Source organism: Schistosoma haematobium, chromosome 5 (assembly GCF_000699445.3).
Source record: "Schistosoma haematobium chromosome 5, whole genome shotgun sequence".
Lineage (NCBI taxonomy): Eukaryota > Metazoa > Platyhelminthes > Trematoda > Strigeidida > Schistosomatidae > Schistosoma > Schistosoma haematobium.
The window spans coordinates 17,875,706-18,019,884 of NC_067200.1; the positions used below are offsets into that span (position 1 = coordinate 17,875,706).

The 144,179-nt window shown below is 37.2% G+C and overlaps 5 protein-coding genes across 5 annotated transcripts; 3 read left to right on the top strand and 2 right to left on the bottom strand.

Moving 5' to 3' along the window:
* Window positions 1-5,793: 5,793 nt before the first annotated feature.
* Window positions 5,794-8,510, top strand: MS3_00009291 (uncharacterized protein). Its single transcript, XM_051217646.1, has 3 exons — window positions 5,794-6,035; window positions 6,070-6,171; window positions 6,209-8,510. The coding sequence occupies exons 1-3, from the start codon at window positions 5,961-5,963 to the stop codon at window positions 6,335-6,337; spliced, it is 306 nt and encodes a 101-aa protein (XP_051065064.1). The 5' UTR covers window positions 5,794-5,960; the 3' UTR covers window positions 6,338-8,510.
* Window positions 8,511-20,470: 11,960 nt separating this feature from the next.
* Window positions 20,471-64,490, bottom strand: TCF7 (T-cell specific, HMG-box). The gene is made up of 9 exons (XM_051217647.1): window positions 64,310-64,490; window positions 55,510-55,570; window positions 49,746-50,056; window positions 46,006-46,417; window positions 43,093-43,624; window positions 42,529-42,957; window positions 40,029-40,731; window positions 37,513-37,826; window positions 20,471-25,504 (listed from the first exon to the last, which is right to left on the bottom strand). The coding sequence occupies exons 4-9, from the start codon at window positions 46,373-46,375 to the stop codon at window positions 24,334-24,336; spliced, it is 3,519 nt and encodes a 1,172-aa protein (XP_051065065.1). The 5' UTR covers window positions 46,376-46,417; window positions 49,746-50,056; window positions 55,510-55,570; window positions 64,310-64,490; the 3' UTR covers window positions 20,471-24,333.
* Window positions 64,491-64,629: 139 nt separating this feature from the next.
* On the top strand, window positions 64,630-72,287 carry STX7_3 (Syntaxin-7). The gene is made up of 5 exons (XM_012941208.3): window positions 64,630-64,662; window positions 64,712-64,990; window positions 68,696-68,889; window positions 70,252-70,442; window positions 71,323-72,287. Exons 2-5 carry the CDS (start codon window positions 64,791-64,793, stop codon window positions 71,461-71,463), a joined length of 726 nt encoding a protein of 241 aa, XP_012796662.1. The 5' UTR covers window positions 64,630-64,662; window positions 64,712-64,790; the 3' UTR covers window positions 71,464-72,287.
* A 2,698-nt stretch (window positions 72,288-74,985) lies between these two features.
* On the bottom strand, window positions 74,986-89,956 carry MS3_00009294 (uncharacterized protein). The gene is made up of 6 exons (XM_012946443.3): window positions 89,786-89,956; window positions 87,205-87,424; window positions 84,018-84,197; window positions 81,656-81,828; window positions 78,681-78,765; window positions 74,986-75,991 (listed from the first exon to the last, which is right to left on the bottom strand). Exons 2-6 carry the CDS (start codon window positions 87,353-87,355, stop codon window positions 75,534-75,536), a joined length of 1,047 nt encoding a protein of 348 aa, XP_012801897.1. The 5' UTR covers window positions 87,356-87,424; window positions 89,786-89,956; the 3' UTR covers window positions 74,986-75,533.
* A 25,470-nt stretch (window positions 89,957-115,426) lies between these two features.
* On the top strand, window positions 115,427-133,185 carry MS3_00009295 (uncharacterized protein). Its single transcript, XM_012944894.3, has 4 exons — window positions 115,427-116,962; window positions 118,195-118,394; window positions 121,418-121,928; window positions 132,533-133,185. The coding sequence occupies exons 1-2, from the start codon at window positions 115,453-115,455 to the stop codon at window positions 118,356-118,358; spliced, it is 1,674 nt and encodes a 557-aa protein (XP_012800348.3). The 5' UTR covers window positions 115,427-115,452; the 3' UTR covers window positions 118,359-118,394; window positions 121,418-121,928; window positions 132,533-133,185.
* Window positions 133,186-144,179: the final 10,994 nt, after the last annotated feature.

Below are 144,179 nucleotides of genomic sequence, written 5' to 3' on the forward strand. Positions count from 1 at the left end.
GTTTGTATCCTGGCACGATCTCGGTATCCTTTCGATACCACGAGATCGCCAGCAAATATGTCTCGATTTGGTCCATTAACTGCCTTCTAATATTTGGTTTCTCGGGGATTTTATGGATTTATTTGGTTACGTTCAACCTACGCCTTCTAATCTACTTGGAACGTGTTTCTCTGTAGCGGTGTTCATAGTTAATCCCAACTCGACGCCACGCTACAATTGGTGACCCATATTTTGGAACACGCCTCAACCTTTGGTCAAATCTTTCAAAGAAGCCGATTCGGTGAGTCTATGATTTATCTATCCACGTCTGTCGTATATTTTCATATTTTTTAATATATGACATACTCGACATGACGGATAACGATAAGAATAGTATTAATATAATAGACTCACAGGTATGTGTACCGAATCCTTGTCACTTTATTCGCGTGACGATGAATTCCACACTTTATTCGAGAAATTTTCCCTATTAACTATTCTCCTCGCTGACCCGGCTGCTTGGTACGGAATGCATTCGCATACGTATTACCGTCTACCTCCCATCATCAAATGGTTAAGTTGAACGGTTTCATTGCCAACTTAAAAGTGCTCTACGAGCACACGAGAACGACAACTGGTACGAAACCTTATCGCTCGTCCTCTTAGGTATTCGAACGAGCTTGAAGGCAGATATACAATGTTCCGCCGCTAAACTGGTATACGGAACGACATTGCGTCTGTTCGGAGAATTCTTCACACCACGGAGCAGACCTGATTTCGGTAAATCAGACTACGTCCATCGACTGTCTGCATTTATGCGAACGCTGTCTCCGGTGTCAACTCGAATACAAAATCGACAGGTCGCTCTCCCTCGAGAGTTATCTACCTGTTCACATGTTTTCATACGAGTAGATTCGGTACGCAAACCTTTGCAACAACCATAAGAAAGGCCCTTTTCATCTGATCGCTCGTCACGAAAAGACCTTCAAGGTTGATCGACATGGCCACGTCGAGATCGTCAGCATTGATCGTCTCAAACCAGCACACGTCGATGACAGTGCCCTATCTGGTGACCTGAGATTCAATGCTAGACCTATCAAACCTAGCGGGATCCTTAAATCTTCTTCAGATCCCACGCTAGATACATCTGAGACCTGATTCTCATGGCCCGGTCAACAGCACGCGTCATCTGCACCGTCTACGGACGAGACGACAGTCTCACGTCCAGATCAGCAGACCACGCCGCCTCTGACCTCGGATGAAATTGCAGGCTCACGAGATACGAACGAGACTGTCGTCTCACGCTCCGGTCGCCGAGTAGGGTTGCCCGTACGCTTCCGCGACTAGCCGCACAGTTAACAAACGATATGGTGTAGGGTTATTCCTATGCTACATGCATGCTACACTCTTCTCTTTTCTGATTTTCTTTTTATTTCCTGAGCCCACGCCTTCGACCATCTCCGTTTGGTTCCGTCGACTTCAGCCAACTTTGGCGAAAGCTGGACTGGCCACCCATGCACTTGTCAACGCACTCAGTCGACATTTTGGTTTCGAATGCTTGGCATACTCTTGGTCTCGAACTTGGTCGTTACGGTCGCTTCTGGTCATTTGGCTCAACTGGGTTTCGTCCTACGTCTGCAGCGTTTCTGGTCCGCATTCCCTACGAACGCAATCTTCAGATTCTGGATACAAACCACTCTCGTGTAGCATGCCAACTCAAGCAACAAATACAGCACATCGCTCCTGGTACCGTTCTCCGAAAACGACCTTCGTTGGCAACTCGACGATCAACGATCGCTTTCCTGTTCGTCAATTCTTCCGTCCTACAATCGCTCGTCAGCCGATCAGTCCCACGATTTAAACCGCTATTTATCGAAAATGTATACCCTTTCTAGCGGGGGCTCCTGTAGTGACTCACATTTATCACGAGAACAAGACTGGTTTAATAAAAACAATTATTATTATGACCAACTGTACCAGTGTTTGTTTTAATGTGCTTTTGTTTGACTGTGCTAATGACAACTATATTGTGTTTCCATTGTGATTCTTACACTTTGATTGTGACTTCGCGCGAATTCGGTTACGTTCTGTAACCAAGTTTGTATCCTGGCACGATCTCGGTATCCTTTCGATACCACGAGATCGCCAGCAAATATGTCTCGATTTGGTCCATTAACTGCCTTCTAATATTTGGTTTCTCGGGGATTTTATGGATTTATTTGGTTACGTTCAACCTACGCCTTCTAATCTACTTGGAACGTGTTTCTCTGTAGCGGTGTTCATAGTTAATCCCAACTCGACGCCACGCTACAATTGGTGACCCATATTTTGGAACACGCCTCAACCTTTGGTCAAATCTTTCAAAGAAGCCGATTCGGTGAGTCTATGATTTATCTATCCACGTCTGTCGTATATTTTCATATTTTTTAATATATGACATACTCGACATGACGGATAACGATAAGAATAGTATTAATATAATAGACTCACAGGTATGTGTACCGAATCCTTGTCACTTTATTCGCGTGACGATGAATTCCACACTTTATTCGAGAAATTTTCCCTATTAACTATTCTCCTCGCTGACCCGGCTGCTTGGTACGGAATGCATTCGCATACGTATTACCGTCTACCTCCCATCATCAAATGGTTAAGTTGAACGGTTTCATTGCCAACTTAAAAGTGCTCTACGAGCACACGAGAACGACAACTGGTACGAAACCTTATCGCTCGTCCTCTTAGGTATTCGAACGAGCTTGAAGGCAGATATACAATGTTCCGCCGCTAAACTGGTATACGGAACGACATTGCGTCTGTTCGGAGAATTCTTCACACCACGGAGCAGACCTGATTTCGGTAAATCAGACTACGTCCATCGACTGTCTGCATTTATGCGAACGCTGTCTCCGGTGTCAACTCGAATACAAAATCGACAGGTCGCTCTCCCTCGAGAGTTATCTACCTGTTCACATGTTTTCATACGAGCAGATTCGGTACGCAAACCTTTGCAACAACCATAAGAAAGGCCCTTTTCATCTGATCGCTCGTCACGAAAAGACCTTCAAGGTTGATCGACATGGCCACGTCGAGATCGTCAGCATTGATCGTCTCAAACCAGCACACGTCGATGACAGTGCCCTATCTGGTGACCTGAGATTCAATGCTAGACCTATCAAACCTAGCGGGATCCTTAAATCTTCTTCAGATCCCACGCTAGATACATCTGAGACCTGATTCTCATGGCCCGGTCAACAGCACGCGTCATCTGCACCGTCTACGGACGAGACGACAGTCTCACGTCCAGATCAGCAGACCACGCCGCCTCTGACCTCGGATGAAATTGCAGGCTCACGAGATACGAACGAGACTGTCGTCTCACGCTCCGGTCGCCGAGTAGGGTTGCCCGTACGCTTCCGCGACTAGCCGCACAGTTAACAAACGATATGGTGTAGGGTTATTCCTATGCTACATGCATGCTACACTCTTCTCTTTTCTGATTTTCTTTTTATTTCCTGAGCCCACGCCTTCGACCATCTCCGTTTGGTTCCGTCGACTTCAGCCAACTTTGGCGAAAGCTGGACTGGCCACCCATGCACTTGTCAACGCACTCAGTCGACATTTTGGTTTCGAATGCTTGGCATACTCTTGGTCTCGAACTTGGTCGTTACGGTCGCTTCTGGTCATTTGGCTCAACTGGGTTTCGTCCTACGTCTGCAGCGTTTCTGGTCCGCATTCCCTACGAACGCAATCTTCAGATTCTGGATACAAACCACTCTCGTGTAGCATGCCAACTCAAGCAACAAATACAGCACATCGCTCCTGGTACCGTTCTCCGAAAACGACCTTCGTTGGCAACTCGACGATCAACGATCGCTTTCCTGTTCGTCAATTCTTCCGTCCTACAATCGCTCGTCAGCCGATCAGTCCCACGATTTAAACCGCTATTTATCGAAAATGTATACCCTTTCTAGCGGGGGGCTCCTGTAGTGACTCACATTTATCACGAGAACAAGACTGGTTTAATAAAAACAATTATTATTATGACCAACTGTACCAGTGTTTGTTTTAATGTGCTTTTGTTTGACTGTGCTAATGACAACTATATTGTGCTTCCATTGTGATTCTTACACTTTGATTGTGACTTCGCGCGAATTCGGTTACGTTCTGTAACCAAGTTTGTATCCTGGCACGATCTCGGTATCCTTTCGATACCACGAGATCGCCAGCAAATATGTCTCGATTTGGTCCATTAACTGCCTTCTAATATTTGGTTTCTCGGGGATTTTATGGATTTATTTGGTTACGTTCAACCTACGCCTTCTAATCTACTTGGAACGTGTTTCTCTGTAGCGGTGTTCATAGTTAATCTCGACTTGACGCCACGCTACACATGTGGTCGTTGATCCTGGGATGGAGCAATTGAGTTAGGCTCAGGCTAACTAGTTTAAGTCCTGATGTCTAGCTCAACAAATGGTTTGAAACTTTATGTGATTAAGCTCAAAATCTTCCTCAATGAAGGAAGTATATTCACACTTTCTTTCTTTAGATCTTAAGTTTTAAAATTACCTTATAAGTTCTTTTCATTTCACTTATTCGTATTTTCGCCCTAAATGATATCTTTTGTCTGATTAGTTACTAAACTTAATGTTCTCAAATTCGCCTCGCCAATCTTATCTCACTTTGCTATTGGTATCAGGGAATATTATAAACATGTGCCAGGTACCATATTGATTATTTAATACTTACCGCCTTAGGGTCTTGATTTTCCATTACCTCTAAACCATTATGATAAAAGGGTATACTCAGTGATATTTTTAATATTATCCTAATGACATCCGTGTTTATAACGAGTATGAAGAGAGAAGAGTTGACAAGCATTAACTTTAATTTAAACCAACATACAAGGATGCACAGACCAATTTGAAGTGCTCGTAAATTATTGTTTCATGCTGCTTCTCGACAAATTTCGTTATTCTCAGAGTAAAGGAGTACTGAGACGTAACTGTAGGGACAAGTTCATTATCGGACGGCGTGCTCAACAAAGAATCAATAATGAAATCCTTCTGTTTTCCACGAATTGCGGACAACGCTCGACTACACGGTTAGTTTGTTCATAGAAAAGCGAGTTTATCTAAAGAGTTACAAGAGATATTGGGCTTATAGAGATTATAAGAACTATGCCCAACTGAAATTGAATTGAAACGGAGGTTAATAGGTGCAACATAAGGGAAGTGCCAGTACCAGTGGTCCGGTCTCATAAGGATCTTAGCGTGACAGTGTGTCATGATATTAGGACGACAGCCCGTTGCCGGGATGTTGCAGCTAATGAGTTTAGAACCCTGTGAGCTTTGAAACGGACATTCAATAAGTTAGACACTACCATGTTCACTACAGTATACACAACCTTAGTGAGAACTAAGCTAGAGATTTGCGTTCAGGCTGCAATCCCCTGTTTAAAAAGTGGGTCGGATGTCCCGGAAAAGTATAGAGGGCAGTTATCTGTGCAATTCCAGAACTCCGGAGTTTATCATACAAAAAGCGGCCTGAAATGCTGGACCTCTTTACTCTGTCCTATCGCAGATTAAGAGGTGATCAGATTTTGTTGCATAGAATACAATGAAATGATTTTGAACCGAATATACCCTATACTTTTCTTTCCACTAGATCGAAACACCTCAGGGGACATAGCAGGCGAGTGGAAAAGCCGAGAACGAACAAGATACACATGGTATACCGATTTTCATACCAATACTTGGAATTTGTTACGCGAAGCAGTGATGTTCGCACCTTCAGTTGAGTCATTCAAGAGAAGACTGAACACTCACAGGAGCATACTAGAAAAGGGATAATATAAGCCGTAGGCCTTCAGTCTTATTAGGCAAATCTGAAATCTGGATAACAACTGGGTTCAAGGTCGTTGGCACCGAACGGCGGGTAACTTTGATTAGGTTTTACGCTTTTTTCGTGCACTTATCAGTAGAATGCCTTTATGCTGCGGTGGAATCGGAACACCTAGGGAGCCGTCTGCAGAGGAGAAAGAAAAACTTAAAACTCTGGTAAAGTTCTGTATATTCCGCTTAATATTCTCAGTTAGAAAGTAAGTTGGAGTCCCATATCGGACGAAAACCTCGTTCATTTGAAATCGTCCAGATCACTAGTCAGGTAGTCGCAGGAACAAATCACTTCGTCAAGGTAACGTTTAGGGTTTCCGTTTACCGAAGATTTTCAGGTGAAAATAGATGATGGCGACTATATTCACGCTCGAATTTTTGAACCACTACCCTGTCATGGCAAAGAACTTCAACTACACTCTGTCGTTAAAGATAAAAAGGAAAGTGATGCATTGGAATACTTCTGAAACTCGGTTCTCATACCCACCACTTGTTTGACTTGTGTTCTTGTTTTTTATAATCTCTTAATATACTTTTGATGCTCATATCTATTATTTATGATATGATATGTACGGTTCTCTGTACTAGCATCCTACTGTATGTATGCTGGGAATGTAAATGTGCAACTGTTGACCTGTAGTCATATGGTTGTAGATTGGTTAATAGCTCTCGCGTATCCTTGTCGCTTGAGGCAAAAGACTGATATATATTCCGTTCCTTCTTATAGAAGCACTACTTGCAGCAACTGCGGCTTCTTCATGGGATGCAAATCAAGTATTCCCGGGTGTTTCTAAGGTACTGATAATCTTAAGAATTATATCTTGATGAAATTAATCTCAATGGTTGTTTGAAGACCATTTTGTATTTCATACTCAACAGGTTTAGATGAAGTACATCCTCATAAAGAATGTTTTACCTGTATACTCTACCAAATTAAATGACATGTTATAAATAATACTAGCTAGTTTGTCTGTATAACTGTTGAAATAGTGGGAAGTATCCGTGCCGCAACCGTTGTGTCCCAGCTAAGATAGACCACTATTGCTTAAAAAGGTACTGTCTTGTTATGTAGTTGGAAGCAATTGCTGTAAAGCAACGTAACCATGTTCCGTGTTAGTAAGCACTCGTCAAGCCAGCGCTTCTGCAATCTTGATTGAATGATACTTCTTTCCAAACGATATCCGTATAAAGTGTGAGTTTCGATTATAGCTACACATTTGATTTATTTTTGAGCACTTGCTCTGTTTCGTATTCCAAATCGTCGTATCCCAAACGTTATGATAAGGGTGGGAATTATCCTAATAACTGTAGTATTTTTATATTGGAAATATAATTCCCTCTTTCATATGACTTGTCTGTAGAATGACTTAACGTGCGTGTGAATAGGTTGGATTAAGAGTGCACGTGATCTCTACCACAAACAATGTCAAATGATGCCGAAATGACTAGCCGAGTATATATATGACTAGCTACTACCGTACTAGTACTCTATAAATGAAATGAATATGAAATCGAATATACTCTACACCATTATTTGGCGTACAATTTCACGGATGATAGTTTAACCTTACTACTGTTGTTCATTCAATTTGACACAGAATTATCATGGAATCAACCTTTACCAGCGATTGAGATGGTCATTATAAAATATGATGTGTTTCTGAAACGAGAATGCATGAGGTTTATTATACTTTTGAAATGATTTTAGTGAAATCTTCCGTAAACTATTCCACATTATGGAAGTGTTGCGCGAATTTCTCCACATACTATATTTCTTTATTAAAACGACTAAAGATATATTGCCGAATACAGAACAAAGTTTACAGACCTGAAAATAGAAAGGTGTTTATTCAGTTATTATTCGTCCGAGATCACACCATTCATAAGATCAATCAGTGGTTAAAAGCAGCTCTAAAAGCTCATTCCTCGCTGCGAAATTGGCTACTCTTGATTGCTTCCAGGTCATTGAGCTTCATAATGCTTCACAAATTGTACAAAATTCAGGAAGAGCTGGCTCTTGAGAGGTAAACTGTCATTCGTCCAGGTCCTGCATGCATCGACTACAGCTTCATCGTCCGCTGAATCCTGGAACGCCACTACATTTGTCGCAGGCAAACAACCACTGTGATTTTTGAGTTCATAGCTGCCTCCAGTTGATTGGTTCTTTGCTATTTAATTGTCTTGAGGAATAATGTTTTCTTGAGAATTTTATCACCATTTTTGAGGTTGAGTGCACAAACTGATGCCATGACCAAGTGGTTGGAACCAAACTTTGTGATAAATTATTGTTGGGTTTGAGATAAGATATCAATGCTGATGGTGTTCTGATGGATGAGATTGACCTGCATATGATGATCTTTAGGACGTCTTGAGTCAACCTTTACTAAATTTAGTGCCGTTGTGATAAGTCTGATAGTAAAATATTTGGTCTAAAATGTGTCGTTGAGAGGAGTTCTACACTGTCCATGTGAAAACCTACTATCTGAGCTGAATTTATTTGACCCCTGTTTGTATCCAATCATCGCAGACATCCAGTTATAACACCATGTTGTTAACACGGGCTTTGCAGTGTATTTCCAGGTTTAGTAAAGATAACCCAATTAGTGTCACCATCTTGTAACACCGAGTTTGTTGGTTTGGACAGGTCTCACGATTGTCGTTTAAGGTAATTCAACAGCACACACTACTTACTGACGTTGAGAATGAATGTAAAAAGGAAGACTTGGTCTCATAATGGCAGTGTGCCGTGTTATTATTAATAGCTCCATAGGACTTGGACCTGTAGGGTCATCACAACTTACTAGTTGGTGTCTTAGAGATGGTGCAACTCAGTGACTTGAGCTCTTACCAGACGTAGTTCAGAACGGAAGCCAGTCGTGACCCTGCTGTGGCGCTATTTATGTTTTAGTTTTACAATCTTATTCTCCTTATAAGCATTTCATTCATGTGCGTATTCTTTGGGTGACCTATTGTATCGTGATTTGTGTCCTTTAAATAATTAAATAAGTATCTTTGACTTCTCGGATAAGCCATCTTCTTACAAATAAGTAATCATAAACATACTTGTGTACTTATAATACACGGGATAATGATGAACTGTCAAAATCGATTAAGTGGGGTTAGGATTTACAGACTATAAGCTGAAAACCAAGTTTTCTAATAATTTGCCAATAGTTATAAATGAAGTTCATTTATGTAATCAGATAACAGTATTCATTAAAATTTCTGAATAAATGATGTAGTTGAATGTGTACCACTTTTCTATCAGTTAACAAACCTAAAATATGCAAGACTGAGCGTCAAACTGTTTTGATAAGCGATAAAATGAAATATAACGAGGTATATAATCACAAGATCAAAAGGCAAACAAGTAGAAAGATGAGATTAAAGTAACAGAGGTGATTTAAAGAGTAAACATTTATTGGTGCCTTAAAGTGTATCTTAATTTAGGCTTCACATATCCAACAGAATAAAATACACTTAGAAAAAGTAAGATCAAAATCGGTCGGGGTTATGGACTTAAAACAAAGAAATATTTCATCTTCACTTGCCTTCATTTTACAAACAATATGATAATGCTAATTCAGAAACACATAGAAAAATGTGAAGTCATGAGTGTGCGGTGTAAGCTACTTATGTTGATAAACATAAGTAGTGCATAACACTAATCGTAAGTGGAAAACCTGACCGAAGAAGGCTAAGAAGATCGAGCTGAAAAGAACAGAAGAGAAACTAGAAAAGAATTGTGAACTGGAAGAATCATACAAAATGTGAAGAATAAATAATGGAAGATTTCCAAATGAAGTTTTCAGTTTATAATGGAGTTTTTTTCTCTGAGCTGCATGGTTTGGTCGTTCAGCTCTCATCATTCTTCTGAACAACATCATCAGCACAAACTTCAGGTAGAAGTCTGATGGTGTCGTTCAGAAGAACGACGAAAGCTCCATGACCAAATCATCCAAATGAGCTACAAATCTTCTCCACCATCACAAAGTATCCAGTGTATGATTCACCATGAACTTCTCTAATTTATTGTTCAAATATAAATAGTAATCTCCACTTGTGTTCCCGTTTACTACCATTACACCTAAATATTAGACAATAATTGTTTTGTCGCCCTCTGAACATAAGTTTCATCAATGGTGGTAATTATATGTATATATATCTCTCTCAAAAGAAAAAAACACTTTATCTAAATAACCGATGTCAATTAAACGACTAATGGTTGTCTAATATAAAAATTACTATCTATATTATAATTCAAATGAAGTCAATCAATTGATTCGGTAGTAGGAAAAGCATTTCCAGATGAAATATTTTAACTTTGATAGTAACAGCGGTATTTTTCTCCCCCCTCTCTCTCTCTCTCCGTGTGTGTGTGTGTATATAGACCAGAATTGTTACCGATGCAAAGACCGATGTTAGTTCATTGCGACAAATTTTTGACAAGTTTTATTCCCCAAATTTTCCGCTTATCAATTTTGAAAATAGAAAAAGAGAAAAAAAACGAGGTTGACTATTTGAAAACTTTCTCCCTCCTATTCCAAACAAACGATTGCAAGTTATGATTTAATCTTCCAGAACTATTCTCTTAGTGATAAAATTGTTGTCAAAATAATGTTGAATAGGTATTAGTAACTATGAAAATTGATAATTTTTTTTGTGTGTGGAAATTTCGATTAGTTTAAATAGCATTAGAATAATTAGATATAGAATAGGGAAATCATTTAAGACTTAAGGGATATTCTCTAATTAATTAGTTTATGCCCATTTGGTATTGTTTTACTTGTATCCTCTCATTGATGTTTTAGAACTGCAATTGATCAGTCTCTCTTATTGGCATATATGCATACTGTGTGGATTGTCTTAATTCATAAGTCCCCAAATAGGATCACACTGCTAACCACTATCTATCTTTGCTTAAAATGCTTGTGAATTAAGGCAATATCAAAGTAATCCATACAGTATGCACATATGCCAATAAGAGACTGATTAATTGCAATGCTAAACATCAATGGGAAGATTCAAGTAAAACAATACCAAGTGAATTTAAACTTCACCCCATTACACAAACAAGCGACTATCAGGACTCAGTAGTAGTTAAGTGGATAACGTGATAGCGTTTGAAGCGAACGGTAATGGGTCGGAGTTCCGGATTGAATATCAACTGTGAGATGCAGGTACATCTATCTGACGAGCCCCAAATAGGACTGTTAGCTACTATTCATCTTTGCTTATAAGATTAAACTATAGTTTAACAATTAAGATGAAGCCTGACTGTCAAACTATTATTATCCAAACATACTTAGCTTCCTCTGTTAAAGTCATAGTTTACTTCTTGTTTGAATGAGTTAACAGATTAAAGACGTAACCTTATTAACTCCAAAGTACTCTAAATAAAGTTATTAATATTTCAACGTAGAAGAATAATAGACAGTGAATTCAAATAGTTAAGTTTTCCTGACAAGACCTGAGGATAACGGATATATCTGTAAATGAACACGTTTAATGCTCTGTAAATAGCATCGATTCAATGTCGAATGCTTATATGTGCTTCAGACGAACTAATTACCTCATCAAAGAATAATGAGACATATTTGTGACTGAAGTGGATTGATATGAATGTCAATAAATGAATGAGCTGTCATTCACTAGTAACTTACTCGATTTAATTCAACTCGATTCAGATTACAATGAGAGGATTTGATAGAGCAGCTAATTTTGTGGGATTGGATCGGTTATGTTTCTATTCATTCATTTAATATTCCGTATAAATCACTTAATGATTGAATAATATTTGGGTATTAAGTTCTAGTTAATGTTTACCTGAAAGAAATGTTTGAACTACAGACTACTGTTAAGTGGAGAGATGTTGAGAATAAAGATTATTAGATAGTTATGTGCAGTGAATGAGTGGTCCCAAGATGGTATCAAATAGTTCCTGGGCTTCATTCGTAAACTTTTAGTCGACGTTTAGGGCACTACGTAGCTGATTTTGAAATATCAACTGTTTGGTGTTCATATTATGATAGGTTTAAAACTGAATCTACAGTATCTAGGGGTGGAGAGAACCAAAAAACAGGATTAATCTATGAAATTACTGACTGTTGGACTAAGCGCTGTTGGTAAGTGTACACTAAACTGATTGGGATCCGAAAGATAACCATAGTTCTAGATAGTGATAAATAATAGATGACATAATTCTCAGGATCTATCCCAGTAATACCGTTACATTCACTCTCTAACTTCCTCTAAGTCTTGAGCTCTGATAATATTTTGTGTTTCTTATTCTTAGAATTCATTCCTTCTTCTTTCTGAACTATATTCTTCGACCATTGTTTTTGCTTATTATCATTGATGTTACTATTATTTTTCATTGTTTGATATTCATCTTGCTGATTTCCTTTTAGTTTGTTGAAAGAGTATGATAAATCAAACTGACATACATGTTCTAGGCTCTTGGTTGATTATGACTAGCTGATATTTTCGCCTCTATGCAGTAAAATTCAAACGATTATTCACTGACATTAATATCCAACCAATGTAGTGTGATGATGACGAATATAACAAATGAAGGTTAAATTTAGACATTAGCGCCGTTGGATGTATACTTAATGGTCAAGAAGTTAAGCGTCCACACGCAAGAGCGGTAGATCCTGGGTTGTGGATGCACACTGCTGAGGAATCCCATACTAGGATGAATCGGCCGTCCAGTGTTTCCAGATTTTCCATGGTGGTCTAGCTTTAATTAACTCGTGAATTCAACTATTAAATGAAGGTTACTTAAATAACCAGTAGTTGTTCCCTACTATTCATTTTAATCTATATTTCACTGAATTCATCATATAAACGAAGTCTTATTCGTACATTTTTTTGCCACTAAGTCTTTGGTCTTCTTCAAAATTAAGTCCAGTTTGGATGATAAACATGAAATGTACCAAGAAAACATGTTGGTTGGTTTTGTAAAAGTGACAATTCATCAACATCATCAATCAATAACATCAATCGGTTCATGATCTCAATCAATAACTTAATAATCTCCACAATCCCATACTGATAATTACCACGTGCTCGCTAGTGACTAACTTCGTGAGGGAACTCTCGGAGTTCTACTGAGAAGCCGTGACCAGTAGAGCTATTCCGTGTCGAGTAGAGACAAGCATCTACCTCAGTATAATGAAAGATGATCACGCAATTCCATGGATTGGTTATCGTAAAGCACTAGAGCTTCTCGAGGATGCATTTGGTCAGGAGCACATAGTAGCCCATGCATTTATTGATAAGATGCTGAACATCCCTGCTATTAAGGGACTAATCCAGATAGTTTAAGAGGGCTGTCTCGTGAGATGCATATTTGTGAGCTAACACTCACTCAGATGAACTATGTATCCGATCTTCATTCTACAAAGACTATCGAATGCATGTTTTTAAAACTCCCACTACGCTTGCAAAGAGAATGGGTTAAAGTCGCATGTAGAATCCTTAAGACAAGTACAGAACCTTCATTCGAGGACCTCTGCGAATTTGTAAACGAACAGTCAGATGTAGCTAATACCAGATACGGCCTACTTATCACCCGCGGTAATAATGGTGGCAAAAGGGATGTTGGCATTTCGAAGGGGAGAATCAGTGCAAATTACAAGGCAGCAAGTATATCATATACGATTACTAGTGATGGCGGTGTCCCCTTAAGTAGTTCATCCCGTTTGGAGTGCTCAAGCAATCACTTTTTAGATCAATGTTAGAAGTTTAAAGACAAGAATGCTAGAGAAAGGGAAGAATCCATCTTTAGGCATAAGTTATGTAACGTTTGTCTGAAGGTAAATCATGTAGCAAAAAATTGTCGATTACCGAGGTCATGTGTTGTTGAAGGGTGTGGCTGGAGACACCATACCCTGTTACACGAGAAGCGGGAAGAGCAGAGAGATAGTAATATTAATGCCCACATTAATACGCAACGCTGCTCGGAGGAAAGTGTTAAGCGTGTACAGAAACAATTAGCACTTGCAATAGTGCCTGTATTGGTAAAAAAATGGAGAAGAAGCAGTACAGACTTGCGCTTTCCTAGATAGAGGCTCAGACGTTTCTCTTATTACAGAAGACCTGGCTAGAAGATTGGGTTTAGAAGGAGAGTCCAAGAGCACTTTATCGAAAACGTTGGATAACCAGTCCACATTTCATTGTAAAGAGGTCCAACTAGAAGTTTCCTCCTTAGATTCCTCTTCATCATTTAGAATCCCAAATGTATGGACGGTTAAGAGATTACCAATGTTGCGTAGGACGGTACCAACGACATCTCAGATGACATCATGGTCTCGTTTGCGCGGCGTGACCTTCCCAAGAGTTGGCAACGAAGATGTCAAAGTACTGAGAGGGTGCAATGCACCTTAGGCACATGAAATAAAAGAGAAAAGAGTGGGGAAGTCTAACAAACCTTACGCTATAAAAACTTCTTTAGGGTGGACGTTGTTTGGACCTTACAGTGAGATCACTAGAAATGTGAGTATTATAGGTTATCTATCGTCTAAAGATGAACTAGAAACTAGATTAGATCAATTATATAAGATGGACTTTGAAGAAGATCCGAATAACCGTGTGCCCATGTCGGTTTATGACCGTAAAACCTTTGATGCTATGTCCAAATCTATACAGTTAGTGAACGGGCATTACCAAATAGCTTTGCCCTGGCGCCACCGACAGAGCCTACCTAATAACAGAAAACTAGCGATGTGTAGATTAAATTCTTTGAGGAGCCGGCTCATCCATGACAAAAGGTTGCATAAGGAACATGTTAATGTGATGGAACAGTATATTGGACGCTGCTACGCCGAAAAGGCCACAGAGAACTCCACTAGGTTTCGGGTTGATATTTACCGCACCATCCTCTCTTCCTCCCGAAAAAACCTAATAAACTAAGAATCGTATTCCACTGTGCAACACAATACGCCGAGACCTCCCTGAATAAAAACCTATATTCTGGTCCAGATTTAGTTAACAATCTGGTAGATGTATTCACCAGATTTCGGCAAAACCGGCAGGCCACACGGCAGATATTGAAGCTATCTTTCATCAAGTTGTTGTCCCGCCACATGATCGCGACGCCCTTAGACTTTTATGGTGGCCGCAGGGTGACATAAGAAACAAACCAGAGACTTATAGGATGAAAGTACATTTGTTCGGTGTGACCTCCTCACCAAGTTGCGCAACGTTTGCTCTACAAAAAACTATCCTAGATAACGAGGCTAGGTTTCTCGAATGCATTATACAGACAGCGAAGGAACAGTTCTACGTTTACGATTTACTAACTAGTGTTGATACGTTAGAAGAGGCTAAATTGGTATATTCGCAGCTGAAGGAAATGTTACATTTAGGGGGTTTTAATCTGACCATGTGGGGCAGCAACAATGTTGAATTAATGAAGTTTATTTAAGAGGAAGATGCGTAGAAAGAAACATAGATATTCGTTTATCTATGGAAACAAATGAAAGGACTCTAGGAATAGAGTGGAATGTTCGACCGGATAAGAACTTCTTCAGGGTATGCGAATTCGATGCGACTCCCACAAGAAAAACCATTTTGTCGCTTCTATATTTGACCCCATCGGGTTTATAGCTCCAGTTGTTCCACCGGCTAAATTAATTTTGCAAGATGCTTGTCGGCGAAATCTGGCATGGGACTCAGAGCTTCCTACGGAGTGTTTTATGAGATGGGACTGTTGGCTCACAACTGTGAAGCGCCTAAGTGAACTGTTACTTCTCAGATGTCTCATACCAGAATCGTACAAACCAATGGCCACTCAAATTCATTGCTTTGCCGATGCCTCATAATTTGCATGCGTCACGTACGCTGTCACTAAATTTTAGGGCTAAGATAAAGGAAAGGTTACATGAGCCGGGATTCCTGTGGGAGGAAGAGGATAAATGGCCTAACTTACAAAAAATTGAGAACACTATAGCCCATATATTAACAAAAGATTCCAGACCCCCACTGGGTTCGAATCCATCGAGCAGGATCATGGATGCTCACTGCTGAGGAGTCCCATAATAGAACAAAAAGCCCATTGAATGGTTCCAGGTTTTCAATGGTGGTCTAACATCAACCGGTTCATGATCACAATCCAAATATTAATAATAAGTAGTATTATATCGTAACAATATTGATTTCATTTATTAGTTCATTACTGTATATTAATCAATAAAATTAGAATGGATTACAACCTTTGTTAATCTAAATAAAATGAATCTAAAAATCGATATGAGATTAATTTCATTGACACCATAGAGCAAAACAACAAATGGATTTTCGAATATCGATGAAATCAAAGTAAAAGAAACAAAAACAAATCACATGACTTGGCAACCAAACCAAGTTAGTTCAGTTGACACTTCTTAGTACATTTGAATAAGTTTTATAAATTGTACTGACCAAAAGTCAATGTTCTAGATATAAGATCTCTTGTTTTTTCTTTGTAAAACCATCTTATCAAACTTCATAAGGTATATATATTGATAGTAGAAAGTTGAGTAATAGAGTGTTTATAGTTCTAAAACGATGATCTGTATATTCGGTTGTACTGGGTTACTTACTTAGTTACTTACGCCTGTTACTCCTAATGGAGCATAGGCCGCCGACAAGCATTCTCCAACCCACTCACTCTGTCCTGGGCCTTCCTTTATAGTTCCATTCAATTCTTGTTCATTTTTCTCATGTCTATCTCCATTTTTCCGGCGTGATGAGTTCTTTGGTATTCCTCTTTTCCTCTGGCCTTGAGGATTCCATGTGAGCACTTGACCTGTGATGCAGTTGGGTGCTCTCCTCAATGTGTGTCCTATCCACTTACAGCACATCTTCCTCATTTCTTCCCCCACTTGAATCTGGTTTATTCTCTCCAACAATACGTTGTTGCTGATACCGTCTGGCCAACGGATCTGAAGTATTTCGCGTACACAGCTATTAATAAACACTAGTGTCCTCTGGATGATGACTTTTGTAGTTCTCTAGGTTTCCGCTCCATACAATAGAACTGTCCTGACATTTGTATTGAAAATTCTGACCTTGATGTTGGTTGATAATTGTTTTGAGTTCCAGATGTTCTTCAGTTGTAAATATGCTGATCTTGCTTTTCCGATCGGCGCCTTCACATCTGCATCAGATCCACCTTATTCATCAATGATGCCACCCAAATACGTAAAGGTTTTTACATATACATACATACCAGTACTTAAAACTTAGGTATTATTTCAAATAGTTACAGAGTCTGTATACAAAATTGCAAAATATTAATCATTTCATATGGTAACTAACATTTTAACTGATTATCATAAATCTATCACTTGAAATAACAACCCTGACTGGTTTTATTTATACAACTAACTTGGATAATGAATCTCTGTAATCGAGATATTGACCATATTTATAATCTATCTGTTAAACTATTCAGTGATTTATTGCTGATGTATCTTGGTAAATAATCGATAATCACATGAATAAACTAAATGATATAACCTAATTTTATTGATAGTATTGTGGTGTGTACTACTGATGTCAATAATTATAAGTAGTATGTATCATCATTATGCAGATCGAATTCTATCGACCAAGTTGCAATGTGGCCACTAATCTAGGTGACTTGACATTGCGTGTACTATGTTTAGATAAGATGGTGGTTGGAGGTAGGCCAGGATATCCCAGTGCTTCTGACTGTGAAACTGGGCTACACGGGATCGAATCCATCAGGGAGCACCAGTTCCTTTACGATTAAAGTTATACCTTGCTAATAAGTGCTAAATAGCACTAAACCCAAATCCAGGGTTTCCTGTTGATCATAGGTGTCTTCGAAACATTGCTCGTATATCTTGGGACCATCGAGTAAGTAATGCAGCTGTTAGGAAACGCGTACTGGGTAAGGATGGCAAATCGATTGATGAAGTAGTGAAACTTCATCAGTTGAGATGGCTGGGACACATGTCACGTATGTCCAACCACCGTCTGCCTCGACGTGCGATGTTTTATGGTGTAGGAGTAGGTTGGAAGAAAGCTAGGGGTGGCCAGACCAAAACATGGCACAAGTCCATGGAGTCACTGACAAGTGGACTGAGCCATGTTAGTAGGTGTAGACTATCTGGTTGGGGACCGCGAGATGATAGCAACCGATGGTTAGAGACGTTGAATGACATGGCTCAAAATCGTTTGCGATGGCGCAGGTGCATCCACTCTTTGTGTTCTCCCGAATTCTTCATGTCGCTTTCTTTTTTTTTCTCTTTCCAAATTTATTCCACTGAATTATACTCTTTGAATAACATCTTCAAACCCTAATTTTTCCGATTACTGCTTGTACTCTCACCGCCTCTACCACTATGGGGTTTGAATCGACAACTGCATCTCTGTGCTAATGCGGTATGGCAACTCGAACTGATGTACGTACCTACGGAGTTCTACGTTGTTACTGACTGACTGACTCCCGACCGCCATCTTATCTTAATCGTTGAGTCTATTGTATTAAGTGAATTTCTTAATAGGAAGTGCAATATTAAACTATAAAATCATGACTACAATTGTAGTACAATATTTGGTGCTTTTTACAATGTTCTTGTTTGGATTGATTTTGAATCGACATTAATTAACTATATCTGTTCTAAATATCAACGTATCCCTTCTCGAATCGAATGAGTTTGTTACTCCTAACGGAGCAAAGGCCGCCGACCAGTATAATTTTTTTCCGGTTAGCGTTTCTTTTTAGCGAGTTAATTTTCTACGGGATGTGTTCGTTAAACCTATGCCCAACCCTCTTCCTTTATCTGGGCTTGGGACCGGCATTAGCCCCCAGAAAGGCTCCAGGCGTAGTTCCAACTCATTGATATCCATTTTGTATTTTTAGGAAATTTATGAACACCATATATCATAAATGAAATAACATACAGTTGATTAGTTTGATAAGGTCAACCTATTCGTTATAGTTTACTGATTTCAAATGATTTGCCGGTTAAATTCTCAAGAATTTTTTTTATCATGAACTATCCTTATTCTAAATACTAAAAATGTAGTTCTTTCTTATTCTTAATGAAAATGTTTAACCTCTTAAAGGATAAACAATGAAATCAACCCATCACCTTCATGTAAATTGAATGAATGACTCTATATATGTCCATTGTCCTTAATCAATGAATTACACAATGTCAGTTGAACTACTGATTGTTTATACATTTTAATAATGTCAGCACAACTATTTGTAATGATGGTTAATAATGATTTAATGTTTAAACATGTAAATCATTGAAATGATGCATTTCAGGACAACGATAAATTAAACATTCTGAAAATTATGTAACTAAATTAAATTCTAGGAAAAAAAGATCAATGATGATATATTATTGTTGAAAGAAGTTTGCCTCCCAAATGGTCTGGTATGACCGAGGGTGGGAAGAGTTCGCTCTCCTTCTTGAAATACTCTCACATAGCCACATGTATACAACCACTATCAGGGAAGTCCTACTCACTGCCTTCTCGAAGCGAGGATGTTATTTACGAAGTTGAAAGGACGAAAAGTTAATGTCAGGCCCTTTAACTGGATTGGTGGACGAGGAGGAATCACCCATCTAGGGGAGTTGGAAAATCCTGATTCCAAACCAATGGTACACATGGGCTCCAGTATTCCGGAATAACAAATGGTATATGAGCCAATCGTTGGTTAGCGGCTATTATGGGACTGCATCTCCTTACGTTGTTCCACTGCCTTATGGATAAGACCTTTGGGTCGAAGGCTCTGGGTGCGGCCCCTTGAGAAAATCACCTGCTTCTGTCTGAACAGCCGTGTAGTATCATAGGTCACACACAAATCAAGCAGCTTGTGTGGTACATATATATTTGTTGCCCCTTTGTACCAATATTTATGTGTTCATATAAATAAATAGTGATATTTATATTCAATTAAGAATAATATCATCCATGGAATAGCATTGCTACCGACAATGAAATTGTAACAGGAATTGAGGGGATGTATGAATCATGGTTCGAACCAGTGAGGTTCTACAGCTGGAACCAAGTGACAAAACTGCTAAGAATGTTATAAACTCATTTTATTTAACGTTCTTACTTAACCGCTGTCAAATGAATGCATCTAGGTAAGTATATATTCAGGAATAATCGATTAAACTTAGTACTCCAACGGAAATATTGTACAAGCACAGTTCCAGGGTGAGTGATAATCAAATAGCATTTAATGATTCACATGAATACAGTACAGAAAGTATGCTTAAAACTAATAAATTGTAATGACCTGATTTGTTTCACTTGATTGTTTCTAAGTGAATCACTGATTAGTAGTGTTCACAATTTTGAATTAGTAGTAGATCAGTACAAATTCTAATTACGTAACATGAGTAGTTTGCAATCCGACTATCAATAACATCACTTTAACTTAACATAAGCTGGAAAAAAAGATGAATAGAGATTGACTTGATTCAGTCTATATCAGTCAATGATGAAACCAGACAATCGAGGATCAATATTACCTTCCAATTCACTAACTTAAGCATGTGAATGACGTATCCGGTAAATTCATAACTAAACAGAAAACAAATTCAAACATAGATAGGAAGCATAGACCACATACGCATGATTGTTCAACTAGGCAACTCATCAAGAATGTTAATAGCTTAATGCTAATAAAAACTTACGCCTCTTACCCCTCATCAAGGAGCATAGGCTAATCATCAATATTCTTCATCAACTTCTGTCCTAGACAATCATTTCCACTTGCTATTTATCATTTTCATGTTTGCTTCCAATTTCCGACGTAGTGTGTTCTTCAGCCTTCCTCTTCTCCGTTTCACTTCAGGATTCTAAGTAAGTGCTTGTCTCGTAATGCAGTTTGATGGTTTCCGTAATGTATGCCCTATAATTTTCCTCAGCTGGAAGCTCGTTTGTTCTCTTCCATAGTGCGCTATAGCTGATAGTATCCAACCAACGGACATTTAGTTTTCTGAGTAGGCAGTTGTTTATAAATAATAAGACCTTTTTGATGATAGTTGTAGTAGTTCTCCAAGTCTGAGCTCCCCATAATATAACTTACTGTCTTGACGTCCGTACTGAAGATTATGACTTTGTTGGCTGACAGTTGTTTTGAGTTATATATGCTCTTCAATTGTAGAAATGCAGCCCTTACTTTGCCAATCCTTACCTTCAAAGTTGCATCAGACCCTCCTTTTTCATCGATGATGCTGCCCAGGTATGTGGAACTTCCCACTTTTTGCAGTGCTTCTTTATCAAATGTGATTGGTTTGGTGTTTTGCGTTGTATTACAAGATCTTGCTTTTCCGATTGAGAATGTTAAGGCCCATTGGCTACCTTTACCTGCATTTGTTGGTATATGGGTTAGAAGGGCACAACTTTGCAGTGTATTCCGTCGTACGAATTCTAGATGCTGACAATTTTCTCAGGTACTCCATACTTTGAAGGTTCTCCTACCTACGTGGTCAAACACTTTCTCATAGTAAAACAAGTTGATGTATAGTGACGAGTTCCGTTCAATTTATTGTTCAACGATTGTCCAGCTTTGCGATTCGGTCTGTGCACGACCGATCCTCACGGAATCAGGTCTGTTGATCTCGGACTTGGGCGTTTGTTGATTATTTCATCCGGTTCAACAACACTCTATTTAAATATTTTCCTCGTACCGATGGTAGTATGATGCCCATGTAGTCCTCACAATTGTTCAGATCTTCTTTCTTTGGTAAACTGATGAGTTAAACCACTTTTCAGTGTGTTGGCATTTGTTCTTCCCCCCAAATCTTCCCTAATAGAATATGTTTGTATTTACTTCTAACTTCGATGCTTTAGCTGATATGTTGTCAGGTTGTGCTGCTTCCCCATTCCTAATTTGTCTGACGGACATCCTGATATCGTCGATCGTTGGTGGAGTGTCGTCTATAGGAACGTCTGTAGGTATTGCGTCAATGTTCAGTGGGTTGGTCTATTCAAGAATCATCCAAAGTGTTCTACCCACCTGTTCTTTAATCCCAGTGATTGGAAATCTGGGATCATTTGATTCCTCAGCAGTGTGCATCCACGGGGTCCAAACTCAGGACCATCGGTCTCGCGCGCGAACGCTTAACCTCTAGACCACTGAGCTAGCCAGCATCCAACAGTGTTAATCTCTAACCTCAATCACAGCTGAGGAGACCTACAATAAGACGAAACGGCCGTCCAGTGCTTCTAGGTTTTTGATGGTGGTCTAACAACAATGAATTCATGATCTCAATCAAAAACCTATTGATAATCTCCACAATCCCATACTGATAATTACCATGTTCTCACTAGTGACTAGCTTCGTGAGTCAACTCTCGAAGTTCTAGTGAGAAGCCGTGATCGGTGGAGTTAATCCATGTCAGGTAGAGACAGATATCTACCTCAGTACAATGGAAGATGATCGCATAATTTCATAGATTGGTTGAAGTTAGACATTAGCACCGATGGATGTCAGCTGGCTCAGTGATGGTCTAGAATTCAAGCGTTTGCACACGAGACCAAAAACCATGGGTTCGAATACCGAGAGCGGAATCATAGACGCATACTATTGAGGAGTCCCATAATAAGACGAAATAACTATCCAATACTTCCAGGTTTTCAAAGGTAATCTCTACAACTATATACTGACACAATCGCCACGTCATACATAAATATCTCTATGAATAAACCTGTGAGAAATGCTGAAGAGTCCTAACACTCGAATGAAACAACGATCCAGTACTTCCATGGTCATCTAGCTTGAATCAATTCATGAATTCAATTATTCAAATGATTATAAACTCATCATAAAACCGTCCTTTTGATAGAAATGATTAGTGTTAAATATATTTCATTATTATTCACAAACAAAATAACAATGAATTTCATGCATAATTAGGTTGTAATAAGAAGAACACAGAAAATAAGCGAAATAAAAAAGAAAGAGAGAGAGAGGGAGATTAATTAAGTAATACAATATAAATTGTACATACATAATTATGTGAAATAAACGCTGCTTAAATTTGATTACGATCATTATTATTATTATCATTAGTTATGTAATGAATAAGTGAAAATAATTAAACTTCTCTATTACAGTAACAATTGCATACAGAAAAACAAAAATAAAATAAATTACACATTAACGAGAAGTTATTTGATCATGTTTCTATGCAGGGAGATAAGGGGAAGAACGAGAGAGAGAGAGAGAGAGAGAGAGAGAGAGAGAGAGATATGGGTTGGAGGCGGAGGATAGAAGGTGGTATTATTAACTAAGAGAAAAACATTTAACTACTAATATTCTGACATGATTTAACACCAGGGATGTATACAATTGTTTAAATCATCATCATCATGATAAAACTGAAGGAGAGAATGTTTTAAAGCTCAAGTTGACAAAAAAAAATACTCATTAGTGTACTTGTTTATACATGAATTGCATGCAGAATACACAATAAAATTTAAAAAAAAAAGTTGTTAAGAGAAATGAATCAGGATGTCTACATACTAGAAATAGCAAGAGTGAAGGCGAACAACAACGACAACAACAATAACGACGATGACGATGACGACGGCGACAACACCAACAACAAGGAAGAGAATAGAGAATGTAAACTGATGGTCAATATTTACAAAAAAAATGGTTAAAATAAATAATTATAAAAACAAAATTACATAAACAAATAAATAAATAAATAATAATAAAATACCTATAAGATTAATAAACAGTAATTGCCGATCAAATGATATTGAATACTTGAACAGAAGTTTCATTTTGATGGATCAGCAACCACAACAACAAACAAGCAAACAAACGGTTACATAATGATGCAAAACAATGAAGAAGATTTTATAAATATACAACAGAATAAAAACAAGAGTTAATTTAAAGAGAAAAAAGAAGAAAACTGATGGTGATGATGATGATGATGATTAGGCGCTTTAGAAACAAAACAAAAAAAAAGTGATTATGTAATAGTAGAGAAATAAAAATAAATCAATAAATAATGTACCTAGAACATAATCACATCACAGGAGAATAAGACTAATATCATTCATTGTTGGAATATGTCGGCGCTGAACAACAAACAAACAAACAAACTGGTGGTGATGATCAGGATCTACACACACACACACACACACACACACACACACACACACACACACACACACGTGTAAATCTAGAAAATGTATTCATCAAGATATTGCTGTCAAGAATAGAGAAAAGTGAGGAGAAGAAGAAGGAGATAGCCTTACTCTTAATGATGACGTAATATGATTCTTTCAATAACAACGACAACAACAAAAAAGAAAGAAAGAAAGAAAGAAATGATATCTATAAAATAAAATAAAAATAGAATAAAAAACCTAGAAAAATGGATGAAAGAGAAATATATTCAATAAGAGATAAGTGAACATCCCTTATTGCATTTAAATAAATAAAAGTATTTTATGAATGTCACTGGGATTTATAAATATTAACATTATGACTACTACTACTACTACTCATTATTGGTATATTAGTAGTAGTAGTAGTAGTAGTATTAGTTGTACAACAAACTGATGTATTTATATGATGATTATAATGATGAATAGGCATAAATCGTTTAATATGATGATTATGATTTCTCCTAGTATTAGTAGTATTAGTATTATTATTGATTATCTTATCACAATTATTATGTGATAAATCTGATAATGATGATGATGATAATAATAATAACGGAGATGATATACAACAATTCATATTGAAATTCTCTTCTTGAGATGATGATAATGATGGTAATTGTGATATAAATTGTGTTGAATATAATGGAATAGGAGAAGAAGGACTAGAAGCTATTTTACTATCATTTAAATATAAATTAGATTTACCTGAAGAAATATTTTGTAATGTAGCAAGATTGAATAAATGTTTTTGAGACCATTTCGATAATGAAATCGACGAAGAAGAAGAAGATGATGGGGGTGGAGGTGGTGGTGGTGATATAGTTGTACAATGTGTTGAAATTAAAGAATTTGAAGATTTTTCAATTTGATTATTGGATAAAACATTTGAATGAATGATATCAGAGATAACCGTTGAAGTAAATGGTGATATTATTGAATTACTATGATCAGATAAATAATGTGAACCTCTTGACATATAGGTTAATAAAGATTCATCAATGAAATTTTGATCATTCATTTTAGGATGATTATTCTGTGATAATGAATGATCAACTGATCGTCGTTCACCAATAGATGATATAACACGATGAAAATTTGGTGTATAATTTGACCAGAGACTATTATTATTATTATTACTATTAGTAGTAGTAGTAGTAGTAGTAGTAGTAGTAGTAGTAGTAGTGTTACTAGGATACAATCCACTAATTAGATCAGTTGATGATGTATAAAAATGTTTTGATTTACAATAGTTAGGAAGATTTGATTGTTGAGATGATGCTATCGTTATTGATGATGATGATGATGATGGTGTGGTTGTGGTCGTTGTTGTTGTTGTTAATGATCTAGATGGTTTTTCTGAATTATTCAATGTTGTAGATGGTGATATAGAAGATACTGGAAAATTATTCTCATCTTCAAATTCAGTATCTGTCAAGAAACGAATACATTTTTTCTTTCGTCTAGAAAGTTTAAACACACACAAACATGAATATGTATCATTAATTTTATATAAAATAGGGGAAACATGTATCACAAACACAAGTCTATAACAACACAAGTAATGAATAACTTTTTAAAACAAACATCTAAATCATTCATTATACCACACACAATGTTAAACCTTAAATGAAATATAAGACTTAAACAGATTAAACCCTATGTACTGTTTATTTCCTCAGGAACTGGGGTGAAAACAAAAAGTTCAGAAGTTTATACAACTTAATACTTTAATTCTTTCTTACTTTTACTTACTTACGTCTGTTACTCCTAATGGAGCATAGGCTGACGACCAACAGTCTCTAACCCACTCACTCTGTCCTGGGCCTTCCTTTATAGTTCTTCTCATGTCTGTCTCCATTTCTCGGTGTAATGCGTTCTTTGCTCTTCCTGTTCTCCTTTGGCCTTGAGCATTCCAAGTGAGCACTTGACTTGTGATGCAGTTGGGTGCTCTCCTCAATGTGTGTCCTATCCACTTACAGCACATCTTCCTCATTTCTTCCTCCACTTGAATCTGGTTTATTCTCTCTCACAATAGGTTGTTGCTGATAGTGTCCAGCCAACGGATCCGAAGTATTTCGCGTAGACAACTGTTAATAAACACTTGTCTTCTAGATGATGGCTTTCGTAGTTCTCCAGGTTTCCGCTCCATACACTAGAACTGTCTCGACATTTGTATTGAAAATCCTGACCTTGGTGTTGGTTGACAATTGTTTTGAGTTCCAGATGTTCTTCAGTTGCAAATATACTGCTCTTGCTTTTCCGATCGGCGCCTTCACATCTGCATCAGATCCTCCTTGTTCATCAATGATGCCGCCCAGATATGTAAACGTTTTTATATCTACCAAATCTTACACTTAATTCTTTCTAGTGTAGTGTATAATTGACATTCATATTAACTTGACAGTATCCTTTTTATTTAATAGTTTGTTTTTTCACAGAAAAATAATCAATAAACTCAGTGGTAACTGAATATTATCATCATTAAATCAATTTGATCATACCATATATAGGCGAGAAAAAAATCGATGATGACAAACTACCGACTACAACAAATGAAAACCAGAGTTACTATTAAATACAATAACTCTCAACTACTACTAAGGGTATATAATTTATAAAATATTGATAAGACAATAACAGTGATGAGTGCGATACTATCAGTGTAGATTTATTGTTACATCTAGAGGTTATATTCTTAATATACAGCGTATAACTTGAGCACTCGGATGCTAGAACACTATAAAGTCGCAATGAATAGACAGAAGACAAGTGAAAGGAATGCTATTCCAAACCGTGTCAATTATGTTACAAAACTGTCATTCGTTCAATAGGTAAGCTACATATAGGGATTCTGGAATATCCTTCCAAAACATGATTGGATGGAATATCTTCAGCTCTTTCTGAGCTTCTTACAGCTTCCTCGAGTTCACTCGTGGACCGTCCTTACATTTATAATCTTTTCTCGTTCATAAGTCAAATATAATATGAAGTATGACATTATAAAATAGTCTTGAAAGGAGTACATATCACAACGACTGTTCACGTCGTTCATTTAAGTGATAAACATAGCTAAAAGCATAGAAAGATTCAAAGTTCTTACATATTTACAGGCAAATACTGTAAAATTATAAGAATCAATGAGATAATTTCGTATGTTGAGTAACCCTTGGTTGCATTTACAAATTTTCGAAGTCACCATCATCAGAAAGACACACGGAGAGAGAGAAAGAGAGCAACGGTGGTTCAAATATTACCAAACAATAAATAGGATAACATGTTCTACATTGAATACTTCATTCGCTTACTTAATCAAGTAAGAACTAAATTGCATTCAAAATGCCACTGTATTTCACCACTTGAAATGTATAGTTTTGACAAAAGCTCCAATAAATACCTTCGCAGACTACTTTATATGTTGTGAATTGTTTTAAAATTTACTGTAGAAAAGTATATAGGTAAATTCGGCGAGGTCGTGGATGCGTACTGCTGAGCAGTCCCACGATAGGACGAAACGGCCGTCCAGTGCTTCCAGGTTCTCCATGGTGGTCTAGCTTCAACTGACTCATGATCTTAACCATGGAAATTACTACAATCTCCACGAAAAACCCATCTGATGTTAAATTTGGTAAACCTTATGAATCGTAAATTTATGTCAGCTAGCCATACTACTTATAAATTTTTAAAGTAACAACAGAAGACGTTGATGGTCCAAAAAAGGTATTTGTAATATTACACAACCAAAAGACAGATAAAAATGATCAACCCAAGAACATTAATAATATGATCATTTTGAGGATGTGAGATTGTCAGGTGAGAATATGCTTTACTTGCTAGTGTATCATGGAGTTTGAAACCTTACATTCAAGCAAAACCTTGTGTTATTGTAGCGGGGACCGAAAAAAACACATTTATATTGGCGATGCAGTGAACGAGAACACAAATGAGGACGGTCGAATGTATTTCAATACTCAATTACAGAATATCTTAGCAAAATCTGAGAACCATAAAATAAATACTTAAATGTCAATCAATCGTCTCGGACTTCATTGTTCCGTCATTTCCACACCAATCATTATTTGTTCTCGTTCACATTCCTTCGATCTTCTTAACATTCTGTCGCTAGTCATTTCTCTTTTGATTGATGATACATACTACTTATATCTATCGACATCAGTAGCACACACCACAGTGATATCAACAAACATACAAATGGATGGATTCAACCCGATGACGATCGATTAACCGAAACAACAAGAAAGAGAAAAGTAATAAGTGGAAATATTTTAAATTAGTAGAGGGTGAGAAATCGGACGACAATACAGGCGGAGTGTCTCAAGTTCTGTAGATCTCAGTAAATCAAGTAGAGACTGTGATCGATATAAAGCACACGAGAGAGTAACTCAAGTTACTTAGTGGTATGAAATGTTAACTATGCAACTTATCTCACTGTATTTACAAATAGTAGTCTATTTAAAGGGTTATTTGGGAAAAGAACGAAATCTATAATCTAAATATGGACAAGGAAATTTAAGACAGTTTCGTTGAGTGTATAAGAAAGAATTAACCACCAGTTGAAATTTCTATACTTTATCATAGTTTAATGAAAAATCCATTGTCTGATAAGTTTTAACAGGTTAGATAGAAGAAACTCTTACAATAGATGATAGGATTGACTACATATGACTGAATTAGTCAGCAGATTGATACAATCACTTTGATCTAGCGATTTACAGTAGAAGAAGGTCAACTACTGTAATTTAACAGCCGAATTGAGTTCTCAACAATATACCATATGTTGGAGATTTGGATACTAATACTGTAGTTGGGACACTCGAATGCATTTGTCACGAAATTACAGGGTATCTCACTAAAATCTGAGAACCATAATTTGTAAAATATCAATCCATCGTCTCAACCTTAACTGTTCCTTTTGCAAAAATCAGTCTGTTGTCTCGTATTTCATTGTTCATGCATTTTCATACCGATTGCGCCCTGTTCCCGTTCTTTCCTTATCGATCTTCCGCTGAAATACATTCTATGCCTGACCACCGTTATATACTACTTATGTAGACATAAGTAACCCACACAACACTACTGTTTTAACTCAATGATTGATTATAGTAGTATCTTAGCTATCGCTATTTTGCTCCCTAACAGAAAAAATCACATTTGTCTACCTGGTATTGTTGTCAATAAAGAGTAAAGAATTTGAGTTACTTATTCAAGTTGTGAAAATCTATTGATTCAGCTATCTAACTGAAAGATAGATCGCCTTGAAATCAGTAGTATATAAACTACTCTGACTAATCATATTAGAGGAGATCAAAGATTATTGTCTTAAATTTGAACAAATGATCCTATAGAATATAAAATTTCGTATTACCAGACAAAAATCACTGAGTATTTCGTTAAACGGTATATTGTTTCACGTTACCTCACACAAACACATACTTCATAGGATAATAGCTGGAAGAGGATAATAGAGTCAAACAAAAATGTAGTGGAAATGACAATACTAGTTACCAAAATAAAAGATAAAAAAACTATTAGAAACGCGTCCAAGTGAAGTTTAGAACAAGCAGAGAATTTGCTAGGGTTGAAGCTATCACGAGTTTACTTAATCTGAGAACGAGAAACAACATTCGGTGACCAAACACCACTAAGCTAGCTATTTGACGAGTCCAAGCCCCGATAACTAGACGAAGAAGTTCAAGATTCGAATGGGGAAGTATAGTCTGCAAACATCCAGAAACCAGCGATAACAACAAATACAATTATATATATATATATATATATATATATATATATATATATATATATATATATATATATATATATATATATATATATATAGTACAAAACCGTCCTTGGGGAGAGTTACCAAATAGCATACTAAAAGATGCAACGGACCAATATCATTTAAGATAATTCCCAGTGTGAAATACGACATGAAGGTGACAAGAGAGCCTTTGGTACGAAAATAAAGAAATTCAAATTTTCTAGATAAAATTACAAAATTAGGTCCTTTCTCAAGTGAGTTCTGGGGCTCTAACGTCCCCGACAGAATTGAAAGAAATTCAACATTTGTAATGAAACAATGAATAATTTTGCATATGTATTATTCCAATTTTGATTTAGACAACTTAACCTCTACGAGCTATTCAAGCTACCTAACGAGATCCCTCAATCAGAATACTAGAGTTGGTTAAATGATGCATATCAAGTAAAGATTCTTAGGAAATGCATGGAGTATGAACCTATTGTTGATTACTGGCTATCATGGGACGGCACCTACTAAAGTTGCTCCACTTTTTTGTGGATTAGACCTTTACGTTAAAGTTTTGGAGAATGACTCCTTAAGAAAAGCACTTGCTTCGATTCAGGAGCTCTGACAGTATTCCAGCCCTCACACAAAATGAATGACGAAGTGTGACGCATATATATATATATATATATAGGGTTTCTCCTTGTACAAATATGCTTAAATAAATAAATCGACAATAAAATGATCTCAATTGTTTGTAATTCGACTCCGATGAAACTCCCTCCATTCTTATTACTAGCTAACTAAGTTGAAGTTTAGGAGGTAGTTCTGTTGGGATATTCAGGAAAATATCCCAAAAATTATTCTATTAAGTCTTGGACTTGGAGATGGTATTATTTTCTTATTGGTCAGTGCTTATTTCATGTGTCGTTTTCCTGTTGATCAATATTGTACAAATGTTGTTTTCTATTTTATGGTACGATATGGTCTGCTTGATTAGTATATAAACAGAGTGTGTTTGAAATATAATGATTCATATCTCAGAGGCTGAGACTTGTGTTCTGGACTCAACTGGCTGGGCTAGACAGGGAAGCGGGACCAATCAGAACCCTAAGCCGTTCTTACGTGTTTGCGAGTCTTTGGTCCGATTAATAATTCGCTGTCCTCTAATAAGCAGTATTTTCACAGTATAGGAAGTTCAAAGTTGGTTTTTTTTTTCCAGTTTGTACTGATTTATGACCTTATTATCAATTGATACAATTTAAAAACGTTTCCACATAGTAACAACAAAAAATAAGAGATACTACTATATATTACCATACACTACAATGTACTTTATTTAGATCTAGAATAAATGAGAACTATTTTCCATGAATCTACATTTCAATATTTTAAATTTTGCGCAAATTTTTTCTTTTCTTTTCTTTTTTTTTTAGGAAAAAAAAACTTTTTCGGGAAGAAGAAGCAGAAGAAAGAAAGAAAGAAATTTCAATGGATTATTAAAACACATTTGGATTTAATTAATTCTAATTCATCATTAGTTGTTTCATTATCAAAAAAAAGAACTTTAAGAATATCAATGTGTTGTCTGATTTATGATGAAAATGTGTACAGAAATACAAACTATAGGAAACTTTCAATAATATTTTATTTATTTATTTATTTATTTATTTGAACATATAAATATTGAGACAAAAAAAGGGGTACCGAATATATACGAGCTATACAAGTTACACGATTTGTGTGTAAGCTGTGATACTGCTGCCCGGTTTTACAGATCGAAACAGATGGTTTTTTTAAGGGACCATAACCGGAGCCTTCGACCTGAAGGTCTAATCCATTAGAGAAACGTTAAGAGATGCAATCATATAGTAGCCGATGATCAACGATTAGTTCATACTTCATTTGTTCCTTCAGAATCCTGTAGTCTATGTACACCACCATTGGTTTGGAATGAGAGTTTCCATCTCGCGTAGGTAGATCCTTCATATCCAACAACCCGGTTAAAGCGATGGACATACGTTTTTCTTCCTATTAATTTCTTAAACTATACTAATGCTGCGAGAAGGCAGTGAGTTGAACTTCCCTGTTAGTGGACGTAGACGCGTGAGCATATGAGAGCATTTCAGAAGGGAGAGTGAACTCTCTACACACTCGGTCGTATCATGGCATTTGTCGTACAAATATGTCAAGGAATATTAAGATGACTGATTACTGAAAATGATGAATGGCAGTAGCGATAAATAAACTTAGAAGTGTAATTCACTACATTAAAAGGTGTATATCCGTGTAATTCAGTCATAATAAGATAACAATAGGTCAGTTACATGTAGTAATAATAATAAAAATAATGTGTCGAAATATGATGTAATAGATTTTGGGACTGAAGAGATTAGATAGTGTACAGAATACTCTTATGTACAACACAAATACATAGAGGCATAACAATAGTTTGATCATTATAATTATCAACATCATTCATGTGTTTGTTTCCTGTGTACTAGTATTATCGATGCTCTGCTAGAATGAATGAAGTATTCTGTATAAGTATTAAATCACGGCAATAATACAAGGCATATAACAACAACAGTTTCCCCAATGCATGGTAGAGTTGAATATATTTTGTTAAAAAAACATATAACTGAAAATGATGGACATTGAGATTGTTCATATCTTGTATTACATCTGTTACGATCAATGAGTCGAAATGAGAAATGAGGCAAACAGGAAAAAGGGTACAACGAATAAGTAGAATAAGATTATCGAAAACATTTAGTTAGTCATCTACAATGTAGGAACACGCACATACAGGCATTGGTTCAAGTTGCCATACCTCATTTGCACAACAAGACGAACATCAAATTCATAGGAGCAGTTACTTCATTGGAAAGATTGCATTTAAGGATATGATAGAGGAAGAAAGAAAGGTAGGAAGTAATTTTATTCTCACAGTTTATCGGAAGACAAACAGTGTATACACCTACACCAATATGATCGATTCTCAGCCATATCACCTAGAGTTTCCAACCACTGGTCATGATAATCCTGTGGACCCTAAAGAAGTAGTATGTATTTACCAACATGGCTCAGACCAGAAGTTACAACGAAAGCTTGATAGTGCGCCAATAAAAAAATATTTACATCATCATTAAAATAATCCAACAAAATTGTTAAATAATTTGAAATGAATGAATATCCTCTCACATACATGGAAAAGTTCATTTGACTGGAAATTCATCACTGGGCAACAACAACAACGCGCAAGCAAACAGATAATAAAAACTGAGAACTGTATAAAAATTGTCAAAATATTCAATGTTTGATCAAGCCTTAACGACAGTTAAACAGAACACAATAAGACTATACACTACCATCTTAAGTTAATACAATTATTATTCACACCAGATTACGGTAACAATAACAATATCAATGTAATTTACTGGTTTACATTATTCGATTAAGACCTATTGCGTAACATCGTTAACATAGTCTTTTTTTTTTACTAAAAAAAGTGAATAATACAGTTATACCTTTTTACTTACAACATTAGTGAATCTTCATCGACTGAGATGGTTGAGACACGTATTACGTATGCCTGAACACCGATTACCACGACGTGCAATGCTAACTGGTGTTCGGGATGGTTCGAAGAAAGTTAGGGGAGGGCCAAACCTAAATGTGCATCAGTCATTGAAGTTAATAACTCCTAGTCTGAGCCGTGTTGGTAGATGCAGACTTTTTGGTTAGGGTCCACATGACTATCGTAACCAATGGTTGGAGGCTGTGGGTGACATGGCTCAGAATCGATCACAATGGCATCGGTGTATACACTCTATGTCTTCCCTTAAACTAAGAGATTAAAATCGCTTCATATCTTTCTTTCTACGAACTAATTCTTTCTTCCTGTACTATATCCTTATATTCAATCTTTCTTTTATATATTACCACCATTGACTTAACCACTCCTATGAATCCGGTGTTCATCTTGTTGTGCTAATGCGGTAATGGCAACTTGGACCGATGCATATATGTGCCTGATCCTACGTTGTAGCTGCCTGACTGACTGAAAACAGTTGAAAGAAGTCCTAAACCAAAACTAAATTAAGTTCAGTCTGAACTAAATTTCGAAAATAATGCCACACAACCATATTTTACAATAAATTCTAAGTATTGAATTCATTTATTATACTAACTGTTAGAGATCCAGAAAACTCCTCGAAAAAAGGCCAAGAAAGGCTTTGAAAACACTGAGACGCATCTTATCCAATCAGCGTTCACTAGACGTGTTGCCAGAAACAGCAAGAAATTGAAAAGTCACATGTCAATTTTCTAACTGGATGATTACTTATACCGCTACTATGCTTAATAGCATTTCCGAATTTTCCAGAAACCAAAGGATATCTAAAATACTATTTAAAAACCCTAGATTTTCTGTACATTAACGAACTATTGGAGTTTTCTTATGTATTTCGCGCCTTTTTTCTCGTGTTCATGCACTGTGTAGATTATTTATTTCAACACATAAATATTGGTACAAGAGGGCGCCAAATATATATGCGCTACACCATATTTGTGTGCGTGTTGGCTGCGATACTACCCGGGTGCCCAAACCGAAGCAGGTGGTTTTCTTAGGGGGCCACACCCCGAGCCTTTGACCTGAAAGTCTGATCCACAAGGCAGTGGAGCATCGTAAGGAGATGCAGTCCCATTGTGGCCGGTGACCAACGATTGGTTCACAAGTCATTTGTTCCCTAAGGATACTGGAGCCCATGTGCAACATTGGTTTGGAATCCGGTTAAAGCGCCGGACATTCGCTTTTCGTCCTCTCAGTTTCGTAAACAACACCCCCGCCACGAGAAGGCAATGAGTACGACTTCCCTGGCAGAGGCTATATACACGTGGCCGTGTGAGAGCACTTAGAGAGGGAGGGCGGGCCCACCGCACTCTCGGTCATACCAGGGCATTTGGGGGTTACTAGAAGAGCTTAGGAACCGAATATAGCGTTCTCTTAACAACACTTATCACCGAGAGAAAAAAGATCGGATCTAAAAAGTGATTTACAAAAGCTGAAATCAATTATTTCTGTAGACAACAAGAAAACTAGATAGAAAGAAATAAAGCAAACAACAACAACAACTTGTCACATTTTTCATTAGTACAATAAGAAGAAATCAACAATTATGCATAAACATCTGTTCATTATATATAATTTAGATGATACATATTCTATACTAGGACAGTTCAGCCTAGCAACTATATGAAAAATCACACGATTTACTTAATAATAAACTAAGTACTGCGACAAAAAAACAACACAAAAAATGGATTATTTTGAAATGTATCTCTTGTATTTCATAATATCTGATAAAAGGTAGTAAAATACTATTATGCTTTATAATAAGCGGTAGACATGGTTACCAATACAAAAAGAAAGAGATGAATCAATCACAAAATCAATAAGTGTTCCATTTCAATAGATTACTTAAAATGTTCAAATAGAAATTAAACTCTCTCTCTCTCTCTCTCTACTATTTATTCAATTGATGATAACTATATAATTTAAAACAATCTAACATGATATTATTGTGTGTATGCAACGGTTGAAGCTATCACGAGTTTACTTAATCTGAGAACAAGAAACAACATTCGGTGACCAAACACCACTAAGCTAGCTATTTGACGAGTCCAAGCCCCGATAACTAGACGAAGAAGTTCAAGATTCGAATGGGGAAGTATAGTCTGCAAACATCCAGAAACCAGCGATAACAACAAACACAATTCAAAACGTATATATATACAGTACAAAACCGTCCTTGGGGAGAGTTACCAAATAGCATACTAAAAGACGCAACGGACCAATAGGATTTAAGATAATTCCCAGTGTGAAATACGACATGAAGGTGTCAAGAGTGCTTTTGTCGCGAAAACGAAGAAATTCGAATTTTCTAGATAAAATTACAAAATTAGGTCCTTTCTCAATTGAGTTATGGGGATTTAACGTCCCCAATAGTGTAGGGTTGTATTTCTGTGTGAAACTTAAAGAGACGGAATTGCTTAAATCTGCTACGGCCGAGAGTACGAAGAAAGAGCTCTCCCTCTCCAAATGCTATTACATGGACACTGGTATACAGCCACTACCAGGGAAGTCCTATTCACTGCCTTCTCGCCGCATTACTATTGTTTACTAAATTGAGACGACGAAAAGTGAATGTCCATCCCTTTTACCGGGTTGGTGAATATGGAGGATCTACCAACGGGAGTTGGAAAACCCTCATTCAAAATCAATGGTGCACATGGGCTCCACGATCCTGAGCGAACAAACGGTGTGTGAACGGATTTTCGGTTACCGGCTCTCATGGGATTGCAACTCCTCACGTTGCTCCACTGCCATATGGATTAGACATCCAGGTGAAAGGCTCGAGGACTAGCTCTCAAAGAAAACTATCTCATTCGGTTTGGCCACCCGGGCAGCATTCCAGCCATCACACAAATCAAATGATGAATATAACACATGTAAATTTGCTGCCTCATTCTACCAATCTTCATATGCGAATTTCGCAAAGCCTTTTTACATTACACTACACTGATAGAAGTTTATTAATCAGATAAAATCTAAAAGATGACGAACAAAATTTAAGCGGTTAACACCAAAATCCATTTAACATTGCATTAATACACGATAAGTGGGTGAAAGACCGTGAACAGCAACATATTCACACAAATCACTTCTGAAGCATGAATCAAGTCAATCCTAACAGATCTAGTGTTCATAGGAATTTATTAGTAAAACTACCAAACAGTGATGCAATACTCTGTAGTCTACAGTATCTGAACAATTGGAAACAGTTACCAAAACATATTGAACTGATGTTTGTTCAGTTATTACTCATAAATAATAGTGTATATAAACAAATTAGAAAAAAACAATTTTATTTTCGCTCCTTCTCACGCTCCCCCCTTCTCCTATCAAAACATAAGGTTAAGTCATGTAGGCAGTGAGTAAATTACTTATGACTACAAATAAACCTGGTTGGCGAATTCTCACTAATTGTTATAAACCATCTTAGGATCGAATCTTAAGACACAAATATCTAGAGAACCAAATTGGTAAAGCGTTGATATAGTGGAAGAGAAATCCATGAAGCGCAATAAAACTAAAGTTTGGAGGGGAAAAATAATGAATAGTAGGTTAAAGATGCAACGAAACAGTGAAAGAAAACCAAGGGACCATTAAGAAAATGTTTGATAAGTAGTAGCGTTCATAAACGACCACATATTTTAGTCATATCAAACTATTTAATTAAATAGTCATTGACAAGTTAGTTCATATTGGTGGCGATCACATTTTTTTCTCTGAAATCTTTATGATACTCAAAGAAAATTAGTAGACAATAAATGACTGTTAGCGGGACATATGTTTCGTGCACGATTGCGTCGGTGCACGCTGATTGGCTAATTCTTATCCAATCAGCGCTATTCGATACTTGGAGAACACTCTAGAATCTTCTCATGTAAAAACTATTCCTGTTAAACCGTGTTCTGACTTGAGGACTTGTCGAGTGAATTGGTGTCTAAGACTAGCAAACAACAGGAATAGCTGAATCGTAATAAAAGAGAATTATAGTAATGACAATAAAATCTAAGTCAGTGAAATCAAGTATCTAACATTTAAAAAATAAAGCACAACTTGTATTCATGTCTTACCTGCATGGTTTACACCAACGATTTTGATGCTCTAAACCAAAACGTGCACGACATTTTTTAGCACTGCTTATATCCGTAGAGTTTGTATTACCTACTAATACAGATAGTCTATTAGTACGCTCTTCATTTGAATCGGAATTGCCAAAATCCCCACCGGATTCCGAAGATAAGTGAATACCAGTATTACCAAGAGTTTTACCACTGGTTGAATGAATTTTCGTTTGTGCAACAGCTGCTGCAGCTGCCAATTTTCGTTTCTTCTTACGTCTCGAATGTATAGCATAATTATCTCTTGCTGACCAGCCAGGAAACAGCTACAACACCAAAAAGAGATTTAGTAAAAACAAGTGTATTGTAATTCATAGAACACATAGAGCATAAGTTATGGCAACACTCTTTCGTACAGAAAAGCAGACGGAATATGACTTATATTAGTGGTGACGACCGTGAAACTTATTAAGCTAGTTTCCAAACACTTTAAGACAGAAATATTTCGTTCTGTAGTAATAAGATCAAGTAGCATTCTTCAGCGGATAAATCCTGATTGTATCTTAAAGTTTAAACAAAAAGGTACTGATAACAACAATTGTCACTAACTACTTAACACACAATGCTTTTTAGTTCAAGAAGTAGAATTTATTAGTGCTCGAAGACGCCTAAAAAACAGCTCAAGAATATTGCTATTAAAAACTTTATATATATATATATATATATATATATATATATATATATATATATATATATATATATATACTATCAGAATGGGTTTTGTGGAGATTTTTAGAAATTTCACTGGTTGAAATCATGAGTCAATTGAAGCTAGACAACCATGGAAAACCTGGACGCACTGGACGGCCGTTTCGTCCTGGTATGAGACACCTCAGCAACCAGGTCTGTTGTGAGATAGGAACTCACTGAAGACAATGGTGTGCAGTGGCGCAACTTCGTGGATTGGTTGAAGTTAGACATTAACACAGTTGGATGCCGGCTCAGTGGTCTTATGGTTAAGCGCTCGCGCGCGGGACAGACAGGTCCTGGGTTCGTATCTCGCAGGGTACGGGATAGTGGATGCGCACTGCTGAGGAGTCCCAAGCTAGGACGAAACGGCCGTCCAGTGCTTCCAGGTTTTCCATGGTGGTCTAGCTTCAATTCACTCATTATTTCAACCAGCGAAATATATATATATATTGTTTGTTTGGATCTTCCAACTGATATTTATGATTGCAACTGATCAATCTCTTTTGACATATGTATGTCCTGTGCGGAATGTCTCAACATTGCCACTGAGTCACAATTATTTTGAAAAGAGATGCATGAAGACTAGCAGAGGAATCTGAGCTGCGCATTACACCTTATTTGGGACATGTCAGCTGGATGTACTCAAATTCTAGTACCGTTCGCTTCAAGCATCATCACTTATCCACTTAGCACAATGTTGAAGCATTCCGCACAGGATGAAAATATGTTAAACGAGACTGATCAATGGCAGTTGTAAACATCAATTGGAAGATCCAAATAACCAATATGTATATTAATTTTAAAAAATTTAAGGAGTCTTATAAAAATTCTAAGCCATGTAATCGTACTTCATGGAAAAAAATAGCGATGGTCGATTTTCTTCAAATACACTTTTATTACTACTATTTGGACACAAATATTGGTACAAGGGGACACCAAATACATATGCACCACACAAATCTCATTTGATTTGTGTGAGGGTTGGGATACTGTCCGGGTGCCCAAAACGAAGTAGGTAGTTTTCTTAGGGGGCCATACCCGGAGCCTTCAACCTGAAGGTCTGATCCACAAGGCAGTGGAGCATCGTCAGGAGATGCCGTCCCGTTGTAGGCCGTGACCAATGGTTGGTTAATACTCCATTTGTCCCTTCAGGGTACTGGGGCCCATGTGCACCATTGGTTTGGAATCAGAGTTTTTCAACTCCCATATTTAAAGCGCCGGACATTCTCTTCTCGTTCTCTCAATTGCGTAAACAACACCCCCGCCTCAAGAAGGCTATATACTAGTGGTCATGTAAGAGCATTTCGAGAGGGAGAGCTGTTTCTCTCCACTCTCGACCGTACCAGGGCATTTGAGAGCAACGCCGTGGAGTCCATGGAAAAAAAAGTAGCCATGTTCAATTTTCTTGAAATACACTTAGACATTTTCTTAGCCATACACACATAAGATCATTTACTATACCAGCAACATATTACCCATTAACCATACATAGCTAATATACATATACATATATCATCTGCTAGAAATGATCTGTGCAATCCATCTATCGACCAATATATATAGTATAGAAAATTATTACAATAGAATTATAAGACTGTAATTTGTTCTATTACAATTACTATTAACAAACATTGTAATATATTGCCGATAGTAACAATGATAATTATAGGGTTTTGACGAAGAAGAACAAATCACTTAATCATAATAATAATGATATTTAGATACAGAAATATACATAGATACATAGATACATAGATACCATATTACTTATCATTTACCTGATGATGAAGTTCTTTTTCTTTTCTAGCTAATTCATAATATTTTGCTTGTTTTTCACGTGATAATTCATGCCATTTTTTGCCTAGAATTTGATTAATTGCAGCTGATTCTTTTAATGTACATTCTTCTTGTACTTTTGGTCGCATATCTTTCATAAATAACATGAATGCATTTAATGGTTTTTTAATATGAACACGTTTAGTTGAATTGGAATTCGATGTTGAATTGATTATTTGTTGTTGATGAGGTGGATTACAATGATCCTTATTATTATTGTCATTATTATTATTACTTCTATGATCAACAACAACATCATCATCATCATTATCATCGTCAAAACTACTTGTCTCATTATGAGTAGTAGTGATAGTAGTAGCATTTTTGCTTTTATTATTATTATTATTACTAGTAGTAGTAGTAATAGTAGTAGTAGTATTAGTAATAGTACATGTAGTACATGTCAACGTAGGCAATTTTAAAGGATTTACTCCAAGAGGACTAGAATACATTCGATTATTACACATTTGATAATGTGATCCTGATGTATTATCTATAGATAATTCAGGAGAATTCCTTTGAAAATTATAACAAAGTGATGGATTAACAAAACATGTAGATGGAAAAGAAATTGGCAATGAATTAGTCGATGTGATTATTTCTGAATGTTTCATAATTGAAGGATCATTAATTGATTTGTGAAATCTAGTGAACAATAAGCATTTTTTTTAAAAAAGAAAGAATAAAACGGTTATACAGGTAAACATTGTAAATCATCTGCCAATTACAGGTTAATGTAATTGGCATCGGGAAAATACCTTGTAAGACCTATTGACGACACCTAAATCATATTGTGGATTTTAACAACTAGCGTGGAAATTCTGATATACCCGCGCATATGAAACAGATTTTGGAAGAAAATTTCAATTCACCACTTATAAGTAACGAACAAAATTGAATAATAAACAACGTGTATTGTGGTGGGTAAACATAATCAGCAAGTAACAGTGTTCAACATCAAGAAATTACAAAAGCGAAATTTTAAACTCAAAGTTCTTATGATTTATCTCAAGAAGAAGATTTAATATATTTTTTTTATTAAATGAATTAATCGAATAAAACATCAACATCAGGAAACATAACTTCTTCCAAAGCGATTTAAGTTGGCGGATAAAGTAAGCGCCTTAACTTATAAACATAGAAATCAAACGTGAGCTCCCAAGCAGGACTGAACTTTATTTATTTATTTATTTAAACACATAAATGTTGGTACAAAAAGGCACCGAATATATTTAAGTCACAATTCGCCATTCGATTAGTGTGGGGGCTGGGATACTGCCCGAGTGCCCAGATCGGGGCAGGTAGATTTCTTAGGGGGCCACACCCAGAGCCTTCAACCTAAAGGTCTAATCCATAAGGCAGTGAAGCAACGTCAGGAGATGTAGTTCCATGGTTTCCAGTGACCAACGATTGGTTCATACACCATTTGTCCCTTTAAGATCCTGAAACCCATATCCACCATTGGTTTGGGACCAGGGGTTTCTTACTCCCGTAGGTGGGTCCTCTGTATCCACCAACCCGGTTAAAGTGACGGATATTCGCTTCTCGTCCTCTCGATTTCGGAAACAACAATGATGCCGCGAGAAGACAGTGAGTAGGACTTCCCTGGTAGTGGCTGTAGGCACGTGGCCATGTGACAGCATTTCGAGAGAGGACTCTCCCCATTCTCGGTTGTACGAGGGCATTTGGGGGCGATGGGACTGAACTGATTGATAAGATAAAAAAAGAGCTGGAAAAAATGAATTGTCAACAAATACGATTGCTCTCTCTCACTCTCTGTGTCAATAAAGTACTTCTTACTAATATGCAGAAATATTGCCCCCAAATGCCCTGGTATGGCCGAGAGCGGGGTAGGTTCGCCCTCCCTCTCGAAATACTCTCACACGGCCGCGCGTATACAGCCTCTGCCAGGAAGTCCTACTCACTGCCTTCTCGTGGCGGGGGTGTTGTTTACGAAAATGAGAGGACGAAAAGCGAATGTCCGGCGCTTTAACCGGATTCCAAATCTATGGTGCACATGGGCACCAGTATCCCAAGGGAACAAATGGCGTATGAACCAGTTTTCGGTCACCGGCTACCATGGGACTGCATCTCCTTACGATGCTCCACTGCCTTGTGGGTTAGACCTTTAGGTCAAAGGCTCGGGGTGTGGCCCCCTAAGATAACCACCTGCTTCGGTTTGGGCACCCGGGCAGTATCGCAGCCCACACGCAATTAATGAACTGAAATTGTGTGGCGCATATATATTTGGCGCACTCCTGTACCAATATATATGTGTTCAAATAAATAAATAATAATAAATAAATGCAGAAATATTGGATAATAACAACTGACAGATGACTTAGAAGGAATCACTATTTAACGAGAACAGAGCGTTAACATTAACTTTGAAACATACCTATAACTACCGTAGTAAAGTACGAAAATCTAAACTTCACTTACGTATTATGAGATGATGCGCATACATTATCAGTGATTGAACCAAAAGACTTAAATGGTTTTAAATGACCAGAAATTTGATGAGCAACATTATCTGTGGTATTTGTATGACGTAATTTAAGTTGGGAAGCAGTAAAAGAGAATAATGGCTCTTGTGAAGTCAATACTGAAGATGATTGTGTAATATCAAGATGTGATGAAATGGAATGTTGTAAATTTGAATCGACTGAATTATTACGGGATAGTATTGGTGATAAACTACTACTGTTATGTAATGAAGATAATTGAGGTGCAGGAGTCGGAGATGATGACGCTGATGAGTGAACTGCTGCAGCCACTGCTAAACTTGAAAGAAAATGGACATGAGCTGCTGCTGCAGCCGCCGCCGCGGCAGCCGCTGCCGTAGCACGTTGAGAACAATCAGTGAATAAACTAGTGTGAAAGGAAAGAAAAAATGTAAAATAACATAAACTTGAAGGAAACTATTCTTGAATTACTAACTGAATAACTTAAAACATAATTTTAAAGAAAAAATAACAAGTGATAATTCGACAGAATGGAACTAACCTACGGTTTAACTGATTTTCTTCTGAATCTGATTTTACCGATAAGTTAGTAGTCCATGTTGATGTAGACGATCCTAATCTTCTTTGAGAATCATATGAAAGATCTTGTTCACTAAAAGAATTTGATGGAATAACAAGTCGTTCATTATGAATTGATTTATTATTGCTATTATCTAAACTTGAAAATTCCGTCAAGTGTTTGTTTGTAAAATTATCATTTTCAGTTTTTATTTGAAGATTAATTGATGAATTGAACTGATCTAATTTGGAACCAGTCAATGTACATGAACGTGAAGGCAAATTTGTCGATATTGATTTATTGGAGGCACGTAAACTACTACCGATGATCACATTATCAGAAGCGGTATTATGGATATTAATTGAATTATCAATATTTAATGGTAGAGTATTGGATAATGACTGATTACTACTATTAGTGCATAGTGATAATAAACTATCATGAGTAAGGGAATGATGATATGGATTCTGATTTGACAAAAATCGTTGATTTGAATTATTAATTTTATATAAATCTGAAATTTAATTAAATCACATAGAAACAAAATTAGGTATATGTGTATAGAAAACAAAGAGAAATGAATAAGGTTGTGTACGAAAAAACACCGAATGGAACGATGTATATACTACTAACTCAAACAAAGAGGCATTAGGATTGTAAAAACTTTAAAATTTGTTATTTCTTATATACATCGTCCCCCAAATACCCTGGTACAACCGAGAGTGGGGAGAGTTAGCTCTCCCTCTCCAAATGCTCTCACATGGTCACATGAAAACAACCACTGCCACGGAAGTCCTACTCACTGCCTTCTCATGGTATTACTGTTCTTTACGAAATTGAGAGGACGAACAGAGAATGTCCGGTGCTTTAACCGAGTTGGTGGACATGGAGAGTCTACCAAGGGGAGTTGGAAAACCCCTGATCTCAAACCGATGGTGCACGTGAGCTCCATGATCCTGAAGGAACGGATGGCACATGAACCAATTGTTGGTCACCGGCTACCATGGGCCTGCATCACCTAACGTTGCTCCACTGCCTTATTGAACAGACCTTTAGGTTAAGGCTCCGAGTGTGGGTCCCTAAGAAAGCTATCTACTTCAATCTGGGCACCCGGGCAGTATCCCAGCTCCCACACTAATCAAATTATTTATGTGGCGCATATCTACTTGGTACCTTCTTGTACCAATGTTTATGTGTTTAAATAAATAAATAAGACAAATTTAACCGTTGACTCATTGTTTCAAATCTCAGTTCTACTCACTAAAACATTGATGTGATATAAATAATTTAACAATAGATGTAGAGGTCATAAGTGATGAATGAGCTCTGACGGAACTGTCGGTACTATAATCTTGACTACTATGATATTTTGAACTTTTAATTCAACTTGAAATGGCTTGAATCATTTCGCAGTTGATATTTTGATTGACATTTGATCAGCTTTGGTTGATATATGGGCATCCTATACGAACTGCCTCGATATAGCCATCATGACATAAGTTAATGTAGAATAGATGGAATGTGGCGAACAGTCTCAAATAAGTAGGAACTCGTGTCCTGAACGACACTGCTAGCCGCTTTCCATCTATTACTATATTATTTTAGATCTTTGTTTATTAATTAACTAAAGATTTGCATCGAGTTTCTAAATGAGACAGTCAATATAATTTTACCAGGAAGTTTATTTTGATTATGTTTAAACTATATACTTTGATCTACAACATCGCAATTCGATGTAGGCAATGACATAATATGCGCAGCATATGTCACAATCGTCATAGGTGGTACAGTTCCATAGAAATATAATTGCAACATTGTTTTTATTAATGCTACGACGAATTATAACAGTTAATATATGAAAAATGTATGACTTCCAAAAATTGTAGTGTCAGAACTAAATCGTTACATAAATTAGAAGATGGAAACAAAATATACTGGATCAAAATCTATTGATTACTAAGTAACAACCAACGTAATATGTCGGACGGATTCTATTAATCGAGGAGTTGTAACGGGACCACTAGTCTAAGTGACATGAATTGGTATCCATCAGTAAAGTGTACATATAATATTGAAAGAACTGATCCTTTTTCAGTCGTTCCTAACCGCAATGAAACCTAAGTCTACGATATCTTGACGACTACCCCCAATTATCTAACCTCAAAAATTGTGTGAAGTGACATCATATCAGAGAGGCTATCTATGAATTCAGTCAGTCAGTCAGTAACAACGTAGAACTTCGCACGCACGTACATCAGTTCGAGTTGCCACACCAAATTAGCACAGAGATGCCGTGGTCGATTCAAATCCCGTAGTGGTAGAGGTAATAAGAGTAAAAGCAGTAATCGGAGAGATTAGTGTTTGGAGATGTTACTTAAAGAGTATAATACAGTGAAATAAACTTGGGAAGAGAAAAAAGAGACAAGAGGGAATCAGGAAGTCAAAATTTGGGAGAACACAAAGAGTGGATGCACCTGCGCCATTGCAAACGATTTTGAGCCATGTCATTCAAGGTCTCTAACCATCGGTTGCTATCATCTCGCGGTCCCCAACCAGGTAGTCTACACCTACCGACATGACTCAGTCCACTTGTCAGTGACTTCATGGACTTGTGCCATGTTTTGGTCTGGCCGCCCCTAGCTTTCTTCCAACCTACTCCTATACCACTGAACATCGCACGTCGAGGCAGTCGGTCGTTGGGCATACGTAACACGTGTCCCAGCCATCTCAACTGATGAAGTTTCACTACGTCATCAATTGAATTCGAGAAAAAATGAAAAGGCAAAAGACTTTCAAAGATATCAGAAAGCAATTCAACACGAACAAATGACAGTAAACAGCTTAACTACAAACAAAAAACAGACAGTATAAGTAGGGAGGAGAACTAATACCCACTTGCTGCTTTTATTAACTCTGAATGAAATGCAGCTGCCGCTGTGGCGGATGTCGATGACGGTGATTGGCTGAGGGCAGCTGCTGCCGCTGCCGCTGCGGCTACAGCTATAACAGAAGACGGTGATTTATTTTGTGGAGATAAATTATCATAAACATTAAAATTGGATGACGAAGGATTAGGAGTTGGAATTCTAAAAGGCACAGGTGAATGAACACTTGGTTGTGGCCAAAATGTTGATTGCAATTTTGGACTAGATGAACCAGATGATACCGCTGCAGCCACTGCAGCTGCTTGTAAAGCGACACTGTAGAATGGTCCAGCCATGAAAGCACTTAACGATGGGGAGAGTCCACCAAAGGAAGGAAACATCGGAGAAACACAACTAGTTTGACAACCAGAAGCAGACTGAAACTATAAAAAGATAGAGAAAAACGTGGTCAAGAGAAACAATAGTTTCCGTGTTTGGTGAAAGACGTTATGTTTTAAAAAAAGAAAGCAAACAAGTTATTCTGTTCAAATACAAAAAAGAAACCTATTGTCTCATTAAAGAATCAATGTGCATCTATCAGTTTACTTGCTCACATGGAGTAAGTTGTATTGGCTGAACGAACCGAGCTCTTTTGAAGTGCATCTCCGAACACCACCCTGCCTAGCTACCTAAAGTATTACAAAAGTCTAATCTTGGAACATTTAGTTGATTCTCGTTACTCCGTTTCATTAAAATCCTCCTTAAAAATCATACACACAGTCAGTAGAATCAGGTGAAAAAGAATACAGATGAGAAACGTATGTACAGTAGAGGCCATAGCTATTCATCAATCGATGCTTAACCATTGCGTACAAAAACAGTATGTTCGATCCCTTATTCTTCTTAACCTTTCTTTATATTTTCCATGACCAATGTTTTTTTCTCTACGCCTTTACAATTGTTAATTAGATCGGTATCACAAATCTATGAATGAAAACCATGAAGCACTGGACGGCCGTTTCGTCCTAGCATGGGACTCCTCAGCAGTGAGCATCCACGATCCCGCTCCCCGCGAGATTCAAACACAGGACCTATCAGTCTCGCACACAAGCGCTTAACCATAAGACCACTGAGCCGGCATCCAACTGTGTTAATGTCTAACTTCAACCAATCCACGAAGTTGCGTCACCGTACACCATTGTCTTCAGTGAGTTGATATCTCACGACAGACCCAGTTGAGCGTCATTGGCAACGGCTTCTCACTAGAACTCCAGGAAATCCCTCTTGAAGTCAGTCACTAGTGAGCAGAAGATTATTATTAGAAGGGGTTTTGTGGAGATTTTTTCGAAATTTCAATAGTTGAAATCATGAGTCAATTGACGCTAGACCACCTTGGACAACCTGGGAGCACTGCACGACCGTTTCATCCTGGTGAGACTCTTCAGCAGTACACATCCACATGGATTGGTTGACGTTAGACATTAACACCATTGGATGCCCACTCAGTGGTTCAGGGGTTAAGCGTTCGAGTGCGAGACTGAAGGCCTTAGGTTAGAACCCCGCGGGGCCGGATCTTGGATGCGCCCTGTCGAGGAGTCCCACAATCGAACGAAATGGCCGTCCAGTGCTTCCAAATTTTCAATGATGGTCTAACAGCAATCAGTTGATAATCTCAATCAAAAACTTAGTAATCTCCACAATCCTATACTGATAATTATCTTCATCTTATCACTTTTCACTAGTCAATTATTACATAACGTTCATTCAATATCTGATTATTTATTATTCAATATTATTCTATATTTAACAATAGACTACTATTTTCAATAAAGATAATAATTGTAAATACGATTATACAAATGAATCAAATGAAATTGTCGAGTTAATAATGTATGTAGAGAATGATTTCAAAATAACCTTTGTACACTTAACATTCAATTATTTTTTGATGAATAATTCATTGTCAAAAAAGTAGATACATAAAACAGACAATAAATTTTGAAGATGTAGAAAGAAAAAAAGAAAGAAAAGAGAAAAACGAATGAATAGTTGACATAACAATTAAAAATGAATAATTTAGAATAAACAACTATATATTTAGAGTAGTATTATAATAGGCGGTATCTAAAATCTGATACTGAAACATGGTAGTATACTACGCGCCAACCCCTCCCCCCCCCGCCTTCAAATAACTACTTGAATGTATATAATTGAGCTATCGAGTAAAATGCACAAATACTCATATATATATCATTATAATCCTTAAGAAATGAATCCATTTCTTAGCTAATGAAATGCACTTACCTTTTAGATCAATTCTGATGGTTATTAGTTAACATTCTCACGAGACTACACCTTCTGATTGTCTTATCATTATCAAAACTGATAATGTAATGATAAATATAATAAATTGTATTACGTACTATATATCTAAAATCTTTAAACATGACTAATTGATTAGAGAAACACTTATATATCTTATCAGAATGGGTTTTGTGGAGATTTTTAGAAATTTCACTGGTTGAAATCATGAGTCAATTGAAGCTAAACCACCATGCAAAACATAGAAGCACTGGATGGTCCAGTTGGTTAAGCGCCTGGCGCGAGACTGATAGGTCCTGGCTTCGAATCTCGCGAGGTGAAGGGATCGTGGATGAGCACAGCTAAGGAGTCCCATACTAGGACGAAACCGCCGTCCAGTGCTTCCAGGTTTTCCATAGTGGTCTAGCTTCAATTGACTCATGATTTCAACCAGTGGAACTTATATATCTGATTGTAATAACTAAATACAAGATTCCATCATCAACAGCCTTCTCTAGGAGAGAACAAACCAGCTTCCAGCTGAAGAAAAAATTAGGAAAATACGATGGAAATGGATAGAACATACATTACGCAAATAATCAAACTACACCATGAGACAAGCCCTAGCTTGGAATCCTGAAGGGAAGTGGAAAACAGGAAGGCCAAAGTACACATTACGTCGGAAAATAGAAGCAAACATGAAAAGGATGAATAACAATTGGAAAGAGCTGGAAAGAATTGCCCAGGACAGAGTTGGATGGAGAATGCTGGTGAGCGGCCTATGTTCCTTCACGAGGAGTAACAGACGTAAGTAAAGTAAGTAGTAAAGCAAGATCGTGAATGCACACTATTGATTGGAATACAAATAAACAACTTAACCCAAATAGCTTTGCGTTGATACTTTTAATATCAGCTAACCTTAAATGCTGTAACCAATCTATCATTTCAAGAATTTGAATATATATATATATATATATATATATACTATTATTGAGAAGTCTGTTAGTAAGTCCATTGAGTCAAGATTATTCCAGACTGACAATTTACAACTAATGAATATTATTATTATTATAAAGACAACTTAAGATGGTATCATTTTATCAATAAACAGAGTATATACTATAGTTTTTATAATTTTGCAACATTGATGATAGACAGAAGAATGGTGTGTTCACTATTGTTTTCTTTTTCATTCTTGTATTAAAATAAGCAATCACATGCTACACTTGAATAGGCAGTAGTAGTCATAGTAGTAATAGTAGTAGTAATACGAACACGAATACACTAATTAAGTTATTTTCTTTATTGAATTCATTCATCATTTAGTTCATCAGAGAAATGATTATGTAATTGTAAACATAGACTTTTCAACAAACAATGATTTTTGAAACCAGAAGAATGGCTTAATTATAATGTAATTGAAACAGAAAAAAAACAACGGTAAGATGACATGAATATATGAAATCTTACCCGATTTGTCAAGGGATTAGCACATCGTAATACAGGATCATCTGTATTTAAACCAGTTAATGTTTCATTTAGTTGTGATTTCCTTCCTTCATTAGTTATATGAGCTGGCCTTCCAAATGTATCAGATCCACAAGAATGTGGCGATGACAATGATGAAGTAGGATAGGAGAATTGATTTTGTACATCTTGACCCTGTTGATGAGCGGCCGCTGCAGCAGCTGCTGCGGCCGCCACAGCCGCAGCGGCTGCAGCATATGAAGAAGCATTGACAGGAAATGATGGAGAACCGGTAACAAATGGCAGTGGAAAGACTAAAAAGGGAAATGAATGGACATAATTTCGAGTTATATAAACGAACAAAGTCAAAATTAAACTTCGATAAGAAGTACATAAACTTCATAAGATCAAAGAAATATTAATTATAAATTGTTGCAAATAGCCAGAGAGTTTTAATTATCCTGGATATGAAAAAAAAGCATAAAGATATGATGTAAGGTTTCTGGGTTTTTTTAACAGAAAATAATAAACGTAAATATTAGTTAATCCATCTAGATCAAAGTGCCAAGTTATATATTTTATGATTACGCAATTTGAACCATAGCTTCAAGAAGTTCCAGTTGCACGAAAACAAATAGGAGTGATGTGTTACCTTATTACATTGAAGTAAAACTTCTACTGTCAAATTGAAACAAACACAGATACATAAACGAATACGGAAATTGAAGATAAAGACAAACTGAAATATGAAGTAACATACACAGCAGAATGTTATAAATGAAATATCACCATCCTATGAAAAGAGACTATATTCAATGTAGTCAATGAAGAAAACTCAACTTAAGATTATTTTTTTCATACAAACTATGAGTATACAATGACAAGGTAATAAATCGATGACAGAGAGAGAGAGAGTGAGTGAGTGAGTGAGTGAGTGAGTGAGTGAGTGAGTGAGTGAGTGAGTGAGTGAGTGAGTGAGTGAGTGAGTGAGTGAAAAAGAAAACATTAACACTTGATAGATCAAGTGAAAATCAAAGAAAATATGAGAATAAAAAATCACTGAAATAATAAATGGATTAGAAACAAGACGGAACGAAAACATCGTAGAAACAGAAGCATATATGCATAAAGAGAGAGATGAAAGATAGTTGAAGAATATACATAGAATAGAATAGAATAGGAGACAGAGATAGAAAAAAAAAATACCACGTGCTAAAAAGAAAGAAAACATTCATAGAAGTGAATAAGTACGATATAATTTATCATAAAAATTTGATATTAATGATGACAACTGGAAAAAAAAAGAGGAAAGAGTAAAGATATTTTTTTCATGGAAAGACAAAGTTGATAATCATTATGAAAGAAGGAATATTTGGATCGGTTTGAAATCAATAACATTCCTTCTCTAATTTTCTTTCTATTGGAAAAGAGATTATTATAAGCAAATAAATCTTGAATAAAATACTTCAATTGACTAGATATACAAAAATAGGAAATAGATTTATGTAGATTATACATACATTTATGAATGAATTAAGGTAACACAGAATTTATAAATTAGAATTTGATATTAATCAACCTCTGACATTGATGCAAATGAAATTCAATAGATAAAGTGAATAAATAGACATAACTGTTTTAAACGTTTTATACTAAGTTGATTAGTATCGGAGACGGTTGAAAGAAAGTTAGAGGGGCCAGCAAACCAAAATATGGTATCAGTCCTTGAAATCACTAACTTCTAGTCTGAACCATGTTGGTAGATACAGACTAGTTGGTTAGGGTCTGCGTGACTATCATAACTAGTGATTGGAGACTCTAAGTGACATGGCTCATAATCGGTCAAATTGGTATAAGTGTATACACAGTTTGTCTCCCCTTAAACCGTGAGATTAAAATTACTTCATACCTTTCTTTCTATGAACTAATTCTTCCTCTCTCTCTCTCTCTCTCTCTCTCTCTCTCTCTCTCTCTCATATCCTTATATGCAAGCTCTCCAATGAAGTAACTGCTTCTATGAATTTGATCTTCGTTTTGTTGTGCTAATGAGGTGTGGCAACTTAGATCGATGCATATATATGCGTGATCCTACGCTGTAGCTGACTGATTAAGCACAATAGGCAGTTTTATTTCACTGAAGCAATTTCAGCGCATGGTGCAAAGCACAGATCATGACAATCCACCTATTGCATTTACTCCTTGTCACAGACTTCAGATAAATTATCATTATGGAATATTGAACATGTGAACATTAAAGACGTCTTCATGGCCACTCGTACTTCTGAAGGGCTAGTGAGAGTTTGTATATGTACCATTCATTATTGTTGGAAAATATTTAAATAAATTGCAAGTTTATGTTAACGAGTGGGTTTTGGAGTTCTAGTAAACAAGCGACTGGCAAGAAATATCTTTGCATATAAGCAGGAGTTTCATATTTCCTTGATAGTCTTTGAACGAACTACCCTAACTCAAGCTCTCATGCTTGCGTTGCATATTCACGGAACCACTATTTGTTAAGCCTTAATCTTACCTAGGGCAAACCAAGTAGTTTCCTTAAGTGACTATCGGTTTTTTGATCTTTATAAAGTGAAATTTCCCATTGAGATATTTATTAAAAAGATGTGTAGGGTGAGAAATTATTTAACGCTAATTGAAAAGAAATGCTTTTTTTTATTCGCACTTGATTTTACTGTAATGTACAGGTCAAATTATATCAAATATTTTTATCATTCCTACAATGGTAGTGGCGGCCGAATGAAAACATGACGTCAGTCTATCTAAGCATCCTTGTCTGTTGGTCTAAGTAATGCTGGTAAGTCCAGACTATGTGGTATGGGTCTGACGGTAATTATTACTGAAACATAAAATCTAAATCGGTATAAAACATTATAATCTTAATTTGAATAAAGCGACCAAGATGTACAATGAATCATTTCTATACTTGATAAAGTGGTCAAATCAAGTTAAATGGATATATGAACATAGAAATACAACATTTTTTAGGAATCAGATATATCCAGTTGATAGCTATTTGAGATAGAATAAAATAAATTCATATTCTGAACAATTTTATCCAAAACAATTTACAACTGATGGGATACAATACAAATATCCAGACAGTTCTACTGTATGGGGCGGAAACTTGGAGAACTATGAAAGCCATTATCCAGAAGACTCGACCGTTGTTGCTACCTTGACGTGGTGGTCGTGCTTGCCTATCGTGATGATCCAACCGAGCTATATTGGCTGGAACAACTGTTCCTCAAGGTCCTACCAGGTCAGACAGGTCGGTTGAAGAGCGATAAGACTAAAAGCAACAAACCCAAGGTCCGAAGGCGAAGTCATACTGCTGACTGTACAGAGGTGTGACACCAGTAAGGTGTTTCCTTCAGACAACCAGCATGACAGTGATGCTGTCTTCCCACAAGGAGGGGTGGGGTTAGAAAAGGTCGACTCTAAAAATGCAAACCTCGCCTTATCCCACGGATATCCGTCTCCGGCGGTAAGGTCTCAACAAGTACGGAGCTAACACAAAATTACCCATAAAAAGGTCGTGTGTGACCGACCTCAAGCAGTTGTCTCTTGGGCACTGCGGTCACGCCCCCAGGTCACTAAGACCACCTCTAATCCAATTTCCTTTTCAGGAACCTCCAGAAGAACCCTTCCACGGTGTGGGCGACCGGGAAGTGATAACCGCCCTCATACCTCTAACAGCACTCAAGACCACTGTATTCATTATCCAGAAGATACAGGTGTTTATTAATAGTCAATGCAAATCCATTGGCCAGACACTATCAGCAACAGCCTACTGAGGGAGAGAACAAACCAGATCCAGCGGAGGAAGAAATCAGGAAAAAGCGCTGGAAGTGGATAGGATACACATTAAGGAAAGCACCCAATTGCGTCACAAGACAAACCCTAACTTTGAATCCTCAAGGCCAAAAGAGAAAAGGAAGACCAAAGAACACATTACTCCGAGAAATGGGGACAGACATGAGAAGAATGAACAACAATTGAATAGAACTAGAAAGGAAGACCCAGAACAGAGTGAGTTGGAGAATGTTATTCGGCGGTCTATGCTTCATTAGGGGTAACAGGTGTAAGTAAGTAAGGGATAATAGCAACTAATCAATTAAGGGATTCCAGGTATATACATACATATCACAGACAGAAAACCTAATAAATGTAGAATGTAAAATTAATGAATTTATACTCTTAAAATTACTAATAAAAATTAAAAACTCAGTCAGTCAGTCAGTAACAACGTAGAACTTCGTACGTACGTACATCAGTTCGAGTTGCCATACCATATTAGCACAGAAATGCAGTTGTCGATTCAAATCCCGTAGTAGTAGAGGCGGTAAGAGTATAAGCAGTAATCGGAAACATTAGGGTTTGTCACGATAGGCAAGCTCGACCACTGCGTCAAGGTAGCAGCTATGGTCGGAGAATTAAAAAACTATGTACAAATTAGTCCATTTAACTTAGAATCATATCCTAATCGAAAGATTTATCGATAGTATCAAATGATTGGAAATTAAGACATTGAATAACTGAATAATAATTTCATTGAAGAAATTAAAACAATCAAAAGGCGAACTAATGAATAAATAGAATGATTGAAGAAAAGAAAACTTACATGAATGGTAATAATCATCTAGAGATAAGAATCCAAAATTGAATGATCCTTTCTGTGTACACTTTATTTTGACATGGTGATGTCAAATGAATGACGCTACTCGGATCCTGTATACGCGTTTTAGAGAAGCAGCACACATCGATGGCGCGAAATTCTAAAGTCCTAGCTAAGGAAGCCTGCTGTCCTATTTGGCACAGTGTTCGGACGTTATAAGCTCCAATATGAAGTTTAGAGCGTGGTTTCAGGAGACCAGGAATAACGTTCCGCGTACTTGAATCGTTTGCCCTAGCGGTGCGAGGTGATAAACGGACGTGAGAAGGGTTAGTCGGGGAGATAAGAGTGGTATTAGGAGGTGTAGGAAGGATTTGAATGTGACCAACTTGGTCTTGTGTGCTGTTACGAGTATGAGGGCTGATGTCACTTCCCGGCTGCCCACACCGTGGAAGGGTATTTCTCGAGGAACCTGAAAAGGAAGTTGGATTAATGTTGACCTTAACGACCTGGGAGCGTGACCGCAGAACCCAAGGGACAACTGCTTGAGGCCGGTCGTGAATGGCCTTTTTGTGGGACGTTTTGAATGTGTTAGCTCCGTCCTTCAAAGGGCCTCATCGCGGAGACGGAAATCCGTGAGGTAAGGTGAGGTGTCACATTTTTAGGGTCGACCTTTTCTAACCCCTTCCTTCCTTGTGAGAAGACAGCATCTCTGCAGATGCTGGTTGTCCGAGAGAAACACCTTACGGCTGTCACACCCCTCTACAGTCAGCAGTACGACTTCGCCCTCAGACCTTGAGTTGCTGCTTTTAGTCTTACCGTTCTCCAATCGACCTGCCTGGCATGGTAGAACCTACAGGAACATATGTTCCAGCCAGTATAGCTCGGTTGGATCATCACGATAGGCAAGCTCGACCACTGCGTCAAGGTAGCAGCTATGGTCGGAGAATTAAAAAACTATGTACAAATTAATCCATTTAACTTAGAATCATATCCTAATCGAAAGATTTATCGATAGTATCAAATGATTGGAAATTAAGACATTGAATAACTGAATAATAATTTCATTGAAGAAATTAAAACAATTAAAAGGCGAACTTATGAATGAATAGAATGTTTGAAGAAAAGAAAACTTACATGAATGGTAATAATCATCTAGAGATAAGAATCCAAAATTGAATGATCCTTTCTGTGTACACTATAATTTAAACAACAAAAAGATGGAAGATAAAATTCTATGATGACTTGATGTTAAACTGGTAACGAAAATTTTATAAATATCATCATATCAATAATGTTAAATAGAAGGACATATGACAGAAATGAAGTACTATTTTTTCTTATTTATTTCTTGATTACGATCATCATAGTACTCCTGAAACCTTTCTTCTTCTTCTAAAGGTCTAATAAATCCTAATTTATATTGATAATTTACTGAATAGAAAAGAAAAGAGACAGAGAAAGAATGGTGTCAATGCCAAAAGATGACTGGAATAATCATATGATTGTATATTGATACTATTTTTAATGAATAAAGACCTGGGGCAGGGTAAACCAATTGATTATATTATGTAAAATCATACTACATTTATAAAATATAAAAACAATACATTGAATATAATGATTTGCAAATTTTCTTTAAATTGTCCCTTACAAACTCCATTGTCCTTTCATTCTTGTTGCTACTTGAACTGCTTCCGTTTTTTTTTCTCTTTCACTTCTCTCTATGTTTCTCCTATGTCAGTAAGAATCGTATTTCCAATTCCCGATATATATATATATATATATATATATATATATATATATTATTATTATTATTATTATTATTATTATTATTGTTAGCTTTATTCAATATTATATTTTTGGTACAATATAGAATTCTCAGCGCAAAGTATTTCAACAAGTTTCCGTTTCTTTCTTCTTGGTCGGTCCTGGCGATAAATATTGAGTGATCGCCAGCTAGTTGTTAGTAGTCCAGTAAATGAACATCTGAATGATGTACATTCTTTTCGTTTTATATTGCCAGCAACCGCATTGTCTCTTATTGAGTTTTTTGTAACTTTGACAACGAAAGGTTGTACATTTTTCAGAAATGAACCAGGATAGCTTATGCGATTAATAGACATAATGATATATTAAAACAAACAAAAATAGATAACTTGATGAAATGTCTAGATGGCAGGAACAGGTAGCCCAGATGCTCAAGCAGGCCGCCACTTATATCTGTCCGTATAAGTAGCACACACTATACTATATTATAAAAACCGAATATTAACACTCTTACGAATGTTATCACACTGAATGTTGAGGAGATCTAGAAAACTCCTCGAAAGAAAAGCCAAGAAAGGCTCTGAAAACACTGAGAAGCATCTTATCCAATCAGCGTTCAGTAGAAGTTTTGCCAGAAACACCAAAAAAGTGAATGTAGAATTATTGATTGGATGATTACTTATACTGCTACTCTGTTTGGTAGCATTCCAGAATCTTCGGGAAACCCAAGAACTTTTAAAATACTATAAAAAACCTATATTTTCTGTACTAAAACGAACCTTTGAAGTGAAGTGTTTCTTATGTATTTTGGGCCTTTTCTCTCGTGTTCAAGTCGCTATGTAGATTTAGCCTGGAAGTTACTAGAAGAGCTTAGCATTCAATTAGCAAGATTTATCACTGAATAGTAGAAAAAATGAACCAAGCTATTGTATCCATACAGGATTATTACTAAGTAATCACAATATACATTTTATGTTTATCACGAATAGTTTTTTAAGTTGACCTAGACTAATTTAAGGAAGATACGGTAGCAGTTCACCTAGTTATGTATTTTTGAGAACAAACATTTTTTTAAAAATAATAAAACAAGAAGAAACATATGCCAATTTTTTTAATAGTTCAAGGCATTACACATCAAATACCCGATGATCATCTACATTTGAAGTTACAATGAAATATAATTCTTAGAATATAAATGAACTAAAATAATGAATTACTGTGTGAATAGGATAAAACCTTGAAAAAGTATTCAATTCCGAGGTATTACATTCTCGAATAGTGTAGAAGAAGATATTCAACATAATAAGATATTTATACATAATATGAACGATGGGAACAAATGATATAGACCAAGTGAAAAACATAAAACAAAGTGAAACAATCTACACGTGATTGCCCCCAAATGCCCTGGTACAACCGAAAGTGGGGACAAACAGCTCTCGCTCTCCAAATGCTCTCATATTGGCTACGCGCATACATCCACTAACAGAGAAGTCCTACTCACAACCTTCTCGTGACATTACTGTTCTTAACGAAATTGTAAAGACGAAAAGTGAATGTCCATCTCTTTCACTGGGTTGGTGGACACGGACGTTGCTCTACTGCCTTGTTGATCAAACCTTTAGGTCAAAGGATCCGGGGTATGGCCCACTAAGAAAACCACCTGCTTCGATCTGGGCACCCGGGTAGTATCACAGCCCTTGCACAAATCAAATGAGTTATGTGGCGCATATGTATTTGGTGCCCCTTTGTACCAATATTTATGTGTTTAAATAAATCAATAACATAACATCACGGTGATTAACTATTAATTTTAAAGAAACCTTTTAGATTATACTATGGAAAATGATTTGATAACTGAACGAAATTTGTAAATGTTAAAATGAATGAACAAAATCCTAAATGATACATAAAATGTAACGATATAGTATAGCCGATCATAAGACTGGATTATTATCCTTCAAGCTTTAGAAATTAATTCTTGTCTACCAAATTAGATTGTTTCTTTTCGTCCATAATTAGTATGATCAACTGTAATGAGTAAATCAACTAAATCTAATCCCGACATAATCAATAATACTTATCATCGATATTATACAAGCTTTATTTAATGCCCAATTAGATGAAGAACATAAACAAAAAGAAAATATATTAAATCGGATAATAAACAGACGATCACTTGCTGAGATTCATATGGACAGAGTGACTACAACTGTGATCAAGCTAAAAGGTATACATATATATAACGCATACATGCCCTGGTAGAGAAGTTAGTAATTTGCATTTATTTTTGACAATCATATCTATTTCTAATAACATGAAACGGTAATAAAAAAATTAAGCGATGGAATAGAAAGTTAGAATGCATTTCGGACAGTAATGATAAAGATTAGACATTTGTACGTATTTATCAAGATATAGAATACTTCAGTTAATTATTAACAAGATATCATATTGGAATGTACCGGAACATCTCTTCTTCTAAACAAATTCTTAAATAGAATGCAGTCAAAGAAAAACGAACTCGCTATAGCTACACATATAACTAAGAATTAAACTTCAAGAGTGTGTTGTTCTTGCAGAAGCAATTAGAATAGTTTTTATATATGAACAAACCAACTCCCAGCTGAAGAGGAAATTAGGAAAACACGATGGAAATGGATAGCACATACATTACGCAAATCATCAAACTACACCATGAGGCAAGCGCTAACCTGGAATCCTGAAGGGAAGTGGAAAACAGGAAGGCCAAAGAACACATTACGTCAGAAAATAGAAGCAAATATGAAAAGGATGAATAACAACTGGAAAGAGGTGGAAAGGATTCCCCAGGACAGAGTTGGATGGAGAATACCGGTGAGCGACCTATGTTCCTTCACGAGGAGTAACAGACATAAATAAGTAATATGTATTGTATGCTGATAGCTCTACTTAAAGTATCAAACTGTAAAAGAGAATAATCTAAAATTTTAGCTCCCTGTTTAAATAATTTACATTATTATTGTTTTTTCCCTTTAAAACTAAGTTGTATCATTAACGGTTTCACGGTCGATTAGTTAAAAATTTGTATATATGACTATTACTTATTATATTTGACGTTTTATTAATTCGTAAATATGAAAGTGAGTATATTGCACTAATTTTTCATAGGGTATAAACGTTTTAAATGAATGACTGTGTCATTTTCATTCGGTAATCAATTCCCTTTTATTATTTACAAGTTGATGCTTTAAAAAATGTACAGAATTATAACTGATACTTTTCTGAAATGGGATAATTGAAATTATCTTTACTTCTTAGTGTTCGCTTCCTAGAGATGTACGTTTTTTAAATAGTTACTGTACTAAGCATTTATTAAGTCATTCAGCTGTACGCAAAGTAGAACCTAGCATATATGTGCATCCCTCTTACTTGTTATACGAGATGACGTTATCAAGGTGAATACCTGAGTAGTATAAGTAACAGTAGTGGTAGTATCTGTGGTAGTAAAAAAAATGATCAGGCACAGAGAATATATGAGAAGTAAAAATTTAAAAAAAAATAATTTTAGAACTCAGATTTTAAAGGAAAACATGGACTGAATGCATCTGCCAATTAGTGATTAATTCAAAACCTTGTCATTCAACGTCTACAGCCATTTGTCACAGCAAACATTCAAACCTCTACCAAGTAGTTTAGACCAAACGCTAACTCATTGGGGCTGTAAACACGTTCAACTACTTCACTCCCTATCCTTAGTTCAGGTGTTGACACACGCCAGTCTTGAAGCAACAATTTGCATTTAGAAGGAGAAAAACGCATTCTGAACATCCTAGCAATTGCACTAAGCTTCGACGATGACATTTTATGGACATTCAAGACGTTTGTGTATCCGAGTAACTGTGTAAATTCCGATGGTGTGATAGACGAGATGAATTCATTTATAGTGAAAACCAAAATACCATAATTCTATGTGAAAAAATAGTCACGTTAGTCACTATAAACGATTGTATATACTACGTGGCAAAGAGAGGTGTGTTTAATGAATGCTTGGATTACATTTCACAATTATCACAGTGAGAGATAGAAAACAAATGTAAACAAAAAAGTTGAAGTATTAGTGTCAATGACAATAGAAATTGAACAAGAAATATAGTTCAGTAAACCACATGAAATCATAGAACGAAATGTAGAAAGCAACAGCCAAATGAAAGAGTTAGAGGAACATATCATTTGAAGTCACAATTTTATCTTATAAGACTGAAAATATTAGGACCTAGTGAAATGTACCGAAAAATTACCTTATATAATCAATGAATATATATATATATACATAATAAACAAAATCATTAATCTATCAGACTATACAAAAAGCCATTTCTCCTCCCCTTTCCTCTACCTTATTAACTTTACTCTTAATAGATAATTTACAGCATACTGGGTCAGGAAGAAAGAATAATTGCCTAATTGGTTACTATAGGGATTAGCAAAAGAAATAGAAGCCCGCATACCCATGAATGAGATGGTGTACAAATACCTATATGGAATTTGTCGATAAAACAAATCGAGATTGCTATATATATATAACACCGAAATTCGACCACTAGAATTACTCACAACAATCACTTAACTTATTCCCAACCACCAGAAAATCATGGTTTAAACGAAAACCAATACTACTAAAACTACTACTAATAGCAATAATAATAATAATAATAATAACAATAATAATAATAATATGAGAAAAAGTTTCATTGTCAAGAAATAGTTTCGATGTAATTTTGTAAAAAATACATTGAACTTTTTGAACAAGTTTCACATATGTTTGCATAAAAGTAGACTAAAATTTCCACAGCGCTCATCTCTGCATAAAATGAGTAACAGGATTGTTACCTGTAAACATTTTGATGAAACTGATCACTTCATCATCATTTCTCTTGTAATAAGCAAATCACAATCTCTTTATCTTGAATGCATCGGTTAGTGTGCTTAGTTTTTATTAAGATTAGATTTACAAGCTGGTTTTGTGAAAAACTCCATATTTGCTAGGTTTCTGCTAGTATACATAGTTTAGCATACAAAATTGCCTTCATAACACAAAATACAGCTACAGTTGAATACTAGTGAGTATGTGTAAGACAACGTTATCTGAATACACTAAGTCGAGAAGCTTCTCAATATAACAGATTAATACTACTACGAACATGCGCTTTTTTACGAGCTATTTCCAGTATCATCGATGACAAAATTGAGGAATTATATTTAACTTTGTTAATAGTTCCAAACAATGAAGAAATAGTTACATCTTTTCTCTATAGTCGTAGTATTTTGGTACAGAGCAGTCACGACCAATGAGCCAAAAGAAGCTCTGGTACAAACAAGCATAATGAATTATTATTTACAGTGAGTGATGCTGTCTAACCTTTAGGCGGGGGATAAAGATCTGGCCGATACATTCACGGCCTGAAAGAAAACTGATACACTAAACAGTCCTTCAAGAATTCTTAAGACCAAATTATTATTAATTTATTTGAAAACATAAATATTAGTACAAAGGGGCACCAACTACATATTCGCCATACAAGTCACTTGATTCGAGTGTGTGGGCAGTGGTACTGCTAGGGTGCCCAAACCGAAGTAGGTGGTTTTCTTAGAGGGCCATACCCCGGATCCTTTGACCTAAAGGTTTGATCCACAAGGCAGTGGAGCAACGTTAAAAGATGCAGTCCCATGATAGCCGGTGACCAACAGTCGGTTCATACACCATTTTTTCACTCAGGATACTGGAACCCATGTGCACCATTGGTTTGGAATGAGGGTTTTCCAACTCCCGTAGGTAGATCCTCCATATCCACTAACCCAGTGAAAGAGATGGACATTCACTTTTCGTCTTTACAATTTCGTTAAGAACAGTAATGCCACGAGAAGGCTGTTAGTAGAACTACCCTGTTAGTGGATGTATGCGCGTGGCCATGTGAGAGCATTTCGAGAGGGAGAGTAGACTCCTCTCTCCCCGCTGTATCAGGGCATTTGGGGTGCCTTAAGACCAAATAGTTTGAATGAGATTAGGAAAGTATATACTCTGATAATTATTACACGCTTTACATAAGCCATATTTAAAGAAATATAAGACAATTATTTCATTACAAAAGGATTGAAAACTCAAATTCCCAAGTTTTTTCGGGTGTACGTTTCCCTTACCTAGTGACTTATGAACCCTCAGAAGTTGGGAATCTATTCTAAACTGTGCTTCGTTGACTGGATTAGTAGTCAGAGATAAAGAAAAACAGGAAAGTGAAGAACATTGCAGAAGTAGTTGAACTGTCTATTGAAGTGCTCCTCCTAGCGTTTAAAACGCCTCTAAATATTACCTATTGGGGTACTATCATCCTACAGATTTTCTAAATACCACGTCATACTCCGATAGTGGCTCGGATGGGTCGGAAAAATTGAGAATTTAGATTAAGCTGCTAAAGCCAGCGTACTAGGGTGTGGCCCCCTAGGAAAAGCACCTGCTTCGGTTTGAGCACCCGGGCAGTATCACAGCCCTCACACATATCTAATGAGATTTGTGTGGCGCATATGTATTTGGTGCCTCTTTGTACCAATAACTATGTGTTGAAATAAATAAATAAACTAACCAACCATGAGCATTGGATCTCGATGTTCTTACGCAAGCTCCATCAAACAAGTGTTTACCAGAATAAATAAGAGGGCATCGGAAGGTTGGATGGAGACTGTAAAAACATGGTATTTACATGCCAGTCGTACAGAGCGCCATAAAGTATCCAGGTAAAAGTACACGGAGAAGCCTCGTTGAGTAGACAAATGTAGTACGTTATTAGAATATAAGATGCAATGTCTAAGATTAAGATAACATATGTTGCGAAACTTTCAAGAGTCGCATCCAAACCTATCTATCGTTTAATGTGCATGATGTTGTGAACGCTAACAGTGCCAAGATTAGATTAAACATGGTGACCCAGAATAGCCGCATTAGGTATCGCATTCGTGAAAAGACTCAGATACCAACAAATCAGTGACTTGAGATCCCTTAGAGAAAACGAAAATTCAACAAGGATAAGTAGAAATAACACAACATCCTACATGTTAACATTGGTAGCATAAAATGACTAAGTAGCTATATGGGTTATTTGGTGAAATACATACCCCTGATAAACGAGTCGATGACATGAAAGTTGGAGACCCGAATGCAACGAGAAAACTTAGGTAAATAGCTAATTTAGAACTATTTTATTTACAACAAAGAAAAAATACCTTCCAGCAAAAAATAATAATAATAAGGAATCTACATTAGGTCCAAATAAAGGAATCTTCCAAGGCAATAAACATCATTTAGATCACTGAACGAACTGATACGACCGAGTGGGGGGTCTGCTCTCCCTCTCAAAATGCTCTCACATGGCCACGCGCATACATCCACTAACAGGGTAGTTCTACTAACAGCCTTCTCGTGGCATTACTGTTCTTAACGAAATTGTAAAGACGAAAAGTAAATGTCCATCTCTCACTGGGTTAGTGGATATGGAGGATCTACCTACGGGAGTTGGAAAACCCTCATTCCAAACCAATGGTGCACATGGGTTCCAGTATCCTGAGTGAAAAAATGGTGTATGAACCGACTGTTGGTCACCGGCTATCATGGGACTGCATCTTTTAACGTTGCTCCACTTCCTTGTGGATTAGAGCCCCCTGGCCTCAACATTCATGTGGTCAAGTAAATCAAATGAATCTGCATAGATTATAACTCATCAAAAAAACTACGATGAATGTTTCGCGATTTTATGCCAGCGATTCTAATGAGAATTTAATTAGTTATTGATAATATTCTTAGAAAGTTTGGGGACGGGATATTTTAGAAAGGATCCATAAAACATTTGAGTTTTAAAGTAAAGCCAACAAAGCTACACTATAAAGTACGAACTATTCAGCAATATATAACTGAGAGCTCTATGTTAATTACACATTTTTAGGTTGGCATGTTTTACTAGAAGACAGAAATATATGCCAATATTAGGCAAATAGAAACGCATTTTGCTGATAAAAACTCCCTTAGACAGACATGACTAGTGAAGTACAACACAATAATTAGGTTTATTAATGCTAATTTTACTTCAGTTATAGTTTAAAAGAGGTAGAAATATATCAAGGCGTAATAAGTACATACCTGACCTTCACCCTCAATCACCAGACCCACTTTATCTTCAGTTAAGTTTTCCGACGACTTTTTCTGCTCATCTTCTTCACCTTCGTCTTTATAAACCTTAACCTCATCGGTACATGCAACTTCCATAAGTACCGAATACACAGAAAGCGACCTTAGCCTCCTCCACTGTACCGCACACCTTGAGAACAAGATGAAAAAAACCTACATGCGTTTCATTGAAAAAAGCCTGATAACATTATCCAACTGACAATACTGATATAAAACATTTATCATAAAGTAAAATACGATTTCTGTGTTTTGTGCTATTGCTTTAAGCGGTAGATTCAAGTCTAGTTGACCTATATAAATCCAACGTAAGCTGATTTGTTTATATTATGTAGCCTTTAAACTACTTCTTTTTAGTTCAGATTGGGTTCCATTGTTAAGTAAACCGCCCTAATAATTACTAATTATATACCTAGACGTAAAGTGTTGCCTCAAAATGGATGCAACCAAAGCTATTACGGAATTAACTGCCACTGAACAGAGGATTATCAAAATTAAATCAGATATAGATCAATTCGATGAACTTCTAAAAAGTGTGGCCAGTGGATATGGTGACAAAGACAGTCTTAATGAAAAATATCATAACTTAATACTCTCTACTAAGGATTTGTCGTCTCACCTGGCAGTTATTCAAAAGTAATTCAATTTTTATCATACTATATTTGACTGTTTTTAATTTATTACATTAACCAAAACCTTAATAAAATTTATTGGTGGATTGTTGTCAATCTCATCTACACAGAAAAATTCGTTTAGTCTGTAGTTACTGACATTTCTCGAAGTCAGCGTTTGACTATATATATGCGACCGTGTCTAACATTAAAAGATGAAGAGAAGTATATTAGTCTTGTACATACTACTCGAACGCTACTGGTAAACTGTCACCGGAATTAATGGCTTCGAATGGTGTTCGTCTAGGTTGTCTGGCTTTCCAATTTCTATTTACCTTTATCATATGCACCTTCAAAGATGATACTCTCATCACCAGATTTGTCAAGAATCGACCTCCTACCAAGAGATTCTTTTTTTATTTAGAATACATAGATGATGCGGCCGTCTTTTTAAGGGACTGGTGAAGTACAGTTTTCTGACCGCCTTCAGCAACGAAACCAGCATGCTTGAGATACGATTCTCTCCTTAATACAAACTGTTTATTCAAGGTTGGTTCACATCAACGCCTAAAGTAATGAAAAAGAGTGAAGTAGTTATGTGTATTAACCACTTCATTTATCTCAAAAGTCCCATCAATCCTAGTGTGTTGATGAAATTTCCGGGTGAATTCGGAAATGCTGGTTAGTTTTCGTCAATATCTGCTAATTGTAGAGTATTTTACTGTTCAGCCGTTCACTCCTTTCTAGTTTTCAGTTACAATCACTGATTGTACGAATATATAAGAAAGCGTCGAAATCATCCTGTGGCAACCATAGAGGGATTAGTTTGACTAACATAGCATCTAAAATACTAGCCTCAATAATTATCGGACGTCTAACTAAGACTCGTGAACTGCAAACACGACAAAATCAGACTGGCTTCAGACCTGGTCGTGGCTGCATCGACCACATATTCACCATTCGTCAGGTTCTAGAACACAGGCATACTTATCGACATCCGACAATGGTGATCTCTCTTGACTTAAAAGCAGCATTTGACTCTGTAGACCGCGAGATTCTGTGGCAATGTCTGTCACTGAAAGGCGTACCTCAGAAGTATATAAATCTTGTGAAGGCTCTTTACTCGAACACTACTAGTCGAGTCAGAGCTTATGGTGAACTGTCATCTACTTTTGCAACCTCAAATGGTGTCCGTCAAGGTTGTTCACTTTCTCTATTTTTGTTTAACTTCATCATAGACCTATTGATGGAAATAACATTCTCGTCTACTGAATTCTCGGGTATTGATCTCCTTCCAGGAGGTCCACTTATCGACTTAGAATACACAGATGATATAGTCCTGTTTAGTGAAGACGCTGATAAAATGCAGTCTTTTGATAGCACTGAACAACATTGCTAGGATTTTTGGAATGCGTTTCTCCCCCTCTAAATACAAGTTGTTGCTTCAGGACTGGCCTGCGTCAACACCTGCCCGAGCTTCAAATTTTGGGGAAACTCCCGAAGTTAAATGACTTTCACCAATGTTTGGGGAAATCCCCAAAATCAAATGACCTTGATCAAGGTTAAAGGGGAATTTTGGAGATTTCCACAGGTCTGAGGAAATTTCGGTGTTTTTGTGCCATTTCCCCAAAATTTGGAGCTCGGGTGGACTAAGGATAGGGAGTGAAGTAGTAGAAGGCATTGATAACTTCACTTATCTTGAAAGTCTGACCAGTCCTCATGGGTTGGTGTCTGAGGAAATCTCAGCACAGATGTGAAAAGCTTGTTTTACTTTTGCCAACTTACGTCACCTATGGCAAAGGCGAGATATCCGTCTATCGATTAAGGCGCAAGTATACAGTGCGGTAGTTCGTCCCGTTCTAATTTAAGGCTGCGAAACATGACCATTAAGAGTAGAAGATACTCATAAGTTACTAGTATTTGACCACAGATGTCTTAGAACTATTTCTCACATCTACTGGAATCACCGATTAAGTAATAGTGAGGTTAGACGTAGGGTATTAGGGAATGATGGTAAATCAGTTTATGAGGTTGTGAATCTTCATCGACTGAGATCGTTGGGCCTCGTTTTGCGTATGTCTGAACACCAATTACCACGACGCGCATTGCTGACTAGTGTTGGGGATGGTTGGAAGAAAGTCAGGGGCGGCCAAACTAAAATGTGGCATCAGTGCTTGAGGTCACTAACTAGTCTGAGCCATGTTGGTAGATGCAGATTACTTGGTTAGGGTCCTCGTGACTATCATAACTAGTGATCGGAGACTCTAGATAACACGGCTCAAAATCGATCATATTGGCGTAGGTGTATACACTGTTTCTCTTACCTTAAACCGTGAAATTAAAATTACTTTGTACCTTGCTTTCTATGACCTAATTCTTTCTTCCTGTACTGTATCCTTATATGCAATCCTTCTTTTACATATTACTACTATTGCAGTAATCACTTCTATGAATTTGGTGTTCGTCTTGTTGTGCTAATTAGGTGTGGCAACTTGGACATATGTGCCTGGTCCTACATTGTAGCTGACTGACTTTTGGCTGTGAAGCGTTTAACATAGGGTATATTCGTAATTAACCAGTATTCGATCATGTCTTCAATTTATTATTTATTTATTTAAACACATAAACATTGGTACAAGAGGGCACCAAATAAATATGCATCACATATTTCATTCGATCGATGTGAGGGCTGGGATGCTACCAGGACGCCCAAACCTAATCAGGTGGTTTTCCTAAGGAGGCCACACCCCGTGCCTCTGACCTAGTTGTCTAATCCACAAGGCAGTGGAACACTGTTAGGAAATGCAGTCCTATGGTAACCGTTGACTAACAATGGGTTCATACTTCGTTCGTTCCCTCAAGATCCTGGAACCCGTGTGACCATTGGTTTGGAATGAGTGTTTTCCAACTCCTCTAGGTGGACCATCCCTATCCACCATGCTGGTTGAAGCGACAGACATTCACTTTTCGTCCTCTCAATTTCGCAAACAATAGTATTGCAATGAGATGGCAGTAAGTAGGACTTCCCTGACACTGTCTTCAAACTATTACTCGTATATTTTGAGATCACTGGGTTAGGGATTTTAAGATTAGACATGTAGTTGTTGATAAGTATGGCAATCCATTGACGAAGTAGTGAATCTTTATCAACTGAGATGGTTAAAAAATATATTTCATGTACCCACCCACCAACTACCTCAATGTGCAAGTACATTATCAGAAAGATAGGGGTGAATAAACAAAGACGTGATCAGTCCGTGAACATACCGACTATTGAACTGAGCCACGTAAGTAGATTTAGGCTACTTGTTCGCCCTTCCCTTAGGCTATAGGTTTCCAAATTTCTCTTGAGTAAATTAATATTACTGTTGGAAGATTTTTATATTTTATATTTTCTCGAATCGCATCTTGGATGCCCAATCTTTTCTATTAACGCTAATGCTGTTACAACCTCTGCTACTGTAGGATTCATCTTGACAGTGTCGAAATAATAGTAATTAAGTCATTCTCAACAAATCGAAATTTCTCCCCACATTTCAACCTACTAGCTGCTTTATTCGTCCTCATTTTAATTAGGTAGTTAGTTGTAAGCCGGTATTATTGATGACAGAGCTTCCAGTAATATAATCTTTCCGTTTCCTTAACTAAAAATATACCAACCTTTTTATTTTAGCCTAGTTTAAAGTAGTAATTTCAACAGTTCATTTCATTTCATTTGATCTGTTTATAGAGTGATTGAAGTTGGATCACATATTCCTGACCTACGTGCACGAGCTCGTACTCTTAACACTCAAGCCATAAACCAATTAGGGCGTTTGCGAAAACTAGGCGGCATTGTTCAACAGCATGTTCGTAATGAAAAAAATGTGTTCTCAGTCAATTATCAAGGACAGTACCCGTCACTTGGTATCTTCTCAATTGATCGTAAGTTGTCTCGAATATACTTTTCTTTAATGCATATGTATCTTACTGATTAATTCCTTTATATGTAACAAATAAGTTGTCGATTTAGTGACCTCATGATTCGAATCAATTTGTAGTATCCATTGTTATTTTGTATGTTGTGTCTCTTATTCTTCACTGTGTATTATTCCATTCCTTTAAACCATTTTTCTGGTAACTTTCTTATTACTCTTAAAATGGTTCCATTACTTTCCGTAGGTTTCCTCCCATCACTTGAAGCATGCCTAAGAAGCTCGTATCAATGGAAACCATTTAATGTTTTAGTCAATGGTTATATGATTTTGTATTAGATTGTAGTTCTTGTCATTCTAATTCTACCCTTAATTTACTCTATTTACCATAGGACATAAAATTAAGGAAATGACACATTGTTGGGATATTCAGAAAAATATCCCAATAATTATCATGTTAAGTCTAATAGTGTCCTTGGACTTTAAATGGACATTCCCTATTGGTCAATATTTATTTCACTTGTCAAATCTTGTACAAATGTTGTTTTCTATTTTATGGTACGATGTGGTCTGTTTGATTGGTATATAAACAGAGTATGTCTGAAATATAATGATTCATATCTCAGAGGCTGAGACTTGCGTTCTGGACTCAACTGGCTGGGCTAGACAGGGAAGCAGGGCCAATCGGGACTCTAGGCCGTTCTTAAGTGTTTTACGCGTCTTTGGTCCGATCGATAATACGCTACCCTCTAATCTGCACTTACGTTATAACACACATTCTTATGAAAATTATTGCGTGGTACATATATAACACCATGCTCTCTCGGAGACAATCCTTTCGGGAAACTGTCTAGATTATTTCAGAAGGAATGGGAGTCTGTGAGTGTGTTTGTACCCGTCCCTACTGACTAGAGTTCAAATGAGGCATGGGTTTTCTGGTCTTCAAAGATCTAAACGCCCAGGCATTGAAAACAGATGATAATTCTTGAGCAAAGATGGAAGAACACAAAAAGTTGTTTCAGAATTGGTTCTCACCAGCTACCTGTTTGACCATAGGTGGCAGTGTAAATGAATGTTTAATTTACTTCTCTTATTTCGAAGATCTCATCAGTCCTGGTTGGTTTTTGTCTGATAAAATCTCTGGACGGATCCAAAACTTTATCTCGGTACATGGCAACATCTGGTGTAGGTGAGATGTCCGTCTCTCAGCTGGTTAGAGGATATAATTAGCATCAATCCTCTTTGCATTTATTGTATAGACGGGAAGCGCGCTAGGAATTCCGATGACTTGTATAAGCTCCAAGTGTCCGATCATAGCTTCTAAATCCAGATTGAAAAATCTTATTAATTATCTATTTTTCCTATTTTTTAGAAGAACCTTTAGAGCAGAAACATATTTCTTTAGAATCAAAGGCAGATATCCAAAGAGCGCATGAAATGGAACAGTTAGAATCTGATATAGTTCAAGTAAACGAACTTTTCACAACACTTGCTACATATATTCACGATCAAGGAACATTAGTTGATTCTATTGGAGATAATATAGAAGTAGCTTATGAACAGGTAGGTTTTTTGCAGTTTATGTTCATAAAGTCGTTACTTTTACGTGATCCCTGGTGAAAATAAGTACATACACTGTCTAAAATTCATTTTGAATGTTATAGTGTTAATTTGGTCACTAAGTCATGAAGTGACCCACTATCATCTTCAGTTTCCCAGGTGATTGTGATATTCCCACTTGATGTTTAATAAACGACTACAGTCAGTAGTTGAAAAAATAATATGGTATGGTTCGAAATCGGTCTCCAACCTATAATCGCCTATAGTCTGAGGACTCTTAGTAATTCTTCTGCCTAACATAAGCGGTATTAGGATATGTTTTTGCCGGGAACATTTTGAAAAATGACAAGGTTTTACATAGTTCGTCATCTTAGAGCCGTCATTCACTAGGCATACTACAAACTGGTTAGAAGTTTCGAAAATTGATAAGTCCTGCAAATTGAACGTTAGATATTGGTTTCCTAAGCTATTCTGTAACCCCCAAGCTAAAACTATACAGAGCGACCTGAACAACGAGAGAGAAGACGCAAAGTATGCGAGAAGTACTTTACTCCAAGGCTCATTTCAATACAGAAAATATAGGGTTTTTATAATATTTTAAATGTCCTTGAGTTGTTCGAAGATTGTGGAATGCTACTAAACATAGTAGCAGTATAGCAATCAGTCAATCAGAACCTCTACATTTGACGTTTCACTTCCTTGATATTTTTGGCTAAAACTTCAAGTGAACGCTGATTGGAAGAAACGCTTCTTAGTGTTTTTCTAATGCTTGCTTGTCTTCTGCAGTAACTATACCTCTAAGGTTCTTTATCATCCAGATTTACCATTTTTCATATGATGTGCATTTATTCGACTTTGTTAACAGTTTACATTTATTTTCTAGGTTCAAAGTGGCACAGAACAATTAAGCACTGCTACAAAACATCGAAAATCAGCACGACGAAAAAAGTGCATATGTCTTGGTCTTATATTATTGATTTTATTTATTTTAGCTTTAGCAATAGGACTATCTTTAAGACAATAAATAATTCTCAAATTGTTGTCATTTGGTTTTCGTGTTTATTCTCATAAACTATTTCATTCTATCACCAAGTTGATTCTTTTTTTGAAACATATTTTTAACTTTTACAGAAATCAATCGCTTAATGTCTTTCATAATTCATCTTTATTGAACTATAATCTTTCTTTATTATCCTTCATCATTTGGTGATGATCTGATATTCATATGTGAATTTGATTGTATAGTCACAAAGTTATACTAACCAGTGATTGTTTGCTTCTGTGATTTGTATCATGATAGGATAGTAGGAAGATTTTATTTCTTCGCAGAGAATGGTAATGTTTAGTGATAGTCAAACCTTCAAAGTATCGTATTTTGTTATCTAGTAAATGTAAATTGTCTTTGTCGACGTTTCAAAAGTTGGAAAGTAAAGCTGATGTTGAAACTTGTATTTACAAAACGCTGCTTTCTCCCTAGTCATTGTGGATTGAAAATATGCCAGGGGTTTTGTTACGTGAGAGAGTCTTCAAAGTTTGAAATTAAACATGAAGACTTGGGGACTGTCACAGTGCTTGGATATACAATGAAAGACGACGACACGATGTGACAACTGCCCTCAACTGAACTGATACCGAATGACAGCTAGTAGGGATAATCCTAAAAAAGCGGGGTTATATATAAAAAGTGCTAGAAGTCATCTGACGAATAAGTAATTGCAACATTCAAGTTTCTTATCTCACTCGGTCTCCTAGATAATTAGGACCTGATTGTTAGACTTAATTTTTGCCGAAATATCTACTTGAAGTGGTCAAGTTGCAATTAAAGGAAACAAATATGACCTCTGATCTTGCTGCCTCGTTCGATTGTCCTGGGTAAGCATTCTTGTTTTTCATACACAGATGGTCTGAAAAGTTGACTGATCTTACAAATGACATCAACCTAAAGTAGTTCACTAATCTCAACTTTTGAACCGTGGTGGGTCAGTAACTTCCCATATATGTATCTCAGTGATACAATTAAGCTTTTATTCACCGACATTCCGGTTTCTTTAGCCTTGGTCTTGCTTAATACAAACGAAAACGTTCTCTAGTGAGTCCGCCTATATTAATCCAGATGTAAATGCTTTCACTGAGAGTGCGAGCAGCCTCGCTCATCTTTTTATTAGTAATGACACGGAAGTTATTGTATTGAATGTGATTTGGTAACTGATGTGACCGCTCCCCAACAAAATCCAGTTACATTCTGTTCATAGTCCTCCCGATTATTGTAGCCCTTTACAACATCTTGTTAAGCATTACAATCATTAGGACAATATACGTACAAACAAACATATAATTCAATAATGAGTTACTTGAACTGGTTTATCGATTTTGCAAATTCTATACGAACATTAAATTACTGATCAATCACTGGTTCATTTCGTTCAAGTTTATTGATTGATTAAGTACTCAAAAGGACATGTGATCTACTGCTGTTGTTATTATTATGGATGCCGTTCACTTAGTGGTTGGTGTATCAACAATTTCTCGCCCACAGTATTGATTTCTTTGTGTCGTCAATATAAGAGTGCTGTTCCGTTGTCATGAGTAATAAACACTTATTACGCAGTCAGTTGTACTAATAGCAATAAACTGTGCTGGCGGTGTGCTTGAATATCTGGACTACTTGTCCCTGTTCTCTAGATGTTTCAAAAAGTTATGTCTCCACTTGTTTTAGCACTATGTCGACTAATCACACAGGCTATTTAGATGAGTTTATGGAAATTTTACGGCCTTTCGTTACAAAAAAAGTACAATCAGAGACATCATGGTAGTTGGCAATATCCACTGAAATGAATGAACATTATTCAGATGTCGATTCCTGAACTGCTTACATCTAACTGGTGATCACTAATTGACAATTCCTACTAAGTGTCAACATGTATCATTCTTGTGATACAATCACAATTCAAGAATTCTAATTGAATTATTTGCAAGACATTTGTTCAGTAACACTACAAAATCTTAATATTTATCGTCATGAATGATCAAGCAATAACATAAGGAAACCTCATACACATAGTTCCCTTTTATTATCCTAAAGAGAGCAAGATTTATTTATTTTAACACATAGATATTGGTTCAATGAGGCACCAAATACATAAGCACCACACAGATCTCATTTGATTTGTGTGGGGGCTGTGATACTACCCGGGTGCCCAAACCGAAGCAGGTGGTTTTCTTAGTGGGCCACACCCGGAGCCTTCGACCAAAAGGTCCGATCCACAAGGCAGTGGAGCAACGTAAGGAGATGCAGTCCCATGATAGCCGGTGACCAACGATAGATTCATACTTCGTTCGTTCCCTCAAGATCCTGGAACCCATGTGACCATTGGTTTGGAATGAGGGTTTTCCAACTCCCCTAGGTGGACTCTCCATGTCCACTAACCCGGTGGAAGCGCCAGATACTCGGTTTCCGTCCTCTCGATTCCGTAAACAACAGCAACGACACGAGAAAGCAGTGAGTAGGACTTCCCTGTCAGAGGCTATAAACACGTGACCATGTGAGAACATTTGGAGAGGGAGAGTGGACTCTCGGCCGTACCAGGGCATTTGGGGGCAAGAACGTAAATTAGTGAAGAATAATAAATGGGTTCATTTTGTTTCGTTACTTTCTCATCAGCTGTTTACAAACTGTAAGATTTGAAAATCAACGTTATTACATATATCGACACACTTAGACGTAAAATGGCGATCAAAGATGAATATGTGTATCATGATGTAACGAAGGTGTCAATCGAGTTAATAAGATGATGAAAAACCTTTTGTTTCGGAGAAATAAAGTTTGAAAGGGAAAGTTCCAGAACATTGAATTAATGATTAGAACTCATGGAGTTAACAAACATTAGATGATTGTGTAATGAACTAACTGAAATAGTAATAAAGAAAGGTATGAATTGAAGAAAAATGGAGTTGGATTGTTTGTGAATCACGTTGAAGGACTTCAGTGTATCGACTTCATGTCCTGTCTCCTAGAACTTTCCCTCCCAAACTTTATTTATTAACTGTATTCAAATCTTCGTTACATTATGACATATATTCATCTTTAATCACCCCCTTATGTATAAGTATGTCGATATCTGTAATAATGTTGATTTTCAAATATTACACGTTGTAAGCAGCTGATGAAAACCTGACAAAATAAAATGAATCCATTTATTATTCTATACCAATTATTCATTCTTGGTCTCTTTAAAGAGGACACCTGTTGAATAACTTTATACTGACAATTCTAAATTGATATCAGAAGGCGTTTTGTGGATATTGTAGTAATTTCAATGGTTGAGATCATGAGTCAATTGAAGTTAGACCACTGTGGAAAACTTAGAAGCACTGGAAGGCCATTTCGTCCTATTATAGGACTCCTTAACAATGCACATACACGATACCGCCTCGCCAGATTCGAATACAGGACCTAACAATCTCTCATGCAAACGCTTAACCTGTAGACCGGCATTCAAACGGTGTTATTGTACCAAAAATAGAATATAATGAATAAAGCCATTAATAATAATAATAATAACTATATCAAATCCAAGTCACATTAATAACATACAACGTGGATAGTACAGTGAGAGAACATATACATATGTATATATCAAATTTTGTTCCCCCTATCAACAAAATAAACAATAATCTTTATTTCTAACAGAAAATTGTAACAAAATAAGATTAGCAATTAAAATATACCTTGAGATGGATAATACTCATTCTATTAATATGGTAATAATAACTGAATAATACAAAAGATCATACAAACCATATAAAATAAACAAATATGATTTGGATTCCAGAAGAATTTGTTCATATATAAATAGAAAAAAAAGGGGGGAACAAACCCACTTAGTGACAATAATAAATTTCAATGAAAGACTAACATTTTTGGCAGTTTTAGAAAAAAAGTGGGCGGGGGTGGGTAGGGGAAAGTGAGCAGCCAGAAGATTTCGGTCAAATTGTACATAGAAAAACTGTGAACACTGTACATCTTTTGTTTTATTACGGATACTACTCATTGGCGAATGTTGTTAATTCATTGATATATATATATATGGTACTTTAAGTCAATGGTGATGAATCCAATGATGCACGTTGAAATAATTCAATTAAATAATTTAAACCATATAGAAAATTTTCATCTTTTATTTGACTACAATCTGTTACTAATTCCCAACGTGTAAAATCAATTAAATATACTAAAACATATTCATCTGCTTCATTATTATCTATATTGGATATAATTGATTCTTTATTGTTGTCTTGACAACTATGATGATGATCATGATCGTGATGATAATATGAATATGGTAACTGGGTGGTGGCGGTGGTTGTATTCGGAGATGACATGATCTCATCATTGACATCAACACTATCATAAGCTAATAATAAAGAACTTGCATAGAAATGATAACAATTTTGATTTTCAAACCATTTAGCTAATTGTGTTAATTTTTTAACAAATTGATTAGCTAATCTTTTTGCACGATTTACATCTGGACCAAGAAATAGACGAATACCTTAATAAAAAAATAATAAATATAACAAAAATCGATAAATAGAATTACATATTTCAATGATGAATCGATCTATGTTAGACCATCATTCAAAATGTGGAAGTAATAGACGGTTGTTTCGTCTTAATATGAGACTCGTCAGTTGTATGCGCCCATATCGCCGCACGTGGTTTCGTACACGAACGCTCCACCCTTAAACAACTGGGTTGGTATCCAACAGTATTAATCAATATACGATACTCCGAGAACGATTTCCATTGTCTACGCAAGATACTCAACATCCATTGGCCGGATACCATCAGCAACAGACTTCTCTAGGAGAGAACAAACCAGCTGAAGAAGAAATTAGTCAAAGACGATGGAAATGGACAGGACATACATTACGCAAATCATCAAGCTACATCACGAGGCAAGCCTCAACTTGGAATCCTGAAGGGAAGTGGAAAACAGGAAGGCCAAAGTACACATTACGTCGGGAAATAGAAGCAGATATGAAAAGGATGAATAACAACTGGAAAGGATTGCCTAGGACAGGGTTGGATGGAGAATGCTAGTGAGCGGCCTATGCTCCTTCACGAGGAGTAACAGGCGTAAGTAAGTAAGTCAATGGGAAAACTACCCCAAATTCCGACACGGTATAACATACTTCAAATTATACATACAGTTGATATACTTTATGCCTTAACTAGATTGTGTTCAATCAACCAACTTATCTGTAGACAATGAACACATTTGTTTTTATTAAGAAATATACTTGATTGTATGATAGTTTCTATTAGTATAATTAATCACTGATATTCTTCATCATTCAATAGCAAACTATAGTTCCTAACTTGATGAAAATGATTATAATTGCTGCCAATTAATGAATATTCTAGAAATTAAATTGTCTGATAAAGCATTCTGATAATAAGAATATTAGAATTTAGTCACTAGAAATGAATGATATCTGTTCCATTAAATGATGTTTAGATATAGAAGGTTTTTAATTTGAATAATTGGACCGGTTAAATACTTGTACTAGTAAACAATAAAATCAAGAATACATTTTCAGTTACAAAAATGAATTGTGTTCATTCGTTGACAAGTTGATTGTTCTGCATAAACTGATCAATGGTAAACGAACCATTATTGTTCAACATTCACATGTTAATTGAAATAGGATGATTAAATTGCGTTATTGCATAGTGATTAGTGTTGAGAAGATAGGATACTGGATTTTTATATATTGATTTGAACATATAAACATTGGTACAAAGGGACACCAAATACATATGGACCACACAAATCAAGTGATTTGTGTGTGGGCTGTGATACTAAACGGGTTCCCAAAACGAAGCAGGTGGTTTTCTTAAGTGGCCACACCCCGAACCTTCGACCTAAAGGTCTGATCCACAAGGCAATGGAGCAGTGTTAGGGGATGCAGTTCCATGGAAGTCGGTGACCAATAATTGGTTCATACACCATTTGTTCGCTCAGGATCGTGGAGTCCATGTGCACCATTGATTTGGAATGAGGGTTTTCCAACTCCCGTAGGTAGATCCTCCATATCCACCAACCCGGTTAAAGCGCCGGACATTCGCTTTTCGTCCTCTCAATTTCGTAAACAATAGTAATGCGGTAAGATGGCAGAGAGTAGGACTTCCCTGGTAGTGGTAATATGAGCGCGGCCGTATGAGAGCATTTCAAGAGGGAGAGCAGACTCCCTACTCTCGGCCGTACCAGAACATTTTACTCAATGATACACTCATCAAACTGAATAAACTAATGAAAATAATGAGAACGTTGTCAAAATATGACATAAGCAGCTTTACAAAACCTTCAAGTGTTGACGTTCGCTAAATACACATGTTTGTATACATATTTCATTGTGACTTTGTTGGTTGCCGCTTTCTAACTATTTGATAACAATCCTGTTATGTAAACATTTCAATTTATATCATAAAACATATTCCCTGTCAATTAAAACAAGAACACTGGATCTATATCTGAAATTCCTTGGAATTATAAATAGATTATGTTATATGCCGATGAGAATAATGAATGATAACTGTTGGAATCTATTTCTGGACTAATACTATACATATTTCCTAATTGTGTAATTGTTATGTAACTAAACTATGCATATTCGTGTTCCTCTTATTATAGGCTTTATTTTGACCCATAAACTGTTATCATATGATTTACCATTCTAGAGTTATGCCCTGTCTATCAATTACTATCTCCCACATTCACAGCCACATTTAGCTATGGTACAATGTGGTTTGTTCGCTTGGTATATAAACTCAGTATGATTGAAATATAATGATTCATATCACAGAGGCTGAGATTGGTGTTTTGGACTCAACAGACTAGGCTAATCAGGAATAAGAACTGATAAATACTCTAGACTGTTCGTATGGGTTTTATGCATCATTGGTTCGGTCGATAAATTACCATTCTCTAACTGGCAATATCACATTACGTTATACATTGATAGGAGTACAAACCGACAAGTTGTTATAACCTGTGAACATGCAACATTCTCTTTAAACAACCTTTTTTCTCGACGAATTGATTGAATTGGTTCATTATAAATTCAATATTAAGAATTAGTTAATAATAAATAAACATGATCCAAATAGTAAATACATCCATATACATAGATTGAATTCTATTGTTATTATATAAACAAAATAAACAATCTAATTACCATTATCATATATTGTAGATGGATTTAATGATCTTCCAAAGAAAATATCAAATGTAGTATATTCATTAATATCTGGATAGAATACCTAAAATTGAATAGATCAAGTAACTGATTATAAATAATATTGCGGCGGGGGGGGAATTAGCATGAATTGAAATATAATATAGTTTACTGATATAAATTGTATAGCCCTGAAATTCCCTGATACAGCCGAGAGTGTGGAGAGTCAGCTCTCCCTCTTCAAATGCTCTCACATAACCACGCGATTATAACCTCTGACAGGGAAGTTCTACTCACTGCCTTCTCGTGGCGTTGCTGTTGTTTACGGAATCGAGAGGACGAAAAACGAATGTCTGACGCTTTAACCGGGTTCACCTAGGGCAGTTGGAAAACTCTGATTACAAACCAATGGTGCACATGGGCTCCAGTATCCTGAAGGAACAAATGACGTATGAACCAATCGTTGGTCACCGGTTTCAATGGGACAGCATCCCCTAACGTTGCTCCACTGCTTTGTGGATCAGACCTTTAGGTCGAAGGCCCCGGGTATGGCCCCCTATGAAAACCACCCGTCTCGTTTTGGGCACCCGGTCAGTATCACAGCTCTCACACATATCAAATGAAATTTGTGTGGCGCATAAGTATTTGGTGCCTCATTGTACCAATATCTATGTGTTAAAATAAATAATAAGATGATTATCAGTTTAGTCTTAGTTTTTGTTTCCTTATATAATAGGGAATTGTTGTATTTTGATTAATCAACAAATATGTCCTTCAATTGAAATGAAAATATGTTAATTAAATAATATTAAAATACATTTTATTTAATTTCAAGATAAATTGGTTGGTAAAAATCACTTATCTTGAAAGTCTGATCAGACCTAGTGGATTGGGGCCTGATGAAATCTCTGCACCGATTCGAAAATCTAGTTTGGTTCCCGAGAACTTACGTCACCTATGGCGAAGGCGAGATATCTGTCAAGTATACTGTGCGGCAGTTCGTTCTGTCCTGTTTTACGGCTGCAAAACGTGGCCATTAAAAGTAAAAGATACTCATAAGCTACTAGTATTTGATCACAGATGTCTTAGAACTATTTCTCACATCTACTGGGATCACCGAGTAAATGAGTTACTATCGACGAATCTAGGCGGATAACCGTTTTTGATGAGAGTTTGTCGAAGTTGAATTACTTCTTCATCTATTGTGTCAGTGGAACATATTCGCTTGATTCTAGAGGATAAAGAGTGAATTGCGTTCCTCTCTACTCAACTTAACACCTAGAATTCATCATGAGTAAGTATCGACAGTACAAAAAAAAACCCTGTTCATGAATATGGGATTTAAAGGAGACACGGTTGCTGAAATCTTAAATAAACGGATTTCAAAATCATTCAATAAAACTTTGTACACAGCCAAGCTCCGAATTGTTTTCTCAAGTCGGCCTACCATTCCTGGATGTGTTAAAGATAAACCTTCGCTTTGGGCCACATCAATGTGTATTTATAAATTTACGTGCTCATGTGGGGCTCGTTATATAGGCCGAACAAAGCGATCACTTTCCAAACGCATCTCAGGACACTATCCGGCTTGGCTTGTAAAAGAAGAATGTAAGACAATCACTACTTCTATACAGGAGCATTGAATAAATTCTGGACACACCGCTCCCAAGTATTCTTTTAAAGTGACCTACAGAGTCAAAGGAATTGGATCGAAGAGGTGTCGAATCAATATTTTATGCACTGCTGAGGCATTGGCAATCCATAAACTTAAGCCTGAACTTTGCGTGCAGAAACGATTTGTCCAACTACTCATCCTTCCTTGGCTCTAATTCATTTGATGGGTATGTTTCTGGGTTTCTTTTTCTGCATTTTTATTTGATTATTATAGAATTTTTAAAATTACTATTTTGCACTTTAATCAGTTAGTATTATTACTACCTTATACAAGTTTCTTGATTATTATTCAGTCTATTATATTATGACCATTGTGTTTGTCGCTTTTCTTTATATCGGTCAATTGGATTATTATCTAACACCTTGATTAGTACACGTAACCTCATTTGTTATTTAGTCTCGGATTCATTTTGGTGATGCAATTTTCTTTATCCTCCCATAGACATATACTTTCCATATATAACTATATATACGAATGTACAGCTTAAATAAATGATTTCGTTGAAAAGAAAATTTTCTTTGCTGAATTGTCTTTTTCTTATTCAATGACACTATGGGTTATTTTAATTATTTCAATAGCATACAATTTTCGTAATAAATACGAAGAATAGTAACAACTGTTATTTATTTATTTGAACATATAAATACTGGTACAAGGGGGCACCAGATACATATGGACCACATAAATCTCATTTGATTTGTGTGGGGGCTGTGATACTACCCGGGTGCCCAAACCGAAGCAGGTGGTTTTCTTAGTGGGCCACACCCGGAGCCTTCGACCAAAAGGTCCGATCCACAAGGCAGTGGAGCAACGTAAGGAGATGCAGTCCCATGATAGCCGGTGACCAACGATAGATTCATACTTCGTTCGTTCCCTCAAGATCCTGGAACCCATGTGACCATTGGTTTGGAATGAGGGTTTTCCAACTCCCCTAGGTGGACTCTCCATGTCCACTAACCCGGTGGAAGCGCCAGATACTCGGTTTCCGTCCTCTCGATTCCGTAAACAACAGCAACGACACGAGAAAGCAGTGAGTAGGACTTCCCTGTCAGAGGCTATAATCGCGTGGTTATGTGAGAGCATTTGGAGAGGGAGAGTGGACTCTCGGCCGTACCAGGGCATTTGGGGGCAAGAACGTAAATTAGTGAAGAATAATAAATGGATTCATTTTATTTCGTCACGCTGACTCTCCTCACTCTCAGCTGTACCAGGGCATTTGGAGGCAGTAACAAATGTACTTTTGTATTGAACACAATTCAATTAGATTAGAATAGAAATAAAATAAATTAACTAATCTTACTTTTAATCCAGTTACTAGAAATCCAATTTCTTCACGCCATTTATATTTTGCACATTCAATCATTATTTTTGATGGTGAAGAATCAGGAGCATATGTACGACGACCCATTTTTAAATCGCACAATGATGGATGTTTAAAATTAGCCAATAAATCTTTTAAACCCAAGTACAAATCTATCTTGAGTAGAATTTTTTTTAAATAAGAAGCGAGTGAAAGAAAAAGAAAAGAGAAAAACATTGAAAATATTTAACAGGTATGAATTTAGGGTAACAGTTAAATCTTCAGAAAATGGAACCACATAATAAATATTCAGGAATTGATAAAAATCTAATAATGTTAAACATCGGATTATACCTGACGACCTTCAAGTTGTGTTCGTTTTTAAATGACGTCTAACTCTGACTATTTTTTAACATTTTAAATGTATAGAATCCCCACTAACGATCAAATTCATGACTCACAACACCAGAGACAGCCAGGCATATGCTTCCAAGTGTGTAGCTACTTGTTGGAACTTTCTTAGGAACATGATTCTCCTAAGAATAAAGATGCTTGATTTGTATCAGACGACATAGATTCCTTATATTTTAAGTTATGAACAAGAGGTTCTCTATTACTGTTAGAATCATGAGAGGTTGTCACTTCCCGGTCATTTATACCATGGAAAGATACACTTTCTTAAAGAACTTGTGAAGGAAACTGGATTAGTAGTAGCTTTAGCAACCTGAGAGCTTGACAGCAGATACCAAGGGATAACTACTTGAGGCCAGTCATACTTGGCCATATTACGAGGTTTTGATGTGTCAGCTACGTACTTCAAAGGCCCTACCGCCGAATACGGAAATTTCCAAGGTCAACCTGTTCTAACTCCTCTCCTTTGTTGGGTAAAGGTAGTATTGCTGTAGATACTGATTATCTAAAAGAAACACCTCACTGTCGTCACACTCCAGTACAGTCGTCAATACCAATTCGCCCTCAAGTCCAATGGTTGATAACTGGTTGATAAGACTTAATAACAAAGTACTCTTTGCTTAAAGGTAAGTTATACTAGTAGGCTGTCAAAACTGAAGCAGGTAGAGTGAAGTTTGAACTTGCAATCCTATAATTGAGTGTCGAGTGATTTAACCCTTATGTTACTTCTTTATTGAGAGACTATACGGGAAAGACAGACAATATAGCAACAATACAAGACGCGAGAGATACAACAGATAAGACCAGAGGAAAATTTCATGTTTCGCAAACAAAGCTATAGTTGATGGTTTAGCCATTTGACCTGTGAGTTTAAATGTTCTAACATTTACTAAGGTGTGAAATGTACCTCAAATAAACAAAGAAACTCATATTCTTACGCATACGCCTACGTATGGTCCCTGATCACTCATTTTTAGATCCCTTAACTTGACAGTTTTACTCGAGAATTTACAAGTCCTATAAGAATGGAAACATAAACTTCCCTACTGAGATTTTCAGGACAATAATAATTGTCAGGAAGATTTGAAATCTGTACAAGTGAATAGCAAGTATTACTGATCAAACTGCCACTATATTTCTGAGTTTTGCTTTTTTTCTATGTCTCTCCTCTTTCAATCGTTTGTTAAAGTCTTGTGCTTTTCCAGTCTTCATTTCTCTGATGCCTAAGGTTAAGACAATATGCAGAACTCTAATATTAGTTGCTACCCTATAAATGGTGTAAAACTCTTACTAAGTTTGTTTATCAGTTATTAATAAATAACAATTCCTCACCAGTTTACTTTTCTTAATATTCATCAATAGTATATCATTTAAATAGTATATAAATTTAACAGCCCCCAAATGCCCTGGTACAGCCGAGAGTGGGGAGAGTCAGCTCTCCCTCTCCAAATGCTCTCACATAACCACGCGATTATAACCTCTGACAGGGAAGTCCTATTCACTGCTTTCTCGTGGCGTTGCTGTTGTTTACGGAATCGAGAGGACGAAAAACGAGTATCTGGCGCTTTGACCGGGTTGGTGGACACGGAGAATCCACCTAGGGGAGTTGGAAAACCCTGATTACAAACCAATGGTCACATGGGTCCCAGGATCCTGAGGGAATGAATGGAGTATGAACCTATTGTTGGTCAACGGCTTCCATGGGACTGCATCTCCTAACATTGCTCCACTACCTTGTGGATTGGACAATTAGGTCGAAGGCTCCGGGTGTGGCCCCTCAATAAAACAACCTACCTCGTTTTGGGCACCTGGACAGTATCACAGCCCCCACACAAATCAAATGAGATTTATGTGGTCCATATGTATCTGGTGCCCCCTTGTACCAGTATTTATATGTTCAAATAAATAAATAAAATTTAATACATTAACAAATCTATGTATATTAACTCACGTTTTTGTTCAGAATCTCGATAGAGGCCATAAAAATCAGGCACAAATTTTCGTAACTCAACTAAAACGGAATCATTACAATTTGGATCGAATAAACGTTGATAAAATTCTAATTCATGTGGACCTTTAGGATAATGTTGTATTGGTTTATAAATAGTTGACTGAACATGTGAATATAATACTAGGATATTTGAGAAAAGATGAAGAGAATAGAACACAGAATAGCATATTAGTAAATTGAATTAGTAACAATTATAAAAGATAGAAAGTTTTAATTATGTAGCTAGTCCATACTCCATTAACTATGATATAAAATGAAGATTTTCAATGGGTGATAATTTACGTACCGGTAGAAAATATTAAGATATAACTTGATATAGAATAAAATAAATGATATTAGGTCATTCAACTGAACGACGGAGTGGTGCTTCCAAAACTGTACAGAAATCGAGACTAAACATTAGAAGATGCTGTTGGTTGTGTTGTCTAACAAACAGTAAGCGATAGTTCAATATTATGTGAAATTTAATATTTTTATGGTTAAGTGAGTTGGAAATCTTCTAAGCATTTTAGTAAACATAATTTTAAATCATCTCCTCGTTGACTCTATGCAGAATCTGCCAGCATGATAATGACAAAACAGTTTACTCATATCTCGTTTACTTGATAATTAGTGTTAGCGTACTTTGTATTATCATCGAATTCAAAATACGTTTATAAGTCTGAAAGAAGACTGTTACTGCGCTAACTTTTACTGATGAACAGATAAAAGTTGAGAAATTAGTGTGTTTGACAAAATGGTAGCGGTGTCATATCGAATGAGGATCATTTATGCATAGCGAAAGTTGAGGCGAGATAGGCACGGTTGGGGTAGGCTAGGATCCGTCAGTTTATTAAATCTTTTTGTTTAAAGCCCTGAATGTGGTAAACCCCAATATTTCGGTAAGCTACTATAAATACCTTAGAATATAAGCTATTCATGATACTAATGTTTGTATTGTTTTTCATAAATAGTACATTTCATGTACTTTATTTCAACTGTCTCCATTAATACGTTGTATTTCTGATTTAAATATATGACATATTAGCATATACCTCTTTAAAATATTGAATTGTCTTTGTCATATTGTGCTATTATACATTTCGCTTTGGTATAAGCGAGGTAGAATATTAGAATGATAAGCACAGAAAAATAAATCTGCAACTACCTAGTAAGTAACTGCAGAACTAAATTGTCAAACACAACTTCATCTATTTATTGATATTTGCTGTATATTATTTTTTTAAAGCCAAACGGCAAGACCATAATTTATAGACCAGCACAATCAGATTTAAGATAGTAGATCTTGGATTTTGAAGCGAAATTCATTCATTCGGCTGAATACTATTTTGGCATTACAGCTGGTATCGGTTCGTGATGAAAACAATAAACCCAATTCTTAACCCTAATGTTCAACTGTTAATCCTAATCCTAGTACCTCACACTAATATATAATCCAAGGTCATTTTAGCGTTGCTCAAAGGTCGTCCAGAAACTGTCGTTCCACCAGCCAAATGATTTCAACTTGGACCATCTTATTAACTCATCTTAATTTTGTTAGTCGAAAATTCTGTATACAAGGATAATACCTGGTCGGTATAGACAGTTTATATGTGAATAATCAGGTACAATAAGTGAAAAATAAATGGTCATGCGAACCCACTTACTATAATTAAGTCTGTTATTACATCTAATTAGTTGGTGGATAAGTATACACAAGAATAAAAAAGCACATCCAATGCTAAATGCACAAGAACGCACAAATATCACATGAAGGTTCATCGGTTCAGTATGTTACGCTTTGAGATAACAAAGACATGAGTTTTATCTACCCTGAAATATTAATCCTAAAATACTAACTTTACGACAGTTTCGGTGGTAAAAAATGGAAAAATTGAGGGTCCTAAATTTATCTCACGACCACATATAGCCAAATTTCGATGAGTATTTATGTTCACATACAAACCCAAACTCAGAACATATTGTTTTAAATCAGTTTGTTATTCTATAATCTACTGATGTTAAAGTTATTATAAAACAACGTTATAAACTCAATTCAGTTTTACGAGAATCCAGTTTGTAAGTAAACTGTGGCTGGTTTATGTCTACGAGCAAGTTGTATGAACAGCGCAATAGGTAGTACGTTACTTCAAAACCCAACCCACTCCAAATTTGGTTTACCTAACGCGTAGTGTATTGATAATCATATCAGATATGACCAAGTCTAGTACAAGAAACCTCTATTTGGTGACTCATCCACGTAATAAGGAGCATGATAAATAAAATCACTCAGTGTATGCCAGTACCAAAATCTGTTAAATTTTCCCTTCTGTAGTTAGTTTTGAGAGCATTTGAAACCAAAATAAGAATTCCGACTGTTGATTAGATGCCACGGATATCTATAAGAAACAATGTTACATAAACTTGCCTAAAGACAAGCCTAGAACCAATCACTTTAAATGTATGAATGAATCTCCATTTTACACAAATTCGGATTAATAACGAAGTAAACATTTCTGACAGGAAAAATGGTAAATGAATAAACGCGTTTAAAAAACATAGGAAGCAAAAATTCGATCAAGTAATCAGAAAGTCACATTTGTTGGCACTTTTCTCATCGGTTATATCATTCTAGACATATATATTGCATAAATGCTAATAATACTATTAAAACGTCCAAACTATCGTGGATAGGATGACTTTTAGGACAAATATGAAATACTTGAGTGCCAATAGCTTAAGCTATCTTAACCAGTGTCTAGAGAGCAATATAATACCAGTGAACATGATTCAAAGTAACTAATAAAACGAATTGTACAACCAATGTTACAATTTATACTAGATGAAAAAATCCACTTCACTAACAGCTTAATATGTAATAACAGACCATGTCTCAGTGTTTTGTGTGCACTTACAAATATACTTTGGTGTGCACACAGCAAACTTTTTTGACACAACTTGGTTAGCACATAGGACTAGGCAGTATGAAATTGGTTAATATCTAATGACAGGCTGGTGTAACAATTTGGAACTGGAACCAACTCACGACATTTTAACGAAATCTATCGACTAAAATCACAATTAGAACAATTCAAAACATACGTTAAAAATAACAGAACCATTCAGATATTAATTTGAAACTACTTACTTTTACATTTATTTCCAAATAGAAGCCCATGACCACCAATTTGGTTAGGATAATTGATCAGATCTGACGGCAACAAAGAACTACTTTCAAACAGATAATTCAACTTGTTAGTTTCATCATTCGTGGAATCCCATTTCTGGTTGACAATCATTTAACTTTGTAGCATTACTAGCAACAAATATTAGTTATTAAGTGGGTACTCTCGGCAAGAAATTACCACCTATTTAAAAAAGTCACTGGCTAAAGACTTCATTGATATTATAAGAGCTAATCGAGACAGTTACGGACAAAATAACAGCCAAAATATGTAGACGACAGATTATGGTCTGACCTGTGTACAGAAGTACCTATTATTTAGTCTGCGTTATAGGTATCAAAAACCAGTAGTTGGAAGCTCTAGTTAAGTTGGTTGAATAGTTGGACACCATTTTAGTCATTTAATACTTACACCCTATTAGCTTGCATACCTTCTGTTCATCCTAACTTACTTCTTTGGTAATTTTTTTCTCTGTAGTGTTATTAAGCTTTACAACCTAAACCTAAGCACGTTTGTGAGAGGTTGAATGTTGGAAGCTAAATGCAACAGGATTGTGATGCAAATAAATAACTTCTACGATCCATATCATTACACAATATTTGGAGTTGTGCTGCGTAAATTAATGGACTATAAAGATCTAGGAGTGGCGAGACTATAATTTATTAGAGTCATAACAAGCAACAACCTCAAAACTACGAGTAACTGCAAGGCCGCTCCTACCAAAGGCTCCAGGGTCATAAAGGCTATTTTTAAGTCATTGCATTACTTGGACGGAAAAAGGTTTAGGGTATTACAATTGACGGCGAGACTCTAATTTAGCGACGACCTTTGAACGAATCTTAAATGACCTTGACAATTATTAGCCAATCAGAAGACAGTTAGTATAAAGTGAGAATATATTGTAAGTAATGAATTACAGTGGATATTCTTCTTTTACATGATTTAAAAACTTGTTAAGGTTTGATGAAGGTTCAGAGGCTCTCAATTCATAATGCATATTGTATAGAAACTCGTCCATAGGGTTAGTGGTTAGGGTTGTAGCCTGTCAATAGACATCTCTTCTCTAAAATCCGATGTAAACCGATCGCATGTTAGCACCCTAACCCTAACCTAACCCTAACCCAAACCTTAACCTAACCCTAATCTAACCCTAACCCTAAACCCTAATCTAACCCTAACCTTAGCCCTAAACCCTAATCTAACCCTAACCTGACCCTAACCATAAACCTAAACCCTAACCTTAACCTGACCCTAATCTTAACCTAACCCTAAACCCTAATCTAACCCTAAACCCTAACCTTAGCCCTAAACCCTAATCTAACCCTAACCCTTAACCCTAACCTTAACCCCAAACCCTAACCCTATGGACGAGTTTCTATACAATATGCATTATGAATTCAGAACTTCTGAGCCTTTATCAAACCTCAACAAGTTTTTAACTCATGTAAAAGAAGAATATCCACTATAATTCATTACTTTCTTGTAATATATTTTTACTTTATACTGTCTTCTGATTGGCTAATAATTGAAATTGCTCAAACGCTTCTCACTGGCTCGTCCCTATATTAGAGTTTCGCCGTCCCATCTGTTTTAACCTCTCATTAATCACCTCCTCTCTAAAATCCGCTGTGAACCGACCGTATGTTAGCATCGCGTGTTGAACTTGGCTCCGTGACCTTGAAATTGCTCAAACGCTTCTGATTGGCTCGTCGCTAAATTAGAGTCTCGCTTAATTGACTTTTGTGAGACCACATTCGGAATATGGAATTCAAGCAGCGAGTACTTTTCCAATTATGAGGCGGATATGCTGGAACGAGTTTAGCGGCGAGGTATCAAGACGGCAGGTCTCTCTGGCCCGTCTTAGGAAGACAGACCGAGACGCCTCAACTTATTTCCATTATCTTATACAGGTCATTTGTGACCTAATACTACCTCAGTGTAAACACAATGATGACTTTGGTATTGATGTCGTATCTTTTTCTTTCATCTGGGATTGATCATCTGAGAGGACATTCTAAGAAGGCTAAAAACCTAGATCGAATCGCATACGTCTGGAGTTCCGTTTCTAAGACCGAGTAGTGAATTCTCTAAAATGACGTGCAATATCATCACCTTCTATAAACACATTCAAAGCGAGATTGGATCTCCGCAATACTACAAATTCCAGTGATTAATATAGGTCGATTGACTTCCTATCCTTCCTATTGAAGACTGAGAAATTGATACGAGCCTGAACTAAAGACAATTTGACAGCCGTAACTAGAAGTTGGTAGCATCAGATTTTGTTTTCATCAAAAGTTCAAAAGTTCGCGTTTAGCCCAAATGTACTTTTTTGATGGGAATGGGCGTATGGAGCATCGTGTGTGAAGCTGGAAATTTCCAAGAGAAAAATAAAAGACGTCCGTGAGCCGACGTGTCAGTGTGGGCATGGGATGTACTTATATCTATTAGCAAAGAAAGTCGATAATAATTGCCAATATCGCAGGAGTCAAGCTAAAAGAATTCGATAACCAAGAATACAAGCGCTAACATGGGGACTCCTACCCAAAACAGGAGATCTCAAAACTTGCGCAGTATCTTTGTTTAGTGTTCCAAGGCAGTCAGCAGGTTCAAACAAAAATGAGTCTTAGTATCAAGATTAAGTGTGTCGACCCTTGAAATGCTGTCTCTATAAGACCCACTTTTCCCCAAAAAGCTAGAAATGTGATAAAACCCGAGACTAAACTAGAAGCACACCACTTTCGACTTTTCATCAAAATAGCGTTTCATCACCCAATCGAATGTTGTATTGCATCTACTTTTCTATGATTTCTATACCAAACATGTCAAATTCTCCGTCAAAATACATTAATTTGACAGGAGAATCACTATGTTCATATGTATTCTTAACCAACTTGTTAAAAACGCCTGGAAACCAATTGCATTCTCCTCAAAAAGACTCACTCCAGCAAAAACAAAATATTTTACTTTCGGGAGAGAACTTCTTGCAATCTACTTGACCATTTAGCACTACCGACACTTGTCAGAAGGCAGGGAATTCATAGTTGTTACGGGTAACAAACCACTGACCAATGCACTAAGAGCTAGAGTCGATAAATACTCACCTTGAGAAGTCCAACACCTCGACTATATATCACAGTTCACAAGTGGTAATCTTCTTGTCAAATGTCAGGAAGACCAGGCGGCAGATGCATTATCTTGACTAGAAATGACTGTGATACAACAGTCTGCAGTAAATTCCGAGACGTTGAAGGAAAGACAAGAATAGGATCAAGAATTACGAAACCTGCTTACAACAAACAAGTCTAGCCTCAAACTAAAGCAGTTACCATCGCCTATTGACGGTATTCTAAATAAAGACCTATTCACTGCTAGTCTGGTTTCTTCTATCAATAGCACGAGGGTTACCTACAGGCACGAAAGATTAATTTAGACTTAATCAACGTGCAAATTTTATCATTTATGTCTTCACCAAATTAATTCCATTTGTGGAATTCGTTTTATTTATCGTATAAAGTTTGTATAAGTTATTTTATCCATTTATGTGGATGTGTTTGTCATACCAAATGTAGTTTAACATATTACGCTCACTTCTCTACTAAAATCTTGTTCTCGCCATAGTTGCCGTTATTCCACTAGATTTCTGGAACTCCTGTCGATGTTTTAGACATCGTTCTGTTCGACCCTGTCACTGCATTCATAGGTATCTTTTGTGGATCACCAACGTAAATAACCTTGGTAAATGATTGGGGGCCAATTCAAGCTGTTCAAGAACCCTGTGGCCTTCTAACTCATGCCATAGTCGGACGCTTGTCATACGCAGATAAAACTTTGTGCAACTTTTTCATTCATGATTTTCTTATCATTGGCTAGTTATTTAGTACGTTCATCTACATTAGTATGATTTTTATTGGGATAACTGCACTTTTGGTTCAACAATAATTTGACTTAGGCAACCATCTTAGCATGAAATATGTTTTTACAAGCGTTTTCCAGTTATATCAACAGCTTATCCTTTACGAATTATGTGTATGACCTTCCTTTGAATATCGCTCATTCATCTTCTCAAAAATGAATACCACAGATGAGATTAGAGTTTAAGATGTCCTAAGACACTTCACAAGCCAACTGCTAGGATCTGACTTCACAGATAGATGTAGGTACCTTGTTAAGTTTGCTACTTGATTAACGTCTTATACGGTATACAACTACGAGAATCAAACGTATAGAACCTCACAGTCGCAAATCAGAAGGCAGACGAAGACTGGAGAAGCGCTAATCGTGTTAGAATAAAAAATTACAGAAAGTCATAGGTATTTATAAACGTTAGCTTTTGTTATACCAACATTATAATTCCGCCAATCCGCAAGGAGGCATGTTATGCAAATCTTATGAGTGCCTGAACAGGTCACATACATATGTGCAGATGGCTTCTACACACCGTTTCAGGATTATAGGTCAGTTGATGTAACATCCTGGCAATTTTCCTGGGCTCAAGGATTATGGTCGCCGTAATACCAGTGTAGGGGTTAGTTAGAAATTTCCCAGATCAACAACTAACAACAGGGTTGAGAGGTGTTCCGAACTGACAGGGCTGTTGTTTAGTCGGTCTGCGAATTTTACGTTTAAGATATCTGCCAACTCTAATTTAGTGAGATCTTTGCCATTTGGCCCTTTAAGAGTTCAGATTCCCTGGTTTCTAGGCTTTCTCCTAGCCATGAATCTGTGGAGATATCTGTAAACTGCTTGCATCCCTGACGTTTAATTGAGTTCACCCTTGAACACCGATCGCTCGTCGCAATGCAACCTCCACAAAGCATACAAACACTCATATTGGAAATCAGTCTTACAAACATAAATGTGAAAATGCATCCACTGTTTCTATATCAAGTGTGTCTCATAGCATAACAAGCTAGTTGAGTAACATTGGAATAAAGCTTGGCGCGTTTGTAAGAGTTTGATCTTTCGTGTAAACTGCCATGCCTCATGTAACATTGTTATTTGAGAATGCATTATTATTACGTCTAGCACTTCGGAAAAACTCGTTTAGGCCGAGAAAAAATGACACCCAAACTATAATGATTGGGTTATATACATTTTTAAAGTGTCGTAAAGAAGACACAGTATTCAAGAGCATATATAGTTTTTTTGTGGAAGTTATTATAACCTGTTTTGATTATTGGAACTTATATATTCATGAGTGTAATCCTATTTAACGTAATTTTCTAGTCTTCCTTGTGGTAGGATTTCTCAGTAAGAAGTGAGATAAATTTACTCAAGTAGTCTCTGGTTGAATAAAGTATTATTGGGTCATGGTCAGAGGAAGTTCTGAGAACTAATGTGTGCAACACTATCAATAACTGTGGATATCAAAGGGAAACTCGGGAAAAATGGCTATTTAGTTGCTATTAAACAGAAATACGAAGCATACAACAAGTGAAAACGAATAAAGCACGGTGTTGGAACTGCGACATGTAAAGTGAGAAATTGCAGAGGCTATTTTGGGGTCGAAATGTGCGGCTTGTGACATGTTCACTAGGTGACAACCGGCTATTTACTCACAAATGTAGATGTCTGATGGTCCATGGTGAACCTATTGATTATCTGGAGCAGATAGATCCTCTCATGAAACGTAATCGTACGGTACATAGGACTTCTAGATTTCTCGAGGATATCTTTTATGCTTGGTGGTCAAATTCTGTGCCTAAAGCTGTAATTAACGTTCAGGAGCATTGTGAGATTAATTGGCACTTAGATTACTCAGGAAGAGGCTACAATGCGCCAGAGTTCGCACCATTTTGTCTAAAGAATTTCCAATAGCAACTGAAGTACCACAGTGCTCAACCCGTGAATCATGGTCCTACTTATTGCTCATTAATAACCTACACAGTACTCTTAGTTCTTCTTGATGAAGATCCACCAACTCCTAAGTAAACGTTTAGGTGGTTGAAGTTGTTTTTTTCTGGTTAGCGTTTGGTCGTCAATTTTGTTTTTACGAGATTGGGTTGGCCAACTTCCCTCCTTTATCCGGGCTTCGGACCTGTAAGAACCCTTGAAAGGGTACAATCGCAACTCACAACATACGTACCCTTCTAGAATTAATGTGACCGTAGAAACAAAGCTGGTGAACGGGAAAGCTTAATAAAGAAAACGTTAATGGAAAGTAGCATGGTTCGGTATTTGAGATATTTTCGTGTCTCTAGGCAACCCTCGTGCTATTGATAGAAGAAACCAGACAAGTAGTGAATAGGTCTTTATTTCGATCTTAGCGCAGTCACAGTGGAGCGTGGGATTATCTGTTCAGGCAAACAAAGGCTCTCAACATTCAATATAAGATAATAGGGAATATAACGCTTATACAAAACAAGGAAGTGAATGAATACTTGAACAATACTGTTTTGGCATATACTTGGTTGTTTGGGGTCAACTCTTAACCAACCAACCTAAGCTGTTACATTAGCTTCCCCCTAGAATCGACTTCCGTAGGAACGTCGGTTCGATTAACCTAACTATCGAAAACACCTTAGTTCTATTTCTCGTCCCAAGGGAAAATTATCAACTCGCTCACTGTTTGACTTACAATCAGTGACGACTGACGCTGTCAACGATAGACCATGGATGTCATCTTATTTTGTATGCATGTGATTTCTTCTACAACTATCGCCGACGGTTTGCTGTGTGCTTTCAAGAGAAAGTGTGAGAATGTGGAATAAGAATATCTGAGGAAGTGCCGCGAGCGGGCTACCCAACACCATGTTGGTGAGGTACGATTTTTCCGTGCTCAGACCGGCTATCAGGTGTTTACTCACCTGCCTCTTGAGTCGCCCTCAAGTAAAAAGTAAAGAAGAATCTACTTCAAAGATAATGGTGAAAATCAAGCAAACCTGAAGAACTGCTCCACTGCCTGCATAAAATAATAAGATACAAAATGGAAATACATAAATGTAATTGATAATTGTTCGGTTCCATGTAAGTGCTTGGTCTCCAGAACGGATTGGTATTCTGGAAGAGAATAGACATAGTGTAGATATCTTGTGCACGAAAAACCATGAAAACAAAAAAAATACTCTTTTGTAATGCATATATGTAAAAGGGTGAACTTGCTAGAAGTTGGACTCTTTAACAAAATCGATCAAACGCGTGACCCTGAGCCTGTGATGACCGCGTTTTACAACTAGGTGCGCTGTAACGGGATTAAAATCATCATGTATGATGTTGTTAATAGATTTTGTTTCCCTTCTATTGCAGGGCAAGCAAGAATAAACGCTTTAGAAGAAGAAGAGCAAGCCCTACACGCACTGAACTTACAGGATGACTCATAAGACCGTTTTGTAAACTAGCTCTCTTTCTGTACAGAACCCGCGGATTTTGATTTTTAAAATAAACGTCTATTGGCCTCCATTCCTCGTTCTCTCTGTGGTGTAGAGTGTTCAGTTAACATTGTGTGTGTTGTGGCTTTAGGTCTTCCCGTCTTCCAGTGACTGCTGATTACACGTGTTACAACTGGTGTCGGAGGTGAGATGGAAAAACGCGATGAGAACCTAGACGAACCCCCTCTGATCCCAATCAGGGCTACTCCCAGTTCAACCCCACACCAGCCACCACTGCTCGAAACATCATCAGATTACTCCGTTTGGAAATTTAAAGTCACAGCGTACCTTCAGAGAGTTCCATTGACCGAGCATTTCAACTACCTTGTTTCCTATCTGAGCGATGAAGCAGTACGCAGGGTTATAGCGAACGGTTTTGCGGCCAGTAACACGCTCTCACAAAACTGGAGAATTCTAGACGACTGTTTTTCCCTGCCCGTAGACACCCAGCAGATGACAATTCAGTTTTTGTCTCGCCACCAGAAACCTCAGGAAAGCCCCATCGACTATCTTCACTCATTACAGCAGCTAGCAACCCAGGCATTCCCTAGCCTGGACATCTTGGGGCGAGAAGAAATTACACGCTCCCGTTTTATTGAAGGACTGCTGCCAGGTGCACTGCGAGAACATCTACTTCGAGTACCACCGGCTGACACAGCCGACTTGAAACGAACGGCACTTCGGTTGTTGACCGCTGAAAGACTGTCAGTTCCATTGGCGACCTATCGACCAACCGTGATGACTATCGATGAAGCCACCGAACCTAATCTACAAGACAGCTTTCAAAGCGCCGCGGCTATTAGAGAGTTCCCTGACCGGAATAGTAGACGAGGGCGGCCGACTTCCACATGGAACGGACGGTCGTCAAGGGACAACTATCGAGGCCAGCAAACAGAATGCTTCTATTGCAGACGTTTCGGCAAAAATGCCAAGAAATGCGGGCATAACCGCGTGAAAAACAGAGGTAAGCAGTGTCGTTTGCATATATCGTCTTGCTATGTTAAACATTTGTGCCCTGTTACTATTAAGGGTAGATTGCAAAGTACTGAGATTAATATACTATTAGATACAGGAGCTTCAGTATCCTTGATCAAGGAAGACCTCTTGCAGAAACTTAACCCCAGCACTCAGCGTAAACAATGCTCTTCTACCTTAATTACCGCGAGCGGAGAACCCTTGAAAGCGTGTTCTAAGATAGGGTTAGAGCTGACGATTGACAAGAAGCCTTTTCAACATGAATTCTGGGTTTGCCCCACACTGACTTGGGACATGATTCTCGGGGTCGACTTCATGTTAAAATACCAGGTCTCTATACACATGAATAAGTCAGAAGTGAATATTGGTGGAGGTGTCGTGCAAATACAACACCATGAAATACCAACTAAGTCCGTAGCCCAGGTGGGAACTGCAGAGATTGTACGTCAGGTACAAGATAACCAGTTAATAAGTGAAAAGGACCGTCGAGCTACCATTGACGTACTCCAACGATTTAGCACTGTTTTCTCGGAGAATATCTCTGGAAATCGGACAACCATTGTGCAACATTCCATTGTCACGGGTGACCACATGCCATTACGCCAACCACCTCGCAGAGTCCCGGTGCATTATCAGCCTCATTTAGAATCAATGATAAAAGATATGTTAGAAAAAAAAATTATTGTACCATCTTCGTCACCCTGGGCATCGCCAATTGTCTTAGTAAAAAAGAAGGATTCCTCCTTACGACTGTGTAGATTACCGACGCCTTAATGCTATAACTAAGCGTGATTCCTTTCCACTTCCACGGATAGACGCTACCTTAGGTGCCATGAAAGGTGCTCGCTGGTTCTCAACGCTAGACTTAGCATCAGGGTATTGGCAAGTGGAAGTCCGACCCCAAGATAGAAAGAAAACTGCATTTGTAGTGCCTAATGGCTTATATGAATTTCAAGTAATGCCTTTCGGGCTAACTAATGCCCCAGCTACCTTCCAACGATTGATGCAGACAGTTCTGCAAGGTCTCGTACCGCACCAGTGCTTAATCTACCTTGACGATATTATTGTATATGGCAGCACGCCAGAACAACATAATGCCAATTTGAAGGCAGTCCTACAACGTATTAGGCAGCATAACCTAAAAGTGAAACCATCTAAATGTCGACTATTGCAAAAGGAAGTGCTTTTCTTAGGGCACCGCATTACAGAAGATGGAGTGGCAACAGATAAAGAAAAGACACGTGTGATTGTTAATTGGCCGCAACCAAAATCACCTGAAGACGTTCGTAGCTTCCTTGGACTAGCTTCTTACTATAGACGCTTCGTACGTGATTTCGCATCATTAGCAGCACCTTTACACCGATTAACCCACAAAGGACGAAAATTTTTATGGACCAGCGAGTGTCAACAGGCGTTCGATGCTTTGAAGGCTCGGTTAACTTCTCCACCTATATTAGCCTTCCCAGATACTTCAGCAGACGGAGGCGAATTTATACTTGATACGGATGCTAGTTCCTCGGCTATTGGAGCAGTTTTATCACAAGTAGCTCGAGATGGACACGAAAGGGTTATTGCGTATGCTAGTCGACGACTAGATAAGAGTGAAGCACGATATTCTACAACACGTCGGGAGATGTTAGCACTAGTAAAATTCTTACAACATTTTCGCCATTATCTGCTGGGCAAATCCTTTCGTGTGCGCACGGATCACCGTGCACTGCAGTGGCTCCGCCCTTTCCGCGAACCAGAAGGGCAAGTGGCACGCTGGCAGGAGAGACTACAAGAGTTCGATTTCACATGCGAGTATCGACCGGGAAATCGACATGCAAACGCGGATGCCCTCTCCCGAATACCCCAGACCACAGATATTATTAACGCAATTCTTAGTACAGCTCCAGAGACAGACTGGCCCTCCCTACAAGCAGCAGATCCAGACTTACAGATTGTTTATCAAAGACAGCTACATGGAAATAGTAAGCCATCCATGAGGGAGCTTAAAGATCAATCCGCAACAACTCGTCGTATCTGCACCAAATGGGGTAACTTCAAGCTATATGGTGACACATTATTCCTAATGAATGAATCAAAACAACCCCTACTGATAGTACCGCGAGTGAAAGTTGAGAGTATTGTGGAACAGGTACACCGCGAACTTGGTCATGCGGAAGAACGGAGAACTGAACACGCTGTCCGTCAACGCTTTTGGTGGCCTTCCATACACGAAGATGTAGCTCAGTTTTGCAAGAATTGTAACACGTGCTGCCGTTTTAAATCGCCTCAGCAGACACCCCGTGCACCAATGACGCCGATGGTGACGACAGGACCACACCAGCGAGTTGGTATAGACATCATGGGACGACTAACTACGACAAAAAACGGGAACCGCTACATACTGGTTATGGTGGATTATTTCACTAAATGGTGCGAAGCTGTACCCCTTCCACAGCAAGACGCCCTTACTGTTGCCCGAGCTTTCATCGATCACTGGGTCTCCCGTTATGGTGCCCCTGTCTCACTCCACTCCGACCAAGGTCCATCCTTTGAAAGCCACCTCATTACTGAGATATGCCGGCTATTAGGAATCAAGAAAACACACACCACTGCCTATCACCCAGAAGGTAACGGCCTCGTAGAAAGAACAAACAGAACTATTAAAGCCATCTTGCAGTCGTTTGTCAGCAGATCGTCACCTGAGTTATGGGATGAGGTGCTCCCCCAATGCCTTTTAGCATATCGTACGTCGGTACATGGGTCCACGGGATTCTCGCCTGCTATTTTGCTGTTCGGGCACGAACTACGCCTACCAGTAGAGATACAGTCACCCCTGCTGCCCTACGAAGAACAAGAGCATGTTCCGTACATACGTACTCTTCGCAACCGACTAGCTGATGCCTACCGTCTGGTCAACATTAACTTAGGCAAGGCTAGTGGACACCAAAAAGATATATATGATCGTCAAGCACAAGGACCTAGGTATACGGTTGGAGATCGCGTCTGGTTACGCCGCCCAATGACGTCGCTAGGGGTTGCAGTAAATTCCATCAACCCTGGCAAGGCCCCTTTGAAATTGTCCTCATCCGATCGCCCACCACGTTTGTATTGCGTAACATACAACGACCTAAGGACGATGTGATAGCGGTGCACTACAACCAGATAAAACCCGATCGGACGACATTTCCCTTCGATGCTCAACTCGCTGATCCACCGCCGGCCACTAGATTTTACGAGGTACCATCTGAAGGAGGGACAGCATACCCATACCCAAGATCAGGCACTGAGGACAGTGCCTCATTAGGAGAGAGGGCGATGTAACGGGATTAAAATCATCATGTATGATGTTGTTAATATATTTTGTTTCCCTTCTATTGCAGGGCAAGCAAGAATAAACGCTTTAGAAGAAGAAGAGCAAGCCCTACACGCACTGAACTTACAGGATGACTCATAAGACCGTTTTGTAAACTAGCTCTCTTTCTGTACAGAACCCGCGGATTTTGATTTTTAAAATAAACGTCTATTGGCCTCCATTCCTCGTTCTCTCTGTGGTGTAGAGTGTTCAGTTAACATTGTGTGTGTTGTGGCTTTAGGTCTTCCCGTCTTCCAGTGACTGCTGATTACACGTGTTACAGCGTAACCAAGGGTGCACCAGAATACTCCACGAAACGGAAAAGAATATACGGTTAAGAAGCAAAAAAAATTGTGTAGAGTATGCGGATCAAGTACAGTTGTGTCAAATACCCTTTTCTTGTTTGATTTAGGTATGCATGATATATTGAAGCAATATATCGTCAATTCATCCAAGTAACGAATTGGTTTGCACCTCAGAAGTGTGTAAGTCCTATTGCTCATTAGTATTATGAGTGATTAATTGGTGCAATGAAATATTGAAGTCACTTCCTCCGTGGTCTGATGTGGCTTAACGGCTAAGCACGCGGTCTGGCATTCAGGAGGGCAGAGGTTCGAGTGCGTGTGGGGCCTGCGTTTTTGTTCACCAGACCCACCTTCAATACGATGTTTGTTGCCCGTAAGTCGCGCACATATGAGAGAAAAAATGACAAGAGGACAGATTGATTTATCAAAGTGCCATATTGGAAAAGTATAAGTTCTTTGTTTACATGAATATTATCACTATAGAAAAAAAAACTACAAGTTTAGTAAATTTCCATTTTACGTTATATTTAAACTAACGAATATATATATATCAGTTATTGACATAAAATGTCTTTTTTATAACGCTAATGTTAAGTTCCAGGACTTTGTATGGGCCACTAATAATTGGTTTAACGTTAGCATAGTCGTGATATTCATATTGTCAGTTCAATGTTATGATTACTAAACAGTTCCCTTATAAGTTGTTTAAAATTAGGTATGTGGAATCAATGCGGCTGACATAGTAACCTTACAGTAACGCACTGTACTATATCTTCACGGTTATTGATTCTTAAATGTCAGAAATTAAAAAAATCTGAATATTGCCAATAAAGATGGGTTATATGATCACACTAAAAAGCATGCTGCAGGGAAACTGGTTAGGTCATTACGTAAGTTTCCTAAACATGAAAAAAAAATGAGAACTTTAATAAGTACTTGACCATGGTTTAATCCAAAATGTTTTGTCTAGAAAACTACTTATTAATGGTAGTATTAATCGTATCAAGCTACTAAACATATCCTCAACCGAAAAATTTTAGAAGTAGTTCATATGGTATATATGTATAACCAGTCTACGTGAAAAATGTATATAAATATATAAGAAGTACAGCCAACATGGTTAATTAACCAGAAAAAGGAATTATAAAACTCGCCTGGGTTGCTTTTTGAATTCGTTGTATTTGCCAGTGTTAGTTGTATGAGTTTGATTAAAATTCTCAGCCATCGTTTCGGAATACCTAGCTTATGTGTCCAGTATTTTAAAAAAAATATTTAACATAACACGTATATATCAAAGGTAAAAGGTCTGGGGAGTTGTCGGTGAGGAGGAATGAGGAAAAAAATTATTTTTAAGTAGATGCAGGGTGTGATTAGCTGCGTGGTTAGATTTTATCCTGCAGCCGAAACTGTCAACATCCTTGACTGACTAATTGGATGTGCCCAGCGAACCGTTTTAGTCATTTGTAAAGATTTATCATCTTTACATTTCGATTCCGTAATGGATTTGTCAGTTAAACGATCTAACAACACGTATGGTGGTTCATGATCTAGATAAGCCGGCTTTAGCCTATCAATACTTACTGTGTCGATGTTTCCATGTTTTTCTATCACGAAATATTCAGATTTTCTTGAGACGACTTTGAAAGGACCTTCAAATGGAGGACAGTGGTGCTTTTATTTTGTCACATCTTATCCAGACGTGCGTGCAATTGCTAAGGTCTCTAGGTATATATACGGCGCGCGATTGTTCACGAGTATTAATCGGCTTAATTTTAGACATGTGGTCCCGTAGTTGATCTACATAATTTTCTAAATTAAGTTTTTGACTGTTAGTATTAGGGCTAATAAATTCACCTGGTAGTCTCAGAGTTGTTCCGAAAACCAGTTCCGCAGCTGAACACTGTGCGTCAGTTTTGACAGATGTTCGTATTCCCAACATAACTAACGGTAGGAATTCTGTCCACTGATTGGGGTTTGAGTGAGATATAAGGGCGGTTTTTAGCTGACGGTGAAAACGTTCTACCATCCCATTAGCCTGAGGATGATATGCAGTGCAGCGTATCCTATTGGAGCCTAGAAGTTTAGCCAAGTTATTAAATAGTTCGGATTCGAATTGCGCTCCTCTATCAGTCGTTATTGTTATGGGTGTACCAAAAATGGTTACCCAGTTCTGCATGAAAATTTTGGCTACTGTTTCCGCTGTGATGTCCGCTATCGGGATGGCTATAGGGAATCTGGTAAATCGATCTATGCATGTAAAAAGATAATTGAAACCGTTTGAACGTGGTAAAGGACCTACCAAGTCGATATGCACATGGGCAAAACGTGCATCTGGTTGCGAGAAAACACCTATGGGTGAATTTGTGTGACGATTAATCTTTGATTGTTGACATGCTGAACACTCTCTAACCCATTTGTGTACATCCTTCTGTAAATTCGGCCATATATATCTGGCATTGATTAGTTTTGTTGAAGCTTTCGCGCCAGGATGAGACAAAGAATGAAAGTTATTATATATCAACTTTCGCATATTTTTGGGAACGAAAGGTCGCGGCATTGCCTTGGTCGTGTCACAATAAATTAGAATACCATCGATAGGTGATGGGAATTGTTTTAAATTAAGACTTGAATTGTTTGTTTTAAGTAGGTTTTGTAATTCTAGGTCCTGCTCTTGTTCGTGTCTTAACGTCTCGAAGTTTACTGTAGACTGCTGTAGCACGTTCACTTCTAGCCTAGATAAAGCATCTGCCGCCTGATTGTTCTGACCTTTGACATGTCGGATATCGCTTGTGAACTGTGATATATAGTCAAGGTGTCGGACTTCTCGAGGTGAATATTTATCGGCTCTCGCTTTTAATGCATTCGTCAGAGGTTTGTGATCCGTAAAGACTATAAATTCCCTACCTTCTAACATGTGTCGGAAGTGTTTAATGGTCAGGTAGATTGCAAGAAGTTCTCGCCCGAAGGTAGAATACCTTGTTTCGGCTGGAGCGGGTCTTTTCGAGAAGAAAGCAATTGGTTTCCAGGCGTTTTTAACCAGTTGGTTAAGGGTACCGCCTACTGCTTTATCTGAAGCATCCACCATCAAAGCAAGTGGGGAAAGAGAATTCGGATATATCAACGTAGTTGCTTGAGCCAGTTTATCTTTAAGCTGTTTAATAGCTTCGATGGCGTCAGAAGACAGTTTGAATTCTTTTGGTTTTCCTTTAAGTGAATCTGTCAAAGGTTGCATTAATTGTGCACAACCTGGTATGAATCTGCGATAACAGTTAATTAGGCCTAGAAAACTTCTCAGTTGTGTTAGAGAACTAGGTACGGGGTATTGTTTGATGGTATCCACTTCTTTTTGATAGGTTTAATCCCTTCTGGGCTTATTGTGTGACCGAGAAATTCTAAAGTTTGAACACCGAAAACACACTTACTTTGATGTATGTTTATTCCATGTTCATCCAGTCTTTTCAACACTGCTTGTACATGCTGTTCGTGTGATTGCAAATCGGGGCTGGCAATTAACAAGTCGTCTACATACCCCTGCGCAAATGGCATATCTCGAAGTAGGTTATCTATGAATCTTTGAAATGTCTGTGCCGCATTTCTCAGGCCGAATGGCATGCGTACAAACTCGAATAAGCCAAAGGGTGTAGTAATAGCTGTCTTGGGAATATCTTCATCAGCCACCGGGATATTGTGATATGCCCTGACTAAGTCAATTTTAGTGAATATGTTCATACCCTGTAAACCGTTAGTGAAATCTTGGATATGAGGTATTGGGTACCTATCTGGTACGGTTTGACGGTTTAGGGCTCTGTAATCCCCGCACGGTCGCCAGTCACCTTCATTCTTCTTTGGGACCATATGCAAAGGGGATGCCCATTGACTATCAGAGGGACGGATAATACCCAATTGTAGCATATAATCAAACTCGGCCCTAGCGATTTTGAGCTTATCTGGTGCTAGTCTCCTGGGTTTTGCAAAAACCGGTGCACCTTCGGTTTTGATAGTGTGACTTACTTTTAGTTTGTCTTTAGAAGGCTGTGGGTTTGGTTTAGTTAAGTTTGGAAATTCCGCGAGTATATCTTGGAATTTCGCTGTTGTTACTGGGGGAGTTTGAATCAAGTTAAGAGAGCTGATGTGACTTTCTTTGCCTTTTGTGTAATACGAAGTTTCTTTTGGTGTTAATCGCCGTTTCTTGGTGTCAACTAGAAATTCGTATCTCTCTAGAAAGTCCATCCCCAGTATTGCCAGATCTAAGTCGGCTACCGTGAAAACCCAAGGGAATTGCCTCCTGAACCCCAAATCTAGGGTTAAAGTTTTCTGCCCAAATGTCGCGATTTTAGTTTTATTTGCAGCTTGAAGTGTAATTGGTGATGTTTCTCGACTAATCTCAGTTTTATTTTGAGGGATGATGCTAAGAGCAGCGCCAGTATCCACCAAGAAATTCAAGCCAGAGTTTCTGTCTCTAACATAAAACAAGCGACTGTTTAGGCGCCCCTCCTCAGTCGTCGCGACCTGGGGAGGGGTTACTCGTTTCCCGCTGCCTTAGGATTATGCTTAGGCCAGGCGCATGGTTGCATGCACTTGGTTGAGTTGACACCAAACTTCCAGTGGTACCAACAAAACTGCCCAGATTGTCTGGACATTTGTGACCTGTTTTGTGACTTGGCTCGTGGTCGTTGTGGTGACCTGCTCCTGTTTCTATGACCCATTTGCATTCTGGTGACAGCCTCAGTGAGACTCTTAACACTCTCAATGAGTCCTTCTATTACGGGGTCTTTTGCTGATTCTAATTTTTGTGTGTGATTTATTGTGCCTGATCCAGTTGGAGGACCTCTTTCGATTATTCTGTCGGCCATACGCGCTAAATGAGATAATGAGGTTTCAGGATCTTGTGCATCCAAACAGTGTTGGACGTAGCATGGGAGAGCTTGTATCCATCCTTGTTTTAGGACTGCTTCACCCACTGTGTTATCACCCACTAAGACTTGGAGGTGACGTAAAAACTGTGACGGCGACCGATCACCTGGTGTTTCACCTTGAAAAAGTCTTTGAATTCTTTGACTATCTGATAATGATAAACGGTTCATTATCTCTCGTCTTAAGATGGTGTATGGTTCTGGTGATGGTGGATCTAAAATCAAGTCACGGACTTCTTTGGCGACTGAAGGAGGAAGGATAGAACACAAATCTCTATAGCGAATCCCTTCAGATTTGATATTGTGTCTCGTGAAATAATGCTCTAGTTGAGCAAACCACAACTCAGGATCACTACGATCAAATTCTGGAAGTCGGGATTTCGTAGTCATAACAGTGTCTATCTCCACTGGTGACAAATCATCCCGATTATGGGTTTCTATTGAGTCTGACATGAGGTATGTGACAAATATAGCAATAAATTTAGCACGAAAAAATTGTTTCTATAACACGAATAACTTAAGGTAATTAAAAAAAAGAAAAAAACTATTTATATATCCAACTTAGTTTACGGATAATCAGGTCTACTTTTACGATTGAGTACAAAAAATATAATATTAATAACAAAAATGAGGTTAAATTTGTGTTCAGAAGGGCTCACCAATTTCGTGTCTATAGGTAACCCTCGTGCTATTGATAGAAGAAACCAGACAAGTAGTGAATAGGTCTTTATTTCGATCTTAGCGCAGTCACAGTGGAGCGTGGGATTATCTGTTCAGGCAAACAAAGGCTCTCAACATTCAATATAAGATAATAGGGAATATAACGCTTATACAAAACAAGAAGGTGAATGAATACTTGAACAATACTGTTTTGGCATATACTTGGTTGTTTGGGGTCAACTCTTAACCAACCAACCTAAGCTGTTACAATATCTCTAAAAATGGCAGCGACGTAGTAACTAGCAATATAGTATTAGTATGTAACCTATAAAAAACGAATTAATCGTTTAAAATGACGAGAACTCAAAAATATTCAGCACAATCACACACCACCATTCTACCATGGAAGAAAGAGAAGTTAACTAGTCGCACATAATATAACATAACCAATATAAACAACATAAAAATCGTATTTTCGTCGAGTGTAACACTGACAACCACAGTCAAACTGTTGTAATGGTTGGACAACACTGGTTCTTAACCGCACGTATCATGAAGTTGAACACATAAAGTTAGATGTACACTGAACGTTTAGCATTCGACAAAAAGTTTTGTACGTGTAAAGTAGTAAGCAGTGTAACACAGTCCAAGCTTCATGACACAATCGCTTAAAGATTAACAATTTCTGTACTCTGAAACTCTGAATTTAGTAAGAAAATCCTTATTGCTGACTTTCTAGGACCATGCAGCAACCAATTGGAATATTCCGAACGTCTTAACCAAAGTCAGATAGTAAAAGTTCAGTCAAAAAATTGAGAGTGATTTGGTCCATGTCGAGTCGGTTGGGAGTCACATAAACTTATCAGGAAAAAATGGCTTGAATAAAAATTTTCGAGACCATTTTATATGGGTAGGCAAAGTGCAACACACTTAAAACGATCAACTTTCATTAGCACAATATGCACTTAGTAAACTAGAGTTGAAAGACTTTGTGGTTTCTCCAAACAAGTCTGACGAACTACCACAGTCAGATCTGAAATCGTCTGTGTCTGTTTACAACACTCAAAAAAGATATAAATCAGGAGACTAACGTGATCGGTCTTCATTCCATATGTTCTGCGACCCGTAAAGTTATCAAAGCACTTAACGAACACCTCGGTGAGCAAATGAATACCCATTAGAACGGAACAACACATTTCACAGCTCTAGTTTTGACTATGGTCAGGAGCAATGTTCAGACAGTATCCGAATTAATGTCGAATGTGTTATCAACTATCCTAAAGTGGATCATTGGTATCATACACCGACCAGTGGATGAACATACAATCGGTTCTCATAATCTCTCACAAAAGTGAAAAAGATAGTTCTCTTACTAGTTTTAAACCAATTAGACAGAAAGGATTAAAGCTATTACAAACGCGCAACGTCTTCCATATTTTATTATACATACTGGGAAGTTTAGTAGACGGTAAAATGAGGGAATTTATTGATAAGCCAGGTCTTGTGAGATAAACATTTTGTTGTTGTGGGACAGTCGAAAAGACCGCTAGAGGTGGGAAGTGCTTATGTATGCACTATTTCATTATCGTGTCAAAGCATTCCACACCGCGTCTCACACATTCCCTCTGGCAAAAATATTGGGAATGTGACTTACCTTGTTCCTCAAATTACCTTCGGAAATATTCAGGATATAGATCTGGCCACACCTAGGAGTCAATCACATTAGATTGAATATGTTGGAGCAGGTGCAGAGAAGTGGAATCGAGTTAGTGGTCTAGGAAATAAACTAAATTATCACTGGGATCATCAGCTACAACTCCTCTCGCTGGACTATAGATGAACAAAGAGCCCCTCATGCAGTACATGTCAAATCGAGTAATTTTGGGCACCCGACAGAATATTTCTAGCTATGTATGACAGCACTGACCCTCGTGGTAACTCTCAAGTAACCAATCGTCACATTACTAGTCTGTTTTTTCTGATACTCCGTTAATACTGCGGCAATCGTACTCTCTTCAGCAGATTATTTCAAGTATAGAATTACGGATCATCTACTTTCTCCTGGTGTAGTGAGTGAGTATATACATACATAAAACAAGAAGTGTTTATGCTCATCAGCCCTACCTTCATGTTTCTAAATATGTCGGAATTTCGTATCACCGATATATCTTATCTCATCCCACGCTATTGAATTGTTCATTGTTTCGACGTCTTGCACGTTTTTTGAGCTCTTTACCTCGAGTTTAACAATCTTGAGGAATCTATATGATGCTCCGTAAGATTGTCCAGTACTTCGAGGTGTCTAGTAGGAGTCATTTACAGGAAGCCAACTGCCGACATCGAGTACGATAGTCGTATGCTGGAAGGACTGTCCCGCTCTACTCGTCTCGGTTTCACACACATCCTGATTCTAGGGGACTTTAATCTCCCTAGAGTCAACTTCGCGGAACACACGTATACTGGAGGCGACAACTCAATTGAAGCTCGGTTCTTCAACCTTATCGATGACTTGGCATTGTACGAAAATGTGAGGTCGGCAACTCGTTGAAGAACGTCAGACACCATCGCGCTTAGACTGTGTATTCACAAACGAAGAATTTCTAGTTGACAACCTCTCAATCCTGACTCCCCTGGGGAACAACGATCATGCCGTCATAGCCTTCAGTTTCGCCAGCAAAACTAAGCCAAGATACCCCACCAATAACTTGTGTTGGAATTTTAAACGGTTGAATGTGCCATCTCTACACGACTACCTACAACAGGTGGTTTGGGATGTTCGCCCCCAACTCGATGTGGACGGTCATTGGGACTTCTTACTGCACACGCTCTTACGTGCTACAAACCATTCAGTTCTTCAAACGGTTCCCAAAAGCTGCAAGCCACCTACAATAATCAAGAACCGTACCCTTCGCCTGCTAAGCCGCAAAAGGCACTGTTGGGCGGAATACAAACGAACTGACAACGACGGAGTGTACAGGCAATATAAACATATCACGAACATATGCACGAAGGCTATAAGAGAAGACAGGCTTCAGTACCAGACAAAGCTTATGAATAAATTTGCCTCTAATCCTAAAAGCCTATTCCGTTATGCAGCCTCTCTTCGTCAAGCCAAAACTGGTGTTTCCCAACTGGTAGGTCTTAACGGCCCGAACCAACAACGATGGCGACGCTGCTAACCTTCTGGCTAAACATTACTCCCAGACATTTCAACCGACCGACATTAAGTTTACTGATGACAGTTTCGTTTGCAATTCCACAGGACTTTCCGAAGTGAACCTAAGCGCAGGCTCGGTGTTCCGGAAACTGCAGCACTTAAGATTAGACACTTCGCCTGGCCCGGATATGGTCCATTCTGCCATACTGAGGGAAGCAGCCTCAATCCTGTCAACGCCGCTTAGCGTGATGTTCTCACACTCACTAAGCCGAGGAAAACTACCGGAAAATTGGAGGCTGGCTCACATCACACCAATTTTCAAAGGAGGTTGACGCAATGAACCTTCAAGTTACCGTCCGGTGGCTCTTCTGTCATTACCTTCAAAACTCATGGAGTCCCTGATATGCGACGGTTTAAATGACTATCTACTGTCCTTACACTTCTTATCACCCTAACAGCATGGTTTCAGGAAGGGTTACTCTTGTATTACCAACCTGCTGACTGCGGTGGACAGATGGACAAGCATCCTTGATCACAAGGGGAAGGTTGATATCATCTACCTAGATCTCTCAAAAGCTTTTGATAAGGTTAACCATACATGTCTTATCAATAAGCTCAAACGATTGGGTATCAGACCACCTCTAATCGATTGGCCCACTTCATACCTGAAAAATCGACATTTTAAGGTCAGAGTTAATTTCACTTTATCTCAGGCTATGGAATGTCCCAGTGGGGTCCCCCAGGGCTCAGTACTAGGACCTCTTCTCTTCTTGATCTACATAAACGATCTTCCTCAGCAGGTAACGTCAGGCTTATTACTTTTTGCCGACGACGTGAAACGTTGGAGAGAGATACGCAACCAAGACGATAAACAGGCACTTTGGGAGGATCTGACTCGACTTCAAAGTTGGGCAGACGATAACGGACTTACCTTTAACACTTCAAAGCGTAAAGTAGTCCATCTGCGACGTGTCGCAGACTACAGTTATAACTTAGGTGCCTCCTCTCTAGTTGTATCCCAAGTCGAAAAAGATTTAGGAGTCCTGGTGCCCTACGATTTAAAGTCTTACGCTAACTGTGACAAAAATGCCTTCCGAGCAAACCTTGCACTGGTAACACTGAAGTGCATTTTTGGCCAGTTTGACGGAAGAACTTTCCATATAATCTTCAATAGTTTTATCCGTCCCCATTTAGAGTATGGAAACGTAGTATTTCCCCTCTCATCTCAAAAGGATAAGAACACCCTGGAGCGTATCCAACGGCGAGCCACGAAATCAATTTGAAGACTCAAATTTAAACCTTACGAAGAGCGCCTCCACTCACTTAACCTTTACTCATTGGAGTATAGACGTCTTAGAGGTGACCTTCTGATGGCTTATAGTATCCTTAACACTTCTGGACATCCTCTCAAACACCTACTTAAGCTTAGTTCCAACACTAACCTAAGAGGTAACACCCAAAAACTGGAGACACAACATAGCAGAAAGGACTGTAGACATAACTTATACTCCTTAACAGTTGTCAAATGCTGGAATTCGCCGCCGAGCGAGCTAGTCCAAGCAACTTCCCAGGAGTCCTTTAAGAGGCAACCTGATCTATTCCTAAGGACTAAGGATAGTATCACACTATGATTTACTAATTTCTTTCCCTCTTTTGCTGTCAACATGCCTAGGTTCTTGCCTGGAGGATTTGGTGATCCCCTGCTACTTGACACGGAAGCCTGTAAAGCGAAAGCTTCTATTCCGTCCACAACCATTTGAACCATTTGAACCATTTGATGTTATTGGGTTTTTCTTAGCCCATTATAAACAGGACAGATACATTGGTTAAAATGATTTATCATTGACTTCTCTAGTTTGAACGTTACTTCTCTGAGAGGACTATGGGACAAAACAGAAATAAGAGATGCTCGGTTTTAAGACCGACTGCGTATGACAGAACATTCTGACTAGGTACTTCACCAAATCTTTGAGCCTTAAAACCCACCGATATTTCGGAACGATATTGGTCTTTAAAGTAGTTGCGTTGGAGATATTGGAGAAACGAACTCTGACATGAAATTTCTAGTGAGATCAGGAATAGCGCTCAGTATCCCTCCACGGAAGAAAACGTGCCTGAAGTTGCAAATTTACCTTGCCACTCTTAAAACCACCAGAAAGTAAAAGTTGCGAAGTCAGGTGACGAGACTTGATCTTGGATTTGGAAAACAAGTACTTCTGGTGGTCTCTATTGCAGACTTATTTTTGAGGCTTTCGGAATCAAGATTTTAGAAAGATAATGGTATTTGCTTAATCCCAAATAACGTCAATTGATGCTTTGAGACATCGTCACATTAGAATATTAAAGATTCCCATTGTGAAAATTAGAACAACACATATAAGCGAACAATTGTTTTCAATTAGATCGTCATCAGGCTTTACTCTAATATACATGAATATTTATACGAAAATTTTTAAACCAATCAAGGCAATATGAGTCAATAATCACAATGAAATAGAATAAGTCACTACACATAATAGGTAAAAGTACAAGTTGATAGTAGTAGGAAGACAGGTGAACAGATAGTGGTAAGAATAATAAACTACAATAACAAAGCTCTTATCAATAGTTAATCGTTGGAAATAGAAGGTCAAATAAACATGGGTAAATAGACTAGGAATAGTAATCACAAAACATTAAAAATCATTACGTAATAAGATGTGTGTAAATAATTAGATAGTGAAGAATACAAAGAGGCGGATAATGACAAACAAATAATGGATGTAGAAATAAGGTTAACAATAACACAGATAGAATAAAATAAATAAATAATGATAATAATAAAGTTTAAAATAAAAAATAAAATAAAAATTGTTAGTTAAGTTATAACTGGCCATGGAAGGGATAGGGGAGTCACGTATTTCTTCTGTACACATAGATTGGGGTTATATGTACGAATTCCAATGGCTTCAGCTATATATAGGAGACGGGAACGGACTCCGTCGGGAAATGATGGAGGTATACGATAGATAACTCGAAATGATTTCAATTTATCTACTGCATGACCGCTATCAATAAGATGTGCTAGTATAGAACTGCGAATAGTTTTTCTCTGACCCTTTATGTACCAAGTTGGTAGATGTTCACTCATTCGTTGGTTAAGTTGCCTGGTAGTACGCCCTATATAGCTATCTCCACAGGAGCAGCTGAATTTGTAAATGCACATGGAAGAGGCCAACTCAGGTAACTTATCCTTCGTTTGAGTAGACATCGCTGGTCGACAAGAGAAGGTCAACGCAAGATTGGCTGCGTAGAATGTCTTGGTGATTACTTTGGTTAACCTATATTTCAGAGTGTCACTAGCCACATCCCCGTTGAATTGCACTTTCATGTATAAAGGTTTCTTACGAACAGTCGAAATCTCCGACTTCTTTATTATATCCTGCATGTATTTCTTAATGAACGCGCTGGGGTAGCCGATCTCGGTCAGTGAGTTGTTGAGAAATTCAAGCTCCTGACTTAGAGTGTCTACTGTACAGATCCTTTTTGCTCTGCTCGTGAGACATCTGACCAAATTTCTCTTGTAACGGATGGGTGTGAAACTGCAGAAGTGAGTATATTGGCATGAAGAGGGTTTCTTCTATACACGCTTCTACTTAATGTGCCGTCACTTCGTCTGCTTAGTGTGACGTCAAGGAAGCTCAGCTTCTTATCATGCTCGCTTTCACCAGTGAAGGTGATCGCTGGGTGAACACTGTTGAATTGGTCTAGGAGTTCCTCCTTACTAGTGTTTTGGTCTACGATAATGAATGTGTCGTCAATGTATCGACAATATAAATCCAGTTTCTTAATAGTCTCATTGAGAGGTCCGTTTTCTAGCTTTGCTAGGAAGAGGTCAGCTAAAATCGGGCCTAGAGGCGAGCCCATGGCTATCCCGTCTATTTGTCTATAGTAAGTATTGTTGAAGACAAAATGTACATTCAGAGTGCATCTTAGGAGCAGTTCCCTTAGGCTATCGTTAGGCAGGCCAATGTTGATTTGTTTCTTTGATATTTGCTTGCATATAAAATCAATAGTCTCTATAAGTGGTACGTTGGTGAACAAAGATTCTACATCCAATGAGATCATATTTTCATACTGACATTAATATTTTCTACTTTGGAGGTGAAGTTGAAGACATCTTTTACACTATTTCTAACAACTGATTTGTGTAAAGGTTCTAGGATTTGTACTAGCCACTTTGCGATTTTGTGGTAAGGAGAATTGTACATATCTAGAACTGGACGTAGAGGAAGACCCGATTTATGTACTTTAGGCAAACCATACAATCGTGGTGTGAATGATCCAGTCGGCCTAATTGAATCGTAAATCTCAGTCGTAATTATTTCCTTTTTCGTTAGATCTTTAAGGAAATTGGCCAATTGTCTTTCTACTTTATTATTAATGTCACAATTACTAGTAATTTTCTGAAATTTGCTAGAATCGCTAAGCATTGTTTCCATTTTTCCCATGTAATCATTTTTGTTCATGAGAACTATACCTCCTCCTTTATCTGGTTTGGTTATGGTCAGGGTTTCATCTTTTCTTAGTTTCATTAAAGAGTCACGGTGCTGCTTGGTTAGTAGGTGATTTGTGGTACCCTTACTATTCTTGTATTGTTGGCAGCTATCAACTAGTGTGGTTTTAAACCGAGCAAGGTCCTCCAATGAGGTAGGAATCAAGTCAGTTGTTTGTGAAAATAAATTCTCAAATTGTACATCAGTATCTAATTGGTTGATTCTATGTCTACTATCACAGAATTTAGGTCCCAGAGATAAAGCTTCTAGCTGTACTACATCTAGTTCAATATTGGAAAAATTATGTACGTACCGTTTCGTGTCGAAGGGAAACTGCTTTTCTGGCTTTCTCAACAACTCACTGACCGAGATCGGCTACCCCAGTGCGTTCATTAAGAAATACATGCAGGATATAATAAAGAAGTCGGAGATTTCGACTGTTCGTAAGAAACCTTTATACATGAAAGTGCAATTCAACGGGGATGTGGCTAGTGACACTCTGAAATATAGGTTAACCAAAGTAATCACCAAGACATTCTACGCAGCCAATCTTGCGTTGACCTTCTCTTGTCGACCAGCGATGTCTACTCAAACGAAGGATAAGTTACCTGAGTTGGCCTCTTCCATGTGCATTTACAAATTCAGCTGCTCCTGTGGAGATAGCTATATAGGGCGTACTACCAGGCAACTTAACCAACGAATGAGTGAACATCTACCAACTTGGTACATAAAGGGTCAGAGAAAAACTATTCGCAGTTCTATACTAGCACATCTTATTGATAGCGGTCATGCAGTAGATAAATTGAAATCATTTCGAGTTATCTATCGTATACCTCCATCATTTCCCGACGGAGTCCGTTCCCGTCTCCTATATATAGCTGAAGCCATTGGAATTCGTACATATAACCCCAATCTATGTGTACAGAAGAAATACGTGACTCCCTATCCCTTCCATGGCCAGTTATAACTTAACTAACAATTTTTATTTTATTTTTTATTTTAAACTTTATTATTATCATTATTTATTTATTTTATTCTATCTGTGTTATTGTTAACCTTATTTCTACATCCATTATTTGTTTGTCATTATCCGCCTCTTTGTATTCTTCACTATCTAATTATTTACACACATCTTATTACGTAATGATTTTTAATGTTTTGTGATTACTATTCCTAGTCTATTTACCCATGTTTATTTGACCTTCTATTTCCAACGATTAACTATTGATAAGAGCTTTGTTATTGTAGTTTATTATTCTTACCACTATCTGTTCACCTGTCTTCCTACTACTATCAACTTGTACTTTTACCTATTATGTGTAGTGACTTATTCTATTTCATTGTGATTATTGACTCATATTGCCTTGATTGGTTTAAAAATTTTCGTATAAATATTCATGTATATTAGAGTAAAGCCTGATGACGATCTAATTGAAAACAATTGTTCGCTTATATGTGTTGTTCTAATCGTCACATTAGTCGATCATACTGCCTTACATTATTGACGAAAGTATCATTTGTTGGTTTTACTCTCTGAATGTCAAGTATTTTCCACAGTTCAGTGGCTTCGTGAACTTAAAGGCGTGTGGTTGATTTTCTACAATTTGTTTTTTGCTGTCGACCAAAATAGTCTCAAGATACGGCTACGATACCTAGCCGAACACCCTTGGTTACTAGTGTAAGTCAGAACTAACAAGGTTAGAATAAATGTCGAATGGTATTGGTTCTGTTTATTTTGGGGAATTACTTAACAATGCAGGTTTTACTTAGGTTCAAAAGTTTATGCGGTAGTTATTTAGACCAAATTTGGTGGAACACATCTTCACCAATCTAGTGTGGCCCAACCAGTGTTTTCATGGGTTTCATGAGACGGTCTCTCGTCACTTAAGTTATTGACGGTCAGTATCTGTTATAAACATTGCTCTTCTAAAAACTAAGTGTACAGTAAGACTCGAAAACTTGGAAACTCCCAATTTTGTCATGATATCTGCCCACGAAGTACTAATCACGTGTGTGTGATGTGAAGCTATTGATTGAATGTCACTTGTCGAGAAAATGTTCAACCCGTTGGAACTTTTTGTATGGGTAGTCTTAGCATCGGAAAGGAATATAATAATAAGAGTAGTAGGTCTTCAGGTTGTGAAATATCTAGTGATGGCGTACTAGGGGTTTATTAGGTTCCGTTGTACATATTATCAACTAATATATTTGCAGGAACGTATAATGATAAATATTTGGATAAATTTCAGTCATGGAGTATGAAAGTTGTATATCGGGGATAGCTAGTAATTTTGAAGCAGATGAAATGATGAAAAATGGAAAGAATAATGTGGTAAAGATAAACACATCTACCTTGATAAGAAGATATGCAGATCCACAATTAACTACCATCCTGACTAGAATTAGTGTTATTGAGTGTGCATACCACCACGCACTGAATATTAAAGACGCCTTCAACCGTACAGAAACGACAGGAAGCGAGAGCAAACTAATTATTCAGTTTATACAAGCTCGTCATAAAGATATTGGATATTGGCAACACACGTTTGCATCCAAAACATACAAGTTGAATTAGGAAAGCAAGGAAGAACTGTCGAAATGAAAAGATCGAGGTCTAGAAAGAAATTAGGGAGAAGGTGGGCTCAAGCGAGAACCATTATGGAATTGGGCTGGCACTAGAAAAACATGATTTCAAACCAAATAATTTGCACCCATTAATTTAAGTTGGCTCTTCTGGATAAGGTTCAAGGGTTGGGATAATTCGCAAAATCTGCTCAACTTTTGTCTATTTTTCAGAGGATGACCTCTCGAGGTTTATGTATTTTTCATAAGCTTAAGTGTCACTATAAATGTTTTGGTGGATATTAGCCTATATTTACTGATATTAACCAAATAAAGACATTCAGTAATTTATGTTTCAATTCCCCGCGGGCCACATCGATTTCCGTCGGAAATGGCGCACCCTGCAAAACGGTCAAGGTATGATGTTCTTGCCGCAGCTACCGCTCAGTTCTACAACACTACAGGGACAGTACCGGGAAGCCTTCACCTGGCAACTGATATCTCCTATCTAGTTACTAATCAACCGAGTTGCACTATTGTCGTTGCAGACATCCCGGAAGGTTGTACAGAAAGGGATTTGATTGGTCTTTTCAGCAGATACGGGCAGATTAAAAATGCCAAGCTGGTATGCAGTGGTCGAGCTGCTCTTGTTGAGTTTTGTGAAATTTCTCCTCCCACTAGACTTGTCCACATGGCGAAAATCAACCCTTTTTGTGTCGGTCCGAATCGCGTTAGGCTGGAATTTTCTTCCGAAACAATTACTCCTGTAATTGACCGCAAACATCAATCACAGTCTTCAGCCTTGGACAACAATGCCCCTACACGCATTCTTCATTTAGATATTTCAAATGCTGAATACCCAATAACTGTCGATGTAATAAAGGCAATCTGTTCTCCTCATGGGAATATCCTAAGAACCTTTATTGGGAAAAAGAATGTTGACCGTTCATTAGAAGCTCTTGTTGAATTTGAAAATGTTGAAGAGGCTAGGGCAGCCAAAGAGCAGCTTGATGGTGCTGACATATATTCCGGTTGTTGTAATCTTACGGTTGCATATTCCCGTCTTCAACGTGTTCATGTGACTCAGAACGATAGTGAGTCCTGGGATTTCACTGGTCCAAGTGGCAATTTAGAAGGACCTCTGAACAATTCTTCCACTCAGCGTACGCTACTTGGCTCAGTAGCTCCGCCTCCCAATTCAGCCGTAGCTTCTGCAATCTTACCACCTCCTGCAGCCGCCCCATTCCCACATGTGTCTCCGATGTATGGCGCACAACCCTACCCTCCCTCCCAAACACCGATGGGTTACTATGGAGTGGGTCCACTTATTCCTCCGGCGTGCGCTGTCCCTGCCGTGACACCGTTTGCCTCTCCATATCCAGGTTACTGGCAACCTAATATGATCCCGGCTGCTGGTATCCAGTCACTCAGGCCACAAGCTTCGACTGGTTTCACACCACCATCACAAATCATAATACTTCCAACCCCTCCTTCAGTTCATCAAGTAAATGCTAGCGGAATTGGGATTGGTCATTCAACATCAAACCTATCTGTATCAACTCCGGCTGCTCGTCAATCGGACTTGTCAGTTTTTGAAGCTATTGAAGGTGTAGTTTTAATGGCCAGCAATATACCACAGCGCATGAATTGTGATCATCTGTTCAATTTAATTTGTCTGTATGGTAATGTTGCACGGATTAAGTTCCTGAAGACACGCCCTGGCTATGCAATGGTTCAAGTCGGAAACCCAGAAACAGGTGACCTCATACATCGATACTTCAGTGGAGTGTGTGTGTTTGAGCAAGTTATTCAGTTTCATCACAGCAAGGTGACGGAGCTTAAGGAACATGAAAATCTGGGGACATTGGCTGATGGGTCACCAGTTATGAAAAATTACATGAGTGAGTTTTTGTTGTACCTTAGAGTGTCCCATATATTAGCGTTGTATTTGATTGGAGGGGCTAGTTTTTAATGCTATCCAACATTTTGTATTCTACTTTCCATATATTTATATTCATAGTTACGAAGATTCCTGCCAAACCTCTTAAGTATAAGCAACTTCCATTTCCCTAGTTGCAAAGACTCGTGCACATCAAATCTCTATAATTTTAGACGAGGTTTTTTTACCGTTCCAGTCTATGGTCTAAGCGTGGCATTGTAGCAATTGCCTGCATGGACTTTATTATTAGCGAAGTTAACCATCGATTGTTAAGTTCATAACTTACTGACTGACCTATGTGTAGGCTTGTTCTCATCGCAATTTCCTTACGACGAACTCATTGTATCTCACAAATTTAACGTTCCACAAATTTGTGATGACAAGGATCAGTAGGTCTTCATTGACTGTTCTCGCATTTAACAGAACTATCAATTCGATCTCAATGTCTACTTAACCAACCATAGCAATAATTTTAAGTCAGTTCGCACTAGTCTCCTGAAAACTAGTTAATATATGTTACATCTGTTACTTGGCCTTGATATTTGAAGACAAACTACTAACAAACGTACATTGATCTTCAAAGACACCAACTGAAATGAGCCATGTACTTGTTTTCAGACTGCTCGGGTGAGGTCCACGCAATTAGATACTAGGTTCATTGATTCCCTGTTAATTCTTCACACATCACAAATGTGTACTTTCTCGAATTTGATCTATGATGTCTGATCTTTTGATACTATTAGTACTTTTATTACCATTGTTATTCTGGGATTGGCTCGCTGTGCTAATGGGTTATAGGATTCAAACCTATGTACACATGCATCATGTCCTATATTGCTTATCACTGCGAAGATATCGAAACATGGTGATCTTCAGGAGGCCGACAACTCAATTTTAGCCCTTGTGTACTTTGACAGTGCAAGTATCGTTAATTTGAGCTTCCTGAGTCTGAATGTTTTGTAACTCCTTTGTGCCTAACCAGTCAGACAAGTTTAATTGTCCCCAGTTGTCATTCTATGGTGCACGAGTATACCGAGGAGTAAATATTTTTTCTACTTGTCCCGTTGTATAAGCTCCAACTTGACCGGCTTCAGTTTTGATTCAGAAAAAATTTAGATTTTCTGTAAATTTTTTGCCGTACAGGCTTTTGGTTTCTCTTGCACTAAGTTTAATGGACTTTCTTTTACGTTATAGCGGACCCCAACAACCGCTTCCGAAACTCAATGGTGGCTGCCAAAAGTAGAATTCTTGAACCTTCTCGCACACTTCATTTCTTCAATGCCCCCTTAATTTTAGTCCAGATGACATTTGCCGAGTGTTCTCAGATTGTGGTGCCACACCTCCACCCCGTGTTGTAATATTCACTTCTAAAGCAGGTCAAAAAACTTCTCTTGGTAAGTTCTGATAATGATTAACTGAACATATAGTATATTTATCCCTATTGACCAGTTATTTATCAATAATCCTGAACACAAGCTTAGTCATAAGTGTTTTTTCAATGTAGTGATTAGATTACTATGTGCATGATTGAACGTTTAACTTATGTTATAAATATTACGACTGTTATACTGATTACACCTGTACACAACACTACTATCCGTTAGTCAGCTCTAAAATAAGTAGTGCTTTGCTGATCCTCAGGATAATAATTGTTTCCAAAACGCGAAGTTTGTTATGTTCTTTTGTTCCCATGAGGAGCTGGAAATTCACTGATCTGTACTTGATAACGGAATCCCTTCAGAATCTTCATACTTTGTCCAGTGCGTAACACATTTCATCAGCACTATGAATTGTAACGGTCTCTTGTTCAATTCCAAAAATATCCCATTTGCGTTTAGTTCACTAAGACGTAAGACACTAGTTTGTAGCCTTTGGTTGCTGAAAAGAAAGAATATAAACAGTATGAAGCTAATTTTTCAGTGTATGTAATGTATAACTGTGCATCAGCCGACAAAAGCTTCGTAAGGTATGCTAAATGCGACTGCAAATACCTAGCATTCCAATATTTTGTTACATATAACTATGGAGACTACTTATTTCGGATGGTAGTTTTCAGTGATTATTTTGACATGAAAATCCTTGTTATGGTCCTTGGCATATTGGTGAGTGCCATGCATATATTGGTCCCAAGTTTGACGAAATATGTCGACCTCATAAAGGGGATTGACTACCAACTTTTTGACCAAGGGTCGATGAAAGGTTACTAACTTTGAAGGTGCAAGGAAAAGATAACTAGACGTTCGCTTGAAGCTTAAAGTAAAATTGATCAGTTTGGGCACCAAGTAACTCAGTGAGAATAATTGGAAAATAGACAAATCAATGTGAAAATATTGTAGGGCCTTTCCACCAACCCATAAGTATCTCTAAGTAGTAGTATTCCCACTCAACTAAGTAGAAGCCTATAGGCTCGTCGGAAAAAAGGGCCTTGCAAAGAGTGCGCGACTGGAAAGTAAATGGACGCGTTTAAGGTTCATGGTACGTGTAATTAGGAAAAATCGATATCTACGGTGAGGCGGACACGTTGGAGCATACACTATGAAGTGCAGACGGACGCATCATAATCTACACTTTCTTATCACTTCCGAAGACTTCGAACTTAAATATTTACTCAAACACCGATAGTGGTACAAGAAGGCACCAAATATATACACGCCACATAATTCACTCAATTTATGTGAAGGCTGTCATCAGTAAGAGTATAGGATATTCGTAGCTTACTAGTATTTGATCATAGGTGTCTTCGAAACATTGCTCGTATATCTTGGGACCATCGAGTAAGTAATACAGTTGTTAGGAAACGGGTACCATGTAAAGAAGGCAAATCAACTGATGAAGTGGTGAAAGTTCATCAGTTGAAATGACTGGGACACGTGTTACGTATGCCCAACCACCGACTGCCCCGACGTGCGATGTTTTATGTTGCAGGAGTAGGTTGGAAGAAAGATAAGGGCGGCCAGGCCAAAACATGGCGCAAATCCTTGAAGTCACTGACAAGTGAGCTGAGTCATATCGGTATGTGTAGACTACCTGGTTGGGGACCGCGAGATGATAGCAACCGATGGTTAGAGACCCTGAATGACATGGCTCAAAATTGTTTGCAATGGTGCAGGTGCATCCACTCTTTGTGTTCTCCCGAATTCTAATCTTCCGAACTCTCCATGTCCCTGTTTCCCTCTTTCCAAATTTGTTTCACTGGATTATACTCCTTGAATAACATCTTCAAACCCTAATCTTTCCGATTACTGCTTAAACTCTTACTACCTCTACCACTACGGGATTTAAATCGACAACTGCATCCTTGTGCTAATGCGGCATGGCAACTCGAACTGATGTACGTGCGTGCGAAGTTCTACGTTGTTACTGTCTGACGGACTGACGTGGAGGCTGAGATACTACCTATGTGCCAAAACCGAGTCAGGTGGTTTTACTAAGGGGTTACACCGCGAGCCTTTGACCTAGAGGTCTAATTCACATGATAATGGATCAACGTTAGGCAATATAGTCCCATGGTATCCGGTTACCAACAATAGGTTCGTACTACATTCGTTCCCTCAGGATCCTGGATCCCGTGTGACCATTGGTTTGGAATCAGGGTTTTCCAAATCCCCTGGGTAGATTCTCGGAATCCACCAACCCGGTTAAAGCGATAGACATTCGCGTTTTGTCCTCTCAATTTCGTAAAGAACATTAATACCACGAGAAGGCAGTGAGTAGGACTTCCTTTGTAGTGGCTGTATGCACGTGGACATGTGAGAGCATTTCATGATGGAGAGCTGACTCTACCCTCGACCATATCAGGGCATTTGAGGGCTCAAACTTCGAAAAGCGTTGTGAGCTATAATGAACACACCAGTATAGAACGTAAAACCGCCGCAAGTATGCATTACATGTATATTCGGAATGCACAGATAGAAACCTGTACATTCCATAGTATACACATACGTATAGATGCGATCACCCCAGACCAAGAATGGTTGTATGCCTAACGTAGTGCAGTATCTAGTTTTCGTAGCCTATATGTGTACTTTCATTGGTCTTGTACATAGTCGAACTTTTGTGAATTACCCAAAAGTTAATAAATTAGGGTATTAAAAACGTGTCTAGTTATTGTCGTGCTTGTTTGCCTATGTGTTACTGAATAATAACCATATTTGACAAGATTCTATAAATCAGTGTAAATGGAAAACAAGGTAACATTCGATTATATGAATAGTAGTTTATTTATCTCTACATCTACTTGACTACCGCGTATTTGTATCGAATCCCAGTTTTTGTACATTAAAGTGTTCTCTTCAGGTGATTTCCGACGAGAAACGTCAATCAGTTAGTCAATGTGTAAAACCATTAAGTCCAAACTTTATTATAAATATCCAATATGAAAAATGACTGAATGTAAGTTTTTATTTCTCTTGGACAGGATTGGTAGAATGGGATACGTTGACTGAGGCTCTTGAGGCCCTCATTTTGGCAAATCACCGGCCAGTTCACTTATCTGGATACGCTCATCCTTTTCATCTAAAAATTGCCTTTAGTCCGAAACCTATATCAGATGACAGAGCTGGCATTTCGCTGATACGTTATCCTGCACCTCCTTTGATGCCCGGACACCATGGATCGTTGGCGATAAATGGTCAGCGAAATGACAAGGCTCCTGGTGGCGGTTCTAATGGGGAACAAGAGGATGAATTAGATATTCTGTCGAAAATGGAGAAAGCCGAAGGTTGTGCAAAGCCTAAATCAAAGGGTGACTCAGCGGATGCTAAATCTGATTCAACTAAATTTCCAGAAGATGAATCCAATGGTGCACCAAATTCGTCGGGAGTGACCGGAAACGAAACTTAGACGTGCGATAGCGAACTGATATATTTCAGTATATTTAACACCCGCGTTTCATTATGCTTAGCTTATTAATGGCCACTTGCAAATGAGTATGTCGTTATTCTGTGTTTTTTCATGCGTATATATGTCATGTAGATGATTATCTCATCATGGTCACAACTATCATGTTTATTATGTTTGTAATAGATCCTAATATTTTTATGTGGCAGTAGCCTTACATATTTTATAAAGTTAAATAATAAATAATTTGTTCGTTTTGCTCTTTCCACTGCTTAGCATATGGTATATTTATGTTGCATTTCTATTTGAGGAATCAGGTCCCATTAAGTTGTATTGATGGTATCATGTCTCCCGATCATTAAATTCATTAATCCATTCATGTCTAATTATGAAGTCAACCACTTTAAAGCTTTACTTTTTATGTGCTTATATAATCACTCATGTTTATTTTAGTCATTGTTTTATTGGCATAAAACATATCCTAAATGAAATATTAATTTGTTCTACGAAACCCTAAGACATTTTACTATATAAAACAAATGTTTTGATATATATATATACATATATATTATGTGCCTTTATTTATTTTATGTCTGGTTAGGCTAGTTAGGCTCATGATTTGTGCAATATTATAGGTTGTTATTATTATGCCGTTTATGTAGACCCTCGTTTGTAGTTGATTTGGTTAATTTCATCGTATGTCCCCCCAGATAATATAAAGGGTTGCATTGTGATTACCCACATTACTTTGGCGATACTATAAACATAATTCAATTATTGCGTTCTATGGTTGCCAGTTTCAGAATCTCATGGTAAATGACATTTGAAAACTGATATTTATCTCCTTGTTGTAATTTCTTTTATTGTGAAATATTTCTGATTTAGATCAAAAAGAAATTCAAGTAATAAATTATTCCTTACTTGCAATTACAAATAAATGGATTCGGGTGGTTAATCTTAAGTATGAAATCCGTTTCAAGTGCAATCTCCGAGTAGTTTAATGCCATTATATGTGGAATGATTAACACGTGGTGGGGTTGTTACGCGTACAAGAATGTATTGTTATTTCTCGTATTCATCAATTATGAGACCTGTGACATCCGTTACTTAGAAAACGCAGCAACATGATGGAATGCTTTCTTCGTATGTGAGAATTCACCACGTCGTGGTAGTGTGCCCGGAATTTCTGGTGTTGATAGTGATTATAAAACGTTCTGAGCGCACAAGTAAGGTTAATCTATGTATACTAGAAGCCAGAGCGACTTGTACTAATCTGGGGTTATCTGTGGTGTCGTCGTGCTATTATTCCAGCTGTAAAATCTATTTCCATTCATAAGGACGCGAGCAAGAGGGAGACCATCAGAAATACCCATATTAATTAAGGGGAGCAACAAAAGGAGAGGGGTGTGGAATTTTGTCAGTTTGCCGTTTTTCATTTTGGATATCAAATGTAGCCGTAAAATTCCGAGTAAACAGCACGTCAATAAAAGGTATTGTGCTACCTGTTTAAGAAAACTGCCATCCGAGATCAGAATGTCGAGTGACTATGGTTAATCATCTGTCTGCGAAAGGTTGTTCACACTTAATAGTAACTGCGTCTGCTTAGTGTTCAGACACTGGATAATCCAATTAATGTCACAATCTTGAAACACTGGATTCTGGGCTTAATACATGTCAATCGATCCTATCAGAAATATTTCTGATGAAAATTAAAAGTATTAGTTTGTTAATTCAGCTTTTATCTACACTAATATATGGTACTTTGCCCGTTTGTTTAAGAAGAACAATTACGTAAGAAAAAAAGTCTACCTGAGTAACTGGCGTTTTTTCCCTTTCTCAACGTATTTAACACAAGTACTGTGTTAACACAATATAAGTTGACCTGACAATGTGATGCGCTGGTAGCCAGATTTATTCATGGGATTTCTACTGGTACGCAGTAGAAATATCGAGTGCTATCCGAAGCAGACTAATGCCCAAATTAACCATGTATCAGTTTGAAATAATTTTAGGTTACTATGGCCATGAAACTCTTCAGTAGGCTTCGATTATCGTAAGCAATCGTTCGTTTTACGGTCAGCCGCTGAAAGATGCGATAATATGAAATAAAGTATCGATATAGGTAACATATTTAAGCATGGGGAAAATGCTCCGTGATAAAAGCCTATGGTAAATCAGTGTCGAGTTTCGTGTAGTCCAGTTTTTGAGTAGTGACACTGCCACCAGTTAGTAGTAGGCAAAGTTCAGTCAGCAACAACTCAGAACCTCGTGCGTGCGCACATCGTCTATGTTATTTGTATTTTGATAGAGTTTTCTCTGAACTGGATTGTTTGGTCGTGGAGCTTTCATCGTTCTTCTGAACGACATCATCAGCACAAACTTCAGATAGAAGTGAAGCGTTCGAATTTTTCCATATGTGTTTCACAGCTTGTCCTGTACACCTCGATGTTGATTGGTTCTTGTTGACCTTAAATTTGTCATTGTTTACTTCTTTATTTTGGTTTTTGTCCCTATATTCGTGCATAATTTTCATGATTGGTTGATAAATTGGATCGATTTCAATGTACTTGTTGATTGCTGATTGACCTGAGTGCCAGGCTTGTAAAAATTATCTGGTGTTTTTGGAATTTCCTCTATCCAAGATTTCCACATTTTTCCAGTCAAATTAGTGTCTGCAGTTGTCCATGTGTATTGATATAATCAAGAAAATGTCGTGGCGTTTGACTGCCAATCGACGTTCATGTAGGCGTAGGTGGAGGGGGCGTCCGCTTTGTCCGATGTAATGTTTTTCGCAGTTGGCACAATTTATTTTGTAGATGATGTTTGATTTGTCTTCTTTTGTCATTTCATCCTTTGGTTAGCATCCTATGCACCGTCCCAATTTTAGCATGATTGTGAAAAGTAGGATTCACAATACGTCGGCGAGAGTAATTTTGTTCTGTGCTGGTGATGCTTGGTGACTTTTCAATCATCGCCAAAGTACTGCTGCTATCCAGTGGCCGAAGTTCGACCATGTGTGTTTGGGGAATTGGTGATAATCTGATTGACCTCACGATTTTTGAAACACCGGTTTCGGTGGCCTAGGTATGGTTTACGGACTTCAACCCAGCGGCTTCGACTTTATGCATTATTTTTCCTGCGGAACTTGTTTGTTCAATAATAGTTTATTGAATACTAATTTTCTCATTCATCCCATGCGGTTGGTCATATGTAGCTGTTTAAAAATTTCGCTATGTATTGTGACTTACAAGTATTCTAATGGATGGCAAATGCAGTTGTTACGTAACTTCGTACCTCTACCAAGTGAGTGGTTTCTGCTAAATCATCAACATTATGTTAATTACCAATGATCACATGGAGGTATACGTCCAGCAATTCGGCTGAATGACTTCCAGCGTGTGGGATCAAATAGTCTTAGTAATTGTTCACTAAAAAGCTGAAAGGTAGGGGTTTCATACGATTTTCCCTGATTATGAATGGGAAAAATAGGAAAAAAGACCGTAGCAGAATAATATCAATTCAGTTATTCCTTAAATCTCCCTCAGCTGCTTACAACCTTGAGACCATTTTGTTAATTACTGGAAAAATGAGTAGCCCGTTGTTCTCCCATTATTCAAATCTATACATGGAAGGATTGTATGAAATTCTCAAAGAAACGTCTTCCCGTTGTTAATGTTTCTGAATGCATGATTCATATTTCAGGTAATTTCTGCAGGGTGGTTACATTTTTGGTTTAGTCCTTAGGTTTGGCCACCATACGACCAACTCCGTTAAATAAGTTATTAATCTAGATAACTAGTCTTATAGAAATTACTGTAGTGTCTTGAGCAGATTAAATTATTCAATTTTTCGCACTATTGACAATTGAGTCAAATTCATCATGATCTAATTTATTTAGTCCATCTAATTCATTGTGATACAGATTTGTGGCTTAGATAAATGGGTTAGACGGTATTATGATCCCTAGATGTTTCAATCGCTTAATGCTCATTGTAGTTTTGGACATCATCAGTTGCTTATCTGATTTCTACACTTTCAAATAAAGAAACAACCGGAATTGTAACAGGACAACGTGTTGTGGATCCTCCTCAACTACTTACAACCTAAAAACATTGATAAAAATCATTCGAAAAAACACATCTATGTACATTATATCAGTAAAGGATTGAATAAAACTAAGTTTGACATGTAGATGTAGGATAATATAATATAATAATTATGATGAAGAATCTGTTGAAATCCTGGTTTATTTCTAGGGTAAATACATGAATATTCTAGGAACAAAGATTGAAAAGAGAATTTCTATCGAAATCATCATGTAGTAAACTACTTAATAATTAATTAGAGAATATGGATTAGTTGAGTAAAACTGTTATAATTTGTGGCCGCAGATTAGAGATCAGTGAATTATCGACCGGACCAAGGACGCATAAAACACGCGCGAGCAGTCTAGAGTCCTTATCAGTCCTGCCTAGCCCAGTCAGTTTAGTCCAGAACACAAATCTAAGCCTTTGTGATATGAATCATTTATTTCAAATTTACGGGGTTTATATACCAACCAAACAGTACACATCGTACCAATAATATAGGAAACAACAGTTGTGGCTGTGAATGAGTGAGGTAGTAATTGATTGACAGGGCATAATTCAAGAATGGTAAGTGGTGTATTAATAGTTCATAGGTCAAAATAAAGCTCATACTAAGAGGGATATGAATAGTTTAGTTATTTAGCAATTATACGATAGAAATATATGTATAGTACTGGTCCATAATGGATCCCAACAGTTACCATTCATTATGCTTATTGGAGCCTAACAAGCTCAGAAGTAAGAAATTCGCATTTATAATTAAGGTCATGGGAAAGAACTTATGTAACATTCTTTTGGAAATAAGGTCACTTGGTATAAAAACGATTGATAATTATCTTCTAGATATAGAAACTTGGTTGGAATCTATTTATATAGTAACCACTTCTGTAGTGGATAATAAATGTGATATATTTTTGTTGGTCGATTACTTAGAAGGATTCTGAAACATCAACATTATGTCCATCGTAAAGCAATTGTACTAATGTGCAATTTTGTTGATTTAATCGCAACTTTTGTGGAATGTGTTCGGAGTTTCGGATATAAAACTTACCTTCTGTTCTGATGTTTGTGCTATAGTAAATGTGCGTAAATTAGTGGAGACAAGATAACGTGTGAATGCTTACAGTTCGATTGTTTCAGTTAGCGTTTTGTGTGTTATAGAAGGACCGTCTCGGAGGCTGGATACGCCCTTTTCATTATTGCCATTAATCTAAAATCAATTAATCTTCCCTGTTATTTTGTCACACTTGAAGTCAAGTTATAGGAAGACAGGATTTTCCTCAATAGTAGTATATTTCATTCCCTTTATTCTAGTCGTTTGATGCTTAGTCATGGATTTTTGTGGATAACCTTAATCACTCAAGCAACATTCGACTATGGTTAATCCCTCAATTCCATCCTCAGAAGATGCTATTCCATTAATTACTGAAGCTATGATGCTTCAAGTATAGCCCACTTTACATGTCTCTTCAATAAGTACGCCTTTACAAATGACCACTCCGATTACTGGTAGTATTGAAATCTAAAAACGAAACACTTCATATTCCATCATAAATGCAATGTACAGACAGTGACGTATCCAGCTCACACAGACTTTCGCGTTTTACCAGAAAATATGTCAGATGTATCAAATGATGGTCAGAAATCTAATACAATTTTGATAGATGCTAATTACCTTGATGATCGATTATCTACAAATGAAATTCCCAATAAATTTGGTCACAATATTTCAGAAGAATCAAACTTCGATGACCTCATGGCAAGCATCGTTCAACCTCCCCACTCAGTCACTTTCAGTCGGTTCTCTGCTCAGTGTGACAAACATGTCTTAAATAAATTCAAATTAATTGTAACTTGAGCATATGAGGATCCAACACTGTTTCGTGGGGGAGGATGAATTCGGAAAAATTAAAATTCGGATTTTCAACAAAGGAGAACTGATATGACGGAAAGAAAAGTCAATTTTCGATTGATTTACTCATTATGAGTCTTATTCAACATTCAACATCCGTTCTAATTCAATGTAATGTTTACTCATTGAAGTATTCGTTTTTGTTTCCCGTATGATATTTTATTCTGTATAATATGCGAGATATTCTTGTATTCCATTGACATGAACTATGCTCAATATGTGATTTATTATAACTCTAAGTATTTTTCATATATGTGATTTCAAAATGGGTGTACAATCAATATATAAATGAGTGTATTTTCTACTAGAGTTGTCGTCGTCGTGTTTTGGAGTTAATAAATCATCATTTATACCAGTCTTTTTGTTCTTACTTTCGTATCGTGGGAACATAACAGCTCTATCGAAAAGATCCAATGCACGAGAAACATGTTAATAATAATTACATGCAACACATATATCATTAATATTCCTGACATTCAACGTTATCATTAGTTGCTAATTTTATTATAGATCTAGATTACCCAGAATTGAACCAAAACGACTATCCATAACCATTTCACCAATTTGAGCTGCGAATTTCTATCACAATAACTTTTAGATGGACTGGTAAATTGGATCACCTCAAGCTTTGATCTAGAGGTCTAATCTACAAGGCAGTGAAGCAAAATTAGGCAATGCAATCCCATGGTATCCGGTTATCAACAGTTGGTTCATACGTCATTTGTTCGTTCAGAATCCTGGAACCCATGTGACCATTGGTTTGGAATCAGGGTTTTCCAACTCTCCTAGGTAGATTCTCTGAATCCACCGACCCGGTTAAATCGATGAATGTTCACTCTTCGTTCTCTCATTTTTGTAAACAACAGTAATGCCCCGAGAAGGCATTGAGTAGGACTTCCCTGGTAGTGGTTGTATAGGCGAGGCCATTTGGGAGCATTTCGAGAGGGAGAGCTAACTCTCCACACTCTTGGTCGTACCAGGGAATTTTGGGGGTTGGGTCATGATGGGTTTGACTCACTTGTCAATAGTACGAAGAACTGAATAATCTGCACTCCAAAAATTGATTTGTTCAAGACAATACATTATTGTATAGTTCGTGTTCTCTTGATCGATGGTGTAATTATGTGCCAGTGGAATAATTTTGATAAGACTAGTTATCCAGACTAATAACTTATTTAACGGAGTTGGTCGTATGGTGGCCAAACCTAAGGATTAAATCAGAATTATCAAATAATAATGGCTAACGTTCTTCGTTTTGCCTTCTAAAATCCCGACGATTTATACACAATTAGTTATTTACTGACTAGATCTAGAGATTAAATGATGTCGTTGACGATTGAACCTAAATTAAGAGAAAACAGGGTATAGATTTATTTTGCCGTCATTAATAAAAAACAATTAGTATGAGTGAAACAGACTGATTTCACAGATTTATTTTACACCAATAACTAGTCAGAACTGATTGACGTTTGGTTGAATGTAGCTCATTGCTGATTAATTAGCTGAGTTACCTTATGAAGATTATGAAGCATTTTTAATCCCTCTCCTAACACAATCCATTATCAGTTTAGGGGTTGTGGAGATTGTTAAGTTTTGATTGAGATCATGAACCGATTGATGTTAGACGACCACTGAAAACCTGGAAGCACTGAACGACCGTTTTGTCCTATTGTGGGGCTTCTCCACAGTGCACATCCACAACCCGGCCTAGCGGGGTCTGAACCCAAGGCCTTCAGTCTCGCTTTCGAACGCTTAACCTCTTGACCACTGAGTGGGCATCCAATTGTGTTAATGTCTAACCTCAACCAATCCATTAGACACTAACACCACTGGATGCCGGCTCAGCGGTCCACTATGTTGGGCGTTTGCGAGCGAGTCCGAAGGCCCTGGGTCCGAATCTCACGAGTGGGGCCTTGGATGGGCACTGATAAAGAGTCCCAAAATAGGAAGAAACGGCCGTCCAGAGCTTCTAGGTTTTCAGTGCTGGTCTAACATCAATCGGTTCATGATCTCGATCAAATAAAACAATCCATTATGTAGGTTTAGAATTCTGAACTAGTTTTTCTCATTCTGTGACACTTCTTATATAAATTTATTATTGGAATCGGTTTCTAATAACTCTTTGAAAAATGAGTCACAGGATATATATATATATATATATATATATATATATATATATATATATATATATATATATATATATATATATATAGAATTACATTCACTAGGTATTGTTTACTTGAATTTTTCCATTGTCGTTTGGGACTGCGATCTCTTGTTGGTATATGTGCATCCTGTGAGGATTGCCTCGATATTGCCTTAATTCACAAGCATTAAAAGCAAATATGGATGAACTCAGTAGGTAAATGGATAACGCGATGGTGTTTGAACCGAATGGTAATGGTTTCGAGTCTCAGAGTGAACATCAACTCTGCGATGCAGGTATATCCAGCTGAAGTGTCCCAAACAGGACGAGATTAGCGTCCTGGATTCCGCTGCTAGCCACTATCCATCTTTATTATTTTGTTATAATATATCGCTTTATGAATTATTTTATTTCTTTTCTGGTTACATTTAATAACGAATCAGAAATCAAAATTACAATTCAGTTCACGTTGTCAATCAATACATCCATTCTCCTAAACTACAGTATCCCCGGAATCTCTGATTTTACTGGTTAATGTCTAAATATTTTGTCATTTCATTGCAACTACTTGTAAGTACATAAAGTGATTTTACAAAATTTATTCGAAGATATTTTACGACACTCATAATGATAAAAACAAATGAAGAAGCTGTTCGATTATTTCCATCTCGGTGATTGTAAATCTTGTTTACATAGACCATGTGCTTCACATAAGCTTTTCTCCAAGTGAAGTTCTGTTCCCTGAGCTGAATGTTTTGGTCATGGAGCTTTCATTTTCTCCTTCGATGTAAAAATTCCTTTGTGTTGCTTTTGCACCGATTAATTATCACGTGACGAAATCGTCTATCAGAATATCGATTTGTTTGAATTTGCTTCTGTTCTAAACCAATTACACGTCAACCAACACTAGAAACTTTGCATCAAATATGAATCCTTATTGATTTTTAAAATGGTAACTTCTTGCTTAACCGTACCCGTTGAGTCCAGAGCACAATCTCAGCTTTCAATTTACGAATAATATATTTCAGACATTGGTAGTTTATGTACAAGCAAACCACCCCACAGCAAATCATAAAAACAAAATTAATAATTATACAAGATCAAGCTAAAAGTGCCTGCGAATGTGAGAGACTGTAACTAATAGTTTGGGAATAACATGAGAATAGTGAATCTCATAACAGTAGTCAGTGGGTCAAATGAAAGCTTTTGGTAAGAAAAATGTGAATTTATATAATAATCTAGCCATTTGACAACCATACAATTAGAATATATATGTAATAACAGTCTATAAATAGTTCCCGAAAGTCATACCCTGGTTTCTTTAGTATTTCCCAATTCCAAGTTTACACTATTTCTCAGCCGCAATATCAGTGATATCATTTTCATATCCTTTTTCACCTGTCATTTACATCCTTCATGGTTCTTTTAATTCTGTTTTCTTTTCAATTTCTTTCTGTTCACTTCATTTCAACTTTTCAATTTTCTGTTTTCTATTCATTCCACTTTTGATTGGTGTTTTATACTACTTATATCTGTTAACATAAGTGGAATACACCGCACAACAACAACAACGACAAATACTACTACTACTACTACTACTACTACTACTACTACTACTCGGTCAGTTGGTTTACGTTTCTCTTTTGTTGCTTTACGATCCATAGAGTTTAACTCTTACTCATGATGTGTTTGGTGTTATTTCGTAATTGATTCTTTAGTTGATATCAGTATTTTTTGTTTTTGGGGGAAGGGTATATCATTTATGTTTCATACAAACTAATGTGATTTATGACATGATGTTATTCAATATGACCTTAATTGTAATTAGATCAAGTTATAACCTATAGATTTAAACAATCTAAATGTTATTAGAGATTTGTATATTTGACATTTAGTGATGAACACTAGTTAAAATGAATTTGAGTAATCCAAATGATTAAAAGGGTAGATTAAATAGATGTTCATTGGGAGACTTGTACAATAATCTCTTTCTTGTATGGTACTAGAAGAAGAAATAAATTGTGTGATGTATTTAATTAACGGTTCTTTAGAATATATTCAATTGTATTATCTTCAAACTAATACTAACTAATGGATACTCAACATCCATTGGTCGGATACCATCAGCAACAGTCTACTGTGGGAGAGAAAAACCAGCTTTCAGCCGAAGAGGAAATTAGGAAAACACGATGGAAATGGATAGGACATACATTACGGAAATCATCAAACTGCATCACGAGGCAAGCCCCAACATGGAATCCTGAAGGGAAGCAGAAAAGAGGAAGGCCAAAGAACACATCACGTCGGGGAATAGAAGCAGATATGAAAAGGATGAATAACAACTGGAAAAGATTGCCTAGGACAGGGTTGGATTGAGAATGCTGGTGAGCGGCCAATGCTCCTTCACGATGAGTAACAGGAGTAAGTAAGTAAGCAATTATCTTCAAACTATCTTAACATATAAAATAATCGGTCTTTTTATATTTTACTAATAAAATCTAAATGTAGAACTGATATTAACGGTATAATGTGAAATATTTTATGTAGGTTAATCACAATTCTCGGTCCTGGATTGGAGTTCCGAGTGCGGGATTGTGGATGCTCACGACTGAGGAATCCCATACTAAGACTGATATGACGGAAAGAAAAGTCCATTTTCGATTGATTTACTCATTATGAGTTTTATTCAACATTCAACATCCGTTTTGATTCAACGTGAGAATCATTCAGTGTAGTATTTGATTGTGTTTTCCCAGTATGATATTTTATTCTGTATAATATACGACATTCTTATATTCCATTGACATGAACTATGTATGCTCAGTAAGTGATTTGTTATAACTGAGTATGCGATTTCATCTTAATTATTAATCAAAATGGATGTACAATTAATATATAAACCAGTGTATTTTAAACTATTTTGATTCGTCGTTGTCATAGTGTTTGGGGCTAATAAATCTTCACTTATACCAGTCTTGTGTTCTTACTTTCGCATCGCGGGAATTGTAGAGGTTCCTCGTTACGAGTATATATGATCAGTGTTTTCCGGCACAGCAATCAGCGACGACCAAATATAACAAAGACAAAACATCTGTCCAGTGTTTCTGGCTTTTTGATGGTAGTCTAATATTAATCCATTTATGATATCAATCTAAACAATCAGATCTCAGCACTTACTAACTAAATGCTTTATTTTTGTAATTCTAATTTAGAAATGTGAATTTCTTGTTTTCGCGCCAAAAGCACCTATCTTCATATTCATGTCGTATTTCCCATTTATGAGGACCTTAAATGCTATTGTTTCATAGTCTCTTTTAGTATTCTACTTTTTATCGTTTCCCGAGGACATTTTTATACCGTATATATACGCTTGCGTTGTGTTTATCGTTATTGTTCATGCTTCTAACTGTTTGTGGAATATATTTCTCTCTTCTGAACTTGGACTGATCTCTTTAGTTAGCTGAGTTGGAACGCATTGGAATAGCTAACTTATTGGTCATTATGTCACAGAATCTGCATTCAGTTCTCAGATTAGATGAACTCAACATAGCACAACCTATAATAATTACTACTAGATAAAATATTCGGTGAGACTATGATTTATGAACGACCTTTGAACAGCACTAGACTGACCTTGAGAGTGTCCACCTAATCACTAGGACCAAATGAAGGTTATAAATTAGTGTGTGAGGAATTAAAATTATGATTTACAGTTGATGATTAAGGTTAAGAATTACAATTAGGGTTTTCATCATGAACTAACATCAGCTATAATGCTATTTAGCCAAATGTATGGGTGAACTTTGCGCCAAAATCCCAGGTCTGTTATTTTATACTTGATTGGTTCATTCATAAATGATAGTCCCGTCAAATCTTCTTGTCATCACAGTATCCATCGGTTTCATAATCATCATGTGATCGATAAAACAGACAATTATGTAATTCTAAATTAAAAAAAAAAAAACTACACATTTCATTATTGTTGTCATCTGTATGAACAAAATCACATGTTAGATAATTTATTTTTATATTCGGTAGTAACATAAAAATAATTTCAAAGTTTATTACTAACAGATAAAATTCACTTGATATTGTTTTTTTCTTGTATCTTCTTATTGTTGTTAAGGTATGCAATCGATCAGTTTCTTGTTGCCATGCGTGCATCCTGTGTGGATTGCCTCGATATAGTATTAAGTTACAAGTATTTTAAGCAAAGATGGATGGTTGTGATTAGCAATGGAATCTAGGATGTGCATTTCGTCCTATTTTGGACTCGTCAGATTGATGTACCTTCATTCCAGAGTTGGGTTCGAGTTCCGGAGTGAACATCAAATCTGGGATGTAAGTACATCCAACTGGCGAGTCCCAAATAGGATGAAATGCGTGTCCTGGATTCCAGTGTTAGCCGCTGCCCATCTTTGCTTAACAGATAAAATGATAATGAAATATTTCTCCGAAATAAGATAAAGCATATGCATTTACACATTCATTTGTAACTATGTATGTGTTTTTGCTAGATTTATTGATATGTAATTATGTCTTCAATATTGTCTGTAGATTCTAACGTATCCTAGAATCCCTCGTAGATTGCTGTCAATCCCAAGTTCGTGTAAACAGGAAGAGTTGAGCTTAGGGTTAGTAAACCTACTTCGTAAATAAAAACCCTCAGTAATAAACGTTAATCAGAATGAACTAATCAGTCCATTTGAACTCTTTCAAAGGATTCAAAGGATATTCATACAGAAGATTTATGAGATCTCATGGTAAACGCCTAGATATTTCAAAAGCCATGAAGCTAAATATCCTTCTGAAAACTAGAGTAATAATAAACATAGGGAAATGTGATGTACGAGCTTTATGAGATACTAAACGTAACATCAAACCTTGAAGTCTCTAACTTCTAGTCTTAGCCATCTTGGTAGATACATACTACTCGGTTTGGGTCCGCGTGACTATCGTAACCAATGGTTGGAGACTCTGAGTGATATGGCTCAGAACCGATTACAATGGCCTAGGCGTATACACTCGGTTTTCCCTTAAAATCGCCTTATATCTTTCTTCCTACCAACTAATTTATTCTTCCTGTACTATATGTTTATACACAACCTTTCTTTTATATATTACTACCATTGAATTAACCACTTCTATGAACTCGGTGTTTATCTTGTTGTGCTAACGTGATGTAGCAACTTAGACCGATGTATATATGTGCCTGGTCCTACGTTGTACCTGACTGATTGACTGAATATGAGACACAAAAAGGGTTGTTAAAATCGCGGTGGATATGAAGAGATACTAATTTACTCTGCCTGGAATGAGTGAAACACATCAGACACAATCCGGACAGAAAAAACTAACTTCATGAAAAAATGTACTCTGGTCGCGGAGGAGAAAATTCCACCTTAACACTAGGAATTGTACTGATACTTCTCAAAGACCCACAAAAAGTGCTTATGCGATGGGACACTGAAGGTACCATGATCATTAAAGGATCTTTCAAAATCAGGGCGAAAGCAATACACTAAACGTTATCCAATGCTATGCACCCACCAATTGTAGCAGCAAAGATGATAAAGGCCAGTTTGATGAGAGGCTGAGGCATCACACTAATGTCATTACCAAGCAAACTTCAATGGAATGCTGCTTAACCTAGTGAAATATTTGTAGAATCCTAATCTGGAGACCAACAAGCTAGCTTTCGTAGGGACCGACCATGTACCGCGGAAACCGATACACTGAGAATTGTCGTTGGACCATCAATTGAGTGGAAGGTATCACTATACATCCACTACTTTGACTATGAGAGAGCACTTAATAGTGTAGAAAAGTAATCCTAGTAGAATATTCGTCTAAAATATGACGTCTCTAAAAAGTTCGCCATCATAGAAAATCCCTATGAGTGAATGTATTACAAAGTTGTAGAAAGAAGGCAGCTTACAGATACACTCCGAGGACCGTTTGGTTATCAAACAATGATTTCTACTCTCGGCTTTTCGCTTTCTGATACCTGCTGAGTCGATTATATAGACCTCTACCGTGTACCCCTTTGAATACATTTGAGAGCTTTGAATTTTAAGGATGACCGGCCGGCCGGCTAAGTGGTCTAGAGGTTAAGCGTTCGCCCGCGAGACTGATAGCCCCGGGCTCGAATCCTGCAAGCGAGATTGTGGATTTGCACTGATGAGGAGTCCCACAATAAGTTTTCAATGGTGGTCTAACATCAATCGGTTCATGATCTCAACCAAAAACTGAATAAAACAATAGATAATCAGTTTAGAATTAACTTCTGTCATTTATTCACACATTCACTGATAATCTGTCATATGATTTAAGCTTGTATGTCAACCACCATTGGAAAACTACACACACTGGAAAACTGTTTCGCCCTAGCAGGGGGCGACTCAACAGTGCACATCCATTATCCCACACATGAGAATCCAATCAAGAACCTTCGATCTCGTTCATGAACACTGGACCTGTAGGCCACTGAGTCGGCATTTAATGATGTTAATCTCTAACTTCAGTCGATCTATGATCTCGTGCAACCCTTCATCCATAGTTTAAGGTGGATAAATGTCTCACACCGAACAGATTGAACTTCACTGGTCACGGTTTCTCACTAGAATTTTAGGAAATCTATCTTGATCCTAGTCACTAGTGACAACATCATGATTATCAGAATGATGATTGTAATTGCTTCATTATTTGAATTCATTAGTCGATGTAAGCTAGACCACCATTGAAAACACAGAGTCTTATGTACAGAATCGTGGATACGTACTGCTGAGGAGTCCTATACTAGGACGAAATAGTTATCCAATACTTCCAAGTTTTCAATATTGATCTAGTTTAGATAACTTCCGATGACAATATTGATCCATTTTTGTTTATGATTTATAAAAAAGTTTCAGAGATTTAAGTTCCCAACATTTCATCATTTGATGAATGTAAAAATAAATCATTCTATATGTAAAAATGAACATTTGGTGTGAATGTTTTAATGATAGAGGATTATAATGATAATCATAGATTTGTGCATCAAATAGTATTTACATACAGTTGAAATGATTGCCGTTTTGTCTTTTTTTTTGTTTTCTTCTTCAATCATGTCCATTTACTTATATTTTACTTTGTTTTACATACATACTAACTTGTAATTCACACATTATTTGTAGTGAAATGAAACTATCCTTCTATTTCATAAAGTTAACTTGATCCCAACTACTACAACAACAACAACAACAACTACTACTACTACAAATAAAAGTATCATGAAAAACTATTAGAATTTTTGGATTTATCATTTTTCTTTTCTCTCTTTTCTCTTATCATATTCAATAGTCAAGAAAGAATTTGCCAGATCATTATTGTAACAAACTACATGTTAGTGTGGGTGTTTAAAACAGTAAATGAATGATTTTGTGTAATTATGATGTAATTTGGTATTAGTACTACTATACTAATAAATTTAGTCCTAAAGTTGTAGATTTATCATGATGGGAAGACTTACTCATTAAGATTTTTAACATAGAATTCAAATCATTATCCATTCTGACTTGTCATATCGTAACAATCAGCAATATGATGTTTTCATGTTTCTAAGGGACAAATTTAGTCTGAAGAAAAGAACAATATATTTAGTATGAAGGAGTATTAAGTTATACAAGAATGATCACGCCTGAAAAAGCTGAACCATGTCATCTTATTGATTAATATTCCCGCGTTAAACATTGTTAAACTTCCATTAGTATTATATATTGGAAGTGAATCATCTCAGTGATTGTATGTTCAAGGTTAAAAGACCGTGTGGTTACGGACCAATACCATGACAATTTCAAATTTTGGAATTAACTTCATGAATTTAATTTCAAAATAATCAAAATATTCATTTCCGTAGCTGGATCTCATAAATAAGAAAATTGTTGACATATGTGTAGCGTGGCGTCGAGTTGAGGTTGACTATGAACACCGCTACCAAAAACACGTGCCAAGTTAATCAGAAGGCGTAGGTTGAACGTAACCAAATAAATCCATAAAATCTCCGAGAAGCCAAATATCAGAAGGCAATTAATGGACTAAATCGAGATATATTCGCTGGAGATCTCGTGGTATCGAAAGGATACCGAGATCGTGCCAGAATACAAGCTTGGTTATAGAACGTAACCAAATTCGCGCGAAGTTACAATCAAAGTGTAAGAAGAAGAATGGGAGCACAATATAGCTGTCATTAGCACAGTCAAACAAAAGCACATTAAAATAAACACTGGTACAGTTGGTTATAATAATGATTGTTTTTATTAAACCAGTTGTGTTCTCGTGATAAATGTGAGTCACTACATATGTATAACTAATGACTTATGATCTTAACTTGTAAAATTACTATAATATCCACAAAAACCTCTTCTGATACTAATCTGTATATGCTCACTAGTGACTGGCTTCAAGAGATATTTCCTGGAGTTCTAGTGAGAAGCAGTGACCAGTGGAGTTCAACCGGGTCTGTTGTGAGATAGTAACTCATTGAAGACAATTGTAGACAGTGGTTCAATTTCGTGGATTAGTTGAAATTAGACATTAACACCGTTAAATACCGATCGGCTCAGTTGTAATCTAGAAGTTAAGTGTTCGCATGCAAGACCGTTATGTTCTGGGTTCGAATCTCGTGAGACGGGATCGTGAATGCGCAGTGCTGAAGATTTCCACACTAGAACGAAACAGCAGTCCAGTACATCGAGATTTTTGTGGTGGTCTAACTTCATTTGAACCATAAAAATTACTATGATATGCACAAAACTCATTCTGATATATATATAACTACTAATCTGTTTTAAAGTAATATGTTTGTGAAGATAACCTACATAAACAATATAAACACAGAATGGGATATTTTATTGATTAAGTTCCTTGAAGTTTTATTACATTAGAAAAAGTTTAAGTTCCAGATTAGATCACAAATATGAAATAAACGAAGAAGGAATTATGGGTTATCTGTTTGATAACAAATTCATTAAAACAGTAATGGTCATTTACAGTCCACATATCCGTCTAGTTTATAGGATAGTTATCAAACTCATAGTTACATCGATGAAAGTTAATTGAAATAGAGTATTTGATTGAGATCATGAATCGATTGATGTTAGACCACTATTAAAAACCTGAAAGTATTGAACGACTGTTTCGCCCTATTGTGGGACTGCTCCTCATCAGTGCGCATCCACGATCCCGCTTACGGGATTCAAACCCAGAACCTTCAGTCTCTTATGCGAACGCCTAACCTACTGAACCACTGAGCCAGCATCCAATGATGGTCTAACATCAATCCATTCATGATCTCAATCAAAAAACTTAATCATCTCCACAACCCCAATAGAATATAGTCTACTTATTAACTTAATTATAAGACAATTGAAAGTATTCTCTTTATGGATTCTTAGCAAGTATTTTGCCTGATCATATAAATCTTCATGAATGAGATCATTTGTAATAGTATAAAAAAGAAATCAATCTTGTTGAATAAACATTATTGGTTTACCTTCTATCAATAAGTAAGTAATAACAATTACAATTAGTTCATATGAATATTCATCTTTTTATAAACTAGTTCATAGAATTATTTGACAGATACTTTTAATATATATGATTGTGTTTAATGATCCAAAGCTGATAATGAGTATCATGTTAGTTTAAGTTTTATTAAGATTATTAAATAGTACTTATTTAAGCCTTACTTACCTCTCATGGAGGAACATAGGCCACTGACTAACATTCTTCATCCAATTCTATTATGGATAATCCTTTACGGTTATTTTCAGTTACTATACATTCTTCTCATGTCTGATTCCAATACCAGACATAGTGTGTTCTATAGTCTTCCTCTTTCTTGTTTTCCTTCAGTATTCCAAGTTAGCGCTTTTCTCGTGATTCACTTTGATAGTTTTCTTTGTGTGTGTCCTATCCAACTCGAGCGTCTTTTTTAATTCCCTCCTCAGTTGGAAGTTGGTTTGTTCTCTCCTACAGTAGGTTATTGCTGATTATATCTGACCAACAACTGACATTGAGTATCTCATATAGACAATTGTTTATAAATACTTATATCTTTTTGATTATGGTTGTTGTATTTCTCGAAGTTTCAGTTCCCTACAATATAACTAACTGTCTTGACGTTCGTATTGAAGATTATGACTTCCACATGTTATTCAACTGTAGGAATGCAGACATTGTTTTGCCAATCCTCACCTTTACGTCTGTATCGGATTCTCTTTGTTCATCGATGATACTCTACAGATACGTGAAACATTCCACATCTTCCAGAGCTTCTCCATCAAGTGTGATTGGGTCGGTGTTCCCTGTTTTGTGCTTGAGGATCTTGCTCTTCTTCTAGTGTATGTTGAGGCCTACTGGTGAAGAGGCTACTACTACACTGTTTGTCTTGACTTGCGTTTGTTGATGCATATTAGATAGAAAAGCCAGTTTATCTGCGAAGTCCAAATCGTTTAGTTGCATCTGAGCTGTTCATTGTATTTTGTACTTCCCGTCAGATGTGGAGGTCTTCATAATCCAGCCAACCATCAAAAGAAGGAGGAAGGAGGAGTGTGGTCCGGTGAAACCCATGTAGCCTTGTATATGTGTTTGTGTGGAGATATTGTGCCACCCATAACCATTTTGCTAAAAGAACATAAACTTTCAAAACTCCCACAATTCTCGTTCCTTTCTCCCAGTCAGTCCATGTCGTTCCATGTTACCTTCCTACCCAGTGTTGTCCATATAGACTTTGGCGTTTAGATCTCTAATTAGGATTGACAGTTCCTTTCCTGAGCACTTCTCTATGATCGATTGCAGAATCTCATAAACTCGATATATATCGTCGTCTTTGCTATTACTTTTGGGTGTACAAAATTGGATAACATCAATCGTGATTCCTTCCTTTGTTTTGAATGGTCTTTTGATGATCTTGGATTCTTGAGATTCTTATCCTATAAGTGTACTTTGTACTTTATTGGCTAGCATCAAAGCAACTCAGTGAGTGTGTGGAGAATTTAGCTCTCCATGACTGGAGTACAGCCGCATTTCTCTGGTATCTAACCTTTTCTGCTCAACTGGAGTCCAATATGTTTCGCTGATTCCGAGCACTGTCATGTTTTATCGTCACATTTCGATTAATCCCCACAGTCCCCCAGATTGTCTGAACGTTTCATGTACCTATATAAATTGTTGCTATGGTTATTAGAATAAATAGAACTCTTATAATCAAGTAAAATATACCGACTTAACCAAGGATAAAAATGCGAAAAACAACACTAAATAGACAGTTAAAGTGCACTTCTACCAATTGTGTTAGTTAGAATAATTATGGTTAATCTTAATGAAATGAGTAATTATGGTATTTGTATATTCATACAAGATTGGTTAAAAATAGACATTAACACCGTTAGATACCAACCGGTTCAGTAGTAATCTAGACGTGAATCGTTCATGCGCGAGACCGATAGGTCCCAGGTTTGAATCTCGCAAGGTGGTATCGTGGATGCGCACTGCTGAAGAGTACCATATTAGGACGAAACGGCCGTCCAGTGCTTCCAGGTTTTCCGTGGTGGTTTGCTTTTAATGAACTAATGAATTCACCTATTAAGTTATTATAATCTCAATAAAACCCCTTTTCAGATAATGATGATTCACTTTATTGATTAATTCAAACTACACAATTTTTGTATTTTGTATAAGAAATCGATTAGATCTTAATCGATTAAAATCTTATTTTTTTTTAGGAATAAATTTAGATGAACCTTGAAAAAGAAAAAAAGCTCAGAGGTAAACAATTACTGATCTGTTTATTCTGGTTAGTGTTTTTCTTTTTCTTTAGCAAGGTTGTTCTTAGAAGGGGATTGGTTTGTTAACCCCATGCCCAATCCTCCTCTTTACCAAGGCTTAGAACTGACAATAGCCTTAGAAGAGGTATAGGATGAGTTAATATCTGATTAACTTGATTAAAACAATTAAAATTATAAGCAACTATGGATAGTGAGTAGCAATAGAATCCAGGATGCGCGTTTCATTTTAACTTATTGCCAGAGTGAACATCAACTCTGGGATACAGGTACATCCAGCTGACGAGTCCCAAAAACGACGAAGCGTGCGTCCTCGATTCCACTGTCACTATGCTACTATCTATCTTTGTTTATAATGCTTGTGACTTAAGGTAATATCGAGGCAGTCCTCACAGAATGCACAGATGCCAACAAGAGACTGATCAATTTCAGTCGAAATAACAATGGGAAGATACAAGTAAACAACACCAAATGACCTATGTGTGTCTGGAAAAAAATATATAGACTTATTGATTGAGATGATTGATCGATTGATGTTAGACCACCATTGGAAACCTAAAAGCGCTGTACGGTCGTTTCGTCCTATTGTGGAACTCCTCAACACTGTGCATCCACGATCTTACTCGTGAGATTCGAACGCGGAGCCTTTAATCTCGTGCACGAACGCTTAACCTTCTGGTTCATGATCTTAATAAAAAACAACTTAATAATCTCCACAACCCCTATACTGATATATAGACTTATCATTAATGACTTCTCTTGAATGATGAATATCACTATCATCCAAACTTGTGACTAAAGTGACCCACACAGGATGCATATATGCCAACAAGAGACTGATCAATTGCAGTCCTAAACAACAATGGGAAGACACAAGTAAAACAATATCCAGTGAATTTCATTAAAATGATATATATTTATATACATTTGATCTATTTAGTTCTTTTTCTCCAAATTCTTCTCTATCTTTGACAATTCATTAATGAATGTATATCTGAATCAATAAATATTCCCTTAGTTACCCTATTCATAATCGCTAACCTATAACATCGGATAAGTAATAGGCACAAAATAATCAATAAATATACAATAATAGATATTATAGGTTAAACAATGGTAACTAGTTCTCAGTTTCTTCTGTTGGATATCGTGTTGTACCAGACTATATTAGTGTGACAAAATATACCTATATATAGATGATTATAAATTAAGAAGACAATAATGTGAAACTGTATTTGAAACATATAGTACCCATCTGAGAAACCATTCGAAGGGTTAGTTACCATGGCTCTCTTTAGTTGTGTTATAACTTGTGACCGCCGATTAGAGAGCGGTGACTTATCGATCGGAACAATGACGCGTCAAACACGTGCGAGCAGTCTAGAGTTCTGACTGGCCCTGCTTTCCGCCTAGCCCAGCCAGTTAAGTCCAGAACACCAATCCGAGCCTCTGCGATATGAATCATCATATTTCAAACATACTCTGTTTATATACCAATCAAACAGACCACAACGTACCAATATAATATGAAACAACATTTGCACAAGAATTAGCCAGATGTGGCTGTGAATTTCGGAGGCAGTGACTAATATACTGGGTATAACTCAAGAGTGGTAAAACGTATAATAATAGTTCATAGAGCAAAATGATGCTCATAATAAGAGGGACACGGATATGCATAATTTAGTTACTTAATAATTATACAATAGAAATATACGTTTAGTATTGGTCCACAAATAGATCCCAACAGTTACCATTCAGTATCATAGCCCTCACATATATCAAATGAGATTTGTGTGGTGCATATGTATTTGGTGCCTCCTTCTACCAATATCTATGTGTTAAAATAAATAAATAAATAAATGAACAATGCCTCCTTTTCATAATGGATATCAAAACGTAGAAACAAAGTACCATAAAAATATTGTTTTGATTGAGATCATAAGCCGATTGATGTTACACTACCATTGAAAACTTGGAAGCACTAGACGACCATTTCGTTCTATCGTGAGACTACTCAGTAGTACACATCCACGATCTCGCTCGCGGGATTCTCTATATCTATATCAGGAAGTCAAGATTAATAATTTTTCAGTATAATGTTATGAATTATTCCAGTTATTTATGAAATTGAAACAGACTTTCTAGATAGTTTCCCTTTGAAATAAGTCAACCTTATAAGACTGTTGGTACATTCGGATGTTTAAAACCATATATATATATATATATTTCTTAAATGATCTGAAATGATTGTCTACTGACTGAAATCCAAGTTTCAGCATTTATAATCTATAACTTTATAAGTATATATATACAAGCTATGAAGAATACTGAATACCTTCAGATTACAACATTCATTGAACATAACA

Excerpts from the sequence above, each read along its gene's own strand:
- MS3_00009291 (XM_051217646.1), top strand. The coding sequence starts at position 5,961 with ATGCCTTTATGCTGCGGTGGAATCGGAACACCTAGGGAGCCGTCTGCA. Across the intron at positions 6,036-6,069 it reads AAGAAAAACTTAAAACTCTG|TTAGAAAGTAAGTTGGAGTC; the intron begins GTAAAGTTCTGT and ends TAATATTCTCAG. Across the intron at positions 6,172-6,208 it reads GAACAAATCACTTCGTCAAG|GTGAAAATAGATGATGGCGA; the intron begins GTAACGTTTAGG and ends GAAGATTTTCAG.
- TCF7 (XM_051217647.1), bottom strand. The coding sequence starts at position 46,375 with ATGTTTCCTTCCTTTGGTGGACTCTCCCCATCGTTAAGTGCTTTCATG. Across the intron at positions 37,827-40,028 it reads AAAAAGAACTTCATCATCAG|CTGTTTCCTGGCTGGTCAGC; the intron begins GTAAATGATAAG and ends TTGGTGTTGTAG. Across the intron at positions 25,505-37,512 it reads CGTTGGTGTAAACCATGCAG|ACGAAAGAAAAAATGTATTC; the intron begins GTAAGACATGAA and ends TAAACTTTCTAG.
- STX7_3 (XM_012941208.3), top strand. The coding sequence starts at position 64,791 with ATGGATGCAACCAAAGCTATTACGGAATTAACTGCCACTGAACAGAGG. Across the intron at positions 64,991-68,695 it reads CACCTGGCAGTTATTCAAAA|AGTGATTGAAGTTGGATCAC; the intron begins GTAATTCAATTT and ends ATCTGTTTATAG. Across the intron at positions 68,890-70,251 it reads TGGTATCTTCTCAATTGATC|AAGAACCTTTAGAGCAGAAA; the intron begins GTAAGTTGTCTC and ends CCTATTTTTTAG.
- MS3_00009294 (XM_012946443.3), bottom strand. The coding sequence starts at position 87,355 with ATGATTGTCAACCAGAAATGGGATTCCACGAATGATGAAACTAACAAG. Across the intron at positions 84,198-87,204 it reads ATTTGGAAATAAATGTAAAA|TATTATATTCACATGTTCAG; the intron begins GTAAGTAGTTTC and ends CAAATATCCTAG. Across the intron at positions 75,992-78,680 it reads ATCTACAATATATGATAATG|GTATTCGTCTATTTCTTGGT; the intron begins GTAATTAGATTG and ends TTTTTTATTAAG.
- MS3_00009295 (XM_012944894.3), top strand. The coding sequence starts at position 115,453 with ATGGCGCACCCTGCAAAACGGTCAAGGTATGATGTTCTTGCCGCAGCT. Across the intron at positions 116,963-118,194 it reads AGTTATGAAAAATTACATGA|CGGACCCCAACAACCGCTTC; the intron begins GTGAGTTTTTGT and ends TTTACGTTATAG.